Source organism: Miniopterus schreibersii (genome assembly GCF_964146895.1).
Source record: "Miniopterus schreibersii genome assembly, chromosome: 5".
Lineage (NCBI taxonomy): Eukaryota > Metazoa > Chordata > Mammalia > Chiroptera > Miniopteridae > Miniopterus > Miniopterus schreibersii.
Window position 1 is genome coordinate 26679121 of NC_138106.1, and position 144179 is coordinate 26823299.

The 144179-nt window shown below is 35.6% G+C and overlaps 3 protein-coding genes across 10 annotated transcripts in view; 2 read left to right on the plus strand and 1 right to left on the minus strand.

Moving 5' to 3' along the window:
* Positions 1–6387: 6387 nt before the first annotated feature.
* Positions 6388–8314, plus strand: GPR160 (G protein-coupled receptor 160). Its single transcript, XM_081137811.1, has one exon. The coding sequence runs from the start codon at positions 6455–6457 to the stop codon at positions 7466–7468; it is 1014 nt and encodes a 337-aa protein (XP_080993937.1). The 5' UTR covers positions 6388–6454; the 3' UTR covers positions 7469–8314.
* Positions 8315–15610: 7296 nt separating this feature from the next.
* PHC3 (polyhomeotic homolog 3) lies at positions 15611–75131 on the minus strand. Of its 8 annotated transcripts, none has more exons than XM_081137807.1 (16): positions 75086–75131; positions 74189–74278; positions 72255–72420; positions 68687–68842; positions 67515–67592; positions 54193–54351; positions 52063–52161; positions 45332–45578; positions 38749–39620; positions 34284–34437; positions 31234–31484; positions 27051–27210; positions 25513–25627; positions 22259–22391; positions 21936–22167; positions 15611–16934 (listed from the first exon to the last, which is right to left on the minus strand). In XM_081137807.1, exons 3-16 carry the CDS (start codon positions 72396–72398, stop codon positions 16780–16782), a joined length of 2955 nt encoding a protein of 984 aa, XP_080993933.1. In that variant the 5' UTR covers positions 72399–72420; positions 74189–74278; positions 75086–75131; the 3' UTR covers positions 15611–16779. The 8 variants fall into 8 exon arrangements, 5 of the variants coding, with proteins under 5 accessions (XP_080993933.1, XP_080993931.1, XP_080993934.1 ...); XM_081137805.1 differs by lacking the exon at positions 74189–74278 and adding an exon at positions 38413–38460 and having other exon boundaries at positions 75086–75121; XR_013998821.1 differs by having other exon boundaries at positions 16293–16934; positions 21936–22142.
* A 19339-nt stretch (positions 75132–94470) lies between these two features.
* Positions 94471–144179, plus strand: part of PRKCI (protein kinase C iota) — a 57386-nt gene continuing 7677 nt past the window's right edge. The window contains exons 1-15 of the mRNA XM_081138779.1: positions 94471–94741; positions 109545–109666; positions 116056–116145; positions 117726–117776; positions 121060–121145; positions 122277–122417; positions 125079–125133; positions 126463–126521; positions 133402–133578; positions 134002–134099; positions 134743–134829; positions 136634–136769; positions 141045–141132; positions 142165–142290; positions 143258–143337. Of these exons, the coding sequence (XP_080994905.1) occupies positions 94641–94741; positions 109545–109666; positions 116056–116145; positions 117726–117776; positions 121060–121145; positions 122277–122417; positions 125079–125133; positions 126463–126521; positions 133402–133578; positions 134002–134099; positions 134743–134829; positions 136634–136769; positions 141045–141132; positions 142165–142290; positions 143258–143337 (1497 nt within the window). The 5' untranslated portion in view covers positions 94471–94640. The remainder of the gene's footprint in view (positions 94742–109544; positions 109667–116055; positions 116146–117725; positions 117777–121059; positions 121146–122276; positions 122418–125078; positions 125134–126462; positions 126522–133401; positions 133579–134001; positions 134100–134742; positions 134830–136633; positions 136770–141044; positions 141133–142164; positions 142291–143257; positions 143338–144179) is intronic.

The window sequence follows — 144179 nt, forward strand, 5'->3', positions numbered from 1 at the left end:
ACATTTCTGATGGCGGTGCAAACACTAGCTCCCAAACTACACATCCTACTTTTGAACAACTCCCATTCTTATAACCCTTTAACTATTTTTCTTATAAGCTTTTCCTATATTTATTGACTTCTTTAGGCATATCCCTACTTATTGATGTCTTTCTTAAAATTTGGTAGCAAAATCTGAATGTCTAGTATGGGATGCCTTTCCTCCTCATTTGGAACATTGTACTTGTAGTAGTTATCTGTTCCCACCAAAATGATGAACTGAATATATATGTATAATTTGCAGTAAATAAGAAGACACAGTAACATTGTGAGGGAGGGCTATATGAAAATATACATCACCAGAATATTAATTTGCAAGCAAACAGGGCATTGGGTAAAAATTAATGGTGGCTATATGGAAAACGGAATCGTATCAGTGTAACCTAATTTTCTCAAGAACGTCATAAAGATCTGGAGGAAGCAGGGCACATATATCTTGACTTTTGGATGCCATTGACTTAATTAAGGATATGTAATCAGTGACCCAAGGAAACGCAGTTTAACTTATATAATTCCATAGATAGATAGCAGGAAGGTCATACAGAGGCCTTGTCAAGGATAAAGTGTTGGTATGGGACAGCTGTTAACCTTTCAGAGGTCAGTCTGGGGCCCAGTTCTATTTAATCAGTTTTAATCCGTGACCAGTGATGTATTGTGTATGTTTGTATGCCAGAGATACTAGAAACAGGAGTACAAATAACCTGGATAAGTTGGGTACTTACAAATTGCACAAAGTCAAATGAAGGCTAATTAATTTTGTAAGTAGGGAGTTCAGAATGAAGAATGATTGGCTTTGTTCCTGTTCCTGGCAAGAGAAGCCCCTGGGCCATGGTTAATCACAAGGTAGCCCAGCCATTGATAACTGTAATATGTGTACATGTAGAATACCACTTTCCATAAGTTGGGGATCTGGTTAAGAATACTGATGTGAGGCTGAGAGCAGGCAAAAAGACAGTGAAGGCTCACAGTGGATAAAAATGTGGTGATAGAAGTAGGGACATACACAGCAAGAGGGAAGGACTGTGAAAAAGAACAATTAGAAGTATTTCATATTAAGTAGGATGGGCTCAATTGCTGTAAAAATAGACCAAAAATGTAATGGCTCAAATCGAGTACATTTATTTCTCACAGGTAAGAGTCCAGGATGGAATATCAGGTCATTGGGTGGCTCTGCAAACAAGTGTTTAAAGACTGGGAAATGTCAAGAGGGCCCAGGAGCCAGCTTGAAGGAACTCTTACAGGATGAGTTTGGAAAATTTAGGCTTTCAAAAGAATAAGGGTGGCAGTGATTATAACACACTCAGTAAAAATAAGTCCATGAATCCATAATATATTTCCCGGGGGGGAAATTGCCAGCTCGTAAAAGCAGAAGTAACCATAGAATTAGAAAATCAGTTTTGTGATTCCTGAGATGGTAATTGATTCAGGCAAGGATGATTAAGTGGATGCTGGAACTGTTCGGTGAAACTTTGTTGTAGAACAAGGTATTGCCCTGGAGGTTACTTATTGATTACAAAAGGGAAAAGGCACGGGATACATGTGGCAGACACCTCCTTACTTGGTGATCTAACTTCACACCACCAGTGAGGAGACAAACTGACATAATAGGGACTCGTAATTCAGACAGCTTTCTTGCGGAAAACGTTTATCTAATACAGTGTGGAAGGACCTGGAGAATATTATGCTAAGTGAAGTAAGCCAGGCAGAGAAAGACATCACATAATCTCACTTATGTGTGGAATCTAAAGAACTTAATAATCTGATGAACAGAAATGATTCAATGACATGGAAGCATGAATCAGACTGACAAATGTCAGAGGGATGGAGGAGGGCGGGTGGGTGAGGGGGAGAGAGTAACCAAAGAACTTATATGTATATATGCACAACCCAAGGACACGGACAATGGTGGGGAGAGGGACTGGGGAGGGAGGTGGGGTGGGGTAGAATGGGTCACTGGGGAGAAAAAGGGACATCTGTAATATTTTGAACAAAAATAAAAAAAATTAAAAACAAGTAACTGGTAACAATGATTTTCTTTTTAAAACCCTGCTTTAAGATTTCTCTGGAAGCTACACAAGTAACTGGTAACCCTGGTTTTACCTAGGGAGGGACTGGATAGTGATGAGTGCAGCTGAGAGGTTTTGAGTGGGTAGGATGAGTTATTTTCACTGTATACACTTCCTGTAACTTGAGTTTTAGACTATGTAAATTAATATTACCTGTTAAATTTCCATTACCTTTTAAAGCTTAAATAAAAAGTTCTTGTATTTTCTTAATTTTATATATTGAATCTAATTATACTATGTGAATGAATGAGAAAACATCGATTTCTTTAAAAGTTGTCGGGCAACTGAATGCCATTTTATTTTTTCCACTGAATTTTGGCATATCGAGCACAGACCACATTTTAAAAAATTATATTTACCTGTTAGAGGAATAAAATTACATTATACAAATCAGTTAGTTATGGTCCTTTGAGTACCAGGAATCAACAGTCACTTCAATTGGATATTACCTTTTTGGGAAGCTCTTTCACGTATGTGAATTGGTCCTACGTTTCTAGTTGTGAGTGGAGCCGTAATTGAGGCTTACTGAAGATCGTGATCTTTGAAATCAGACCTGAGACTGCACTTCAGCTCCAACACTTACCAGTCATGCAACCTCAGGAAACATGCTTGTTAACCCCCCGAGCCCTTTTCCTCCCGGGGAAAAATAATACATACCTTCATGATTGCTCTAAGGATTAAGATGAAAGGTATGTAAAACCCCTGGAGAGGCTCAGTACATTATTTCTCCTGTAGGCTTTCTCGATTCAGGATCAGCAAATCCAGCTACCATGCTAATTTCATGTTCTCTACAGTAGTTCACCAGAATGTTAACTGTTCATTCCCCCTCCCGTCCTACTGTTTCATGCACATGGTTTTGTTAAATTTTTCTGAGATTGCATAACACAACTATTTGATTATAGTACTGTGAAGTTATTAAGCTTATTACCTATTTTTTAAAAGGTTTTTTTTTTTTTTACTCTCAAACTCATGAATGTACAGAGGACTTTCCAAAAGCTACATGAAGTGTGATACCATGCCTGATTCATATAGATGAGATTTTTGGAGCCAGACAATTTGTGAGATGTGAAACAATGCCACTTCGCTCATTCAATTTTTTGGTATCGGAGAACATAGTAATTTTTCATTTTAAAAAACATTACTTATGTTAACATGCAATGAGTGTCAGAAGGTCCTGTAACTGAACTATGAGAACTGCTGAGTTAGACTCCGAAGCCTGTAGGAAAACTGCGGTGTAAGCAAGACTTCTTCAAATAGATGCCATGTTATATGCACCCACATCTCAGGGTCTGGTGGGCTTTCAAACTAAGTATCCCCTTTCTTCCTTTTGCTGGGAAAAAAGATTATAAGCAATTACTTACTGGCTCTAATCCCACAGCAAGTTACAGTTTTTCTAAACAGAGATCTGGCGCCAGTATTGAACTCCAGTTACTAAGATAGCTATTAATGATGGTTATTTCTGTTTTCATCTTCACACAGAGTTTATTCATGTGACATTTTGGCACGTCAGAAACCAAAAGTAAGATAATTGAAGGCGCCAAATTGAAATAAAATAGGAAGATCATCAGCCGAGAAAGACCTGCTGGAGAAAGCAGAGTGAGTATGGTGTGTTGTTAAGAATTGGGTTCTTAGTAAGTAGAAAAGCAGAGACTGGGTCTGTGAAAATAAATCATGGTTTGTTTCCTTCAGGCCCTGCTAATACTTCTAAACTGGGCAGATCACAGGCAAGCCCAAAGGGGCCTTGAAAAGGACTTTCACAGTAACGTTGAGTTGATCCATTGGTTAAAAAAATTAGGAGAGGAACTGTGTCTTATAAATCTCTGAATCTCTGGAGTGAATGTTAACATTTTTGGGGACGGGTAGCCTGTCAAAGGTTTTTGTCTTGTCCTGGGGGCGTTGTTTAAAGAACAAAATGTTGGCGTTTTGATTACTTTCAGTGGTTTATTGAGGACCTGGCGTATAAAGTTGATGTCACCTCAGAAAGTTTTGGTTTCCATGATGATCTTCAGGAACCAGTGTAAAACTGCCAAAGCTCCCTTCCACTGCTTTTATTGCCTCAAGTTGCGCATCTCGCCTGGGCCTTTTCTCCTTCGCCTCTTCAGGTTTCTTCCAGCTTCACGGTCCCTGGTGTGGTCCAGCTCAGGTTTGTTCTGTCGTCTCTTCCAGTCCTCTAAGAGCGGCCTGGTTACTGCCTTGGGGACAGCAGCCGACCCTCCTCTTCCTCCGCTTCCTGCACCTTTGCTCACTCAGCCCAAGGAGACTCCGCCAGGCAGCAGCCTGCTTTGCTGGCCTCCCACCTGGCCCCACCGTGAGTCTGCGATGAAATGGAAACAGGAAGCGGCCCTTGCATGTTGCCGTCTTAAACGTGGATTCCTTAGCTTTGCTCATTACATCTTGCATAGGAGTTATTAAGGATAAAATCATTTTATACAGATAATTCTTTTTTAACTTTATACTAAAGATGTACCTTTTTTTAAAAACTGGGTCTTCATAAATATGAGTCCACACTATTTCCCTTCCTCATCTCCATTCCAAACCAACATTCGCCATTTAAAGCTAAGCCTGTTTGTTCCTTGGCACAGGAGGGCATCACGTGGTCTTGTCATCCCCTCTGTGCTTCCTTAGTCAAGCACCGCCACTGACGAAGCCTGCGGCCTTTGTCAAGGTGTTCACCGTGAGTCCATGCCCTTGTGTATTGCATATCAAACCTGGAATGGAGCTTTCTCACTAGAGGGTCACGTTAAACTACATGGTATATTTGAGCATAGAAAAAAATTTGTACAGAAAACTTGTTTCATTGGTTTTTTCACCGATAGTTATAAATATGGGTATTAAATGACTTTTTAACTGTTTTTAGATATACACGTGTGTGTGTAAATAGATACATTATTTGTGTTCCCTAATAAGTGAATTTATGACATTGGTGTATTTATGGCCATCAGAGTATGTTAAAGAAAAAATTATTCACGACCCTTGTTGAAGAATGGTAAGGCAGAGCCATTCAGGACCACTGCGATAGGTGTAGGGACCGCGGTGATGCGGTTCTGCAATGACAGGAAGAGATGGGGCTCAACTCCAAATACAAGTGGGAATTTATAGATAGCCAAGGAGCAAGGTGGGGGGGGTCAGTGGATGGAATATTACTAAGGAAACATCAGGGGTCAGAGGGGACTCTGTCTAAACCCTCGCAGGCTTCTTGCTGAAGGCTGGTCAGGGCGATTGGACACCACCTGGGGCATGGCAAGGGATGAGGAACCTGATCAGATATGGAGGGTGAGAGATGCTGGGTAACCTGACTTAGCAGGACTCTTGCTAAAACTGGACAATGGAAAGATGAGCACAGAAGCTCAAATATCAGGGCCTCTCCTCAATCACAAGATGCTTTGTCCAGTTAGGATGCGTTCTGTCGGCAGAACTGATAACCTCCTCCCACACTGAATTCGTTCCCCTCAGGCAGTATCATTATCCTCATTACTCCTTTGAAATTATTTAATCAGTTATCTGCTTTTCAACAAATTATTTTCACGTTTTATACTTGATATTTCCTAACTTTTTTCCTTAAAAGTTGAGAAACTCAAAAAGACCTATAATACTACCATAGTAATAAGTCAATATGTACCTTTTAAGTTTTTTCAATACATGTATAATGTCTTTAAAAAGAATGACGTAATTTTGTAATCTGCAATTCATTTAATTAAACATATTGTGGGAATTTATATTATTTTTTAAACATGTAACAAATTCATAAGGCTTAGCATTGAACAAGTGCAGAAAAGGTGGAGTGAAAACAGTCTTAGCTTCTAACTTGAGAGCCTCTTTCACTGACAGAAAGATGAAAGGGGGGACGGGTGAGGTGATATTATCGAGTCAGAGTGGGACTTGGTCAACAGCTGTAATTGTTCCTGTATTACCTGCAGGCTGCGATTTTAAGCCTGTGTTTTCACTCCAGTAGGTAAAAGTATTTTATCTTTCTACAAGTTATTAAAACTTGTATTTATATGGAAGTTTTAGTAATTTATATATAAAATTTTGGTTATAGATCTGAGAATTCTGAATGATCTGGGTCTCCAAAAATCACCAAAGTATACATATTAATTCTTCATCATATTCCATTCTCTATGTTTTATGAGAAATATAAATTCCTATTTAATACATATAATTATTTGTGGATATGATTGGATTAAATTAGATTTTGAGAATCGTAGTGCTTGTTTTGTAAAGTTTTAAAGTAGAGAGAGAATCAAGATAGCATCAAGATTTTTTCACTTTTCTTTGCAGGGATGGAAAATAAAGCAAAGCAGTGTTTTCTCGGATGTACTTCAGCAGGCCTTCTGAAGTTTAACTAAAAGTATGACTGCTCTTTCTTCAGAGAACTGCTCTTCTCAGTACCAGTTACATCAAACAAGTCAGCCCTTAGATGGTAACTGTTTGCTAGTCTTGATTATACTTGGGAAAATAATACTAAATATCCTCACACTGGGAATGAGAAGAAAAAACACCTGTCAAAATTTTATGGAATATTTTTGCATTTCACTAGCATTCGTTGATCTTTTACTTTTGGTAAACATTTCCATTATATCCTATTTCAGGGATTTTGTACTTTTAGGCATTAGGTTTACTAAATACCACATCTGCTTGTTTACTCAAATTATTTCTTTTACTTACGGCTTTCTGCATTATCCCATTTTCCTGGTAGCTTATATAGATTATCATCTGAATTTTTCTAAAGCCAACTTTCCATTTAAGTGTCAGAAATTATTTTACTTCTTTATAGTCGTTTTAATTTGGATTTCAGTCTTTGCTTATGTTTTGGGAGATCCAGCTATCTACCAAAACCTGAATGCACAAAATGTTTATTCTTATCAGTGTCCTTTCTACGTCAGCATTCAAAGTTACTGGCTGTCATTTTCCATGGTGATGATTTTATTGATGGCTTTTATAACCTCTTGGTCAGAAGTTACTACCTTGGTACAGGCTATTAGGATAACTTCCTATATGAATGAGACTGTCCTATATTTTCCCTTTTCCTCTCACTCTAGTTATACTGTGAGCTCTAAAAAAACACTCTTGCCCAAGTTCATTGTTTGTTTTCTCGGTACCTGGTTACCATTTGTACTGCTTCAAATAATTACCCTTTTATTTAAAGTACAGATTCCAGCATATATTGAGATGAACATTCCATGGTTGTACTTTGTCAATAGTTTTATCATTGCTACAGTTTTCTGGTTTAATTGTCACAAGCTTAGTTTAAGAGATATCGCATTACCTGTGGATCCATTTGTGAACTGGAAATGCTGCTTCATTCCACTTGCAATTCATAATATTGAGCAAATTGAAAAGCCTATATCAATAATAACTTGTTAATGTGTTGCCATGGTTAAAACTTACAACTGAAGTAAGAATCATAACTTTACAAAACGGAAGAATGACGACTCAGGACACACAGAGACTGAACTGAACTGAAGCCTCCCTCAGCCACGCCGCGCCCCCCCCCCCAATGTTCATACTTTTACAAAATGTGTATTTTAGGGCTGTGATATTATTTCTCTTTTTGTTTGTTTTTTCACACAATAATTGCAAGAGAAAATTTTATACCTGTTCAGAAAAATTGCATGTTACAGATATTAACATAAAAGTGAAATGAGTTAACATTTGGCCATACTGATGTTTGTTATATCCAGAAAGCTTCTGGATGCAAACTGCTATGTAAATCTGAGATTTGCTGCCAACTTTGATATAAACTTAAATAAACATTTTTATTAAATTCAGAGCAAGAAAATCAAGATCATTTTCTTAAAGTGATTTGGTATAACTATTCTTTAACATAAGGGGAAGATTAGCTCAATTTAAATTTAGCTAATTTTAAAAAATATCTCTCTGTTCTAAATGTAAATATTTCTGGAAGCAGAGTTTTGGCTGCTTAACTTACAGAACTGGGAGTAGTGACTAGGTCTCTTTCCATGATGTGCTAAATTCATTTTCAGTTATAACTTATATGTAACTTGAAATGTCAAAGCATATTACATTGGCAACATATCACGCTGTAAAAGTAAAGTAGGGTTTCTCATCCTCAGCACTACTGATACTTTGGGTTAGGTAATTGTTTGGGGAGACTGCCCTGTGCATTGTGGGGTGGTTAGCAGCATTCCTACCCTCCCGTGGTGGGCACAACTGCCCCTGGCTGAGAACTGCTGGAATAAAGGAATCTGAATGGCGAATAATCTGGTCACTTTGTGAATTAAGTTGAACTACACAGACATTATCTAATGTGTCAGTATCTAAACCCGGCCCTCTCACTTCTCTGCTACTTTCCTATGAACGTAATCGCTTTCTAATTGGCCATAACATGGGACTAGTATATTTTAAAAAATATTGTACTTAATTAGTAGAGATTTAAACTCTGCATATTTTAAGTCAGGAAAATGTGTAACTTTTCGAACTCTTTATTAAGCTTTTTTGTTGTTCACTTAGTGTACTACCCATACCTCATAAGCTTAAAGAAAAAAAGAAAGTATTCAATAGACCAGCCAAATGGAAGAGGCTTTTATTTGCAAAGAAATGAACTTAACAGCTGGTCTACAATATATTATTGAATTATAAACAATATAAATAAATGATCCTGTAGGCCCACTAACCTTCCATCCAGACCCACATGAAGCAATGTTACAACAATATTCTCTGTGAAAATGTGCAGGTAACAAAGGTGCAATTACAAGCAAGTTTAAGCAGCAGAGCATAAGGTGCTTTAATTTAATGGTTAATGTTGCCATCAACAAACGTCTGAATGCTTAGTTTTACTTCACTGAGTACAGACACAACAAATATGAAAATCTAAAATTAACGTACATGCTACGTGTTAATATGAAAGTGCCTTCTCTTTTTTAAAAAAATACACCAAATGGACAATCTTTTTACATAGATCGTGGTGTGCTCTTATAACGCAAAATTAACTTCATTTTCAGGTTATACGTTTGAAACCTGTAGCTATAGACACCAATCTAGGAACACTAATGCTAAGAATGCTAAAACTATTTAATTTCCTGTAAGGAGGACTCTAATACAATATCCAATGTAAAGAATACATCTATATATAATCTTAACATTTGTTTCCTATAAAGATAAAAAATGTTTTTCCCCTTGTGATGCTTTGTTCATTCGGGGTGGGTCTTTTGAGGTTTTAATAATGTGAAAGTCCTATTTTAGAACAATGTGAGGAACCAAAAGGAGGAATAAAAAAAGTCAATTATCATGTGTTTGAAGCATCAAAAATTAATATTTTTTAAAAACTAATTTATCACAACAATTTGCCTTTGTTAAATCTACAACAACAAATTAACAAGCAAGACAAAAAGCACTAATTCAGCAAAGAGGCCTGAAATGCCTGTCATCAGTGTCGGCATCCGTCCTGCACACTGCTGCCTACAACCCCAACCCTCAGCACAAGCTCACTCCTGGCTCTGAGGATAGTTTCTGGAACCTACTTTCACTTTTTTTTCCTACTAAAAAAACAAAAAGCTTTTAAATAAAAAGGTGATTGGGAATCTGGTTAAACGTTTCAGAAGTCAGATATCCAAAATTACACCATCCTTGCATACTCCACTCACTTTAAAATTTTTAATATGTATATAAACAATATTTAAGCAATATATATTTTAACAGCATAAAATATTTTTAAAATTGGGTAAATCAAAACATCTTAAAATTAAATTTTAAACAGTGCCATGGAAAAAAAATGTAACCCAGTCTATTGGTGACTTGGATGTTAGTGTTCCTTCTTTAATCAATTTGTTAAAGATTCTAATCCAACATGTGGACATTTTCCTGCTTTAAGAAGCTGTGACTATGATGCGTAAAAGGTCTCTTTAATATTAGTTATTTTCATTTTTTATTTTTATAGAGAATGTTAGTATCAAGCAATGTTACTATGTAAAGCTGTGTCAGTAGGAATTACAGTGTAATTCACAGAATCCTCAAGTGGTAAGGAATCTCGACCCAGTTAATAAATGATCCCATTCAATGCTTGCTCCTCAAATACCTGTCAGTTTAAACATGGAACTCTTTTATGTTTACTAGTTCTACATTTTAAAGGAAACCCTTTTACTGTATAATGTGTGCTTTCTAAAAAGTCGATATTTGTAATGAAATTTATTTTATGTAATCTTTCTTGCTTTAAAAATAAACAAAAACCCAAACAAAATAAAAAACAAACCTGTTCAGTAATCTCCTTTGAGATTTTTCAGTTTTAGACAGTTACTGCATTGTCAGTACTGGGTGTAAAGCTTTTGTAGTTAAAAATGTATAGTAAGCACCAGCTTCTTTGTCTTGTTCTGTCACACACCCCGCATAGCAACACCTCTGGAATAGATGCCAGTGTGAAAATAGTTCTTAGAAATAGGGGCTGTTACACAGTCTTGAAATAGATATCCTTAATGTTAATACCCTTAATTTTATAACGTAATCAGGTATATGACTGATTGATGTTTAGTCTGTGAAATGTTGTAGGACTTGATGTGATTCACTCAAACCCTTTAGCTGTCATCTAGCCCAAAGCATACAAAAGTTCCCTCAGTTCCAACTTCACATTCAGTACATTAAGTAATAATTATGTCCATGTCTGTTTAAACTACAATCAAAATTTTGTTTGGGAACAAAACTGTTTACTAGTTCCTTATGATGTATACCACACACTGTAAGTGCTCCAACGGTTTGCAAAATGAATGGATAAACGCACGAATGATGTTCATGTGCTCACATATTCCATGGGTAACGCGCAAGAAGCATTTAGAAAAATGTCCTCATTTGCTTGTCTGTTTGAATTTTCTGCCTTGTTCCTTAGGACAACAAAGACTAGGTGACCCAGGAAATAATGTTTAATAAATAATTATCTTAGCAATAGCTCTGAAGTGTAACATGAACTGTTAAAAAGGGAATGAGAATTAAGTAGGAGCAACTGAAATACACCTCGTCATGTGGCCAGGATCATAGTTGCAGAGCTGGGAGGAACCTCAGAGGTGATAAACCAAAATCAGCACTTTGAGTAGTACAGACTCCACACTTACATACTCGGGAGAGGAACAGGTTAAAAGGCAGTAACTGCCTAGGGTGTCACACACAGCTATTCCAACTGATGTAGAACCTCAGTCATTTGTCATATTTAATGATTATGTTCATCTATTAACTATTAAAGTAGATTATTTATTTAGTACTATCTGAAACAAAAAGAATTATGACTTTTAAGCCATTCTAAACAAATTTTAAGCAATGGATACTTCTGGTTTGCTTGAGGCAAGACTAAAAAGTTCCTTTCTAAAGTAGGTTGATGTTTATATTTCACTACCAGCCCCATCACCCTCAGAAACACCAACTTCTTCACCTCCATCAATTAAAGCTCCAAAAAACATGGATTTAACACTGATAATATTCCCTAAAGTATAACTTAAGCCAATAATGATGGCTACTATCAGTCCTTAAGAAGATCACTGGAGTCTATGAATAGGTAGTCTAAAAGGACTTACTATATCACTCTTAAATTTAAAACCATGCCGTTAGCATAACTTTTACATTTATATTGATTTCTTTTTTCCAAATTAAGATTCATTCTATACTTTCTTTTAGACAATACATTTAAAAACCTTTGCACAGGTTTTCTTTCTATGGATTCATATTTACGCCACCAGTATCACTGAGAGCAATTGTACTTTTCAAAAATAGTAGGAAAAAGTATTTTTCTAGTGTACCTCCTCTCTAACATCTGAGATAAAAATGGTCATCTTTAAATAAAATTAAATGTCCATAAGCTATAAAAAGGGAGAAAACATTCATAGAAAACATTTCTCAAAAGGTTCCATAAACATGGCACTTAAAAATGTTCATGTGTTAAAGTAGAATGGGACGATCTTCATTAGAGAAGCTGGGCTTCAGATCTGGAAAGGAGAGAGGTCACTCGCTTTTAATGTATGTGTACTAAAATGAAAGTTCAGAAGCCAAACATTTTGTTCTGGTATATGATGGTAATAACTACCATCCTATTAGTGCTTTACAAATTTCAGAACTTTCTCACAGCATTATTTTAAGCTAGATTAAATAAGCTCTAAAAAATAATATGTAAAATTTTAGAATTCTTAAAAATTTAGGAAACTTTTTTCAAAGAAGATAATATAATATTTAACTCTTTTTATTGATGTAATGGCTTGTATTGCTGCTCTGAAGGAAATTATATAGTGATACATTTTCTGAACTTCTAACAAAAGAGGAATATCTCCCCAAAGAATTCTTTTAAAGATATACAGCTTTTAATAGGTTGAAATTAAATTTTAGTAAAATTGCATATTTTCTTTTCCTAATACTGCATTTGTGCTTATCTAAATTGAATCGCAATCCTTAAGATGAAATCAAATGTTCTACATAGATCCATAAAATACCAATATTGATGAATGTGAATTAAACAGTTTATTTCATGATCCGTACTACTGTGCATCAAAAAATAGAGGTAGGCTTGTGTTAATTGAAATCCACACTGATGAAGAGAAACTTATAGCTCTTAGTCATCCAATTCTTAGTCTGAGACACAACCTAGCAAATAAAATACGACCTTAAAAATGCTTTTCTTTATAAAAATCTATAAGATTGATTCAATCGTGGCATCTGAAAGTATACTCAATTCTGATAACAATTATAACGATTAACCTTTGAGTTTTTGACAACCTAAGACTATACAATCTATATACTGCCCTACCACGTTTGTGCCATGGTGATACCAACACCCTGCAAATGCCAATAGTGGGACTTAACATTTAATTGAACACATCAGTGATATGAGGCACTATGACATTTCAATCTAAGACTGGTACCTGAAGAAATGTCTGACTATAATTTCACACTGGATATATGAAGATTAGCTATGTCAAAAATTATTCGCCCAGCAGGGTGTGGCTCAGCAGTTGAGCGTGGGCCTAGGATCCAGGAGATCGGGGTTCGATTCCCGATCAGGGCGCATGCCCGGGTTGCGGGCTCGATCCCCAGTCGGGGGCGTGCAGGAGGCAGCGGATCAAAGACTCTCTCATCATTGATGTTTCTCTCTGTCTCCCTCCGTCCCTCTCCTTTCCTCTCTCTGAAATCAATAAAGATATATTAAAAAAAAAAATTATTCAAAGGCATGGGCATAACAATACTTATTTCATACAGTGGGCTACTTAAAATCATTTCTATTTAAAACTAGGTAAAACATGAATATTAACTTCAAAAGTGCAGACATTTGTTCAGTGTTGAAGTGGGATAAACTAACAAGCGGCAGGTCTCGTCGGCCTCTCTCGCATTCTCGTTTCTTCACTAACATGTCTTTTCTCCCATTCTACCTTCTCTACTTCTAGGTGACAGCCCTTAAAGTGGGACTTTAAAAATGTCTGTTTAGAGGATGCCACAGCAAATTAAAAGTACCATCTTGGAAATAGCTAGATGCCACTTAAAAAGTGACAGGTATGGGGACAGCAGTCTGTCTCATACTATACTGATTCCATCAAAGCTGCATAGCTGTGTCACACACATCCCTATACAAGGTTTGATGAAAATCCACATCATGTAAAAAATAATTTTTACAAACCAGCTCTCTCTCTCAGCTTTTCTTAGAACACACGGCTTAAAGCAAATAAAATTTCAAACGTGTAGGGTTTTTTCCCCTCAATGGAAAAAGAGTGCATCAGTTTAAACAAGTCAGAAAATGCAAACCTAAGTAGCAAAAGTCGGAAGAACTTCCCATATCCCCTTTCTGCCTGTCATTCCCTGTCCTCAATCAAAATCCTAAAACAGTTATGTGAAGGAAAATGAAAATAATAGCACTCTTCCCACCTGTATCATATTAAAACTGCTTATAAAGCTCAGGAGAGAGGGGGACACCCAGTGTCATCATCTATACCCACTATGTGTAACTGAAATTAAGATGGTTTAATCATCTTGAGAGAAATAGCTGCATCAAAGGTCAGAACAACCAACTAAAAGCAAATGAGCCATTTCTAAATAAAATGACTCACTTGAAGAACGCAGGTATATTTTCTGGTATGTTTCGAGTGGGGACAACAGAAAATCTGAACTTAATCTTCAGATTATTATTAAAAGACTTAAGGTTGTAAGGCGCTCTCAGTGGAAACCCCTCTTGTAAGCTTTCTTGTATACTTAACACAGTGCTAGGCACAGGGGCTTTAGTAAGTACATCATGACTGCTATTAGAAGAGGGTGTAAATAAAAGAACCTATAACAGTTCAAAGCTAGCACCTTAAAGGTAAAGATAATAAATATAGTTATGGGAAGCAATCATTATTGCAAGGGGAATCTGTCCCCAAATAATTTTATACTAATTGTTTGTGGATTTTCTATGATAAAGTTTTAATTCCAAGGGAGATTTTTGTTTGTGCCCCTACCGCCGAACAGTGAACCATCTCCCACTACTGTCTAGCCTGTACTTGTGTTCTGAAATTGCAACATGAGGGGGAAAGTCAAGCATATGACAACTCTGTCACAATGATTAAATGCTAATAAGTGAAAGTTTACTAGAGTACCTACCTTTCCTTGAAACTTTAATCCAATAATTAAAAATGTGATATAAAGAAATATGTAACGTGGATTACAAGCTATCGTAGGTCTGGAACATGAGCCTTACACTATATTACACATTCTAATCCTACACGCAACTATCAGTAAACATCATTTTTTAAAACATTACTACACAAAAGAATCCCACAAAGCATACATTCAAACAAGAGGCATCTAAAGATTAAAAAAATTACCCGCTGTATTTTTGTATAAAAATAATCAACATTCTCTAATGTACACAAAGCCAAAAGATAAATATCTGTGATGTCTTTAATGACATCTTTAGTCTTTTACTAGCTCAACACAATCTTTTTGAAAAGAGCAGTGACAATGACTGAAACCCATGGACTCTTCCCCACTTTTGCCAAATATCTATGTGTGTTCCGTCAGTTACTAAAACATTTCCATTGTATGGTAAAGATTAAAAAAAAGATTAAAACAAATTTTTGATGTCCAGGACTATAAAGCTCTCAGGGCTCCCATAATTATTTTGTTTTAGTGTCATTCTAGGAGATCACTAAGCGTTCAGTGAAAGGTTTTGCTTTAAAAATTTTCCTCTAAAACATGTCCGTATAAAATGAGATCTCACTCTCCAAGAGATATCACTTGGTAAGTGCTTTGCAGGAGGCATGCAAGGGTTTAGTCAGGAAAAAGGAATACGCTTTCTAGCTAGACCCAGCATGTTCAACATCAGAAAAACTCCAAAGACCAAATACATATATCTGCCACAAACTATTGCCTTGTCAGCAAAGGTTCTATGTACACTGGTTCATAAGGTATAATCAGATTACGCCTTAATTAGTACAGAGGAGCAGAGAGATATGAAAGATAATATGAATCAATGTCTTCTGAGTCAAATTATTTGTATGCTGTCCTTATTTTACCGGCCAATTTAATGGATTTCCCCCCCTTTTTCTAGTGTGCATACACTGGGAAAAATACTTCACCAGGATACTGATGCTGTCTAATATACTTCCATTGTATAATGTATCCCTTTGGGTAAAAAAGAGAAACATTTATCACTCTTACATCAGTTTCTCAACCTTGGCACTACTGACATTTTGGACCACATAACTCTGTTATGGAGAGCTATACTGTGCATTGTAAGATACACAGCAATATCCCTGTCCTCCATGTGTTAGATACTGATAGCAACCCTCCCACGCCCCCCAAGCTACGACAACCAAAATGTCCCCTGGGCAGCAAAACTGACCTCCAGGCGCCACAGGTGTGGCTAAGTGGTTGAGCGTCAACTCTCGCACCAAGAGGTCGCTAGTTTGATTCCCAGTAAGGGGTGCGCAGGAGGCAGCTGATCGATGTCCTGCTCTCACATCAATGTTTCTCTCTCTCTCCCTTCCTCTCTCTCTAAAATCAATAAAAACATATTTTTTTAATTAAAAAAAACCCACACATACGAAACACTCATCTCTGGGAGAACCACTGCTCTACAAAAACTAAGAGGAAAACTTTTTCAACTACACCAAACTCTTGGTCAAGTTTGGAATAGAAACCAACTCTTCTGACTTCCAGGTGAGTATTATTCTTGCTACAATGCAATCCTTTTTTATAGACAAAGCAACTTTCTAACATTTTTTTTTTTTTTAATGCACACTGATATCTCATGGCATACAATTCCAGTCACTGGACTCCTAAATTATTCCTAAATTATCTCTCATTACAACCTATGGAAAACTTAGAGCATAGAAAAATGTATAACAAAAATGGATCAAAAGAGGAGAAATGTAAATCATTAAATTACTTTAAAAAGGATTCTTTATATTAATGATAAACATTACTTTTTAAAAAAGTGTCTACTATAACACGCTTCTTTGAAAAATATCATGGCCCTCTATAACAAGTCTTTCAATGTTGTGTAACCTGTAAAATTAATTTCATCGATGTTGGCTAATTATGAAAATGTACGATGAATTATTATATCTATAGAAGAAATGTCAGCTTTTGATGTGGAGATCCCAATGTGCTTGGCTATTCACCACAGTAAGTGATAATATTCTAGGCCAACCTGAGCCTTTACCTTACAAGTTCATTTAAGAAGAGTAAAACTGTTATCTCAAAGCCTCATGATCCTGTTAAGATTCCTTCAGAGAGTTGATGCGTGCACAGATCTTCAGGGCTGGGCCGAGCTTGATATTCATTGCACTCATAAGATGGTCTTCTTTTAGCAAGAGAAGGGCCTGTCCATCAATCTCCTGTGCTCTGAACTCATCTGCGATATCCTGACAGCCTGGAATTTGATCAGAGGAAGAAAGAATTAATACACAACAATTAGACTTTGCTCCTAATAGTCACAGTTATGCTCTCACTGGGTCTGAGTATCTGAAATACAGGTTGAGAAATAAATGAAATTTATTTATGGTAGTTTTAGGTTCACTCCTGAAGAGAGTATTTCTTGGCATCCTGAAAATAAAAATTAATACAAATCCAGGTAAAGCATTTCACTTGGAATTCTTGTTCTAAAAATAACAGAGATAATTAGTAAGAGTCAAGTAAAATGTACAGATTGATCAGTCTAGATATAGCATATCTTCACAAAAAGGACGATGGTGTCACCTCAAAGCATGCCACACATATAACAAGTTTAGACTAACTAGCTGTTATACCTCATGAACTTGTCTTTCTATAATATACCCTTCACATGTAGGTACAGAGGAGTAAAATATAATGTTCTGCCGTTTACATAACAATTAACAATATTTTTTTATGTACCAGAGTATGACTTTATTGCTTGTCCCTTATTTTAATTTACAACCTTCAATTGGCAAGCACATCTAAAACATTTTTATTGTTCACTCAGGATAGAACCAGTCCATCAAGGTTTTAGTATTGCTCTACTGCAGTAATGCTGAAATGTATTACACTGCCCAACTTGTAACTTTAAATCTTAATATCATTGGACTCATCTCCATTTTTGAAACACAAATTCTCATTGAAATTAGGGGCTTACTAACTAATCTCTTGCCAAATAACCAATATTTTAGTTTTCAGTTTAAACCAGGTGCTTTACCGGGTAACAAACACAATGCTAGCCTCTACTTGAGCCCCAAATGTTTTTATTATCTACCAAATTTTGCACAGTCAGGTTACTCAATAAACTTCCCCACTAAGGATAAACTAGCAGGGAAGGTAATGAATTAAGGAACCAAGAGAGAAGAGAATGCAAAATGTAGAAGCTTCCTCAGACAGTAAAATTATAAAAATAAATTTAAGAATAAATACAGCCTAAACTCTATTTTATCCAAATCAGCATTCTAAGGGAAAAAAAGAAAAAGAATAAAAATGGAAATGGTTACGTTACATCTTCAGATACCACAACTTTGCAGAAATTACCTTTCTTTCAAATATATCCTCTTCTAAGTGAAGGACTGAATGAGCAAATAAACAGTGAGCAAAACACAGAACCTGCTGCAGAAGAGCCACCTGTAAGAGTGACACAAACACTTTCTGGTTTGGGCTGTGTGGCCATCTTTCTCTTCGGTTATTTCTTTTGCCTTCTTTGTTGGTTGTATCTTTCCTGTTTCCTACACAGCAGCCAGCTTATCAATTTCTCTAGTATTTTAATAATTTCTCAGACTTCTAAAAATTGACATTTCCAAAGTATCCTATGCAAAATTTTTATGATTTTCCCCATTTACGATATAAAATAAATTATATAGTTAAAAGGGATTACTCACCGTAGAAAAGACCCTTTTCTTTTCCCAGAGGTAGCTCTCAAAACTGGGCAGACAAAACTGACTAATCTTGCGTCTAGTTGTGACTTCATCCTTCTTTATATGAAAGAACTAATGTTCTTCTCTCTTCAGTCTTACTTACAAGAACACACGAAAGAAAAGAAGAGAGAGAAAGATAGGGTAGGACTTACTTAGATTCAGAAAACAGGAGCAATGAGAAGTAATGAAGACCGTAAGAGCTACATTTGGGAATAGAAACAAGGAGCTCTCCATGAGGAAAATATATTGCATGTTCTTGTTCCTCTGCATTATGAGATCCCTCTTCAAATGTCTTTTTGTGGGTGGACAATAAATGTATTAGCAAAATAATAAAGAACAAAAAGAGTTTGGGAAACAACATGATCAAATATGAATACATTATCTTCAAAATTTTAGATCACAACTTTCTTAAGCCAACCAAAAAAGGGGGTTGTACTACATTAGTATAGAAATGAAAAACTAAACTTAAAAAAGAAAAAGTAGAAATAAATATGCTTTCAGAAAATCATTAGAGAAAAAGGAATTTTTTTTAAAATTCTGGATGCTCAGGTATACTGACCTAAAGTTCAATGAGTTTCTTACATTGGAATCTACTGTAAAATGGCTGGCACCCTAGGGATATGTACAAATTAGACCCCAACTGCAGTAACCAGTCAGCGCAGCTGCCTTTATGTCACCAGAAGCAAGTATCAGGATGTGCACAGACCGGAAACATGGACATGGGTCCCAACTGAACTGCAAGCATCCAGTCACTTTTCCAGAGAAACCCAAAATAAACTCACTCTGCACAAAAAATGACCTCTGTAGGTGTGGGGGAAAGATACTACCTGCCACTGGAGACTACAGAATAAGCAAGTCCCAATATTAGTATTATGAAAAGCTGTTAATAGTCATGTTTTATATGATTCCGACACTTCATATGCCTACAGAGAAATCAAATCTGCAGATTCACAGGTCAATAAGTACAGAATAAACTGATATTTGCAAAAGGCAGTTCAGTGTTTGAAGGAAGAGTTAAAGAAGATAACTGCAATTAACTGAAAAAGAATCATTTCCGTAGAGAACTTTTTAATGCACAAAAAGTTAGAAGAAAATTTTTCATCCTGCTAACAGCTCTGAGGTTCAGGTGCACTGACTGCATCCAGCCTCTATTATGGTCCCACCAGAACGGTTCACAAGATGACATTATACAAAGACAAGTGAAAACTCTAGGAGTAAACATAGGTGCCCTGATAAAAGACGGAAGCCCATCCTCAACTGGAAATAAACAAAATACAAAAGATGACAAAATTTACAAGCTTGTTCATTCTATGAAAAAAACCTTGGGAATAGACTACTCAGAAAAACACAGACACAAAAAAACCCCAGCCCTGAATGAGCTGAAAGAGGCTCAAAAGGAAGTTTACAAAGGCCAGAAGAACATAGAGAAATGAAGATAAAAGCTTATTCTGGTATGAAATTTACCTGAAGCTACAGGCATTATACACAGAAAAACTTTGAGAAAGAAGATACAACGATCACAAAAATAAAAATAAGCTTGTTATTTAATCTATCAAAGCAGTCTGGAAATATTCCCATTTAATCAGTAAAAGAAAAGCAGTTATATTAAGCAGACCCAAGCAATTCTTAATTATAAAGCAGTCTCCTCTTAATGACATGTAATGTTCTCTAAACACAGGCAATAAAATTAAGTGTTTTGATGAACTCAGTAAGACAAGCATCTCAAGTTATAAGCAATAATATATTTTTTAAACTCAAATGAAGCAAGAATGAGACAAAGGAGTTTAGCCTTTGTTCTAGTAAAAGCAGCCAAGAGTAGCCTCACGGCAAATAGATGCTGGGGGAAATTAGAAAATTAGCCCTAAAAAAGCATGTGAAGTGACAGAAGACTCAGCACTATCTATTACTTATTAGACAACTACTTTCTTCAGGACGTGAACCACCCCTCACCCCCAAAGGAAAAGAAATATTTTCCACCGAAGGAGAAACTCTGCTAACAAAGAGCTCATATGCCCCATTTGGAAAACATACTACTTCTGAAGATGACAGAATCAAAGTTTAGCCCAGGGGATCACTATGGATTTTACGGTTAAATCTCAAGATATCTAAACTGGTCTAAAATCTAAAATCTGTTTCATTAAGTATTAAAACCACAAACAGTAAAGAGTCACCATCCTCTAATACATCAGTTTTAAAGCAGATTCTAAACCCACATGGTCAGCACTTAACTCACACCTAAATTTTCTTAGGTGCATGCTTAAATATCTTCCCATGGAAAATGTATTCCTTTTTAAACAATTTATTCTTTCTTTAAAAGTGATCATATCTTGTTTTTCTTTAAAAAAACAAATAAAACTTATTTAGCATTTCTAAAAACAGCTATTGAAAAAATAATAAAATCTCATAGAGTTCTGTATATAAGGTAAAATGGCTGATAAAATTTTTTTTAAAGCAGTAATACTGCTGAATATACTTTCTTCACTCTCACAGCACATCAGCTGTAATTTTGCTTCGAGGCAGTGGTCACTTTCATAGAAAGATTAATTAGCAAAAATAGCTGGATTAATTTTAATAAGCCTGTAGACAACCTCAAAGGGGATATATTTTTCTGGAAAGCTTGTGTCAAGATAAATGGTATGATTCACAATAAAACCCAAATGGCACAAATATTTTAAAATCTCCTTGTGTTCCATTTTCATAAGGCCAAAAAATATATTATCTTAACATATATAATCAGTGTGGCTCTCATCGTGAGCAAAGGTGCAGATGTCTTTAGTAGCCAACCCCTTGGAGAAAGTGGATATAGAAGATTATTGTCACACTAAAGAAAAAAGATAAAGAACATAAAGATTAAGCTGATGGAAAGAATACCAAAATGAGAGAGCAGAAAAACATAAGAAAGTTACCTCAATACTGGGATAGAATATCATAAATGAATGTTAGTTGTCTACTTAAAAAATCAAACTTTGGAACTGTTCTTGATATCTACTTATTGCAAAGAATGTAGCTTCTTTTAAAAGAACCAGCCTGATTTTTCTAAAAGAAATCAAAAGTTTAACATACTCTAAAGGTCTTGGTTAGTTTTCAAAAATATTAAAAAAATTATAGTCTCTCTTATTTTAAAAAAGGTTAAATTAGGAAATAAGGAGGAAAAAGAATGGAAAAATAGAAGAGCAGAAGGGAAGAAGTGTCTGACTCAATCTCTCTACTGACCTCTCGAGAGAAATCAGACTGAAGAGAAGAGAGCACCTTTAATATCTTCACCGGCTGAGGTGTCACAGCAGAAGCAGGACTAGTCAGTTTTTATCGACTTGGGGATATGAGAAAACACCCAGTTGTGCTGAGGGAATAAGCAAGAGGAAACAGATCACATTTCAATAGCAAATGTCATTTAACTAAATACATGTACATAAGCACTTCTCTAGCCCTTTCGTGCAACAGGTGTGGATGGATCTAACATCATTCCTGTATGTGAATGCACAAGAAAAACATTAAGGCCAAAGTGCTGAATTACATACCAGGCAAAGAATGTATGAAAGCCCAGACATCATCAACCGTCCATATAGAGGGCTCTGTTTGTGCAACTGGTAGCAAGTCACTGTTCTCAGGCATTTTCCTAATTCTCACATCCCGGAGCTCGCGCTCTCTTTCCCGCTCACTCTGCCTGCGCAGACGTGTTGTCATAGCAGACGGCACAGGATCTTCATGAGAAGCCAAGTCTTCTTCTGCAGATGGATAAGTAATTGGAAGCTGGAAAATGTAGTACAAGTAAAATACAGCATTGCACTTTCCTTGCATTACTGAAAAGGGTATTGTACATTGAAGCAAGGTTTCTACAGACCTGCCTAAGGATATGTTCTCTTGCTGCCCCATCAGGGCCACTTGGACGACGGCCACGATGCCCAAGACTTTGATTATCAGGCTTACGATTCCAACGACTAAGTGCAAATTTTTTAGAACAGCTAACATTGTACCTAAGAAATTCAAGTAAGAAAAAATATTAAATGATATATGGGACACTCTATTTAGTAGTTAGTTATGACTTTAAAGTGAATTTGTGAATCAGTAAGTGGCATATACTTCATTAAGAACTATAAACCTCAGACAGTAAACAATAGTGGTCAATGGATTTACTTATATGAACAGTCAAAAACTGGCCTCTGTATGTATCTGTATAATAAGCTCTCAATCTAATACTGGACAGGTAATGATATTCTTTCCTAATAGCATGACAGTGGGAGACTGTCTGCAAAACAGAGAGGGCAACTGATGTTTACAGCAGCAGAGTAATTCAAGGTTCCAGGAGAAAAAGAAGTTATAGATTAACTATTTAAACGTTCATCCAAACCGATATTTTCCCAAGTAATAATTTCTGAAGAGAGATTAATAAAAATAAGCTTAAAACAGTAGAAAACAAGAAAATCTCAAATGGCTACTAGAAGATTTTTCAAGTATATTACTGAATCAAAGAGTGAAAATGTAAAGTTGAGATTTCAAAATTACACAAGCAATTCATAGCTCATTCTTCAGGAAATTTAAAAATACATAATACTTTGAAATTGATAGACTATCTAATATTTTTTAATATAGACCTTTATAAGGCATAATGACAGCTTAAAACAGTCCTATGCCATTTATAGGATTCCAAGGACCTAAAACAGGGGCCGGCAAACTTTTTCTATAAAGGGTCAGATAGTAAATATTTTAGGCTTTATGGGCCATTCAAGTCTGTGTCACAACTAGTCAACTCTGCAATTATTACATGAAAGCAGCCATAGACAATAATGAATAAGCATGGCTGTGTTCCAATAAACCTTTATTTAGTAACACTAAAATCTGAATTTCCCATAATTTTCATGTATTACAGAATATTATTCTTTTGATTTTTTTTTCAACTACCCCCAAATTTAAAAACCATCCTTAGCTTAGGGGCCATATAAATATAGGCTACAGGAATGACAGCCTGGGCAGACCAACCATGTCCCTAGAAAGAATAGTGAGAAGAATATAAGAGACAAATTTCTGAAAAGCTACAGAAAGGCTAAGAAAAATACATGCAGTTCCTCTTTTTTTACACATATAAAATTGCCATTGTAATTTCATATATTCAGAACTCTTTTGCTCTAAGGATTTTCAGAAATATGACAAGAATAAATCCCAATTCACTTTGCTATTGATAACTGTTCTAGGGCCAATATACAGATGGAAAATAAATTTTCCTCATGTACGTTTTATGAAAATATCAGATGAAAGTAAGGAGCACTGTAAGAATGGTTTCCCCCCCCAAAAAAATATAAAAAACAAAAAAGTGTCCTTATAACCACTTCATTTTACCCTAAAACAATTTAACAAGCTTCTGCTATGTTCATTATGCTCTTCAATGGGCTCAACTCATCAGTTTCTGATTTCCATTCCTATCAATTGACAAAACTCCTTTCCCCGTTGACTAAAGATCAGAAAAAAGAGGAACTTTATGCTTGTTGTTTAGTCCCTAAATATTTAGATCTCCAAGACAGCTGTATAAAGGGCAGCAGCCCCTCCCTGACCTAATTTACCCTCTCCTCCTGGCTCTCCCGCCTGCTTTCCCTGTTAGGGTCCCAACCTCCTACAGAGGCTCACCTAAAGGTGTAACAATGTGGCAACTCGGCAACCATCTCTGGGAGAAGAGTGATGGTAGTGTTAATGTCTTGAAATATTTCTAAAAAGTCAAGAAATTAAAATATTCTGAAAAGCAGCCCTTTCCCTCAGAGTTTTTAATCATTTAGAACCACAGAGCCACTATTCTTTCTTGTGGTATACACAAATTGGAAAACTCCCAAGTTAACTAGGAGTTAGATAGTTTTATCAGGATTATCAATAACAAAAGAATATCTGAATAACTGATTGATAACTGAGAAATCAAAACCCATTTTGGGAGGAAAATACTTCTCTTACTTATTTAGTAGTATAAAACTTAGTTACTAAGTTTTACTAAGTATATTTTAGTAGCGCCATACTAAATACTATGTTCAAGCAAGAAATTCCCTAGATGTACAAAATTAAGGTCTTAAACTCTTTTTGGAACAGAGAACAAATTTCAAAATGATCAACCTGTGCATACACTTCACCTGTAGTGGTAAATACCAATATTAGGATTTATTATGTTGACTGTAAACAAAAAGTCAGCCAGATATTTCTCCAGCAAAAATGGGTTTATTCAAGAACGAGGAAATGCACCCAGTGCATGCAACCATGGTGAAACACAAAGCACCAGACACTTCTTCCTTCTGCTCTTCTATTTTTCTATTCCATTTCCTCAGTGAGGGAGAGGAAATTCTTACATACAGGGGAAAAGTAAATTGGGAAGGGTATTATTACAAAGTTTCCCTGTTATGCCTTGTGATCAACATCGGGCATGAGAGCTCCCCTTTTCTGGCCTCTCTACTTCACTTTAAATGAGGTTCCTGTTAATGAGTTTTCACCATTATCAGAATCAGAGGCATTTTTAAAAAATGTAAACTAAACGAAACAAGGTCAATGAAGATAATAAACATTCCTTTTATTATCAATACTACTTTACCTGTTTTATTATCAATACTACTTTACCAGTTATTACTATTGCAAATACAGATTTAGAAAAGATAGATATTTTGCTGATAATATAACAATGTGGAGAACATACTATAGCTGTTCTATTTAGAAATCTAGAATTAATAGGATACAGTTAAAACAAAACATTTTAAAAGAAAACAAAGTAAGTTCAGGTATTTCAATACTGATAAAAAGGTCAGGTGATAAAACAAAAATTGTTTTGATATCTTGAGGACTAGTAGTGTATTAACAGGAGGGATTCTCCTAAGCATATATTCTTACCACTAGGAGATTGCTACTTCAGTATTAGATTATACTGTAAAATTAACTGTGTTATGAACATGTGCTTTTCGAAGAGCAAAATTTAATAACTAAATAGCAAAGTAGTTCCACATAATGTCTATTTGAAAGTATTTCTCTATTTTGTAATATCTAGTTTTGACTACTGGTAAGCTCTACAAGTTTTTTAGTTTTGTTACAGTGGTGTTGGTTTGTGCGTTAGGAAATTCAAAATAAAAGAAATACCTTTTGGCACATGACATAGTGCAGAATCGTTTTGACCGCAGAAATTCATTAGCGTATCCCATCTTCCCACAGAATTCACACTTGAGCAACTCGCTGTCCATTTCTTCTAATGTCTCTAAAAAAGAAGGAAACAAAGGAAAAAACTTACAAACTTAATAGTGGCAAATTTTCTTTTAGCCTCTATTTTGGTTAGATGCTTGCTAGTTCAGACCTTCCAGGAAACTTAAAGGAATGATCTTCAAATTTTTCAATTCACAGCCACTTTGGCAGGGCAAAGCCTCCAAAACCAACCACCTCCATAAACTCCCTCCTTGTCCTGCATAAAAATTTTACGGAGTTTTCTCTATAAACATAGGCAATACATTTTAAAGGTTCACTTTGCTAAGACTCCAACATGTCTAAAACGTGCAAATAACTTTATTAAGCACTGTAAAAAAGATGAAGATGAGTAAGACACAGTCATCGCTCGGCAGGAGGACCACTTCAAAAAGCACCTCGTGGGACATGAGCTTTGGTGCCTGCGCTCGATGCAGGGCATCTCCCCGGATGAGGATTGAAAGTACCCCCGCAAATGAATGAAGGCATTCTGGCAGGATGGCTAAGGCAATTCCTGAGACACCGTGTTCATCATCTGCTACCAGAGCCTGGGCTACAGGAAATGTCAGGACTATGATCAGAATCAATGGAAGATAAAAGATATCATTTTTGCATTTATTTGTATTTGCTCTCCTGCAGTCATTTTGCATACTACTCTGATTTTGATGGAATATTCACTATGAGAATTAAGTCTATAAAAAAGATCCTTTGACATTAAGAAGATTCAGTATTCAAATTTTCCTTTGGACAAATTTAATCACCTCTTGATTGAAGAGTACATCCTTAATATAGCTGTAATACCCAACTGATATCAAACATCAGAATATGGAAAGTCTAAAACCAATCAATTCAGAAGCCCTAAACTTTTTAGCAAACTCAATAAAATAGTCATTTATTTAAGTTGGCTTAAAAAAACAAAGACAGAAAATTGGTTGTTTGGGTAAAATTTTTAATTACTTTCATGTATAATGGAATTTTTCCCACCCACATTCTTTCAAAAGTCAAAATGACATTATGCAAATTAACACCAATCTTGTTTTTATTATTATTTGGCTATTAAGAATGTGGTTAGCTTTTTCATTATTTTAGCCAGATAATGTATTACATTAGACTAAGAGTAAATACTTCCAATTAAAAATCTGTGCGGAAGCTTTTTAGTTTGATGTAGTCCCATTTGTTTACTTTTTCCGTTGTTTCTCTTGCCCTAGCACTTATAAGCATATGTGCATAGCCAGTGGACAGAGACAATAGACAAGTGAAGGCCTGGGGTGGGGTGGGAGATGGGTGGAGGGGAGCAAAGGTGAGAAAATGGGGGATATCTATAATACTCTCAACAATAAAATTAATTTTTAAAAAAATCTGTGCAGAATAAAAATCCATGTCCTGTTTGAAGCAGTAAAAGTCAGTTAATTTAAAGGGTATCTTAAGTGAAATCCACAGACCTTCAGCAATCATGTCTTCCACATCTGTGTCAGATGAATTATCTGCATGCTTTGTATTATTCTGTAGCTCTGGCTGAACACACACAGAATTTATCACCTGATTATCCAAAAGAGGTCTTTTTTTCACAGGCTGTTCTATTAGCAAAGACGAACGACTCACCTTTAAAACAGAGAGAGAATAAAATGAAATAATCTTTCAAAAGACTTTTAGAAATAAGTTGGTTAAAAACCTCTTGAAAAGAATGGTATCTGTGTCTTTTGCTCATTCAATTGATCAGATAGTCATTAAGTGCTTTATTCCTTGAGAAAGGGCTGGGCTATCTGGACATAAGCACTTTATAGTTCAGGTCGTCAGCAATGTGGATGCTTCAAAATCTCTATCAAATGGAATCTAGCATCCTAGTTTAGTCAAGTAGTTAAGAAAAAGTCTTTTCTTTAAAAATCAGTAATAAATTTTTATTTGCTAGTTTCTTTAAATTTTTTCAAGATTTTTTTTATGTACGAAGCTTTTTATTTGCAGAACTCAACAAATGACAAGTATTGGCAAGTATGTGGAGAAAAGGGAAACTTTGTGCACTATTGGTGTGAGTGTAAATTGGTGCAGCCACTATCAAAAACAGCACGCAGCCCCGCCGGGCATGGCTCAGCAGTTGAGCATCAACCTAGGATCCAACAGATAGCCGTTCGATTCCTATTCAGGGCACATGCCTGGGTTGCAGGCTCAATTTCCAGTTGGGGGCGTGCAGGAGGCAGCCGATCAATAACAACTCTCTCATCATGATGTTTCTATCTCTCCCTCTCCCTTCCTTTCTCTGAAATCAATAAAGATATATTTTAAAAAACAAAAAAACAGTATGGAGATTCCTCAAAAAAAAACTACAAATGGAACTACCGTATGGCCCAGCAATTCCACTACTGGGTATATAGCCAAAGAAATCCAAAACACTAATTCAAAAAGATATATACACCCTTGCCCGGCCAGGCGTGGCTCAGCGGTTGAGCATCGACCTAGGATCCAGGCGATCAGGGTTCGAGTCCCGGTCAGGGCACATGCCCGGTTACGGGCTCAATCAATGACCCTCTCATCATTGATGTTTCTATCTCTGTCTCTCCCTCTCCTTTCCTCTCTCTGAAATCAATAAAGATATATTTAAAAAAAAAAAAAAAGATATATACACTCTTATATTCACTGCAGCATCATTTACAATAGCCAGGATATGGAAGCAACCTAGGTGTCCATCCACAGACGAATAGATAAAGATGTTGGTACATATATGTAATAGAATGTCATTCAGCCGTGAAAAAGAATGAAATCTTGCCATTTGTGACAACATGGATGGACCTAGAGGGTATTAGTGAAATAAGTCCCACAGAAAAAGAAAAAGATATATGATTTCATTTATATGTGGAATCTAAACAAACAAAAGGAACAAACAAAACAAAAACAGACTCAAAGAAACATCAAACTGATGGCTGTCAGAGGGAAGGGGGGAGGGGTTGGGTGAAAAAGGTGAAAATGAATACAGTCAATAATATTGTGATAACTTTGTACAGTGACAAATAATTACTAGACTTAGTGTGGTGATCACATCATAAGATATATAAATGTCACATCACTATATTGTACACCTGAAACTAATATAATATTGAATACCAACTATACTTAAAAATTAAAATACGTAAATAGAGATAAGGGAACTAATGTTCAAAGTGTTTAGGTGATTTCTTGACAACAGCAAAAACAGAACTAGAACCCAAGTCTCCAGATTCTTAGTTCAGCAACCAAATCCACTAGAATCACAAAAAGAAATGGAAAAATCCGCAAACATTAAAATTAACAACAAAAAATTCACTTACGTTCAATATACTTAGTTAAGTCATGAATAATACTTAATTTAGAAATGTGTCAGCAAAAACAGTCCAGATCAAAAATATTTACTGATTTGCTAGTGAACCCTCAGCTAATCTGAAAAATAGAACTTCTTTTCTATTTAAGAATGCTGGTTAAGCCCTGGCCCATGCTGCTCAGTGGTTAGAGCATCAGCCCACGTACCCACGGGTTGCAGGTCTGCTCCCCACACCCGGTCACAGGCACGTGCAGGAGGCAACCAGTTGATGTTTCTCTCTCACATCGATGTTTCTGTCTCCCCCTTCCTCTCCCTTCCACTCTCTCTGAAAAAGCAATGGAAAAAATATCCTCAGGTGAGGATTAACAAAACAAACAAAAAAGAATGCTGGTTAATTCTCCAATATCTGCTACACTCGGCCAACAATAGCTTACTGAAAATTTCTACATTTAACTTTAGAGAATAATCCACAACAGGCTTTCAAATTGTGTTGATTTCAGTTGGTATATTTAATATGCCTCAAGTAAAATTTATAAAAGTTATTGCTGTAAAAAACTATAATATTCAGTGCTGCTAAGGGTATACACTTCTGGTGTGTTAATAAATTTAAATAATCTTTCCAGAAAATAATTTAGTAATATATATCAAATCTTACAAATATAATGTTATCCAATACCAGTACTTCTAAGGAATTTATGCCAAAGAAATTGTTTAAAATGTGGGTAATTTATATACAAAGAGATTCCCTTCAGGACTATTTGAATAGTGAAAAAACAGAAACCTAAATGTCCAACAGTAACGAAATGATTACATAAATTACGGTTGTACATAAAGTAGAATATAATATAACCTTTTAAAATGTTTCCAAAGTACTATTAACCATATGACAAAGTAAGTGCTCCAGACATACTAAGTGAAAGAAGCAAAACAACATATATAATAATAATCTTGATCATATGAAAATACATATATGTGTGTATATATATATAAATGTACACATCGCTGTATTAGTGGAGATTTTTCTGTACATTTCCCAAATTTTCTGTTTTTTTTGTAATCTTAAAAAAAAGTTGTAACTGTCACTAGTAATAGTGATAATAATAGCTATGCCTGTTAAGTGCCAGTACTACACAAAAGCATTTATGCATATTTAATCCTTACAACAATCTTAAGAGCAAAGTATCATCTCCATTTGCCAGATGAGCAAAATGAAGATCAAAAAGACTGAGTGACTTCCCACAGTCAGTACGCTGCAGAGCCAGGATCCAAACACTGAGGAGTAGAGAGAAATGACTGTTCCTCCCCTCACTAAATCAGGATTCTTGTAGGACATCTATGTTTAATACATCCAGGGTAAACTGAAAAAAAGCAATTAATTAGGCAACCAACTATCACAATGTAAGATCTTCACTACCCATGAATCTCAAAAATCAGATGATTCAAAGACCTTCAAAATAAACTATTTTGTTTTCTTTTATTTTGGCCACTCTTTTAAAAGTTATTTTCTAAGGAAAAATGTTCATCTCTAGAGAGGAGCATATACAGCTAGTCTCAAATTATAAGACTTTTAGTGATAGATACTTTGAAGTGAACATTTTAAAGCATTTTTAAAAATCTGATGAAGGTCGATATTTAAGAATAAAGAGACTATCTATTTGCTAATTATAAACCACCAACTGGGTAACTTCAGAAGGATTAGGTCATTGGGAAGTTGTTATTTTCTGTACTCAAGTTAAAGTTCACTAAGTATCACATTATATAAGAAACACAATTTTTAAAGAAATACACTTTAGGTGTCATTTCAGTTCCCCTTGAAAAGAAAAAATAGGGCCCAGTCCATGTGGCTCAGTGTTTGACCATCGACCTATGATGCAGGAGATCTCATTTGGATTCCCTGTCGGGACACATGCCCAGGTTGTGGGCTTGATCCCTAGCAGGGGGTGTGCAGGAGGCAGCCGATCAATGATTCTCTCTCATCATTGATGTTTCTCTGTCTCGCTCCCTCTCCCTTCCTCTCTCTGAAATCAATTTTTAAAATATTTTTTTTTAAAAAAGAAAATATAGGAAGGTTTTATTTCATTGGAATAAATTTCCAAGTACTTTTCTCTAAAAATTATAAAACCGATATCTTTATATCCTCAAGTTTTCCTCCTTAGTTTATATATCTAAATAGCATAAAATTTTAGAAGTATATTTGGAATATAGACATGATATAGAGAGAGAAATTCTAGATAAAAGAGTGACAACTTTTACAAGCTTTTTATTAGAAAATAGGTTACATTTTAAAATAATGTTACACAAATTATTTTTAAAATACAAATTTGCTTGTTACTTACAGGAAATGGCTCCAATCCCTCCTGAATCACAAAGCCTTCAATAACATGGGTCAAGATCTGTGGTTTAACGATGGCCTGTGGAGGTTTGTTTTCTACGTTGGGGACGCTGTTGGGCATCGATGTGCTATTACTCCTTGTGGTAGCAGCTGGCAGCAAGAGTGGAGGAGGAGGAACAGAAACATGTGAAGGATCTGAAGGAGATTTAATTACTGAAGCGCTGACTGATGCCACAGCAGGTAATTCTACTTGCTCTGGAAAAAAAAAATCATTTTTTTAATGTTTAGCATTCTGCCCAGGCAAATATGAAAGACAACTTAAAAATAATCATTAATAACAATACTAGCTCATATCTGGTGCTTAAAAGGTTTTCTAAAAACTCTGTATTTATTATCTCATTTAATCTGCTCAGATAACTTGCTCAGTTATCATTCCAACCACAGCGAAAAAGAACTGTCCCATAAGACATGAATATGTTTTAGAATGTCAAATTAAGATTACTAAAATTGTTGCTTTTTCAAAAATTTTAAACTACATAGATTTAAACTCCCTATGTTACTGTTTATATATTCCAAATGGTATGGGGGAATAAAAGCACCTTGAAAGTATGCTTATATAAAAAAGAATCATGAAATCCACAGAATAAGTAAACATTTTAATGAACTACACAGGTCACATCACCTTTATATCAAGGAGTAAGGCTAATCCAAATCCATGCACAAATGTTCTGTTTTATTGTGTGTGTTTTAAGCTCTTCAGTGGTACTGTATATGTCAATTTGGGGAACACTGTACTACCAGGCAATTGCAAAATGTTGGGCTGGATCACTGCAATTCCTCCCTTTCAAACTCTGGGAGACCACAGTAAGACAGCCTCGACTGCCTGCAATGGAGACTGTACCTATCCAGCCATTCGAAAGCACTGAAACTTTACTGCCTGCATGAAAGTGGAAAGATGAAACCAGCTGATAGCTAGGAATATCAGTGAGTAGATATCTGAGAAAAATTTTAAAAGAGCAGAGATTTATGAAAATGGAATCCTAGACGGAAACAAGTCTATTTTGCAAGTTAGTTTATTGCATGATTTGATGAGGGTTATCCTAAATATCAGCCTTCTTGCTCTCCCCCCTTCTATACTACAAAAGAATAAGAAGTATGAAGTAAATTATAGGAAGACTCAACAGTCTACATTGTATTTAGACAATCTAGCTAGAGAGATATGCTTGACAGGATCTCAGACTACATTCCTTGACTCATGTGTAAAGATATTCTTGTGTTCCAATATTTCAAAAATTTTACAATTTCCTTTGAGTACCATTAGTGATGCTTATCAGTCTCAACGCAAGGTTATTATCCAATTACCATATACTTCTATTTCTGCCTTTATACCAAAATTCCAGAAAATCTGCAGCAACATAAATCCATTTTCAGTGTACAGAAAACATAAAAATTTCATACTATAGATTTTCTTAAATCTATCTTTCTTTTTTTTTAAATATATCTTTATTGATTTCAGAGAGAGGAAAGGAGAGGGAGAGAGAGAGATAGAAACATCAACGACAAAAGAATCATTGATGGAGCCCGCAACCCGGGCATGTGCCCTGACAGGGAATCGAACCCCAATCGCCTGGATCCTAGGTCGACGATCAACCGCTGAGTCATGCCCGGCCGGGCATAAATCTATCTTTTGAAGTATTGTTTTGAATATACAAAGGCAATAATATTAAACTTGTCTTAAATATTTTATATAATTTTATTGACTAAATGTTTTCTATTTTTCAGGAAGGGGAAAAATTGGAAGAAAACTGATTTTCCCCCTACTATGTTTCCAGAGATTCACATCTGTAATAAGGGAATAAAAGCTGGAGAGAAAAGAAGAGTTAGAGATGTGGCATGCTGAAGAAAAGAGAGGGCAAGGGTTACTGTGGCAGCAAAGTCAGTGCCCCATTATAATTTGTTTCCATGCTTGTTCAGGTCTTCTTACCTGAAATGATCACAGGGACCAAGAGATGGTCAACAGAGCGGAATACTTACAACAAAGCCTGAACCAACATTAGTGTTAACAGAATCAGGGGTAAACAAACATTTTATGAAGGACAATATGGTCTTTGCAACTCATCTTTGCTGCAATAACACAAACGTAGCCATAGATAGTATTTGAACAAATGAACGTGTCTATATTGCAGAGAACTGTATTAAAGAACAATGGAATTTATATTTCACATAATTTTCACAGAACATGAAATGTTACTCTTCTTTTGATTTTTTTTCAACCATTTAAAAAATTTACAACCATCCTTAGCTCATGGGTCAAACAAAAACAGGCAGCAGGAAAGATTTAAAGTGTGAGCTAGTCTGCCAAACCCTGACCTAAATAAAATATTCATAAATTTAAAAAAACAAACACAGAATGTATCTTTTTTAGGACCTAGACACTGGGCAACAGATCATACTAATGTTTTAGTAAAATATCTAGGATTCACAGTCACTTTGATATTGTGAGGAGGAGCATATAAAAGATATACTTGAACTTAAAGTAGCACCAACGTAGTGAATCAGAATTTGAATGCTTAAGCTCAATAATTTTTTAATCCATCTCTAGTAAGAAATAGTCAGGCTTAAGTATGTATGGGAAAGAACACTTTCAAAAGCATTTACTCAGTCTAGAGCACAAGCAATTAGGAGGAATGCCAAATACTACTTAGAATGCTTTGTGATTTAGGGAAAGTATAGTTGAAATCTTTTGATAAAACTTTGATTTATTCCAATTTTTAAGACAGAAATAGTTTGACACATGAATCTGAATGATCATATGAAACATAGCTGTGCAAATCAATAAAAATTAGGAAGCTACAATATATTTTTCATTTGGGCAGTTCCTCATCAATTGGTCTAACTGTTCCTCTTCAAAAAAAATCTTTAATTCTAATCTGTTTTACTGAAATTAATTACATAACAAATTAGTTTAATACCATCTGTAGTGGAAAAAAACAAGTTTCCCATTACTAACATTTATCTAATAGAAAATGCCCCCAAACTGAGATATTTCCTTACCTAGCAAAGGATGGTCAGAAGTCAAATCTTCCCCTCTCCCCACAGTTATAGCTGCCGGAGACAACGTAGGTGGTGGTGGGGTTCTGTCCATGCGGACACATTCATCTGACTCTTCTGGCATTTCCTCTTCACACATGTCTTCTACTTGATAAACCTGCAACAACAAACCACACTGCCTTAAAATGTTGCTAAAAAATACATTTAGTAAGGTGTTCCTAATTTAATTTAAAAAAAGTAAATTTCAAGTGTTTTGAATTTAAAAACAAGGCAAATGATTATTTGACGGGTTGAAAAGAAAACTTTAAAAATGAAGTTTTGCAAATACTTGACAATATTTCACTAAAAGCAAGTTGTGGATCAGTAAGTATCTATGTTACAAATAACTAATGTTTCCAAAAAGGTGACTGTCAAGTCAGGACATATTTTTAATTTTGAGAAGTAAAAGAAATGTTTTGATTTTATATAGTCTATTTTAGAAATTTACTATTGTTTCTGTTAACTTCTAATTGTGATAAATCAAAATAGATACTATTTTCCACAAGCACACTAAGTCAGTCTCCAAAATGAAACACAATATATCAGGAAGTGTACTGCCTAAACGACTACACCCCAGGTTCTTTATTATATTTATGTGAAAGATTAAATTATGAAAAGTAATATCTGAGTACCTACAAAAAGGAATGTATGCAATTACTTCTTTCTTTAATGTTCTGAGTACTCAAGAATCTAATGATTTTTTTTATAAGCAAATATCAGGTATGAGAAAATATCTGTCCCTGAAATAATACACACACACACACACACACACACACCATCCAAACCCATTTGAGGCATTAATTTTAATTCTTTAATATTATTCTATAATTACACATGAAAGTGTTTAAGTCTTTAACTTAACTACCTTGTTATTCAGTGGTAAAAGTTATACTTAAACATGGTTCAAAAGCACTCAGAGAAGGAACCATATTAACAAAATAGAGCTTATTATTAATTTTTCAATAACTTTAATACTGAACTTTAAAAGTCCACTTCTAGAGGCTGACACAGGTACTTAATTTGTCATCATTTATTTAACCATTGTTTTTAAAAAATGATAGACTTTTTTTAAAAGCCACAAAGTAGTTCACCTCCCTTCTTTTTATGTATAAAGCTTATTACTTAAATTTACAAAGGCTGTGAGTTTTTAAGATTAGATCTGCCCAAACTGATTAATATTTCTAATAAATGTTAAAACAAAAACCTTTCAACATTAACAAAAAACTTTAAATGATATCTAATATTGTATGTATTTTTAATCAATTGATAAAGTTTGAAATACATAAAATCAAATATAAAAATGATCAAGATTTCTGAAACCAGAATAAACCCAATGTTATATAAAAAGGGCTATAAAGTTTCATCCACAAAGGCATATTTAACAACAGCGATAGTTGTTTTTTTAAACTAACTTTCCAAGCCTCTACTAAGAAATCTTTTGCCTTAAATTTTTTTTAAATCCTATTGTTACTGATAATTTTATATCAAATATAATATCAGCTACTAAGTAAGCAACATTTTCAAAGCATTTGCTCACAACTCTACATCTGGAAACCTGTTTCACCAACAGATTCCTCGCCTCATGTCTGGATCCTCAGAAGTGAAAGCAGTTGTTCATTACTGAACAGTGTGCAATAATGATAGCTGCTAATATCTTTACATGATAAGTTTTTTTTAAATGATGCTAATGTCCAATACAGGGAAAGTGATCCAAAAAAAAGTCCTGAGGTTAAAGGAAAAAGAGAACCTTCTAGTGAGGGGCATCTGCTGTAGTAGTGATTACCTTAATTTGGTGGAGTGGTAGGGATGTTGATGCAGAAGTAGTTAGACTAGTATTAATTTATCAACCAGTTCAACTTTATCTGTGTAGCATTCCTTTCTTAGATATTACTTTTCCTCCAAAGACTGTTATCTTTTCTTAAAATGCTAAACTCTCTTTAATATTAATCTGTCACAAGTTTTTCAAACACCTTCTACAGTACCTTTTAAGGATTCAAAGTTTGATCATGCATAGAATTCTGCTTTTAAAAAAATAATGATAATGAGAGATTTAAAGGATAAAAAGAGGCATATCACAAATAGTATGTTCTGAAATAACCCATCAAAGAACACCGTAAAATACTTTTTCATTCTTTATAGTTAAGCTGCACTATACATTCTTCCAAATTGCCCATGTAAAGGCAAAATAAGTTAATGAACAAAAGAATTAGACAAAAGCACATCTGTCACAGACATCTGGCACCATCAGCATAAAAGAAAAAATCTAAAGGCAACAACTAAAATATTGAATAAAGCAAAGTGGTGGAGGTTTTGCTGGTAAGATCATTAGGAAACTGCACATCACAATTTCTGTTTAGCTCATAATAACTATTCTAAAACGAGCAATGCCTGCCAGACTTACCTCAATAAAGTGCATTAGTGCCATCTGTCTCCTTTCCTGACTAAACCATAAAATATTGATTAGTTCTAAATTATCTACTCTCACCACATTTTATCATATCCAAATATCAATCAAAAACCTTAGTTTTACATCTTTTACAAATATTTCTATTTAAAAACATACTTATTTTACTTTGATAATTCACATTTATTTTTCAAAATTTCAAATCTTTTAAGAAGTAAATATATCTACCTTTAAATATTTGATCAACAGGAAATTGTGAAAAAAGGTATTAATTGGTGAAGAAATGTTTTGATTTAAAAAAACCACATTTGGTCAAAGATAATAAAAGAAAAATATATCAATTTAATAAATAGGCTATGGTACTCACAGAAAGGCATAAGAAAGATAACACGGAAATATCGATAGCAAGTGTGACCATACAGTGACAGCAGAGAAAATTATTTTCTCACACACACACACACACACACACACCCCTTCCAAAAATGAGATAATATAAATTTTTTTAAAAATTTTAAGAGAGAAGGAAATAACAAATTAGACCATACATATTTTTAACTTTAATTCAAGTGTTACGTTTTTGATATTTCTATCCCAAATGTGTTCCTCCAAAGTTTACCCTAACAAAAACAATTAGAAAAATATAAGGCATAGAAAGAAATTTTATTTTTTACTTATTAAAAACCAATTCACTGAACTAAAAAAGTAAGAATACAAACTTTAATTAAATTTGATTTCTTTGAAGATACTGTACACTTAGAAGCCTGTGTGTGTTTTTGTTAAAATAGCCATTGTACACTCGCCATAATGCCATTAAAAGAAAATACAGAGACATGATAATTGAATGACAAGCTTATTTCTAGATGCCCATTGTTGTTTTTGTCAAGTTCTGTTTTTAATAAAAGTGAACAGGACATGGAATTCAATCTCTTTATGCCTATTACAGTCAAGAATAAAGGATCTATAAATTTGCATCATGAGGTCCAAAATGTTTCCCATTAAGGAACAGACCTTGAACATCCTTTCCTTTCTAAGCAAATGGGTATTGGTCTTTAAGTGATAAAATCCCCTCAGTGAGATCTTTATACAGAGATATAAACCTCCTTTTGGGAAGTCTGTTTTCCTTAGTTATAAATTAATTATGAATTTCATCATTCTGACTAAAAATTTCAAGACCTTATTCTATTTTTACTGTAAATTATTTTATAAATGTGAAAAACATTTTTCAAGACAATTTTCCTTTCTAGGCAACATGTACCGTTTTTAGAGATTTATTCTGATTTCACCACAATCTCAATTATTCAAAACTTTTACTCCTCCCAATGGATTTTTTCATCCTCAGTATTCAATTCATTCACTGACATTTTTTTAGCTTTTTAATTGAGAAGTATTTTAAGTATATATTCTCCCTTAGTAGAAATTTAAAAATTAGAAGTTTAATAATTCTGAAAGATGATCTACATTTAGTTTTTTTGCAAAGTTGCATTGTTTCCTAGAATAAATGTTTTTACAATTTTAATTACAAAATATAATTTTACCAAAAATTGTATCATACAAGCACACCACAACTTTGAAACAAAAGCTTCTAAAGGCCCAGGACTTCAGAATGCATACAACCAAAAAGGTTAGCTAGATAAACCATACGTTTAAGAACATACAAGCCAACAGAAGGGATCTATGAAGGATAATCACCTTAAGAGAAAAAACTTTGTGCAGATGACACTGGTTCAAATGTATTCCCTTGGGGAAAAAAAATCAACTCTGTAAAGATAGCAGATGGATTTGTTTAAATAGTAATAAAATTAACGAGGGACTTTAATAACCATCACAAATTATCAAGCATGCAACCATACTACAACAAATGGCCATTTTTTTGCCCATACAGTATGTTTGTCAGACACTGAGAGATGTAAATTTCAAGCTTTTAAAATTTACAGGCATGTAGCTCTAGCAATGTAACATAATGTAGGAGAAAATAGTTTTTACTTTCAGTTCAGCAAGAAAGTCAAAGAGCTTCCAAGGGCTTACCACTGGTGGATCAACAGGTGCTGGTGGTTGTACTTGTAGGTTTACCGCAACAGTCTGTGGAGGAGGAAGAGTCTGAAATGGCAACTGGACCAAAGCTTCTGCAGCTGGAAGCTCCTCTTCTGACACCAAAGCATTCTGTACCAAAACCTGGCCCTGGGATAGAATTTCAGGCTGCACTTGTAAAGACTGCATAGACTGTAAGGGCAGTGGTGGAATCTGAGCTGGAGGAGATGTTGACATCTGCGGAGGGGTTGCAATTGGGATTGGAGAGGACTGCAGGGTTGAATATTGCTGGTGTGATGCTGGAGACACAATCTGCTGACCTGGGGACACCAAGGCCGACTGCTGAACTGGGCCAATGTGTACAACAGGGGAAGCTGGAAGTGGAAGATGGGATGGAAGATTCAGCTGTGCTGTTGGTTGCACCTGATTAGCAGTGGACTGCTGCAAGTTTGGCCCTGGTTGGAGAGCTGATGACACAAGAGGGTGTGGCTGAATAAGTGCTTGTGGATGAATAATTATAGTAGGAGACTGACTTGGTGAATGAGGTGGTGGAGGAGACACCACTACAGACTGCTGTGCTGACTGTGACTGGCTAGGAGACATTGTTAAAGGAGGAGGATGACTCTGAATTGGTGAACAATGCTGTGACTGGGCATTACTAGGAGCTGGAGGAAGGCCATGGTTTTGGAGTGGTATACAGTGCTGGGATGGGGGTGGATCTTGAGTTGGATTCTGGAGTGTGATTGGCTGAATTTGCTGTTGCTGCTGTTGCAATATCAGCTGATGATGGGAAACCTTGGGAGGTGGTGAATGAAGAGGAATCTGCTGATGTTTTATTAGAGGATGAGGCTGAATTGGAGGATATGAAGCTGTGAGAGAGAAAAAATGACAATTAGTATTTATTTCAAAAACATAGAATTTTTAAAACAAATTTAAAGAAGGAAAGTTTTTACATCAGGTCATAATCTTCAGAAATCTATTGAAAGTCTTCCAGACAAGAGTGACTTGAAAGTGTAATGACAAACAGCTTCTCCTTAGAAAACTATAGATTTCATAAAATAAGCTGCACTGTGATCAAACTGCCTAAAACAATTAATTTATAAATCTGAAACTATACATGATTTATTCTTATTAAATTTTATAGGTCCCCAGAAAAATCTGTATTAACTTTTAACACAGTTTATCCACTTGACTTCCTTCTTTGGGGAGAAGAGGAGTATCACTAACCAAGTATAATATATATAAGATAACTTCAAAATCATAAAAATGCAATATTAAATCCATAAAATAAAAATCTCATGCTTTCTAATCTGCGTGTAAACATTCTTCCAACTATTCATGAATGTAATTACTTATAAACCTTCCCAAATAAGTTACAACATTGTGCCAAGACAAAGAGCTGGTGTTATCTGACCCAGAAGGATAAAATGTTTTTGTACAAAAAGTTAATCCAATTAAGCGAAACCAACGTATAGTTCCTGGCACACTGTCAAATGACCTCTGTAACTAAGAAATGAAACTTCAGGGGCCCTTCCAAATCTAGGAGCTTTGCTTGCAGAAACAACAAGGCAGTAAAAAAGTTACACTGTCTAAATAAAGAATCTTGTTTTACTTCCTCCCCCTACCCCCGACAAAAACAAGCAAATAAACAAACAAAAAACCTACAGTAATTTTTAAGTGACAGTACCAGTTTTCTCCACAAAGGAACCATTCACGAAAGGGATAACATATATAAAACATTAACAAAATCAAATATCCCCATCATTATGCCTCTTTTGCATAGTTTATGTTTTCATAGAGGGAGATGCTGGTGAAATCCTTTCAATCTAAATAAAACTGGAAACTGGGTTCACTATATATAAATGTATAGTCACTATGCTGTACACCTGAAACTAATATGATATTGTATGTTAACTATAATTGAAAATAAAAATAAAAAGAAACTGGGTTCACTAGAAGATAAACGGAAAAGACTGCTTAATATTATTATCATGTAAAAAATTATACACATTTAAAATAGATCTAAAAATAGGGCAAAAATTTTTCTTAATTTCAGACTGTTAGGATAGAGAAACATCTTGCATCTATTTTTATATTCAGCCACATTTGTGACAAAGGCCTTATAAAAACTTCTGACAACTTTTTTTTTTTTACATTTCTGCGTTTGGTTGGTTTTTTAAAAAAATTTTGGAGATCCTTTAAGGAAATTAACATCTGATTAACATCTCAAAAAAGAGGCATTTAGAAGGTTCAACAAATATCCATGAACTTTTTTTTAATGGAAATTAGGTCTATAATTTCATCTAACAAAATGATTTTCACATAACCAGACTAGCACTTCAAACTAAACCTGAAAATTTATGTCAGCATTTCATAAATGTGTTGATAAAGCCTCTATAATGAGTACTCAATAAAATTCTGGATTTCTATAGAGTGCCTTTCCTCCAATGGGCTCAAGGTACTTTCACAACACTCACTGTACTAAAAAAAGAAAGCCTATGAATTAGATAGGTATTAGTCCCTTTTTACAAATAAAGAAATAGAGTGTTTGCAAGCATAACAGCAGAGACCCATTTTAATTCAATTTTTAAGTTATAATTAAAATTTAACATATTCTTTAAGTACAATGGATATTATATTCACAGGAATAAAAATTATTTCTCTGCTCTAGAAGTAAGCGATTTTTTTTATATTCTAGAGTTGATAATTCAACAGATTAATAGTCTATCCTTTCACCTAGATTAAAATTTTCTTTAACCAAAAATCAAAGTGAGTCTATTACATTAGTCTGTAAGTCCAACTGACAAGCACATCTATTACAGAATAATTATGAGGCTATCTGAAACAATACTTCTGTACAAGAAAAGCCCTAGTGCTCTGGAAAATCATATAATGCTTGTTTTTTTCTGGTTTTAATAAACACTTTATTGTCAGGGTGGCATTATATTTGGAGAACTTATGATTGGCATCATTTCTCACTTATATAGTAGAATAGTAGAAATAATATATTGTTGTTAAATACTAAATACACTATTTCACTCAATAGTTACAACAACCCGATGAGGTAGATAGGGTACTACACTAATCCAAAATACTACAGGTGAAGAAACTCTGAGCATTAAGTGACTAGGCTGAAATCACAAAAACCCATAGTCCTAACTGAGTCTGGGTTCCTATTATGGGCTGAATGTCTGTGTCCCACAGATTTCGTGTGTTGAAGCCCTAAACCCTAATGTGACTATTTGGTGATGGGGCCTCTATGGAAGTAATTAAAGTTAAATGAGGTCAGAAAAGTGGGACCTTGACCTAAGAGAATTAGTGCCCTTGTAAGAAGAGACCCCAGAGAGCTCACTATCCTCTCTGCTAGTGCTCAGATGAAAGGCCATGTGAGAACACAGCAAGAAGATAGCCATCTGCAAGCCAGGAAGAGCTCTCACCAAAAACTAAACACTGCCAGATCTTGATCCTAGGCTTTCCAGCCTACAGAACTGTTGCTTAAACCACCCTGTCTATGGTATTTTTTTATGGCAGTCTGAGGAGACTAACATAGGCTTTTCATTACACAATGAATTATTATGTCTGCAAGAAAAGGGTACATATTTTTTCCAACTAGACTAATTTCATAAAAGCTCTAAAAACTGCTATAAAAAACTTAGGTCTAATATAGTTACAATTAATTTCCAGACATTTGCCTTATTTTATATAATAAAAATAGGATTATTAACTATCAAGTGGGAACTCCACCTTCAAGAAGAAATGAGCCCTAGCCGGTTTGGCTCAGTGGTTAGATTGCCAGCCCGCGGACTGAAGAGTCCTATGTTTGATTCCGGCCAAGGGCACGTACCTCAGTTGCAGGCTCAATCCCCAACCCTGGTTGGGGCGCATGCCAGGAGGCAACCAATCGATGTCTCTCTCACATTGATGTTTCTCTCTCTCTCTCTCCCACTCCCTCTGAAAAGCAATGGAAAAAATATCCTTGGGTGAGGATTTAAAAAAAAAAAAGAAATGAAGAAAACCAAACTTTAGCACCCTAAAAATACATAGAAGGAATCAATAACCTTGTCCATTATAATAATTATTAGACTACACTGGAACACTGGAACACAGTAGATTTTTTTAATATTTGAAAGTGACTTGTAGGAACAAGCATTTTATTAATTGAGGGAAAGGACAAATTACTAATCTACGAATCTCCCAAAAAAAAGCTTAGCTTCAAACTAACTTCCCACCAACAAGAGCAGAAAATCTAAAAGGGTAGAAAATATAGCTTTTGCCAGAAGATACAAATTGCTTTGAATAACCACAGTGTAAGGTTTGAACAAATTTTAACAAATGTATAATTTGGTAGCTGCAACAGTTTATATGACTTAGGATGTTCTATTTGGTTTTGTTTCTAATCAACAACAACATAGAATACGAGAGTTTGGTTAATACACATAACATTTGAATTTGGAATTGCAATTGTCCTGAGACTGATGGTTTCAGCTTACTGGTCTCCTCCATACCTGCATAAAACACTGGCCATCAGAGGAAGACAACTATAAGGATATTATTGCACTATCAGTAAAAGGGGGAAGAATAAGTGCCAACTTAGAACCAGGTACTGGGAGTTCAGGGAGACTGAAATCGGAAAGATCTCCTTGCTTGAACTAACCCTGAAAGAGTTCCTAGCTTTCTCTGAAGGTAGCATTCTCTTTGGAAGGGAATTAACCTACCCTCCATTATAATCTATCAAAACTATCAGAATCACTAGAAATTGTCCCAGGCAGTCATTCCAAGCACAGTGGATCACTGCTACTCCTCACTGACTCCTATCAACACTGGCCAGAGGCTGATTTGAGGCTAAGGATACTCCAGACAATTCAGTATAAAAACCCTGTTATCAAGCCATACAGAGAGCAGAACCTGGCACACAGATGTTTATAAAAAAGAATTCACATCTAACTAACTATGAATAAATTTATTAATTTACACATTATAACAAAGCCTGTACTTATCTAAGATTCAGATTTAAGAATTCTAAGCAGTGATACCTAATTAAAACAAATGGAAAAAAATGTGCTATAACGTCCATGATTCAAACAGAAAAAAATCAACTATTAATCCAACAAATACTTACTGTCCACCTACTGCAGAGACATACATATAAGGCATAACTTAGGACAGTCAAGATAAAAGGATGAAAAGGTGACTCTGAAAAAAGGATTAAAAGAGTTAATAAATGTAAAGTGCCTGACACAAGTACCCTCAAAGAGCTTACCGCCTACTAGAGAAGTTAAGATCAACAAGTATATAAATAACTGTAAAAGAGAAAGTGCCATAAAAAAGCATTAAAATGCTATCCAAGTTCAGAGCAATGAGAGATTTGTAACTAGGGGAATCAAACAATTCCAACATTTTGAGATTGGGTGATTTAGAGAATGTGGGCAATATTATATTAGCACAGAGGAAACTTATAAAGAGAAATAGGTTTAGGTGAAGAAAATGCAGACTTTAGTAGTATAAAATAAATCTTTAAAAAGTAATGCAGAGTTATAAAAAGCTAGAAAGAAGATGCTTGCCTGATGAGGTTGGATAAGAGGAGGATTTTTTTTAAATGAAACGTATGTGAAGTGTCTTGCCCAGTGCATGACTGACACACACACAAACACAACACACACATACTTTCAATAAACAATAGTTGTACTGGTATAAAAACATGTACATATATATTAAGGGTAGGGGAGACCTAAGTATGCTGGAGAAGCAAAGGAAAAAATCCAGCATGAGGGAGACAAAAGATGCTGTAATAACTATAAGAGAAGATCAGGAGCCGGTAAAAATGATGCCATCAATGACACAAGCACAAAGTGCTAACTTGAAAGAACAAAGCAGATAATTCCTTATCTTATTAGAAGTGAAGAAAGCTCAACACTCACAAATTCTGAAGTGAATAGAAGAGATGGTAAGAAAACTGGCTCTGATGGCCCCAACATTTTCAGCATGAGAACCATGAAGCAAGGTTATCTGTAGATAGCAACGGAGTGCACATGGGATTCAAAGGTTGATGAGAATGAAAATAACTTAGTCGATTCCCTGACATCTTCCTCTCAGAGATGAAATCTGAGATGGAAAAAAGCAACGTGGCAAGGAAAATAACTGTGCCTAATCCTTATTTTTGGAAAGTGATAAATTCCTCCCACTAATAACAATCTTAAACAACAACAAAATACTTCTTTTAAAGGCTTTTACTTTTGTTCTACTGAAGCATATTAAATGAACCACAGGCAAATCTTGTTTCTAAAGCTAAAAGGTTTTATTGTTATAGTGGGAGACCAGCATATAATGAAGATGTTAATCAAATGTCAATTGACCCCCAAAAAATCTATTTTATTATTATAATTTGTTTTAGCTGTTGGGCTCTTTTGATTTCTCTTTTTTCAAGTTACAATATTGAGATATTATTTTTTAACTTATTAAATTCACATTTTAAAATGCTTTCAAAGTATCGTTCTTATTTACGTAATGGACATCTTTTGTTTTTCTCTGTCTACTGAGAAAATGAATAATGCAACTATTTTCAACAAAAGTTTTATCCCACCTGGTGCTATTAATTGGTGAATACTTGATGTCCGGGTGACAGCTGTGCTTCGTGATTCCAGACTTGGACTTTCTCCTTTCCTATTACTTTCTGGAGAAGGATCTCGTTGGCTGATTTTAGAACTGGTCACTGTTGTTTTGTTATGACAAATGGTCAATGATTGAGTTTGACTAGTGCTTTTTGGCGGACCATTCTGTGAGCTAGATAACACACCCAACTTCTGGCTGCGTAATGTTAAATTCTGAACCTAAGAACCACATAACAAAAAATAAGGATGAAACAGATGGTATTAATTGATGTGGTAATCATTACCATTATAATAAAAATGACAACACATTTATAATATGCTTCTCATACATAAAGCTCCAAGTACCTGAAACAACTGATTAATCCTGAAGGAAAGGGGAGTTATTATTCTAAGTAATCAAATCTTAAATATTAAGTGATATTTTTTAAAAAGACATTAAGGGAAAGAAAGAATCATTAAGAACTCAATAAAAATGGAATGTATATATATGTATACACACACACATACGTATGTGTATATATGTGAACTATGAACTATGAGTAAACTACTTTGCAACATACTGCACTTTAAAATTATTACCAGCTTGGAGACAGCCAAAGAGAAGAAAGAGGAAGGTCATTCCAAATAAAGGGGAAAATTGAGCAAAGTTGCCCAAGGTGTAGAGGGCAGAATGAGCAATTCCTTCAGCCTCAGTCTAACTGTTCCATACCAGGATTGTGAAACATTTTAAGTTTACAAGTACCTCATGAACTTACATAATTAGGAGAATGTGGATACAATACTGCTGTCTTAATAAAGATAAGAAAGATAACAAAAAAGTTACCAGCACTATAGAGATTATAAGGGAACACTAATCGTAAAAAACCTAATTCATCAAATCACCTATCCAACTGTGATAATTATGAAAATAATTTCCCATTAACTCCTTTATAAGATAAGTTAGTTAGATGTTGTTGTTGTTGTATGGAACACTCACTTGCCTTTGAGAACCGACCTCATGAACTGAAAAGATTGTGCATGGCCTTGAAATGGTTTCTGTGATGGCTCCTGTCTATACTTGGTGCTATTCTAAACATATGGCCAGTCTGGATGGTGGCAAGGATCATCCCAATTACAGTCACATGAGGTTTATAACATTTCCAAACATCCAGGCAGAATATGCCTCTCCAGTAGCTGCCTAAGTTTTTTCCTGTCTGGAATGAATGCACCAAATACATTTATGTTGGCACTAACCCTGGGAGGGAAACTGAAGTAAGAGAAATTCTAAAGTGACAAAGCAAATGATATATTGCCCTTTATAAATGTTCTTAAGTTTCATGTGTGTTCTGTCTCTACAACTATATCTTTAACTGATGTTCAAATGCTATACATTCTCTTTCCAGGGGCCAAATGCAGTGATCAGTCAACAGCAGATGCTAAACAAATGTTTCAGGGTAGTTGAGGTTTTCATCACTCTATTCTAAGCTACTGAAAGAATCTTCTAAGTGAGATCATATGGGGCATCTTCTCTGATTTTTGTCAAATATTTCATAACAATATAAATGGACTAAAAACTGCTGTATTATTGAAATGTAATGCCAAAATAAAATGTGCTAAAACCCAGGTTTCTTAGCTTGCCACTCAAAGCCCTTCAAAGTCAAGGCCCAAACCACGTCAAGCGCATTTTCCACTATCCCAGTCCATAGTACTCATTCTAGCCATACTGTTCTACTCGCCCTTTTCCAAACTACCTTGCACTTCCTTCATTTACAGCCCTTGCTCAAGTTCCTCTTGCCTCAAATGCCATTCTTCCTCAACGCTTCTTCAAGGCCCAGTAAAAATCCCAAAGAATCCTCCCCAAAGTCCCTGGTTAGAAATAATTTCTCCTCCCTTATCTAATGCTTCCCCCATAGAATTTGGACCAGTGGCCTACAGCACTGACTAATGGCCAGCTTATTTTAGAATTATTCATGTCTGTGTCTGTGAAAGGGGGAGGTTCTGGCTGGGAGGCTCTCGTCTCTGACATTCATGTTTGTACTTCCCACAGGCAGACATGACAGAAACGTCACAGTTGGAAGTATTCTTCTGTATCTGATTCTGAAATACATATTACATGGCTCTTTTTTTTTTTTTGTATTTAGTCCTATTTATGGTTTTCCTTTCATATTTTACCAAAAAACTCAACAAACATCTAGTGGAGACACATTAAAAACTTGAAAATTTAAAAAATTTTCTTCAAATGAAAAGCATATATATTCACAATGTAAATGAAGATTTGACACAATGAACCCTAAAACCTGCAGAAGTCTATTTCTATAAAATAATATACTCTTTTCTTCTAATTTTCCTTTTGTTTTCTGGAATTCTGAAAGAAAATATATGTTATATTTTCATTTTTGATATTATATATTATACCATACACTACTTATATGAATAGATAAACTTTAGACTAGGGCTATAATACGTATCTATGGTCATCTTGGCTTAAATATTACAATAAATTTCAAACATGTAAACTATACTTCTAAAGTACATTACAAAGTTAACTTAGCTATCAATAAGAAGATCACATATTCAAATTTCATTGACAGAGCTTCACTTTTGAAGAGAACACACCCTTTCTAAATAAAGAATATTAGAGTACTCTGAAGTCCAACTTTCATTTCATCTAAACTTTTCCTATGATCAAATTATGGAAACTTTCTGACTTTTGAAGAAGACTAAATTTCAAGTGAAGTATTTTTGCTACATTCACACCTTACATTTTTACAGTGGATTACCCAAATATTCTCATACCAATTTTTCGATTTGAATCTAAGAAATACTGTGTGAACTGCTGCAGCATCCCTTCTTTGCAGATGAGGAAACTAAGAGTTAATGTCACATTTTTGGCAACAGAGCTGAATTTCTAGATTTTAAATCCAAAGGGCTGTTTTCTTCTCACTTCTCACAGCATTCCCCAGATAGCCATGGTAAGTAAGATTTCTTTTCTATAAACATACTTTTAGTTCTATGATAGCTTTCTAAAAAATTTTTTAACCAAAAAAAATTTTTTTTTACACTGTGGAGAAAAGGATGGAGCATTTAAAATAGTTAATAAGGCTCTCTCTCTCTTTTCTTTTTTCCTTCCTTCCTTCCTTCTTTAAAAAAAGAGAAAAAATAAAAAATAAAAATAAAATAGTAAATAAGGGTAAAATACTCCAAATTTCTCATTTTTTCACAATATGCTATAAATTTTAATATTAAGGAAAAATTAACTGTTATGTTGACTTTTATCACTTAAAGAGTACTAAAATAAAACTTCAAATTTGGTAGTTCTTAATTACACACTAATTATTTTAAAAACTGAAAATATAAGCTTTAAAATTAACAAAGTGGAACACAAATTTTCCAAAACTAACATCCTTGAACTTGAAGAAAGTTACCACTAGAATATTCAAAGTATTAGCATCACTTACCACTGCCAGCCTCCTTCACTGCCATTTCAAAAGCATAGCAGAGAAAAACTTTTGTAGAGAAATTCCTAAAGGCTCCTCAAAGTCTACCCTTGAATTAAGTTAGATTATCACAGAGCGTCATACCTGTATCACATCAAACTGAAGCCACTTTTATAAATTACTATGTTCATTATACTATTAAAGACACTGTAAGATGTTTTCTCCATGAGAACCCACAAAACAGATTGTGCTCTAGAGAGCATGTTAGTTGTATTTTCCTAATTCGTTTATTTTTACCTTGGAAACTGTAAATCTTTTAAATGGTTGTGTCTCTCTTCACTATTAGCTACTTCAAAGCTAAGAACCACATTTGTGACTTATCTTTAGACAATATATAACAAAAACAGTAATTAGTGGCATGTAATATCTTATGTGCCAGTCAGTATACTAAGTACTTTGATTACTGTCTCATTTATTCCTTATTAACAACTCTGAGCTATCGCTTCTCATTTACAGTGAAGAAACTGAGGCTTAGCAAAGGTAATAATAAAGCTAACATTTAGTGAGTGCTAACTATGTATGAAACAATGTTCTATTTTTTTTTATTTATTAACATATTTAATCCTCACTACCACCTATAAAATAAGCATTATAATTATTTTGTAAATATTTATTTTATTTTATACTGTTGAAACCGAGGCAAGAGATTAAGGATATCCAATGGGAAAGTGAGAAAGCATGTATTTGAACCCAGAGAGTCTGGTTTCAGAGTCCAAACTTATAAACACTATGCTATACTATGAACTTGTCCAAAATCAATCAACTGGCAAGTGACAAAACTGGCAACTGTCGCTGAAGTCAGAATTTGGACCCAGATCTTCCTAGTCCCCCACTTGCAAAAAAAGTACTAATGAGTGCCTATGATGTTCTAGACACTAAACATACATATTACTCACTTTTCAACCCACCCGGCAAGTATGTGCCTATTAGAGATGTTTGGCAACTTGTCTAAAGCCATACAACTACTAAATAACTGAAGTGGGAGTTGAACTTAAGCACCATGCAAGACTTCAAGCATATAATCTAAATAGCCACCTCACTCCTACCTCCATGCCACTTGCCTTTATTTGTGCTTTTTTTCTTGCATGCTTTCAATTTATTTTATCTTGTTTTATTGTATACAACTTGTAAAAAAATTAAAATTTCAGTTGGAACAAAATATAAATAAAAAATAAAACAAAATATTCTGGAAGTTGATAATAGTCTAGCTCTACTAGGTTTTAAAAAAAAACAAAACAGGAAAATCATTACTTCCACAAATCCATTTCACAAAGAGACATTTTAAAAACTTAGAGCTAAAAAAAACCTTAAAGTTAAAAGACAAAGGTCTCATTGGTCTCATTTTGTAAATATGGAAACTAAAGTCCAACGAAGTTCAGGAATTGTGGAGGGTCACAGAGCGCATTAGAAAAAACTTGGAATTTAATTGGTCAACATCTTTATATGCTAATATATTAAAAGTAGCCTTTATTATTAAATACAATAATATATAAGAGGGTCTATGAAAAGTATAAAGAATATTATTATTATCTCATTTTTTGCTTTTTACCAGAAGACTGAGACTCTTGAAATTAAAAATAAGAAGCCAAGGATGATCCTAAGATATACTAACTTCTATGGAAAAATACCAAAATGGTACCATACAAAGTAATATTCTACTCAATTGTTTTCATTTAAAATTTACTCAATTCATTTTTACCAACTTTACTGAGGTGTAACTTGCATACAATAAAATGAACCAGTTCAAAAGAGTTTTGACATATGTATACAACATATTACCACCACTCCAATCAAAATATAGGACATTTCTATCACCCAGGAAGTTCACTCATGCCCCTTCCAAGTCAATCTCCCCCACTGTCTGCCCCTGGTACCACCAATCTGATTTTTTTCACTCTAGATTAGTTTTGTCTGTTCTGGAATTTCATGTAAATGAAATCAGAGTACGTACTCTCTGGTGTCTGGCTTCTTTTGCTAATTATGATGTTTCTAAGATGCATTAGCAGTTTTTTTGTGTCCCTTTCTCCCCCCACCAGTAATATCCCACTATTTGTTTCCATTCACCAGTTCAAGAACATTGGCTGTTTCCAGTTTGGGGCTATTCTGAATAGAGCTGCTATGAACATTCATTTACATATCTTTATGTAAATTTGTTTTCAAATCTCTTACAGTAAACATGTAGAAGTAAAACTGCTGGGTCACATAAGCATATGTTTAACTTTATAAGGACTGAAACTGTTTTCCAAAGTGGCTGTGCCACTTTACACTCTCACTAGCAATGTATGAGAATATGGTTGCTCCACATTTTCACAAATCAGTCTCCTTCATCTCAGCCATTCTAGTGATACTGTGGTTTTGATTTGCATTTCTATAATGATGAATTATGGCGAGCATTTTTTCATGTGCTGTTGACCTTTTGTATATCTTCTTTTGTGAAGTGTTCAAGTCTTTTCCCCAATTTTAACTGAACAGTTCAATTGCAAGCATACTTGGCACGTTTCGAACACAAGTCCACTGTCAGATGTATGTATTGTGAATATTTTCCTTAGCCTGTGACTTGCTTCTTCATTTTTGTAACAATGTCTTTTAAAGAACAATTTTTAATTTTGATAAAGTCCAACTTAATTTCTTTTATGGTTAGTGCTTTTTGTGACCTAAGAAAGCTTTCTCCACCCTAGAATTGTGAGGATTATGTCCTATATTTTCTTCTACAGGTTTTATACTTTTGGCTGCTACCTTTAGGTGTACATTCTACTGCTATTTTATTTTTGTGAATGGTGTGAGGAGAAAGTTAAGGCTCACTTTTTCCATAGTACCAAACAAAGTAATATTCTATTCTATTTTTTAAATTCAAAATTTACCCAATTTAATTCATTTTTAATCTTAAAATCCATCTTGACTGTTATTACATAACTGCTTATACACAAAAGAATTCATCTCACAAAATAAGAAATAAATCTGCTTTACAACAGAACTAAACACAATGTCATAGCAAAAGCTCATTTTCACTAATGGAAAATAACCTAAATATTTGTGTTTAATGGTATTATAATTTCTATAGAAGAAAAACAACTTTCTTGAAGTTCTTACTGTGTTTTATTAAATTTCAATCTGAAATGTATGATAAAGAGAACTAAAACCATCAGTAATTTAAACACCAGTGTGTTTATCTTTTAACCTGAAGATCCAGATCTCAAGTACCACATTGCGAAGCTAGACAAGCTCACCTGAGTAGCTGCAGACTGACAGGAAGATGACGATGATGACGAGACAACAGGAATGTCAGACTGTACAGCAGCCACAGTGGTAGCGGGTGTGAAAATCAGCTGTACAGACAGAAAAACCAAAAAAATATATAGCCTAAGACAAAAGAACATGTCTCACACACAATGTATAGCAGGCAAGGAAGACTGAAATTTGTGACAGAAAGACAATGCAATTTAGGACTGTCTCCTAAGCAAAAAGGTTTTACATGACAAAGAGAAGTTTCTGATAATAGAGAACTAAAAAAAATAAAAATCATAGACATTTTTGAAACAGCGTGTGATTCTGATGAGTAGAAAAATAAATCAGTGCTCAAAAGAGTATGTATTTCAGTAATACGAAATTCTCACACCAAATTTTGCCCCAAATAAGCTATTATACTTAAATTTCTCCCAACTCAAAACAACCGTGGCAGGATTCCTAAAACGTAAATTATAATAGACAAGCATAGTCACTACTCTTGAATACAAATTAAAGTGAGAAACATGAAAAGAAACCCCCAAAAGTCTTTTCAGTCCTCTTTACCACAAAAGATAACTATACCATATACTATACTACAGTATTTCACTCAGCTACATAGGATCTACAGTACAAACCTATGTTGCTCTTGATTTTAAAACCATCTGTAAAGAAAAACTCATTCTAAATGTAAATAGAAGAACATGTGAAAATTCTACAACAAAACAGCTTGCAAAAACAGCTTCACATGAAAAAAAAAATAATAATAATAAAGGACATACTTGATTTATTTACTAATAATCAAGATCTCTTTCAAGTGATTTTTTCAATACTGAAACAGAATGCCATTAATTTAAAAAGGTAATACAATCCACTCAGAGATTATCCAATCCAATTTAGTAAATTATGACAGTTGTTTCCAAGAATGTGTAAATACTCTATTTCAAAATAGCACTGAGTTACTCAGTTTCTCAAAAACCATTCCTGTTTAAATTAAAATTACCAATTAAACTTCAGTTCTTTATAGTATATTAAATTTAAGTGAATTAAACAAAGAAGTACAACTTTCACGAGAAGTTAATTTCCAGTACAAACAGCTGAAAGCACTAAACCTAAAGAAATGTTCTATTTAACTTGAACCATATGAAACTGCCAAGGGGTCACAAACAGTCAAATTACAATCATTTCAAATGTTTCAGCCTAATTCTGAAGCATATTATTAATTAAATAAGAGCTATAGTGGAAAAAAACAGAAATATGGCAATGTCTACTGAATAATCTGTAAATAAAAGGTGGGTCATGTCACTGTTTCCTATCAGAAATACGATGGGGAACTTTCTTTGTAGCTTTAGTGGAGATCTGGGGATCCAGATATATATTCAATTCACTGGACCAAAAAAAGAAAGTAAATAAATATATGCAAGGGCCAAAGTTTTTGCCTAGCTACCTGTAAAGACATCAAATAAAGTAAATGTCAGCCAATTTCTGCATTCCTTAAAGAAGTTCAACAGTTAAATTAGGAAATCAGAATAGGCAAGTTTACATTCCTGTATTAATAAAAGATCAAAGTGAGCTTAAGAACACAAATCGCCTTGCAAAATTTGAGATGGGAATAACCAAAGCTAAGAATCATCTTGTAAATTACCAGAAATTCCAATCCAGATTTCAGAAGATGCTATAATATGAATTCTAATTTATAGTTAACAACCAAGTTTTAACATTTCTATTTCATCAAATCTGTCAAAGACATACAATGATTTTATGTATCACTATAAGTACCAATTATAACTGTAAGATGCCATCAATTATAAAATGCATCTCAGTTTCAGATGTTAAAATGTGAAAAAAGGTTTGAAATCAATGAAATTTGATATTAAAAAGTATCTCTCCTCTGTTATGGATCTGTCAGCTTCCCAATGTTGCTGATTACTATTTGATACACCAAGAAGGCCTACCAATTAAAAGAATTTTCATGATATAAATGTACAATAGCTAAGCACATGCACATAAAAAATCTGTTAAACAAATCTTAATATTAAAAATGTCTCTTATTGCATCAAATCAAGAAACATTTTGATCTGTCTTAAGTGTTTAAGTCCTTAAACACTAAAAAAATTTGGTAGCTCACATCTTACCATTTGAGCTCGGAGATACATTTGAGCTTGGCTTGCAGTTAGGGTAGGGGAGGTACTCCCTAGTAACATAGTCTGTTGGGTAATACTGCCGCTGGTAGAACTGGAAGCCTGGGAACGGCTTATTAACTGTGCAGGTGTAGGAGAAGTGGAGAGGTTGATCTAAGGAAGAAAACATATTAGGTCATAGGCTTCTATGTCACTGAATTTCACTTCACCAAGCTGCAGTTAGGCAATCAACAGTATATACACACAGTGGCTAAAGAACCTAAAAAGGAGGACTTCAATTTTGACAGACCCCCCTCACTTCTTTGGGCAACTTTTTGCACATATGTAAACAATAGCATTTACTGGTTAGTAATTAGAACAACTCTGAAGGCTAGCCTCAATGTGTTTTAATAAGATTCCAGTACCTTAAAATATCATTTTCACTACCTCCCAAAAAGTAGGCCTCATGTTCCATTATTTTAATATTCCACATAATAACTTAAAACATTCAAATCAACAGTTTACACTATTTTGTCAGATTCTGTCACATTCTGAGGGGTTTTTGAAGTGAACAAAAATTAAAACACAGATAATCCATTCATATACATAAAAATATACATGTAACATAAAATTAGTGTAACAATCTCCCTCAAAAGCTCTCAGAAAAGAAGAAACTACAATTGCTACTTGTCAAGCAGATGAAAAAATCCTGAACACTGGTTATAAAATTAAATTATACACACTATTTTAAAGTTTAAAACTACTGTTAAAGAATAAACTAATGCACAGTCCAGTTCTAGGATATGTAAGAGACTAGTAACTGGTTGTATCTGTGAAGGCAAACTGGGTGAAGTAGGGAACAGGGCAAAGGGAGACCTGTATACTCTTTTATCTTTCCAATTTCATACCACATTCATGTAATCCATTTTAAAAATAAATAACATATACATATATTTTAATCCTCACCAGAAGATATGTTTTTTATTATTACTCATTCGAGAGAGAGAGAGGAAGGCGGGGAGAGAGAGAGAAAGAGAAACACCAATCAGTTGCCTCCCATACTCACCCTGACTGGGGATCAAACCCACAACCTGGGTATGTACCCTGACCAGGAACTGAACCTGCAACCTTCTGGTGTTCAGGATGACGCTCCAACCAACTGAACCACCTGGCCAGGGCTAAATAATATTTTTAATGACCTCAAATCCTTTTTGTAGACAAAGCAGAAAATAAAATTAAGAAGTAAGAAATTAAGAAATCATTTATTAAACTTTTGATTCAAGCAACAAGGTAAACTGGACTCATATATACATGTGCCCAAATACACTCACTGAAATGCTAAATCAACATGAAAAATTAGTATAGCTAGATTTAAAAAGGGGAGCCCTGGCCTGGTAGCTCGGTTGGAGTATTTTCCTGTACACCAAAAGGCTGCGTGTTCATTCCCCAGTTGAGGTGCAAATGGGAGGCAAACAATCGATGTTTCTCTCATTGATGTTTCTCTCTCCCTTTCTTTCTCTGTCTCTCTCTCTCCTTTCCTCTTTCTCTAAAATCAATAAACATATCCTCGCCCGGCCAGGAGTGGCTCAGCGGCTGAGCGATGACCCAGGATCCAGGCGATCAGGGTTCGATTCCCGGTCAGGGCACATGCCCAGGTTGCTGGCTCGATCCCCAGTCGGGGGCGTACAGGAGGCAGCCGATCAATGGCTCTCTCATCATTGATGTTTCTATCTCTCTATCCCTCTCCTTTCCTCTCTCTGAAATGAATAAAGATATATTTTAAAAATAAATAAATAAACATATCCTCAGGTGAGGAGAAAAAATGGGGAGGGTGCTGTGGCTCAGTGGTTAAGCATCAACCCACAAACCAGGAGGTCACAGTTCAATTCCCAATCAGGACACATGTCCTGGTTGCAGGTTCAGTCCCCAAAAGGGCATGCAAGAGGCATCCAATCAATGACTCCCTCTCATCATTGATGTTTCTATCTATCTCTCCCTCTCCCTTCCTCTCTATGAACTCAATAAAAACATATTTTAAAAACGGGGGGGATTTCTAGGTGCCAGAAAAGAAGAAATTCAAAGACCTAAAATTCCAGCTGACACCAAGGTAGTCTAGGGGGATACTGACCTACAGATATAGACCTAATTTTGAGCCTATTTCAAGGAGAGCTGCAAGTAAAACCCCTATTTTGAGCCAAGATCCTCAAACGGGCTGCTCAATATGTGAAAAGGAAGCTGGAAAAGCTCCACCCATATGCCCTGAGAAACAGTAAGGCAGCTTGCCATCTGCCTTGCTCCCAGTGTGGGGAAGAGAGGCTCCTATGAAAATAAAAATTCCAGGCTTACACCATGTTGGGGTACAGAATACAAATTTACACTACCTGTACAGTTCCATAATCCATCCCAAACATTAGCATTTGCACTAGTCCAGGTCATTTGTTAAACTGAACAAGTGAATGGACGAAGCTAAGTGAAGGTTATAGAGGAGGACTTCTCTGTACTATTTTTGTAGCTTCCAAAGAGTCTACAACTATTTTAAAATAAAATTTTTTTAAAAACTGTATAGAAGGTATACAAGGGCTGGTTAATTAATCCTCTAAATGTGGCTGTATCTTTTATGTATTTCTTAATTTTAATAAAATACCTAAACCTGTAATTCAGTATATAAATATAATATACAAAATTAGTCTGCAATATGGCTTTTACTCTTAGCACACTACTAAAACCCCATTAACAATAATAACCAGTGCCCTCTGACAAGTTCAGTGAATTTTTTTCAGACCATTCCTTCTTGACCTTCTTTCTGACTCATCTCCAAAATGTTCATGCTTTGTCCTCAACACTTCTTAAATTCCTAAATTATCACATCTATTCCCATAGTTTCAAAAAATTCACTCATGATTACTCTCAATCCTTAATGACAAACTCCTATTCTGAGCTCCAGGTCCAAATACCTATAGAACACATCTTACTGGATGTCTCTCACCAACTCCAAACCAACATGCTCAAACACCAAGCTCACTATTATTCGCTCTTAAACCAACTGCTTCTCAAATGGCCACCAGCATCTTTTAAAATCCCCCAGAACAGATTACCTGGGATTTACCCTGATTCTTCCCTGTCCTTTATCACACATGTATCTTACTGATTCTCTACCTTTAGTCTCCTCATTTTGATTTTGATTTTCAATCACTTAGTTTGAGAGTCTGGGCCCATGTCACTTCCACCTAGATTTCTTTAGCAGCTGCAAATTGATCCCCCTACTTGAAATCTTGCCTTCTCCTCCTTGCCAGATAATCTTTCCCTGATTTTATTAACATTAATTAACCATTTAAAAATGTTCTGGATAACATTCAACCTCCCCAAACTCTCTAGTATCATGTCCTCCTACTCCTACATACTCCTTCACATTAGCCATATGAAGCTATTTGCAATATCATGATTTGTGAGGCCTCTATGGCCCTGGTAACAATGCTCTGGACTGGACTGATCATCCCTTGACCCCCAGACCCCACCCCCACTCCACCTAAGTAGTGAACAACTCCCTTTCGAAAATCTTCAGCTCTTTTCAGGCATCCCTGCATCCCGGAATAAAACTATTTCCTCTCCTTTTTGTCTGTTATCTTCCAGATACTTCTGGCATATATTTCTACACTTCTAAACAATAACTTATTTCTTTAAGGGTGGGGACCATGTGTTATTCATCTTCATATATCCAAAATCTGTAAAAGTGCCTTTACTCAATAAGTTTATTAAGTTAATAAATGTCATATTATTTTAAGTCATACTTCAGACTTTCTGTATAATACATAAGCCCATCACAAAGAGCATGACTGTGTGTCTATGAGAGAGAGCGGGGGGGGGGGGGGAAGGAAGGGAGGGAGGGGGGAAACAATAATTTTGGTTTAGCTTTTAACAAAGCAGAGCAAAAGTGTAGAGATGTGCTATATAATAAATTTTTAGTAACCCCGGCAAAACATAATCTTTTTCAATATCACTCTACAAACAGACATTTTGAATAAAGCCTTGCTCCAAATATTAAATCACTTAGCAGTGTAAAACTGAACCCAGGTTTTCAGACTCATGTATTTTGGCATTCAGGGGGCTTTCCTATACCTTGAAAGCTCAATAATTTGGGTCACTCTGCAGTAATAATACCTTCGCACTTTCTTTCAGTCAGTGATGTAAAGGGAGAGGAAAAGAGAGGCTAACTGACTCTAGAAAGCAAACATCACACACTCTTTTAAAAACATAATGAAAGTCTTTTTAAAAAGTGACTAGCTGATAGCTAAAATGCCTGATGTACTCTTTAAAGGAAGTAGAACACAAAGTACAGACAGAATGCTTTTCTTTGTCTTAAAAAAGAAAAAAAGGAAGTGAGAAAACTAAATAGTTACTTCCTAACCACCTGCATTGCATTCCACTTTGTCTCAGTTGTGAGATCAAAGAACAAACATCATGTTTATTTTTAAGTTCCATATTGCAAATAACATGTCAGGCAGTGTCTACTAATAAATGCCCAACCCATGAGAGAAAGTAGATCAGTACTCACCTCTGGAAGAAGTCCATCTCCACAGCTAGCCTAAAAGAAACTTTCCTTCCTTTCCACAACTGATAAAGCTCTCCTGTTTTTTCTGCTTTGTTCTGCTGACCTGAGCCAGATACCCTTAGCAAGTTCTCTGTCAATTACATCCCAACACTCCTAAGTCCCTTTCACTTTAAAACCTTGGCCAACCCTGGCACTTCATACCTCAAGCCCCACACTTCATAAAGGAACTTACTGCTTAAGCCCTATTTCTGGAGGCTTTCTTCCCACTGGCACTGATTCCAAGAGTCATCAGAGAAAGCCAGGTCTGCTAAGAAGAGCCATTTAACTCCCAACCACCCCTTGGTGTCCCCAAAAGGAGGTTACACAGGGTCTCAGGCCCAGAGTACTCTCTAGAGCCAAAGTCCATTTCAGAGCCACTGCTAACAACTGACTGATCAGAATCAACTAAGTATATCTACAGGGAGACACAGTACACAGACATTAAAATAAGGATGTATTATATGGAATGAAAATATCTTAATGACCCATGGTTAAGTGAAAAAACTACAGAATTACATGTAATATAACCTTATTTATATAAATGCATACAAGTGTCTGTGTGTGTGTGTATAAATCACATATGAGAAGAACATGTTGAGAGAAAGGTGACTGCACTGTATATACAAACTATAATTCATAGAGTGGTCCTCCCTTATCTGTGGTTTTGCTTTCTGCAAGGTAGTCCAAAAATATTAAATGGAAAATTTCAGAAATAAACAATTCATAAGTTCTATATTGCATGTCATTCTGAGTAGCATGACGAAATCTTGAACCATCCTGCACCATCCTGCTCCATCCCACCTGGGACATGAATCATCCCTTTGTCCAGCATATACACACTGTATACACTACCTACCCGTCAGTCACTTAGTAGCAGTCTCGGCTACTAAATCAACTGTCACAATATTGAAGCACTTGTGTTCAAGTAACCCTTTTTTTACTTAATAATGGCCCCAATGCCATTCACATAACTTTTACTACAGTGTATTTTTATAATTGTTCTATTTTATTATTGTTGTTAATCTCTTACTGTACCTAATTTATAAATTAAACTTTATCATAGATATACAGGGTATCTCAAAAAAATGTATACATACTGTAATAGCTGATAGCTCAATTTTGAAAATGAAATGTATTTTAATAAACACTGCCTTTATAATTACTCAAAGTGTGTGTATACATGGTGGTCACCCTATATATCTAATATATATAATAGTGACACAGACTATCCCCATGAGCATGGGAGACTAATAGAGAATCCCACTCAGGAATAAATTATTGAAACTAAGTACTGCTGTTTCAGGATCATGATCTCATTATGAGTCCTCTTCTCCGCAAATTCTACACAGTTTTTAAAGCTCAGCTTAAGTCTCATACAAGAAGCCTTCCCCAACTATTCCAATCCCCAAAGATCTGTTTTCTGTTAACCCCTATGGCATTTATTACTTAATTATATACTGTTATGTTGCTCAGTATTTGATATGTCTAGGTATAGTTCTTCAAATGTATATTACTGTCCCTGAGTGAAGGGACTTTTACTCATCTGTACCCCCAGGAAAACCAGCACTACAGACAATAGATATATAGTACCTGCTAATTGGATGTCTGCCTATAACTGGCAACAAAAGAATCTCATCACTAAGATAAGGGTATAGGCTCTCTCCTATAACTCAACATCAGGCAATCAGAATATATCCTAAAATGATTCTCTGCATTGCAGATAACCTACTTTCAATAATCAAGCGTTAAAATTAATATTATGCATTACATATTCTAGTTTATTATAACTCTTATAACTTCAGCTTTCAACAAAAATTTATTACACACCTACTATGTGACAGGCACTGTTTTTATAATACATATAAACAAATATTTTTAAAACCCTGACAGAATCATAGATTAACATCTAAGCTACTGGTTCTTAAACTTTTTTTTAATAGAAATCTTTCCTTAAATGCAGTCTTATTCAGAACTCCCAGATTCGAACAGATCACAGAACTGTTTTGTCTATAGCTCAGGATAAGGCCCAGAGCCCCATCTATCTGAGTCAGCTCTGGCTGCCATAACAAGGTACCTTAAACAACAGAAATTTATTTCTCAAAGTTCTAGAGGCTGAAAAGTCTGAGATCAAGGTGCCAGCCAATTTAGTTTTGGTGAGAGCTCTCTTGCAGATGGTTGCCTTCTCATTGTACCCTCTCATAACAGAAACAGAGAGAGAGAGAGAGAGAGAGAGAGAGAGAGAGAGATCGATCTGGTGTTTCTTCCTCTTTTATAAGGACACCAGGTCTATTGGATCAGGGACGCACCCTTATGACCTCACTGAACCTTAATCACCTCCTGAAAGGCCCTATTTCCAATACAGTCACATATGAATTTTGAGAAGATGCAATTCAGTGCATAGCACCATCTTCTACACTTTTTCCTTGACTCAGACCCAGAGATACCTGAATGAAAGACTAAAAACCACCTAATTAGACACCTTAAATTTACATTTAAAAACACACACTGGACTATAAGAAAATTTAAATGACTTGCCCTAAGTCACGTCACTAGTCAATCATAGAATTAAGACTAGAACCCAGGTCCTTCATCTCCATTCTACCAAACTTTCTCTTATAATGTCCCACAACTGATAGTAAAGTCATCATGTACTCTCATGACTTGAATTTTCAATAAGATGCACAAGACATCAATAATCACCAGACCTCCCAAAGGAACTCCAAATTCATATATCCGGTGCCTACTCGGCATCTACAGGTGAATGTCTAATATGCATCACAAACTTAAAATGTCCAAACCAAACTCCTGAATTTCTTCTCCAACATCTGCTTTGGCAGATTCTTCCAGATGCTCAAGCAAAATACTACAGTTATCCTCAACTCTTCACTTTTCCTCACATCTTTTATTCAATCCATCAGCACATCCTGTTAGCTTTACTTTCAAAACATATCCAAATTTCTATAATAAAATATTAGAGAAAAAAATATTCAGACTCTGGCTAACCACTTCTCATCACTCCTACTGTCACATCATGGTCCAAATCACCAGTAACTCTCTTTTGGATTATTACAAGAACCACTTAACTTGTCTCCCTGCTTCTTTCTACCTTTGTACCTTAGAACCTACTCTCAACATTACAGTTAAGACCTGTGTGAGATCACGTCACCTCCCTACTGAAATAATTCTCCAATACCTTCCAAACTCATCCCAAGCAAAACTTAAGGGTTTTATAATCTCCTCATGATAGGATCACAATTACGTTTCTAACACCTCTTAATCCCACTCCCACTCTCTCATTCCACTCCAACCACAGTGCCCTCCTTTCTGTTCCTTGAGCATGTCTGCCTCTCACCATCCTCCAAATGTCATCTTTATTAGTAATGCTTTCCCTGACCACTCTAATTAAAAATAGCAATCTCACTCATCCCATTCCCCTTCCTTGTTTTATATTTCTCTATAGCACTTACCACCATTTGACATTTTATATACTAGTTTACTATCTGTCTATTCCTAGCTTCATAGAGACAGAGATTTTGTCTGCTGTGTTGCTAGAAGGGTGTCTGGCACATATTTAATGCTCAGTAAATATTTGTTGAATGAATACTCATGTATGAATATATAAATGAAGTCATAAAACTAACTAGGCTTCAAAAGCTCATGTTGTGTAGCACCATAACTAGAAAGCTATCAAAAATAAGGTTTTTCCCTTTTGACAGAACAGTATAGTAAATTAAAGTCAAAACATCTGGGATTAATGTAGACTCCAGGACCAAAAAACAACAAAGAAAGAGAAAGAGAATGAGACACAAACAGTCCTTGAGTCATTTAGAGACTTATGATTGCAATTTCCAGCCACATAATCCTTTCCAGCTGAAAATGCCCAAAGACATAGAAGAGAAAGTATATAGAATAATGGCACTTCATTTACATGAAAACAAATAAAATTAACCATAAGCCTATCTATTTAGATTTATGCATAGAAACATACAGTAATAAGATAGGAAAGCTTCACAAAAAACTGTCAGGGCAAAAGGGACTACTGAAGGGGGAGTGTCACTTTTACTCTATACATTTGTATTGTCTGTCACTTAGACAATGAGAGTATATTCATATTTTATTTAGGCAATATAAAAATTAACAAAATAAAGCTTTTCAATCTACTTCCTCAGGCATAACCACTGATTAACTGTTGTATATTATAGATTTTCTTCCTGCATAATCAGATATATAGATATAACTTTTAAAAAATAAGTTTTAATGACAGGAATTCTGTTCCCAGGAAGATGGAATAGACATGCTTTTCCTTATTCCTCTTCCTAAGTATTACTGAAAACCCTGGATGTTCCATATAAAACAAACACAAGACAATCCCAAAGGTGGAGAAAAGCAGAATGCCGAGACCTCAGGACCCAGAAAACAATGTGATTGTGATCTCACTTGGTTTTCTTTTTGTGTTATATAACCCAAACTTTGAGTTAAAGAAATCAGTAACACTGAAACACCAATGGGTGCAGACAAAAAGAAGTCCCAACAGAAGCCTGTTATTTCTAGCCGAACGACCGGGAAAGAGACAGCCTACCAACATAGAAAACTTTTTTTTTTTTAATTGCTCCACTTCGGCCACCGAAAATGTGGCCCCACCCACACCCACGGCAGCAAAGACCTCGCCAAACTGTAATGAGGCACCCCAACTCCCCTAGTTCTTCCAAAGGGTTAATGTCAGAGAAGGCCAGGTAGAGAGCCAGGACTTTCATCCCAGCCAGATAGAAATAGACCACCACCACAAACCCACCTGATCCTGCAGAACCAAAAGAGACCATGTGGGAAGCAGTGAAGGGTAGTCCTATCCCTGCCAGCCAGGAAAGCATCAGTGGAGGCCTAGTGAGGAGCCAGAACTCTCACCTCCACTCAGCAATTACAAGGAGCACCCCGTTGGGTGTCAATGGAGACCAAATGGGGAACCTGGACTTCTACCCCCATATGGCAGTAAGGAAGTGGCACATGCACTTCCTTACTGCCATATGAGAAAGCTTAAATAAATAAGATCCATAGTCTCATAACATAATACTGAAAACACCAGGTTTCAATCAAAAATCACTTACCATACTAAGAATTAGAAAGACCTCTCAGGCTGAAAGACAATCAATAAATAAATGCCAACACCAAGATGAAAGAGATTATAATTATCTGACAAAGATTTTAAAGCAACAATCTTTGAACAAGTAGTTATGAGCCTGCCTAAAACAAAGGAAAAATATATTCTCCCCAAAGAAACAGAAGATATAAAGAAGAACCAAATGGGAAGTTTAGAACTGAAAGAAAAATAGAATAATCTAAATAAATTAAATGAGATGGTACTATATATTCTTACTTTTTTTCAGCTTAATACCTAATGAAAATCTAAGCCTCTCTGTAAATACACAGAGCATTTTTAGTAGCTATAATATTCCACTGTATAAATTAACTATCATTTATTTAATTAATCCTCAATTAAAAGACATATATATTATTTATAATTTCTCACTATTATAAACCCTGTCTATTTGCATAATTACCTATATTATTTCTGCATAATTATCTGTCCTTTTTAGTAAATGATATCACTAAAAATGAGAGTGCCATGTGAAAGGGTATGCACAGTTTAAATTTTCATACACATTGCCAAATAACCATCTAGAAAAACTGTACCAATTATATTCCCATTAACAGTGAATGAGTCTACCTAGTTTCTCATGTCCTTGTCAACAATGGGTATTGTCTCAATGTTCTTTGTTTTCTAATTTGAGAAGTGAAAATAGTCCATCGTTGTTTTTATATACATTTTTTTATTACTAACATGATAAATATATTTTCATGTGTTTAAAAGCCAAAAACAGTCTTTCTTTTGAAAATTACCAATGCAGGTCTTTTGTGGATTCTCACTGTTTATCTTACTGATGCAAAAGAGCCCTTGGTATTTCACAAACATAAGCTGGTTGATAAATATGGTCTATTCTCAACCATTTTTTTTTTTTTTAACTTTGTTGATGTCTTTTTTTTGCAGAAGAATTTTTAATTGGTTTAGATTTCATTTTAGCAAATCAAGTTTAACTAAATTTTAAGTACAAAGACATCTAAAGGCTTAGTCCCAACTAGTTTTAGAGCCAAACAATCATAAAATCAACACTCACTACTGACTTACTATTCATTAGAGTCTAGAATTAGTCTTTCTGTTCTAATGAGGGGAAAGTAGAGAATGCTGGCATCCACTTTTTACCTATACATTCAATTAACAAAAGATTTCTCTACATACATCGTTTCCCCAAGTGGTATCATTGGATTTTGACTTTTTATTTTATTTTTTTATTATTATTTTTTGTTGTTCAAAATATTACAGATGTTCCCTTTTCTCCCCATTGACCCCTTCTGACTCCATTTTTAAAAAACACAATATTCCATTTCCCCATTGAGATCCCACTCTTACTCTAAACCCCAACCTTTTTGGCTGATAATCTGACAACCTACCTTGTAGCCCGTTTTTCTACTAGAGGCTGGACCATTTCCCATGGCTTTCACTGTTATCTGGAAACCTACCTCAAAACAACCTAAACTCTGAAAACTACTAGACTGCCATCTGACAGATCATTACAGTCACTATCTAGAGATTTCTGCTACCATGCTCTGCCCCTCTTTCAAAGTTTGACCTAAGTTTACTAAGCAACATTGGGTATCATAATTTGAACTGCTAGTCAACTCACTTGAGCTAATGCTCAGTTGGAATAGAAGATAAAACAAATGTAATATGTTATTCCTTTTTCCCCCTGGATATCCATTCCCCTACTTACTTCTTTTTCCCCACTAGCCACTCACTGTCTCTGGCATACTTTATCACACAAGATGGCCTGATTTATGACAAGTAGCACTAACAATGTCATAAAAATTAAGCACAACCAATGAAATTGTAATTTCTGTGAAAGTCACATACATAAAATCATGAGAGAAAAAGAGTTTAAAAGGATACCTTGTAATAATATGATGAAAAACATTAAAAAACACTTATCTCTATGTTGTCTAATGTTATTCCAGTATTTCATGGAATAAAGAATTTGTCTATAAGGTTCTTAACCAGCCCACAAAATACTTACTAGTCCTTTCCTTAACTACCAGTGTATTAATTAGAGACATATCTGACATCAATAACCATAACTATAATATTAATGCTTAGGGCCATATTACATTTCTTAGGTTTTTCATTTTCTTTAGTCTAATATTTTCAAGTCATAAGTAACTTCTTTTTTAACTAATTTTATTTATATTCCAGGATACTTTCCTTATTAAAGAAGTACAGCACAAGTTCACCTTCAATTCCTTAGCAATCTACAAACTATATTCTATTGGAGTTAATTTTACAAAGCATCAAAGTATTACCACACTGTATCAGGAAAAAATAGCTAGAAAGGACATTATTAGGTTAACTGAATCATTCTCAACCAGCGGCAATTTTGTCCCCAGAAAACATTAGGCAGTGCCTAGAGACACTTTTGGCTGTCACAATGGAGGAAGGAGGAGGGCCACAGTCTACTGGTATCTAAGTGGATAGAAGCTAGGGATGCTGCTAAACATTCTATAATGCACAAGACAGCCCCCCAAACAAAGAATTATCGGGCCCAGCCCTGGCCAGGTAGCTCAGCTGGTTAGAGTATCGTCCTGATATGTCAAGGCTGTGGGTTCAACCTCCAGTCAAGAATCAACCAATGAGTGCATAAATAAGTGGAGCAACGAATGGACATCTCTCTCTCTTTCCTTTCTTCTCTCTCTATTAAATCAATAAATAAAAATTTTAAAAAGAAAATAAGAATTATCTGGTCCAAAACATCTATAGCCATGCGGTTGAGAACTCTAGGACAACTGATAAAATTTAATATACACTACATTGTAGCAATGTTAAGTTCACTGAATTTGATCATTTTTATGTGGCTTTGTAAAGGAACAACTTTGTTTCTAGTAAATACTGCATATATCAAAATATTCAGGAGTAAAAGAACATGTCCCAACTTACACATAAATGATTCAGAAAAAGATAATACGTAAACATGTAGAGAGAAAAAATGAATAATAAAGCAATGAGCCAAAATGCTAACAACTGGTAAATCTGAGTAAATTTTTTTATTATTCTTGCAATTTTAAATTATATCAAAATGAAAAGTTAAACACAATTTCCCAGTATATTATATATACAATAGAGCAAACCAGCTTTCTTTTATTCCTGTCTCTAAATAAATTACACTATCTTCAGTGGATTAATTATGAATTTGACCCTGATAACTCAAGTAAGTATAAGCTAAAAAGTATAATTGCTAAAATGTGAATTTCACAGAAAAAGCTAAAAACATTTAGATGTCTACCAAGGATATGACATTTTGTAGTATATCACAGTAAATGCAGGGCCTAATACCCCTGCATTGTATATTTCAGGCTTTCAATACATGCTGAAAACTGCAATCATTTAGAACCATAAAGAATCTGAATACAATCCATGAGAAAACATGTATAAAAAGTAATACAAAAATATTTTTTTTAAGACTCAGATTTTCAGAAGTTTAACATTATTTCTGAATTCTTGAACCTTATCATTCTTATTTCTAGGTACTTGTTATTTAAATAGCATTTTGACAAATACACAATTAACAGCTTTGTAAATATTAACAGTTTACTTCTGGAAAGCAGTAATTAAAATTTTTAAATCCAGGAAAAAGTTTAGGGCACTTACAGATGTCTGGGACATACTTGACTGTTGCGTCACACTTCCTGTGGGGGATGTAGACGGTCTTCCACTGGATAAACTTGCCTAAAATAATAAGATCTTTATAATATGTCTATAAAAACCTTAAGTTAAAAACTTTCTGGTACCAGGCTACCACAAAACCACAATAAAAGTCAAAATGTCTATGTATGAACCAATTCATTTTACAGTCAACATGGATTAAGCTTTGGCCAAACAGATTAAGACAAAACAAAAAAGCTGAATGGTGGAAACAGAGGACCCAAAGGGTAATATTATTTTAATAGTTGCACGCATTGTCTGTTTTACTGTATAAGCCTCTGTCTTCTTTGAAGTGGAATCACCACTCCAACATTACAAAAAAGAAAATGAAGCTACATCAAGTGCCAGTGGGTTTCAGTTTCCTAACTCATATCACAAACACAATGTTATTTAAAATTACACTACCAAGAAAAAGCAACTGCTGGGGATGTGATTACAATAGAAATAAAACTTTTACAGGTTCAGTCAACTAAGATCTTCCTCTAGTAAGATTTAAGATTAAATCTCACATATAGTTTTATTTAAATAAACAGTAAAATAATAATGAAAATCTTTTTTAAAACAAAAGCATTTAATCATAAAGTCATCCTGTTATCAGTAGGAATAGTATGATTAGATTTTAGAAAGTGCATATGCATATCTTTATACAGAAAGTTTCTGGAGGGATACATATTAGACTGGCACAGTGGCCAACCCTGAAGAGTGGAAAACAGCAGTGGGTGTAGAAAAGGAATACTTCTAGTTTACCTCTTATAAACATTTTATACGATTTGCTTTTTTAAATAATGTAAATTACTTGCATACTGAAAAAATCCTTTTTTTGTTAAAATGTAAATACAATTTATGTAACCCTAAGTTTTCACTGTTGTACCTAGAATTTTACACGCAAAATCATGACACCAGCATAGCATTTTTGCAATGTAGTTAAAAAGCAGTGGGACAAAACATATAAAATATATCCATCATTTTTTTAAAATTAACTTCCATTTGGCAGCCTATTATATTTCCCTAAGAAAAATCACCACAAAACATCTGAGAACTCTGGAATAATACCCAATTTATTTTCCTCAAATAATGTCAACTTTGGCCTCATAATTCTTCATTTATTTCAGTCTCACCTGAACAGCAGCAAGGCTCTGAAGCTGGGAGCTGCTTAAGTGCTGCTGCTGAAGGGCTGCAGTATGCAGCATTAAGTGCTGCTGTTGAGCTGCATACATTTGCTGAAGGTACTGAGCAGCTGAGCTGGGGGGGCGATGCAATGCCTGTTGAATTACCTGTGATAAATCAATTGAACCAATGTCAAACCATCTTAACCTTAGTTGTAACCATAAAATAAAGTATTAAAAAAGTGATAGTTTAAAATTTCACTACTTTAGTATTCAATATCTCTCCTAATTACATATCACTAGGATTGTACAAATTAAATCTGTGCAAATTAAAATTACCCAGGATAGTCAATTCACATAAAAGGTCCAAACAAGTATTTGAAAAGATCTTCAATCACATTAGTAGACAAAACTTACAAATTAAAACAGGATACTATTTTCCAACTTTAAGATGGATGAAGATTTAAAATACTACTATTACTAACTGGGGAAACAGGTACTCTCATAAAAGGTCATAAAAATGTAAACTGGTATAAGCGTTTTGAATAAAACTTGGCAGAATTCATGGCTTGGGTGTAGGGAGGAATATGTATAACCTTGTAGCCATTACAAATAGTAATGTGGATCAGAGCTGTCGAATATAGTAGCCACTAGCACCTGTGTCTCCTGAGCACTTACAATGTGGCTAGTGCAATTAAGGAATTTACTTTTAATTTTACTTAATTTAAATTTAAATATAAATAGCCACATACAGCTAGTAGCTACTGTACTAAACAGTACATATATATCTATATTTATTAAACAAAAAAATTCCCAAATATATCATAAGGTGAAAAAAGCAGATTGTTAAGCAGTGTATAGAATAAAATGCCTTTTTATATTAAAAATTTTGAAAGAATACTCAGGAAAACATTAAAAGACTACTGATAGGTAACTGGATTAGAGGTGATTTTTACCCTCTCATTTGTACTTTTCTTTAAATGTCTGAAAAAAACTTAGAATGAGTAGGTATTATATTAATCATGTAAAATTACAAAGCAATTTACTTTTTAGAAAATTACTAATTACTTTTCAAATGTAATTTTTCAAACACTTAAAATTTTTTTTAAATGTCAGATTCCTTGTTTCAGTTGTTTCAACATAGAATAAAACTATTCTCACTAAAAAAATTCCTGTTAAAGTGTTACTATAAATATTAGTAAAATATAAAATCTGAGCCTGAAACTTCATAAATAAACATAAAGAAGACAAATATTCTAATAACAGAGAAAATTTCTTTATCTGTCCAAATCAGTAAGTCAGACTATGCCAGTCCTCTGCAACCACATCCCAAAGTCACATCATGCCCACAGTGACTCTGAAACAGCACAGAACCCTAACAGTAGCATTGAACCACAGTGTTTTAAAAGAGCAAAGGGAGTAATAGAGCCATATCCTACAGCTTTAGGGTCTGAGGACAACCTGAACCACAAAGCCATGAGTCTCTTTATCCAAATTCCATGAAAGCATATTTCCTTATGTTGTTTACTTTCACATGTTCTTAACTTATGTCTCCAACTACAGATTGCTATACTTGCTACAGACTCCTGTCCCAATAGCACTATAGGCTTCTGACCCCTAGTTGCAGGAAACTATAGACCAGAATCAATTTAGGATTATAACAGTATATCTTGTGGTCAGGTAAATCTATGTATGTTCTTCTAATTCTGTAACAAATGAATAATCTATTGACAGATACTTCTGTCAGAGTATAGTAATTTTTCTATTGTCAGCATAGACTTTCATTGCCATTCAATGCTATACTGATGGGAGAAAGGCTTTTTAAATACAAGTTAAAGATAGAGCACACTGTTCTTATTTTGGTCCTCTAAAGGAATGAGGATGATAAAGAACATTCACAGGACTGAAAAAGAAAGTTGGAAGGCATTAAAAGAACTACTTAGGTAGTTCAATAAATATTGATTTAACTGTATTTTAGGGGAAGCAATTCTATGATATCATACAAACTAGTGTTAGTGCTATTTGTGAGATATATCTATATCTACATATCTCTAGTAACACTTTAAAAAATGCTTTAGTAAAGTACAGTTGACATAAAATAATACATTGCTTTCAGGTTTAGAACACAGTGATTCAATATCTATATACCTTTCAAAATGATCACCACTACAAGTCTAGTAACCTTCTATCACCATACAAAGTTATTTTGATATTATTGACTATATTCCCTATGTTGTACATAACCCTACTTTTTATTAACACATCCAGCTTAGGTAAAAACTAGAGAACAAAATGGCATATTAAAATATCACATCATCTATATGTTCAAAGATCTCAATACTCTTTCCCCATGTCTCAGAGAAAGATAAAGAGCATTAAAAACACATTCTGCATTCCCGTTTGAATTTTTGAACTGACTAGGTCTCCAACAACTCTGATTCCACCCATGGTAACTTCAGAATCCTAAACCATACAACAGTTAAATAGCCATTATACTGGGATATCCACTCTAGAAAAATGAACAGGGAGAGGACTATATTACAAAGTTATTTTCAGGGTAGAATGCAATTATGGGGATTCTAGAGAGAATAAGCAGGTATAATGGAAATAAGAACTCACAGAGTGGTTAAGGGCACAACTCTAAAATCAAAGAACCTACTAGCTTTGTGAGTTTAGGAAAGTTATTTAGCCTACTTAAAACATCAGTTGTCCCATTTGTAAAATGGAGATAGTAATAGTATCTAATAATCCATGCAAAACATTATCAAATGCTTGGCCCATAGAAACTGTTCAATAAATGTTAGCTATTATTACTACTTGCTCGGTACATCTAATGTGCCCACACAGTTCTAGATGCTTCCTTTAATCCTCGTAATAACTAATAAAGTAGGTGGTCTCATCCTCATTTAATAGTTTCCTGAGGCTATTATGTCTCCCACACAAGACTATACAGCTACTAGTGATAAAGAAAGTGGAATTCAAACAAAGAGCGAATCAGACTGCAATGCCCATGTCCTTTTTATGCAATACTATATTGCCTCAGCTTCCATTATTATAAAGGTTAACCAAGTAAACTTAATTTTCTCAACTAAGTGAAGAGCCTAAGATTTTTCCTATTTAAATATTCCTTTCCACCTCTGCCCCTAAGAGCTTTATAATGAATCCTTCTGTTTAGGGTTCTTAGACCACTTACGTTTAAAATGAACCCCTTAACACATCTACAGACCTGAATAGATCTCCCTAAGTCTATATTATGGGTTCAAGTATAAAATAACCCAAAAAAACCTAGAGCCATTCTGCATGTTGGAGCTCTAGATTATCTCCACATTGCAGCAGTAGCTAGAGACCTTCCGATCATAATTTTCCTTACATATTTTATAAGCTACACTCTGACAAGCGTAAGCCCTCTCAACAGAATGATTATTAAATAACTTTTTGATTGTTTCAAACATTAACAACTCTGTACTTATTTAGAGGATATCATATAATTCATTGGATATGAAACAACAGATTCATCTGGCATAAGCAAAAAATAATGACATCCTGAATCTTAGTCTACCCATCATTTTAATTGAAATACCTGTACAGCATGTCGATCTGAGCCACTATAAACAGAGATCTGTGGTTGCTGCATTCGAGAGGAGGAAGTGGTGATGGTGGTAGTGGTGGTGCTACTGGTTGTTGTCGACACAGAAGATGTTCCAGGGTTTGGTTCACTATCCATAGCTGTACTGTGGTCCTTAAATCTGGCAGATAACACAAAGGGTTTGTACTGGCAAAAGCATTACCTTATGGGTTTTAAAGAATATTTAATAATTTCAAAGAAACAATCTAAGTTTCTAAGAAGGCCCTCAAAACACAGCACACAGTCACCATAAACACTTAGAAAGAAAAAGTACTTCACAAATATATAGCATATTTAATACTTAATACCAACTAAATTTGAATTCAAATGATCCAGGATATGTAACTCAGATAAAGCCTGGTCTAAAGTTTATCTTTTCATTACTGAAAAAAGATGAGTGTTTTGAAACCAAAACAGGTGATGAGTGAATACTAAACTACTTAGGAAAATAAAACTCCAGCAACATAAAAGTGCTTTAAAATATATATTTACATTCTTTTGAACTTACTAATTAGAGTTAAAGTCATTTTTATCTATTCATTAAAATAGGGTGCCTAAGGGCTTGTGATAAATAGTTTAGTTTTTGGCTACCATATACACTTGCTTTAAAAATAAGTTATTTTAGAAAAGTAGTAAGAAAAATCACACTGCCTTTTTCCCTACTCTACAACACTGTCCTTACAACATCTAATAAGTATAATGAGTTACACTCATAAGCAGATTACTCTGACTGGGTAGAGAAGAGCTGACAATTTCCCCACTTCCTTACCAAAATCTCTTTTTCATAAAGAATTGTCCAAAATTTTGAAAACAGCATAATTATGTCACTTCCCTCAGATATGGCGAGTAAAGTACATTTTTGTACAAGACTTTATTTCCCTCTAATATTAAAAACTCACTTCACTATTGTATAAAATTCTACCAGCCCGACCGGGCGTGGCTCAGCGGTTGAGCATCGACCTAGGATCCAGGTGATCAGGATTTGATCCCGGTCGGGGTACATGCCCAGGTTGTGGGCTCCATCAATGACTTTCTCATCATTGATGTTTCTATGTCTCTCTCTCCCTCTCTTTTCCTCTCTCTGAAATCAATAAAGACATCTTTTTTTAAAAAATTCTACCAAATACAGAATTTTTACCTGAATAAATTCAAACATTTTATTTTAGGTCAATTCTGAGGGCCTCAATATTGTTAGAAACTAGAACTACAAGTAGTTTTTGCATAGGGTGAGAAATGTACCACAATGGTGAAAAGCACAGAGACTATACTGATTTTATCTGCCTTTCTTACCTGTCTTTTCTTCCAAGAAACAAAATCGGGCCCACCTCACATTAGCGCAGCAGCATTGACAAGAATATAACAAGAACACTTTCTACTTCAGGAAAAGACAAAGGAATCTGGCACTAATTGTGTACACATACACTATTCCCATATGGTGTCCTTTTATGTACAAATTTTCTTTGTTCTTTAAATCATTTATGTAAAAAATATTTACATGCTCTTCAAGGAATCAAATGTTTTTTTAAAAATATCGATTTAATAAGCAGAGAGGTGAAAGGAAAAAAGGGGGGGAAATGACTACACTTACTTTTTTGATTAGTAAATGACTCATACATCTTTACCCTTCTTTGTTGGTTTTTTAAATAGTTTTTCAAACTGCCTTCCAATCATGAAATCACAGCATCTTATAGTAACTGTTTAACATCATACAGATTTAGTGGTAGATAAAGTAAACTTTTTCCAAATTACTGGCTGTCTGTCATAACACTTTTGAACCTCATACCAGTGATACGCAAAAAGCCAGCTTAAATTCTGGTGCCTTTAGAGTGCTATTCCGCTCAACCATACCCTCAATCCCAAACCCTATGTTAAGCAGTTCGGTAACTAACCAAAAATGGTCACAGAGAATCCAAATTGTAGGCACAATTCTAAACATCGGTGAGTGGAATCGGCCAAACCACTGAAATGCATTTGAAGACCTGGCACAGAAGAACAATTTTTGTAACTCCACGGTCTATGCATAGTAATGCGTGCAAAACACAGCCGGCAGTCCTGGTGCCCAAGAGGCCTACCCCGTAGACACTAAGTTTGCGTCTCTAACTAGGCATACCACCACACTGCCACACAGGAATGTGGCCCCCTGGGGACGCATGAACCCTGCTGCCCGAGACCCGAGGGAAAAAGGATCTTCCCTTCCAGGGGGTTTTCAAGCCTGGCCAGACCCACGGAGCCCCCGCCGCTGTAAGGCCGGCGCTGGGACGCCTCCTCCACGCCTCCTGGGGGAGGGCGGTGAGCAGCCCCCGGTCTCGGGTTCTCCCCCAGGGTGGAGCGGGGTGGCGCCAGAGCGGGAAAGAGGGGAGCGCGAAAGAGGCCTGGCAGTGCCCGCCCAGCCCTCGCCAGCCTCCGCGGGCCCCCGGCGCAGGCAGCCGTCACAAGGCTGCCCGCGGGGCCCACTTGCAGGGATGACAGCGCCTGACAGGCCCACGGGGGTTCATCCCTCGGAAGACCCTAGCGGCCGGGGTCCCAGGGGTGACCCTGAGTGCAGGGCCCCGCTGATCCAGGGCCAGTTAGCGAAAGGGGCGCTCCCGCCTGGAGGTAACTGGACCCTCACAGGTCGCCTCCACCCCCCGACACGGGTCAAGCGGGCTCCTCCACGATCAGGAAACTCTCGGGTCTCCTTTTCCCCGCACTGCCCGCGAGAGAGCCCGGAGATTCCCCCTTGGAGGACGTGTCGCTGCCCCCACTCGCCCCCCAGTTACGACATCAGTCACCAGCAAGTCACTCACTCCGCTTCCGCCATCTTCTCTCCTCCATCACTAACGCGGGCTGCGCATGCGCCCCCCTCACCCCAGCCTCCGCGGCGGCGGGCGGAGGGCGGGGTCGGCCCAGCCCCGGGCCCCCGGGGTCACGTGGGGTCGTGGGCTTCCACTCCCCCTCCAAACTCTGGCCCTGCGGCCTCGGAATTGACCAGATTGCGCGGTTCAGATGCCAGAATGTCTCACCTCCAATTCCTCGCTTTCTCTTGCCCAGGGTCTTCTTCCTCTTGGAGAGGGGTCTGTAACCAAAATTAGAAAAGTTCTGTTAAGTTAAAAATTTGAAGAACATATAAAGCATGCCAAAGCTTATGCAAACTGCAAAGAGCGAGCGGAAAGAAACTACAGAATTGGGTGCGAAGGTCTCAGAGGGAAAGGAAATGCCCTGGTGGCTGCAAGGCTTGTTCCCCAGGGCAGATTGGAGTTTGGGGGTCCGAACCAGCCGTTCCTCTATCTCAAAGGTAGCGTTCAGGATGCTTGTGCGGTGGCTGGTTAAGGGCTCATCCTGATTATCCTACGCCTTCGACATGAGTGTGCTGAGCACTTAGTAGGGGTTGCAAACCAGAATTCCACAGGGAACAAGCGGGGATGACCACTAGTTTGCTAATGTGGTTTTCTAATAGATACAAATATATAGCAACTACTATGAGGCAGGATGAAACATACAAAGATGAGTATAAAAAGTCCCTTTCTTCCAAGAGCAGCCAGATGGAAGAGACTCATTGGGCAAGGTATGCGGGGAGGAGTACAGAGCTTCCCTGCCCTCTCCAGGCATGTCACTGTCCCAGCACCTCCATGGGTTCACCTCACAGACACTCTCTAAACCCTGTGCTTTGGGTTTTTAAAAAGGTTCCATTACATAATTGTGATTGATTAAATCATTGGCTATTGGTGGTAATTGATTCAACTTTCAGTCCCTCTCCCTTCCTTTGAGAAGAGGGGATTACAAGGGTTTTAGGAACTCTGTGCCAGGAATGGGGCCAAAGACCTAATATATATTTCTTATTATAAATCGCAGTATCACAAGCCCAGACAGACTAACACAAGCCCACGGGCCAAATACAGCCTGCTTCTTGTTTGTGTACAGCAATCAAGCTAAGAATGGTTTTTACATTTGCTAATGATTGAGGAGGGGGATCAAAAGAATGTTTTGTGACAAGTGAAAATTACGTGACATTTAAATTTTAGTGTCCATAAGTAAAGTCTATTAGAACACATTCACACTCATTCACTTATGTACTGTCAATGGCTGCCTTTGTGCTACAAGGGCAGAACTGAGAAGTTGCTACAGACACTATAATGATCTACTTACTATCTGGCCCTTTACAGAAAATGTTTGCTGACCTCTATTCTATGTCACTGATCAGCTGTGCTGGGCCCTTTCAGGGTAGTTAATACAGCACACACACTGTTCTACGCTTCAACTAGCCTGTGAGAGCTCTCATAGGTCTCCCTCCACCTAGATTTGCTCAATAAATACTATTGAGTATGCTAATACTCAGTAGTTTTTTTGGTTGTTGTTTCCGTTTGTTTGTTTTTAAGTTTATCTTTATTGTTGAGAATATTACAGATGTCCCCTTTTTATCCCCACAGATCCCCTTCTCCCCGCTTCCATCCCACCCCCAGGCTTTCCGCATACCAGTGTCTGCGTCCATGGGTTATGCTTATAAACATATAAGTTCTTTGATTAATCTCTCCCCACCCACTGTTCCCTCCCCGCCTTCCCTCTGATATCCCTCAGTCTATTCCATGCTTCTATGTCTCTGGATCCATTTTGTTCATCAGTTTATTTTGTTTATTAGATTCCACATATAAGTGAGATCATGTGGTACTTGTTTTTCTCCGACTGGCTTATTTCACTTAGCATAATATTCTTCAATTCCATCCATGCTGTCCCAAAGGGTAAGAGATCTTTCTTTTTTACAGCTGCGTAGTATTCTATGGTATAAATGTGCCACAGCTTTTGTATCCACTCATCCACTGATGGGCACTTGGCCTGTTTCCAGATCTTAGTTATTGTAAATTGTTCTGCTATGAACATAGGGCTGCATAAGTTCTTTGTGATTGGTGTTTCAGGTTCCTTAGGATATATTCCTAAAAGTGGGATCACTGGGTCAAATGGCAGGTCAATTTTTAATCTTTTGAGGAACCTCCATACTGCTTTCCATAGTGGCTGCACCAGTCTGCATTCCCACCAGCAGTGTACTAGGGGGCCCTTTTCTCCAAACGCTCACCAGCATGTGTAGTTCGTTGATTTGTTGATGGCAGCCATTCTGACAGGTGTGAAGTGATACCTCACTGTGGTTTTAATTTGCATCTCTCTGATGATTAGCGATGTTGAACATTTTTTCATATGTCTCTTAGCCATTTGTATGTCCTCTTTGGAGAAGTGTCTATTTAGGTCCTTTCACCATTTTTTAATTGGGTTGTTTGTCTTCCTTTTGTTAAGTTGTATGAGTTCCCTCATAAATGCTTGTTGAGGGAATGACTACTTGAATAACTGGATGAATGAGGCATGAAATTCTAGTGTACCCTATAAATTAGAATGAGACCATGTATAGACTCTCTGTGTCTTTTCCTTGAAAGTAATATACTAACAAAATACTTTTACTAAACCAAACTGAAAAAACAGTCTCTAGTCCTGCCATCTCTCAGTAGGTTAATCATATGATTATCAGTCTTATCTTCCCTTGTAAACCTGTGGGCGGCACTATACACAGTCAGCTGTATCTCCCAGGTGTTGAATAGTAGAAACACCGAACATTAAAGCTGGAAGGAACATTAGACATCATGTGACCCACACGGAGGAAGAATCCATGGCAAGAGAAGAATTTGAACTCCGATCTCCTATCCACCCAGTCCAGAGTTTTTTGCCTTGTACCCCAAAGCCTTACTTCAAGCGTGCAGGTGCTCAATCAACACTTGGAGATGCAATGTACTTTCACTTTCACTCTGCTCTTATGCTTAGTGTTTGCCTAAAAGAGCTGTTATGAGCAAGGCTTTAGAATCAGACAAACTTAGATATGAATACTGGCTCTTCTCCTCACTAGCTGTGTGACCTTTCGCAAGTCTGTCTGCTCCACCTACAGAATATAACCTCATCTCTGGTCACACCACCATGAACACACATGAAATCATCAAAATACAAACTGAATGTGACACTTCTCACTACCTCCGCTGTTACCAGCCTAGGCCCAGCATTTCTCTCCTGGCCCACTGCAGTCGCTCCTGACAGGTCATCCTGCTTCTACTCTTGTTCCTCTGTAGTCTATTCTCGTCAGCAGCCTAAGTAAACTTTCAAAATTGTAAATCAGATCCTGTCACCGCTCAACTCCTCCAGTGGCTTCCCATCACACTTAGCAGAGAGCCAAGAGTTTTGTGTTGCTCACTCCGCCTCAGCCACACTGGCCTCCTTGCTTTTCCTCCTTTGCTCTTGCTACTCCCCAGCTGGGAGTGTCTTTCACACAGATTTCACTTCCTCGCTTCCTTCGGGGCTCTGCTCACATGTCTTCTCAGAGCGCATTCCCCACCACCTCCCCTAATATGGCCATCCCGTCACTTTCTTTCCCTGTCTCACTTCACTTTCTGCAACGCGCCAGACATTACGTTATGTACATGTTGGTCTATTTATTCACTACTCCCATCAACCTTCAGGTTGTAAGCTCCTCATTGGTTCACTGTATTCCCAGTTCTTAAAACATTAAGTGCCTGCTCAGTTGATGTGGCTCAGAGGTTGAGCATGGACCTAGGATCCAGGAGATCGCGGTTGGATTCCTGGTCAGGGCACATGCAGGGGTTGCAGGCTCGATCCCCAGTCGGGGGCGTGCAGGAGGCAGCCAATCAATGCCTTTCTTATCCTTGATTTTTCTGTCTCTCTCCCTCTCTCTTCCTCTCTCTGAAATCAATAAAGATATATATATATTTTTAAATTGAGTGCCCAATAAATGTGCATTGAATGAAGTTATTTAGCCTCTCTAATCCCCAGTTTCCTAATCTGAAAAACAGAGATAATTGCCACACAGTTATTGTTGAAGTTAAATAAAAATAGAAATAATGTATATTAACAATACAGTGTAATAAATGCTCACCTTTTTTTGTTGTTATTTTGCTTCATATTATTATGCTTAAAGTAAAGGAAAATAATCCTCCTATTTCCAAAGGTTATGATTTTAATTATAGGGCTTACTTTTTAAAGTTAGCATCATACATTTTTTTAAACTTGCATCTGCTGTATTGTAAAATATTTAGTGTCAGTATCAGAGAATAAATTTTTGCCTGTATGCTCCTAATGTATAGAAATAAACTGTCATATCAGTTTGATATTAAAATTTAATTGTAATGTTCCATTTATGAGAGATAAGTAAGTATAGAGATAAGTCTCTCATAAATACATAAAATGCCAGAGACAACAGAAGGCAGAAAAACATACAGTTATGGAACATGCAAAGATAGAAAAGGGATGAAAAGTTGGGGAAAGTTATTTGACAGTATACAAAGATACAGAATTTAATTTTAATATTTAGCTTTAGTCTATCCTGAATATAAAATTGTGCAAAAATTTAAATAATGCAGGAACATATATGAAGTAGAAAGTCCACTATAATCCACTCACTTTTTCCATGCCCCAAAATAATCATTATTAACAGCCCATTGTATATTCATCTTGATTTTGCATGTACTGATATACATATAAGTGTATATATGTCTTTTATTAATAAATAGTATTGGACTACACATACTCTTTGGCCACTTTTTTCGCTTAACAGTGTATCTCTCCATGTCAGTGTCATGGTTTCCTTTCAGTTCCTTCAACATGCCAAGTTTTGCTTATCTCAGGGCCTTCCATACAACCCTGAAATATTCTTCATCATACTTTGCAAGTATAGTTCCTTGTTTTCCTTTAATTCTGTGCATAAATGTTATTTCTTTGTATAGATTTTTCCTGATCTATTTATAGACTCCTTTCCACCAAAATTCTCTATCACTATATCATATTTACCTTTGAAGCAGGTACCATACAGTTTGTAATTGTGTGTTTGTTCACTTGTGTTCTCACCTACTTTTTCTCTCTGAAATGGGAATCTCAAAACAGGCATCACACCTGTTTTGTTCGTTACCATATATTCAGTGCCTAGCACAGTGCCAGGCACATAATAAGCTATCAGTAAATAAGTGTTGTAAAAATAAATAAATTTGTAAGTAACACACTAGGGAGAAAAAAAGTGTATTCGATCTTTCACTTCCTGTGCATGATGAATGGAGCATTGCTTTCCTTTTTCTTCAGTTCTTCATTTACTCTTAGTGAAGAAACAATACTATACTTGTCTGGATTTGTACCTGGGATTTGTTTTAATCAGGTATGGTAAGGTAACATACAGGGACGACTGCCTTTAAAAGAGGAGTTTATTATTTACAGTTCCCAAGAGAATGGGGCATGCTATACCATGCAGGGCCACATGGGGAAGTACCTGGGTCAGGGACAGAAAGAGTTAAAGAGAAAGCATAGTCAAGAGGCTTTATTGTGTTTTCTTCAGGAAAGAATGGGTGAAGCAGTGTAAGAAAGTGTGAGAAAATTTGGTATTGGATAGTTTGAATAATGTTGGCAGGCTCTGATCCATAGGGATGGTCTCTAGTCCAGTACCTGGCCCTGAGGTGATTTAGGGAAAATATTGACTTGGTGTGTTAGAGTTGGCTAAAGGAGGTGGTTGGAAATATGAGTTTTGGATTGATTGGTTTTTATATGAGAAGCACATTCACAGGGAGTCATTTGCTGTCTCGAGAAGTTAGCTAGCTCTGGGAGGGGTAGTCTCTCTTCTGTCAGTAAGATCACCAAGATCCAGATGTCAAAATATCATAAAATATATTGCCAAAAAGCATGTTTAATACATTTCTAACCTAGTTTAAGCATTATGAAGGTTTATTTCCTGATTAAATTCTTCAGATGAAAGATATAAACTATTATTGCTATGTGGTATTTTAAATACATTATCTACTTATACAATGCATAGTATAATATACATTGATTGCAGAACAATTTCTGCTATGATGACTTAATGTATATATAGTTTTATTCAAGTAATTTTGTAACATTGACATATTTTGAGAAATGCTTAGGTTACTTATTTGAAGTAGTTTTATGGAAATTAAATATGTAAAAGCTGTAATTCTCTCTTAGCCAATACCATACTATTTAATCTTAATCTACAATAAATTTCCTGTCTCAATATGATATATTTAAGAGCCCAGAAGGAATCTATTTTCTGTAACAGGTATGGAATATTTTGTAGGTAATTAAATGTGTGTGCGTGTGTGTGTGTGTGTGTGTGTGTGTGTGTGTGTGTGTGTGTGTGTGTGTGTGTAAATCTTTGTCTAGTTCAATGCAAGAAGATAGGCAGGGCTAGAAATTTGGAGTTAAAAAGCTTAGTTTAAGAACTGGTCCTTTGCATTTCCAGCCAGTGCTTTTTGACAACTCATTCACCTCTCTGAGTACCAAGTTGATCATCACTAAAGCAGAAATAACAGTAATTTTTTACCAGATGAGCTTTTGGGAGAAATCAATTAATCTAAATGTGATTGTATTTGTCAAAGTATTTTATAACTGCAATGCACTGTGTGCATGTGTTTAAGGCTTACACCTACTGCAATATACTGGAGGAACATTATTTCAGAATAAGAATTCAGAAGGTTTTGTTGTTGTTGTTGTAATTGTAGAAATATTCAAGGGCAAGACCAGAAAGGGGGAACACTAAAATTGATTCAGGAAAAGAATAGTAATTCACTGTCTATTTATATAATGAAGTTTTTTATTTAAAGGGTACTTTCCATCAATGAACTTCAAAGAGATTTGAAATGTTTATTTATTTTCAAAATATTTTGAAGTCAGTTAGGCTAAAGTGTCATTTTCTCTCTGAAAGGGAAATAAATACAGAGCAAGTTACATAACCTGCTTGAGTCAAAATTAGAACAAAGGCTTTCAATTTTGTCACGCAGTGCTCAGACTGGAGTTTGCACTGCGCCCACAATAAGTACCTTCTTTTGCTGGAATCATCAAAGGTTTCATTTTATCAAAATACTTGATGGTGCAAGCAATTAAAATATAGAAAATCTGTCATCAAATAATCATTAGGACCTCATCATTATCAGCAAGTAGGCCACATCAAGTCCCCTAAGATGCAGGCCTTGTTTTACACATAATGAAGTTAAGAATCTGCATCCTCTCTTGAGGTCTCAAAGATACCATTCTCGTCCATTCTGAGCCATACTTTCCTCTGTTCTCCTCTAAAGAACAAATATTTTTACATTCCTCTTTACCCTAAACCTTTAGCTGATTTAGGACTAAATCACAGGACTAAATCCAAAGCTCCTTCCCTGGCTTACAGAGTCTTTATTTTCTGACTCTAAAACACCTTCCCCTACTTCCAACTGCCTTTGTACTTATGCCTCATTGAATTTCTCACCAGAAACGAGTGAGGTTTTTTCTCTGCTTTGCATTTACACTCAACATTAATTCCATCTAAAATAGCAATAAGTAGAGGTTGAGGGAAGAAAGAGAAGGCTACCGTTGTTGAATACTTATTGAGTGTTCTACACAGTGTCCTATCTAATTTGCGCAGCAAGCTCATGAAGTAGGTATTTTGCTGATGAGGATACTCATTTTAATGGCATTAAGTAACCTGTCTAAAGTTGCACAGCTAGTATGTGGCAGGACTAGCTTTGGAATCCAAGTCCAACTCCAAAAAAACAGAAGGCCTGTTCCATATGCTAACTCTCTCCACCGTCGCCTCCTGCATTATTCTTCAGATTCTGTTCAACATTTTCTTCCTTCGGCCTTCACAGCCTCTCCCAGATGGAGTTAGCTGCTCCCATTGAACTCTGTGTATATTCCTCTAACAGTACTTACCAGGTGTTTGTTTTTAATTGAGATTTAATTCACGTAATACAAAATTCATCTGTTTAAAGTGTACAACTTAATGTATATTCACAATGTTGTATCAACTTAATGTATATTCACAATGTTGTATAACCATTGCCACTATCTAATTCCAGAACATTTTCGTAACTCCAAAAATTTCTTTTTCCCATTCCCCCTTCCTTGCCACCCTGACAACCACTGCTCTGCTTTCTGTGTCTATGGATCTGCCTATTGTGGACATTGCATACAAACAGATTCATATAACATGTGATCTTTTCTTTCTGGCTTCTTTCACTTAACTTAATGTTTTTAAGGTTCATATACATTGTAATATGTTTCGGTACTTCGTTCCTTTTTATAGATGAATACTATTCCATTTGTGGAAATACCACATATTGTTTATTCATTCTTCAGTTAATGGACATTTGGTTTGATTTCACTTGTTAGCTATTACAAATAATGCTTCTGTGAACATTCATACACTAGTTTTTGTGCTGACATGTTTTTAATTCTCTTAGTTATATAACCAGGAGTGGAATTGTTGGGTCATATGGTAACTGTGTTCAGCATCTTGAAGAACCGTCAAACTGTTTTCCAACGCAGCTGCACCACTTTACATTCCCACCGGAATGTGTGAGGGTTCCAATTTCTGCACATCTTCGCCAGCATTTGTTATTATTCGTCTTTGATTATAGTCCACCTAATGTGAAGTGGATTCTCATTGTGATTTTAAGTTGCATTTCCCTAAGATGATGAATATTTGTCATGTTTTTATTGGCCATTTGTATGTCTTTTTTTGAGAAATGTTTATTCAAATCCTTTGCCCACAAAGAGAAATTGAGGTTTTGTCTTTTTACTGTTTAGTTGTAAGAGTTACTTATGTACCTGAAACCTACTCCCTTACCAGAGATATGATTTGCAAATGTGCTCTCCAGTCCTGTGGGATGGCTTTTCACTTTCTTGATGGTGCCCTTTGAAATACCAGCATTTTTAATTTTAATGAAGTGCAATTAATTTTTTTCTTTTGTTATTTGTGTTTTGGTGTGCAGTCTATGAAACCATTGCCTAATGTAGGGTCACAAAGATTTACTACTATGTTTTCATCTAAGAGTTTTATAATTTTAGCTCTTACATTTAGATCTTTGATCCATTTTAAGTTAATTTTTGTAAATGGTTTAAGTAAGGTTCCAACTTTATTCCTTTATATATGGATATCCAGTTGTTACAACATCATTTGCTAAAAAAACAACAACAAAAATCCCTATTATGTCCCCCATTGAATTATCTTGGCCCTTACCATGAATTTTTAAATAAACATTGGCACACATCTGCTACTGTGCGCTCCTTGAGGTTAAGTTTTTTGTATTCCTACCTCCATGTCTACCATGGGACTATGACATAGTAAACCCTCAACAAACACGTTCAGTGAATGAAAAGCTGATTGAAGATTCCTGTTATTAACCAACAAATACCAAGTGCCATAGACTTTGCTAGGTATTGGGGAAGCTCACTGTCTAGTGAACTTTTCAAATCAAAAGTCTCCAAGGGGTCCCAGAATCTTACAGTTTTTGACTGAAATGGTCTTTGAGATCATGTACCCCTCATTTGCCAGAAATGCAGACCTTGGAAGGCTAAATAGCAGCCTTTGCCCTATCTCATGTAAATTTCCCAGGGGGTCTCACATCCCTTTGAACTTACATTCTGACTATTACACGTTAGCAAAGGATTTTTTTCAGTTAGTCCTTGATAAAGCACTTTCCAGATAAAAGAATGCTTCTGTTTCATAGTACATTTATCACCTGAGATAACTGCTATCAAAGATTTTTTTAAAAATCTCCATCCTAGCTGTACATAATGATTTCTTTCTCTGAATTTCTATAGATCTTACCCGCATTTCCACAAAATTAGCAATCTCTTTTGTACTGCTTTATTGCTTTGGAGTATCATATAATCTTGAATTATTATTTATCACAGGTTAATGTGTGGCCTTCCCAAATTGACTACCCCAGCCAGACTCAGGGGAAAATTTTGGGGTTTACATTTTATTGTATAAAATGTAGAGCCTTGTACCTAGTGGACATAGAGCAGATGTTTCTTGATATTACTTGTGTGTTTAGATAATTCATGTTTAAAGTAAGAAGCTATTAGGCCTAAGTTTCATTCTGTTTCCCCCCTTCCAGAGATAAGGCAGCTCACTCAGATGCTCAGGGTGAGAAGCTCTAAGAAAGAAGCACCTTCTCTCATTTTCTAGTGATCCTCTATTAGCTTTCCAAGAGGAATAGCGAGACTTGAGACCTAATAATTCACATATATATTAAAATATTTCCTAATATTACTATAAAAAGTGTTAAAATTATATTAAAAGCATTAAAAAAAACTTTGGCAGAGTTCCACCAAGGACTCAGTAAATTAAACTAACTCTCAAGGGAACTCTGAGTTGTAGTTTTAAATTACTGAATCAGAAAGTGGAGAAAGACATCCTGTTTCTCTTCTTATCTCGAGCTTTCTTTCTAGTTTTGAGGTGGAGGAAGGAGATGGGATAACCCAGCCTCATACTGAACAGTGTCTTGCAGAACATAACCAGCATCTTTGGAACTGTTTAACTGAGTTAAAATAGGTGGTGGTGGGGGGGGGGGGGGAGATTAATCAAAGTCTTATATGCATATATGCAAAACCCACGGACACAGACAATAGTGTGGGAAAGGCGGGGGGGGGAGGGGGAGGGATCAATGGGAGAAAAAGGGGGACATATGTAATACTTTTCACAATAAAGGTAAATTAAAAAATATATATATATATATATATATATATATATATATGTATATATAATTAACACTAAATAAAAGGTTGTCGAATAAGAAAGAATATGCCATGACATGACACTCAGTACATTGTTATGCCTCTATGGGAACACAGTGAACCTGTTAATTGATTGTGATATGAACAATTATGTGTGGGCTAAAGTGTTTCTCTAATAACAATGAATACAGGCAGCATTTTTAAGCATGTGGTTAGGTCATGGAAAACAAACAAATAAAAAACAAAACTCAGAATTTTAGGAAGTTAATTTTTTTCCTTTATCTGACAGAAATCACTCAATCTCTGTTTCAAATTCATGGTATTTTAAATTTATGCTAAAGAATGAAAAACACTGGATCAATGATAAAATCATTCTCATTTCACTTCTCTGGACTTCATTTGTAAAATGAGGCCTAGACTTTTTGCTCTTCAAATTATAACCAGTGGACCAGCAGTATCAGCATCACGTTGGTTTGAAATGTAGAATCTGGGTCCCATCCTAGACCTTCTAAATCAGAATCTTCATTTTCAGAAAATCCCTACCTAATTTGTATACATGTTTGAGAAGACTGACCTAGGTGATGTAATGTAACTTCCAGCTAGTAAATTCTACCATCCCATGATTCTAGTTGAAAGATTCCAAGTTAGGAAACATGAGAGTCACTTCCTTAGGAGTTATGTTTGACTTGAGTAAACGGATTGCTTAGCAAGTTGAACTAACCTTTCAGGTCACAGCTTTAACAAGGCAAAGCTCTACTTGTTTGGTGTTGCCGCTTTCTTTCCTATCACACTAAGATTAATTTTAGTATTTAAGTGGATATAAACCAACGTAAACTTAATGAAATATTAAATTAAATAATTTAATATTTGTTGAATTCCTACAACATTCTAAGTGTCAAAAAAACCAACAATTTTAAAGGTAAGATTCCTACTCTTGAGGCACCTAATGGAGATGGTAGCTTTGCTTTAGAAGTCTCAGTGTCTGGAGCCCTTTGCTAATTTAATTACAGGCTGATTCATAATTTGTTATTATCCAGAATAGGAAGCCATACCAAGTTGGTAAAATATCTCATGCTTAAGTCACAGGATGATAAACACAATGTGCTGGTGAGCTAACAGGCAGCTTTATCTCCAGAGTGCTGTTCCCATTGACATTGTGCATGCGATTAGGCAGCCAGAAATCATTATAGGCTCTGAGCTCTGCTTTTTCTCCTGATTTTTCTGTGACCCCAAATAGGATATGGTTTAAATCGAGGTCAGCAGAAATTCCATATGAAAATATCTGAGTCCAGTAGGAAGTAGGTGGAGATGGTAGAAAAATGAGCTAGTTCTCTTGGTGTGTGGGGGGCAGGGGAGCAAGGGGAAAAGGTTGGCAACCTTGTGGGGGAGTCCTAAGGGTTCACTCCAGAGGCTGTGAGAGAGAACTAGATTACTAAAAAAGGCCAATGCTGGGGTAGATGAGCTGCTGAAGCAGGGAAAATTTATTAGATTAAGTTTACCTTTTCAATTGAATATGCCATCCTCATGAACAGGTCTGCCATTTCAGATTGGAGGGCAGCTTACATTTGATGGTTGATTGTTATTAGTGATAGCATACTTGGTGTGCAAGCGTCATTAAATGATGATACTTCTAAATGAAGTGTCTATGTTTTGATGGAGGCTCTTTCAACATCCTTTCACTAATCAACTTTGTGCCTTTCAGTCTACCCAGACATAAGTGGGCTCTTTTGGTTCCCAGAGAAGACAAGGTATACTCAGGAACGGTTGCAATTGTTCTTTGTCACTTACTGGCACATAGCTTGCTATTTTGACTCTTTTCTCTTTATTGGTATACGTCCTGACATTCTATCTAGAGTGTAGATTTCTTGAAAAGAAGGAGAGAGCATAGTGCCAGCACCAATTAAACCCAATGGAGTTAATTATGTTGAGTTTTCTTAGACCTCTTTAATATTCAATGCCTTTCCTTAAGTAAATGTTTTATAATTTTATTGCTGACTCTCCCATTTACTGGAACTCTCTATTGATGGCTCATTAAAACAAACCTCTTCTTTCAGGTGGGTTTGTTTGTTTTTTGTTTTAGCAGCGTGCTACTTTATATTTTAAGAACTAGATTTCATCTAGCCTCAAGAAATCCTTACCAAATAAAGCAAATGCTTATCCTTTTCTCATAAATAAGAAAAATGAAGCAAAGTGTTATTGTTCAGTGTCAACAGACATTGAGAACCTATCATGTGCTAGGTGCAGGGGACACAGAGATGAACAAAGTATAGTTCCAACCTTATGAATGTGGCAGCAAGAAAACAATGCACGATATTGTGCAATACATGCTGTAATTGCTATATAAACAGAGGGCAGAGCAGGAGTACAGAGGACGAGGAAACATAGAGAGAACAGGTACCTAACAGCCTGGGGAGAAGAGGGGAGAAGGAGAGTAGAATTCAGCCCAGAGTGGCAGGGACTGAGTGAGGGAGGGCATTTCAGACTAAGTAGACAGTATTATATACACAAAGACAAGAATATGTGTCATTGGCATCAATGAAGAAGCTTCCACTTCTGTGATTATCAGGGAACATACAACATGAATTTTAAAGTTATTTTAAATTCAAAGTGAAGGTATTTTATTTCAAAGGCAAAATAAATTAAGGCCCAAACTGCTATGCCATTGTGTGTAGTGTGGGAGTGAGATTAGGAGAGACAGTGGAAATAAGTTTGTGCAGCTGGAGTGAAGGGAGTACCCAGATAACCTGGAGATAAAGTTGGCCCGTGGTCAACGGGGCAGTATGAGAGCACAGGAGAAAGAAGGGGAAAGGGAAGGCTTGGGGGTATTGTTTGCTATCTGTGTTAGTGAACAGAATAAAAACTAAACTCTCTCATATCACCTTAGCTATCAGGACTTCAATCAGGAGTTTGGGTCATGGCTTCTGCTTTTGAAGGTTAAGTAAAACAATTCATGTGATGTTAGGACATGATCACACAGGATCTGTGCCTATTATTTACTCTCTCACTCACCATTCTCCAAACAGGTAATTCCTTTGCTCCACCTTGGGACAAGCACTCTGATGATGACAAAATGAGAGAATGTTGGCCAAAGATATTTTAAATCCCTTAAGCCTATGGATTTGAGCATTCATTATTTTTTTTCCTATTAAAGTTATTGCAGTGAGCCAAAGGCAGGTATAATTCAGCCCCGGGCCCAAGGTTTATCTCCACAGGTCAAAAAGTCCCTCCAAGTGATTAGGGCTAGCATTTTAAACACTTTTCTCTCCTTTTAATGATATTATCACATGTTCAGTGTAACCATTGAAGAATGTTAGGTTAAGGGCAGCAGGCTTACCCAAAATTGAAGGTATTAGTAAGCACCATTTTAAAGTACAACTGAAAGAAAATGGGCTGGGGGAGGCTTGTTTATAGTGTCCACAATTGACTTCCCATTGTAATCATTTGGTTCTTAATTGAGAAACAGGCATGAAAGATCCAGTAGTAGGATATATTAGATGACTTAAAGAACATAGCAAACAAATTTTCACATTTGATACTAGCTGCAAGCCTCACTAGTAAGGCTAATTAAAACTGAATATAAAGGTTTACCTATTCTGATCAGTCATTTTCTTGTTAGAGCAGCTCGATCTCTAGAAAGCAAGCCAAATTTTCCTAAATATGTGACTAATGTGATGCCAGATTCTTTTAAAACCTTTTTAAACAGTCTTGTTCTCTTTAAACCAAAGAGATGATTCAGTAGTTTCTAGTATTTTGTTACTAAAAATACCATCATTTCTGTGCCCTGATCATCCTATATGCATAAATGTTTGTGCCTTATTGACTTTAAAAATTAATGTCAGAGCACTTCCAGAATGGAGACATGAGAAGCTCCCTGTATACTCTCCTTAGTGAAACAACCATAACTGATCAAAATTATATATTTAATAAAACAACCACTGGCTCAGACCATGAGGCAATTTATGCCTCAAGGTATTGTCAACCACACTGGGGCAATAAGTTGCCAATTAGTGGAAGTTAACAGCTGGGAGTGATACCAATAAAGGCAAACCAGCCAAAAGCTTGATAGGGAGATGAGGGAAAGAGACAGTCAAAGAGAACCTAAAACCACTGTCATTACCCAGGGGAGGGAGAAGAAGTTGGGGTGATATTGTGCATGCCAAAGCTGCACCCTCTGAGGAGAGACATCAGAGGCTGCACAGTGAGGGGAAAATAGACTTTACTGAATTGGCCTGGCCAAGTCACTAAACAAATAAACAAGCAGACAACTATGACAACAAGCCCTGGAGCCAGTTAGGATCAGTCTCTGGAGTTGCTAAAATGGAAATGTATGGCTTGCAACCAAAAAATTATGAGACATACAAAGAAACAGGCAAGTGGCACCCATATACACAAAAACTACCTTTGAGAAGACACAGATGTTGGATTTAGCAGTCAAAATCTTCAAAGCAGCTATTATAAATATGTTCAAAGAACTAAAGGAAACCATGTTTATGAGTATAGATTAAAAATTGCTCAACAAAATTTTAGCAAACTGAAACCAGCAACATATAAAAGGGAGATTATATATTTTAACCAAGTAGGATTGGCCCCAGGAATGCAAGGGTGGCTTACATCCCAAATCAATTAATATAACATGCCATACCAATAGAATAAAGGACAAAATTATCTCAATGGACACAGAAAAAGCACTAAACAAAACCCAACACCCTTTAATAATAAAAATAGTCAACAAACTAGAAATAGATTGGAACTTCCTCAACCTGATAAAAGGCATCTACAAAAAAAAAAAAAAAATCTAGAGTAATCATCACTTTAATGGTAAAAGACTGAAAACTATTCATGTAAAAATGAAAATAAGTGAAGGATGTTCACCTTCTCTTTATTCAACAAGTTCTAGCTAAGGCAATCAGGTAACAAAAAAAAAGTCATCCAGATTGAAAAAAAAAGATGGAAATCAATCTGTATTCTAAAATGGTATAATCTTGTATATTGGAAATTCTAAGAAATCCACAAAAACACTATTACAACTAATAAACAAGTTCAGCAAGCTTGTAGGATACAATGTATATGCAAAATTAATTGTATTTCTATACACTAGCATGAAAGAAAGGAAGGAAGAAAGAAAGAAGAAAGAAAAGATCCTGATGTTCAGGATGCCACCCTGAGGTTGTTTCAATAAGTGTGGGATGTCCACCCCCCCCACTACCACCAAAATAGCTTCTTATAAAAGCTTTCAGAGTGATTCACAAGTGTAGTCAGAGCTAAAAGCTACTGGTGTCAGAACCATTTCTTGTACTTATAGGCTAGATCAAATTCTAAAACCTTATGAAACTAACACAACTTGAAGTAATTATTTTTCAGTTTTCAGGATTCCAGGCATCTAAAAGAGTAAAATTCTCATTTAGAATGATAGCATAAAAAATTCAAAAAGAAAAAAATGAAATTAAGAGAACAGTTCCACTTATAATAGCAACAGAAAGAATAAAATACTTAGGAGTAAAGTTAAAAGAAATGCAAAACTTAACACTATGGCAACTAGAAAGCATTGTTGAAAGAAATTAAAGACCTAAGTCAAAGGAAGATATCTTGTGTTCATGGAACAGAAGGCTATATACTGTACATGACAATACTCCACATACTGGTCTATAGATTCATCAAAGGCTCTGTCAAAATCCCAACTCATAAGTCAATCCTAAAATTTATATGGAAATGTAAGGGACCCAGAATAGTCAAAACAATCTTGAAAAAGACAAAGTTGTAAAACTCCAATGTCCCTGTTCTAAAAGTTATTACAAAAGTAACGAAAACAGTGTGATTCTTGCATAAGGATGGATATATAGATCAATGGAATAAAACTGAAAATTCAGAAATAAACCCTTAAATTTTGGCTAATTGATTTTGGACATGGTGCAAGACAATTACATGGGAGAAAAATAGGCTTTTCAACAAATGGTTCTGGGCCAACGGGATATCCATATGCAAATTTGGACTGCTTACTTATATTACACACAAAAAATTAACTAAGTTTGGATCATAGACCTAAATGTAAGAGTTTAAACTATAAAACTCTAAGAAGAAAAATAATTGCAAATCTTCATGGCCTTGGGTTAGGCTAGCAAAACCTTCTTAGACATGACTCCAAAACCATAGACAATAAAAACAAAATAATAGATACATTTGACTTAATCAAAATTTAAAACTTTTGTGCTGCAAATGATACCACCAAGAAAATGAAAAAACAATGCACAGAATAAGAGAAAATATTTGCAATCATCTGTAAGGGACTTGTTTCCAGAAAATATAAACAACTCTTACAACTCAATAAAAAGAGACAGATTACCCAATTTGAACATGGTCAAAGGATTTAAATAGACATTTCTCCAAAGGAAATATACAAATGGACAATAAAAACATGAAAAGATGCTCAACATCATTAGTCATTAGGGAAATGCAAATCAAAACCACAATGAGACCCCAGTTGCAGGTTCGATCCCAGTTGGGGCGCAAACAGGAGGCAACCGATTGATGTTTCTCTCTCACATGGATGTTCTCTCTCTCTCTCTTCCTCCCTCTCTCCCTCCACCCCTCCCTTTCTCTCTAAAAAATCGATAAACATATCCTGTAGTGATGATTAAAAAATAATAATAATAAATAAAGTTATTTTTTAAAAACCCACAATGACATACACTTTCACAACCACTGGGATGACTATAATGAAGAATACAGGCAATAACAAGTGTTGACAAGGATGTAAAGAAGTTGGAACTTTCATGCACAGCTGGTACAAATATAAAATGGTGCAGTCACTCTGGAAAACAGTTTGGCATTCCCTTACGATGTTAAACATAGAGTTCTCATATGACTTAGCAATTCTACTCTTAGGTATATATCCAAGAGAATTAAAAACATGTTCCACACAAACACTTACACATGAATGTTCATAGCATTATTAATGTGGAATACTCGTGCAATGAAATATTATTCAGCGATACATAGGAGTGCAGAAATAATATATAATACAATATGAAAGAAACTGGAAAACATTAAACTAAGTAAAAGAAGCCATAGGCAAAAGCCAAACATTATATAAAATGTCCAGAATAGGAACATCCATAGTGACAGAAAGTACACTAGCAGTTGCTAGAGGCTAAGGAAAACAGGGAGTTACAGTTAATGCATGTGTAGTGTCTTTTGGGGGGATGAAAATGTTCGGGTATTAATGGTGATGACTGCATAACTTTGTGAATATACCAAAAACTATCAAATTGTACACTTTAAATGAATGAATCATATGGTATGTGAATTATATCTCAATAATCCTGTTAAAAAAAAACTAAAGTCATGCTTTCCCTGATAATCATAAGTAAAAGCTTTCATCATTCAGAAAAGGAAAATGTATTTATATGGTTGGATTGATGCAAATTATCAATATTTATAGATTCTTGTTGATGACAAAGTAAGCAATAAAGCTCTTCTGAAAAAAACAAAATAGTTTCCTTTAAAGCATGCTATGAGGCCAATAACGAAGGATTTTTCAAACTGCTAAAGAATAAGAATCCGAAATAAAAAGGTTTTCATGCCTTATGTTTCTAAAGTCTCAGTTCCCATACAGCATACTTTTCCTTCTCTAGAATCAGTGGAATGTCAGGGACTACCTACAAGGACGGATTCTTTCTAACCCTTTGTTAGCCAGTGTTAACAGAAAAAATGCTGACCGATGGATGGAAGGATGGATGGATGGATGGATGGATGGATGGATGGATGGATGGATGGACTGAATTGGATAAATACTCGTGGTACACTTGTTCCATGCAATGGCAATATATAAGGGCCTAGATATAGGTGCCACGAAGGAAGAAAAGTCAGTCTTCCATCGTATCTTTTCAGTTTAGTTTCCTCCTTTATTACATTCATTTTTACATTTGTTACACCATTTAATTCTTTCCATAAAACAGGCTGTGCCGAGCAGGTAATCAAATTCTTGTTCCTAAAAAAGGCACCGGATAATCGACATGACTAATGCAATTGGAAGGCAGAATTCATCGTAGAAAAAAGGTCTAGATCGTGAGGGAGCCCAGTCATCTCCAGCGACTAGAGACGCGCAGGCTGGACTCAGGATTTCCACCCCGACGGTTCCCGGGGCGCAGCCCGGAGAAGGCGAGCAGGCGGGGCGCTCGGCACGCCAGGAACCTCAAGTCCCAGAATCCCCCGGGGACTCCAAATCCCAGAAACCCGCTCAGGAAATCTGCTCGAATCCCAAGTCGGCTGACCGCGGGCGCGACCAAGTGAGGGAACCAGGGTGAGGCGCCGCGGCCCTCGTCCTCTGCCGTTTTCCCCCCGGGGAGGCGGCTTCTTAGAGAACTGCAGTTTCCAGAGCCTGCGCGCGCTCCCCGACGCGGTTCCACGGGAGGCCCTCTCTCGGCGTCCCTGACCTGATGGCTGGGGTCTCCCATCCGCTCGCCCCCTTCTCCTTGCCCTCCGTAAGAGTGGTTCAGCCGGGCATCGGGGCTCCTTGAGTCGGCGGCGTGCTTGCGCCCGCCCTCCCGGAATGTGGGCCTCGGGAGCCAGCGAGGTGGGAGGGCCCCCGGCCGGGAGGCGTGCTGAGCGCCGGCCGCTGTAGAGGCGGCGGCGGCCGCAGGCGGTGGGAGGAGCCGCGTGGTTCCGGCTGCCCGGGCGAGGCGACCCTGGGTCCGCGCCGCGGGCGGGGAGAACAGGTAGAGGAGCGGGCGGCCGCGGCTCCGGGGAGGCTCGGGCGGCCGCGTCCCCACCGCGCCCCCAGCGCTCTCGGCCTCTGCGCTGAGGCGGGGGAGTAAGGAGATGCCGACCCAGAGGGACAGCACTACCATGTCTCACCCGGTCGCAGGCGGCGGCTTCGGGGACCATTCTCACCAGGTCCGGGTGAAAGCCTACTACCGCGGGTGAGTGCCCTGCAATAGGGGCAGGAGGGCAGGGGAAAGGCCAGCTCGGCTCGGCCCGGAGGGTGGGAGGGTGAGGGGTGGAGATGTGGCGGGGTGCTCTGGGAGGGCGACTCTGGGGGCTCGGGATGGGTGACCGGGCGGTCCGGGGAGGAACGTGGGGCGCTGGGTTGGGGCACCCCCAAGGTGTGGTGCGGGGCGTCTGGGAGCCTTCCGGCTGAGGGTCCAGAGTAGGTCCGAGGGAGGAGCCTTGGAAAAGAGTTGGTCCACCTGGTGGATTCGATAGACTCGCCTAATAAGAAATTTACAAGGGTTTAGGTCATTCAATCTGGACGTATTATGTGGGGTTGAGAATTGATTCCGAGTGATGCCTCAGTGAACTAAGTTGGCTATGGGCTTAAAAGACAGGGCTGCTTCAGTTTGCTGGCCCTTTTGATCTCCAGCAGGCCTAAAGCCTCTGTTTCTCTAAGTCAGGTTTATTTAATTGCCTAGAAGAGTTCGCGAAGTGTATCTGGACTATTGGTCAGGCTGCCAGTAAACTACACATAGGAGTTATTATTTAAGAGTAGAGTTGATGCGTTTTCAGGGATGTGCATTAAGTACTTATGTGTCTCCAAGATTAGATTGTGTATGTGTAAAGTTTTGTGAACGCTTCTTTGCTGATGTTGCTTCGTGGACCGTCCAATAGGGTGAAATAATGCAAGGTGAGAAGAGAACGAGCCCAGGCACAGCTCGAAAATCTGTGATCTTTACTCATATTAAGTTATAACTCCTGTGGTTACCAGAAATCATCCAGTCCTTAGGTCGTTGTATTAAATCATATTCCAGAATCAGTGACCCGAAGCGTCCCCGTTCCTTTGAATTCAATTGTGGTTTGAAATTTCTTTGAGATAATTCTATTTAGGAGAATTAGACAGGGGAAATGTTAGTGTGACGATAATGGTTTGAAACTAAGGGTTAACAGAAAACCCAACTGTTTCGGTGTGTCTTACTGCTTGTCCAAGCAGAAATAAATTGCTTTTAAAAACTCAAGCACTAGGAGGTTGAAACTGCAATGCATTCCTGAAGATATTCCTGAAGGGAGCAATGAAGACAGCATACTTTCAGAATGCCTCTGGTTTTGATTTCAAAGAAAACATAAGCCCCTAAATGTTACTGATTTGATGTAAGGAAATACTAGTTTAGTTTGTGTGCTGCCATGAAGCCTCTGACCTGTGTGTATTAATTAGCTTGACTGTATTCAGAAGTAGTTTACAGGCATTATTTTGGACAGTGTCAGTGTTTTTGCTTAAATTAAGGAGGTCTTGATTTTAAAACAATACCAAGAATTGTGCATACGCTTTTTTAAATGTTTGTAGTTGTCACAGTTGACTTGAGGATGGTCAGCTATGAACTTTGCACTATGGGGAAAAAAAACTTTGCTTATTTTATCTTTTAATTTAATAGATGAAATATTTCACTTTAGAATATGTTGTTCCTTTTTATGAAGTCTATAGCCCATGAGTTGTTAGGTACAGAGAATGAAATACAGTTCCTTTTTTCTTTTTAAGGTATCTGATTATTGACTGTTTAAAATAAAAGCTAGCTTAAAAATTGAATATACACACATGGTAGGAAAGTGCAGATTGTACAGATATAAAATAAATAGTGTTCCCCATCCCAGGTTCCTAGCCTCCAGAGGTAATTGACAGTTTATTTTTGGTTCTTCTGGAGGTTGCCTTTATTATCTTAAAAGTTATAGTTCTGTTTTGTGATTTATCAACTTTAGATAATATCTTTTGATACTCTGAAAGATGAGAAATTGGATGCACACTACCTTTTGCCTTTTTTCCTCCTGGTGCCTCTCAATTTTTTATTGTTAATCTGTTTTAATTCTCTGGTTTACCTTTATGACTTTAAATAATATAAATTCTTGACTTATTAAATTTAGATAGTTTCCAATGATTCCAACTATGAAAGATGAAGAAACTGGTGCTTCTTTCTTTGTTCCCATTCTTATTAGTTTGACAAATGTAAATAGGCCTAATTAGTAATTTTAAATCATTGTAAGCTTCTCCTTTGGAAAGAAATCAAAGTCTGCTATACTTTTGAAATGTATTATCATATTTTCTTGGCTTATTTCTCCAATTATTTCCAAAAAAAAAAAAAGAGAGAGTATAAAGAGATATAACCATTTTGATGCTTGGCTGAAATTTCTCCAAGACATTCAAGTTAACATTTTCTTTGTTTTATTTTAAAATCTATGAATTTTTGCTTAGGAATGAAAGAACCCCTTGCCCTTTAGTGTTTTTAACTCAATGAAAGCTTTCTAATAATGCCTTCGTTTCAAGCCTCATTTAAAGACAACATCAGCACTCTAAATTGTACCAATTTCTGCCCTCTGAAATTAGATCTGTTAAGATTATATGTTTATTAACTGGTCTAAACTGATGGTTATGATATTATAGTCAGCTGCTCATTACTACAGATGAAACTAAAATGAGTCACCAATGAGGATAGTTAATAAACAGGTTGGCTAACTAGAACACCTACCTGATTTTAAAATAGAAAACCCTTTTCTTTTTAATATGTCTTTATTGATTTCAGAGAGAGGAAGGGAGGGGGAGAGAGAGTTGAAACATCCGTGATGAGAGAATCGTCATTGATCGGCTGCCTCCAGCACGCCCAGGACTGGGGATCAAGCCCACAGCCCCAGCACGTGCCTTGACGGAATCAAACCACGATCTCCTGGATCCTGTCAATGCTCAACCGCTGAGCCACGCCCGGCTGCCCGAAAATCTTTCTTTTTATCAAGAAATGTAAGGACAGTCTGCATTGGAAAAAAAGTATTTTCTTTCAGACTTTTTGAATGACTATTATCCCAGAGCTTTCCCCTTATTTCCTTCTAACAATATTTCCAGTGAGTGTTGAATCTCAGAATAGAAGCATTTTTGTAGTGAATAAATGACCCTGTCCTTTCAAAGATGTGTATAGTGTTATCTATCATTCTGTTAAATTTGTTCTTAATGTACATGTGATGTCTCCCTAGATATAACAGACATTTAATTAGATTTTTTTCTAGTTTTTAAGCACGAGATTAATAGCACTGAGAATCTGACTTTATTGGAGCCCACTTAAGAGTGCTTGTCTCACAGCCTGTACCCCTATTTTCTTGCCATGGTAGCTTGTCAGTGAGTGGCCCTCCTTCAGTAATTACCTAGTGGTGTTATTTTGGAGAAAGAGAAACAGGTTTTGTTGGATAGTGATAGGTTGCCATTGGATGTGATTATCTTTATATAATGTTACTTGATATTATGGGATCAAATTTAACAAGGAAATGTCTGGACTACTCATTTCTTTACATTATAAGTGTATGGGAAATTTTGCAAAAAGCTTGTAAAAAATGCTTTTTCACCCACTGCTATTGAGCAGTTATAACAATCCGGAGGATTCTTTGTGTGCACATCTACAGATAAAAAGATTGTTAACTCTGTGCACATTTGGAATGTATAGCTGGTTCAGTGAAGAAATAGGCAGGATTTTTTTTCACTGTTAACAAGTCTTGACAAGACTTGTTTTTAAAAGTATTGCAAAATAATTTTAGTGATACACTTTAGTAATGGTTCTAAGGAAGTAAAAATAGTGTATTGAGTTGAGAGTTGGGGGAATGCTAGTTATTGGTCCTGGATTTTGGGATGGCACCTAACCATGGGGTAATTGATCCATAGCTTTACGGGAGAGAGAGAAAGGACATAGTGGCCTGGTGCCCAAAACCAAAACAACCCTTTCTGAAATTTGAATTGAATGAGGCGGAGATAAATTGCTTGTTAGCAATGAGGATTGAAGCTGAAGAGTTGAGGGAGAGGCTGGTGGGGCCTGGACCGGCCATGTGCAAACTGAAGGTCTGACAAAGCAGAGGAGAAAGAAGCAGTTCTCTACAGAAAATTCTCCCTAGAGGTCCATGATAGCTTTAATATAACTCCCAGACCTCTTTTTAAGGTAACTTGAGTGTTTGTTTTTTTATGATTGAAATGAACCTAGGTAAAACATGAATTTTAAAAATTCCAGTCCTGCTTATAATTTCACATATTATTTAAGTGTGTTTAAACTCAGCTTAAAAAATATTGTTGGTCTTGGCTGGTGTGGCTCAGTTGGTTAGAGCATCATCTGTGCCCCAAAGGGTCGCCGGTTCGATTCCTGGTCAGGGCACATACCCAGGTTGTGGGATCAATTCCCGGTCAGGGTGAGTTCTGGAGGCAACCAATCAATATCTCCCCCCCCCCTTCTTCCCTCTTTCCTCCTCTCACCTTCCCTTCCTCTCTCTCTAGAATCAATGAAAAGCATGTCCTTGGCTGAGAATCAAAATACATATATATTGTTGAACACCTACTGTAAGCCAGGCACATGGTGCGAGGGTGGGCCCAGAGGATTTAGAGGTGGATAGTACAAGGCGCTGCCCTTGAGGAACTGAGAAACTTATAGGAGGAAAGACATAGAAGAGTTAATAAAGGGGTGTGTGTAAAGTATGGATACTGGGGAGGAGTTTGGGGTGAGGGAAGCCTTCCTAGAAGATGGAATGTTTGAGGCTCTTAAAGGGTAAGTAGGTTTGCTCGATGGATGGGGCATCCATTGGGCCGGGCATCATTCCAGGCGTTGCACAGCTGCGTGATATGTTTGGGGAATTAAGGTCAGTTTAGTTGTTTAGTCCCGTATGCATTCCTTATTAGGAAATGAAGTGTGAAGTGGGCACTGATGTTCAGAAGTGAGGCTAATAAGACAGTTCACAGGCACTAGTTCGTGAAGACTCCAGAATATCTCATATTGTGGGCCTGAGACTTTTTCTCATTGAAGATGAAGATGCACAATTAGATTTTCATTTTTAGAAAGATCACTCTGGGTACCTGTATGGGAGATGAATTGGCCATGGATGAGACTAATTGGGAGGCTTTGGAAGTAGTCCAGGTGATAGATTCTGGGGATGGAAAAGAAGATATGGATTTGGTGGTGATTTTAGGGGGTAGAATCAATATGAATTAGAGAATGATTGCCTCTGGGGAAGAGGGAAGGGGCCTGACAACTCTTGGGTTTCTTATTTGAGAGAGCCTAGTTAGTATAGAAGGAAGAGATTCATGGGAGAAGGTAATTCATTACCTGGAACAAGTAACTGAATTTTGTGCTCAAGATGCTTTGGGGGAATCCAGGTGGAAATGTTTTGAATTACTGAACAATCATTATGTACTTGCTCTATGTACATAATTCACTGTGAATGACAGCTAACCCTGTGTAGGAATGTGGCTGAGAATGATGATAGAAACAAGTGCCGCCAGTGACCTACTATAGATCACAAAGGCAGGGCACCAAAGCTAAAATTTTAAAATACAGAAATACATAAAGTGGAAAGTTCTCCACTTCCTAGGGTAGCCACTGTCAACAGTTTGGGATATTCTATATCATATCAATCAATATATCTATATGTATAGATATGTGTATACATACATGCACATACCCTTTAATTTTTCCAATAAATAGGTACATATTTTTCATATGTTTCTGCAATTGATTTTTCTTCACTTATGGTCATCTTTGCATATCAGGGTAGACAAATAGATAGATCTATCTTTCTGTTGTTGTTTGGGTTTTGTTTTTGTTTTTGTTTTTGAATCCTCACCCAAGGATATGTTTCATTAATTTTAGAAAATGAGGAAGGGAGAGGGGGAAAGAGAGAAACATTGATGTGAGAGAGAAACATTGATCAGTTGCCTCTGGTCAGGCATTGAACCGCAACCTGGGTATGTGCCTTGACGGAGAATTAAACCCACAACCTTTTGGTGTACGGGACAATGCTCCAACCAACTGAGCCACACTGGCCAGGGCAAATAGATCTATCTCTTTCTTTATAATTGGTACGTAGTGTTCCATAGTATTGTTGTACCATAACTTATTTAATCTTTTTCTGATTGATGAACAACACATAAAGTTGCTTTCATTCAATCACTATCTCTGGTAACTCTTTCCCCCTCCACCCACTTCCCCTCCTCCCTCCCTGTGACATTTGTCAGTCTGCTCTATGCTTCCATGTCATTGAATCTATTCTGTTCATCAGCTTATTAAGTTCTTTAGATTCCACATATAAGTGGGGGGTGGGATGGGGTGGAATGGGTGATTGGGGAGATAAAGGGACATTTGTAATATTTTAAAAATAAATAAATAAATAAATAAATAAATAAATAAATAAATAAATAAATAAATAAATAAATAAATAAATGAGATATGGTTCAGCCACATATGTAATTTAACATTTTCAGGTAGCCACATAAATAAAGTAAAAATAAACAGGCAAAAAAAAAAAAAAATCACTATCTCAAATCTTGCTGAAAGAACATTCTTATACTTAATATATATTCTTACAAACATCTTTAAAGATAGTCCTATTTTAAAACTTGATATTGTCCTCCAAAAACCTATGAATTTATATACCCAACAACTGTATGGATGAAGCATTTCCTTATGCTCCCATTGCATGTTATTGGCCTTTTAAATATTTGCCAATAAGATTGGCAAAACAATGCTTTTTAAAACAAGTATCTTTTTATATGTTATTGCTCATTTATGTTTCCTCTGTGGGTTGTCTATTCATTTCATTTGCTCATTTTTTCTCTTGGATTCTTTTTCTTAAATTTATTTGTGTGACATTTTGTCTGTTTAAAAATTTGCCAGCATTTCTCCAAACTGTTGGTTGTCTGGAGGTTTTCATTTTTATTTAATCAAATCTGTTCTTTTTTTTATGACTTCTGTGTTCTCTTAGGTAGATGTATTTCTCATCTAAAAATATTATTTTTTATTCTATTAATTATGCAGCTTAACTGATTATCTTTTCAATAAATCTGGTGTTTGGGGGTTTATTTGTAGTGTACTGATACAACTTAATTTCTTTCCAATGTTTTCTACTAATATTGAATAGGTTACTCTTTCACCCTGATTTGAAATGACAGCTTTGTTATATACTAAATTTCTCAGAGGTGCATAAGTACTTTCTATTGCTTTTCATTGATTTGGGGGGAGAAATCTATTTTTGCATATAACATCATTGGTGTGATTATTGTATTATTATTATAGTTAATTTTGATATATGTTATGGAAAGGCTCATTTCATTAATTTTCTATTTCTCTATTTTCTTGGCTATTTTTGTATATTTCCTCTTCCAGATGAATTTTTGAAGATTTTTGTAGGTTCCAAAAAAAGAAATCTTATTGCATTTTGATTTGGAATTGCATTGAATTTATAGATTAATTTGAGAACTGCTAGCTTTATAATATTCAGCCTTGTCTTACAAGTATATGGTATAATACCTATTTATTTATTAATTTCTTTCATGTTTTTCGGTAAGGTTCTGTCCCACAGGTCTTACACATTTCCTGTTTACTCTTAGATATTTTATAATTCTGTTGCTTTTATAAACTTCTGTTGCTTTTATTCCATTTTATTATATATCATCTATTTTTGTGAATTTAAGTCAAACTATCCACTTTACTAGTTCTAATAATTTTTTAGTTAACTGTCTTAGAATTTAGAGGTAGATAATGTCACCTTTAAAAAACAGTTTTGCCTCTTTTTTTCTATATAGCTCATTTATTTTTCTTATCTTAACCATATGGCTAGGTTTTCTGGACAGTGTTGAATTTTAGCCGTGATCGGTTATTTAATGAAATATGATCAATTGTTATAAAAATTTAATAAATTATGTTCAAAGATACCCAGTCTCCTTTTTGCCTTGTATGTTAAAGAGCATAGGAACTAACTTTTATGATGTACCCACATGTTCCAAGACCTGTGATAAGCGTTTAGCATTTATTTTTATTTAATCTTCACAGCAATATTTAGAAGTAGGTATGGTTATCTTCATTTTATGGATGATAACATTGAAGCTTAGTAAGCCACAATACAAAGCTGAGTCTTACTCTTCAGAGAAATTTTTCTTTTCCCTTTTACTATATTGATAGGGCTTTTTAAGATTACTTGTTTTATTGTCAGATTTATATTTAACAGTTATTCTTTTTTTGTTGTTGCTAATCCTCACACAAGGATATTTTTCCATTGCTTTTTAGAGAGAGTGGAAGGTAGAGAGGGAGGGGGAGAGAGAGAGAAACATTGATGTGAGAGAGACACATCCATTGTTTGCCTCCCGAACACACCCTGACCAGGGTGGGGATGAACTTGCAACCCAGGTATGTACTCTTGACCAGGAATCCAACCCAAGACCCTTCGTTGCACAGGCCAAGGCTCTAACCATTGAGCAACACTGGCCAGCACCACAGTTATTGTTTTTGAGTCAATTTTCTATCTCCTTTATTATTAAAAATGGTTTATGACTTTTTATAATTAACAATTAATTGGAGGGGCGATACTTTGAGATTGTATGAATATTCTATTCCTCCAAAACCTTTCACCCATTGGTTTTACCATCCATGGATAATCCTGCCTAAATCTGTTACATTGGTCATTTCAAATAAAACTTTTGCTTCTGATTATACATTTAATTTAGGAGAAAAGCTTATGTTGAGATAGCAAAAGGGCTGAATGTAGTTATATTTATTTACTTCTAAAAGCAATTAGTCCTAAGGAAAAACTTTAGATTCTATATTTTAGAACATAGGAACATAATGAATGCTTAAAGCAGTTTGTCTTCTGAAGCTCAATAGCAAAATTTAAAATGCATTTTTTGCCTTTTCTAAAAATTCAGCTAAAACTGTATTTGAATTTGTCATTTTGGGAATCTTTGTGGTGAAGCAGACTATATTCTGTTGAAGACCAGTGGTCGGAGGTAATTTATGCTAACACTGAAGTTAAAACAAGAAAAAAAAGTCTTTAATGCATAATTTGTTTTATACTTTTAAATGTATCTTTATTTTGCAGCTCATTTTTAGCTTTGTACTGTGATAAGGATCTGGTGATTACGGAGTGTATGAACATGGTGTTTTCCCAATTACTTACAGAAGTGTTTATAAAACTCCCTTAAATATTTTAGTTCCTGGAACTTAAGGAGTGGCAGCTGATAAAGCACGACTCCTTCATAGAGTCTCTTTAGGAAGTATGTACTCACATTTTCTAAGGATTGCACAGATGTTTTAAAAATATTTGTATGTTCTGATAAATATTTTTCAGCTCTTGAAAAATAAGATTTCTGAAAAATCCCCATTGTTTATAGACATACTTACATATGTGTTATTTTTAACTCCATGTGGACCTTAATAAGGAAGTGATAGTTTGAGGATGTCTGATCATACTAATTATTTTTCCCTTGCATTAAAAAATGATAATGTCACACTTGTTTTTGCCAAAGAAATTTTATGGGAGCCTTTTCTTCTGATTTATTTCTAAAATACACTTCTCCCAACCCTTACCCACTCATACTAGTAACCTTGAAAGTACTTTGAAAGAAAAATTGCCTTAAGATAAGCAGAGTCTCTGTAATGTCATTAGAAGGAACTGTTTTCTATTTTTATTTTTTTAAATAAAATTTTAAGATACTTAAAACAATTTATAGAAGTTATTCAAAATTTGTTTTGTATTTTATTTATATTTATTTTATTAGAAAGTAAATTTTTAAAAATATTTTTATTGCTTTCAGAGAAAGGAGGGGAGAGGAATAGAGAGAGAGAAACACCGATGAGCGAGAACATCCATCAGCTGCCTCCTGCATGTCCCCTACTGGGGATTGAGCCTGCAACCCTGGGCATGTGCCCTGACCCAAACTGAACCGGTTCATGGGTCGATGCTCAACCATTGGGCCACACTGGCTGGGCTCTTTTTCTTTTTTTAAAAAACTTATTAAATTTACCTACCATCTTAAACATTATAAAGTGTTCACTTCAGTAGTATTAACTACATTCATATTGTTGTGCAACCAATCTCCAGAATTTTGCATTTTGCAAAACTGAAACTCTGTACTTAGTGAACAACTCCCCATTTCCCCTCCTCACAACACCTGGCAACTACTATTCTACTTTCTGTTTCTGTGAATTTAACTACTCTAGATAACTCATGTAAGTGGAATCCTACAATATTTGTCTTTTTGTGACTGGCCTTTTTCACTTAGTATAATGTCTACAAGGTTCATCCATGTTATAGCATGTGTCAGAGTTTCCTTGGTTTTTAAAGCTGAACAGTCCTTTGTAGATCACATTTTGTTTATCCATTCATCTGTTGATGGACACTTGGGTTGCTTCCACATTTTGGCTGGTTTGAAGAAAGCTGCCATAAACATGGGTTTCCAAATACCTGTTGGAGTCTGTTTTCAGTTCTTTTGGATATATACCCAGAAGTGGACTTGCTAGATCACATGGAAATTCCATTTTTACATTTCCACCAACAATGCACAAGGTTCCTGTTTCTTCACATCCTTGTCAATACTTGTTATTCTGTTTTTTTGATAGTAGACATCCTAGTGGGTGTGCGGTGATACTTCGTTATGATTTTGATTTGCTTTTTCCTAACGATTAGTGATGTTGAACATTTCATAAGTTTGTTGGACAGTTGTATATCCTTTTAGGAGAAATGTGTGTTCAAGTTCCTTGCCTATTTTTTATTGGGGTTATTTTTTTTCTTGTTCCCTGGTCTTATTTTTAAATTATTAGTTTTAGCTAGAGTATTGACTCTCCACTGGGAAAGGAATGTTTTTAATTTACACTTTCACTTTTTTCAGATCATGATTTTTCTTAGTAATTTTTACATTGTAAAGGCTTATAACATCCTACTCTTTAACTCATAGACTTTTCTTTAAAGTGATTTCAAAAAGAATTTATAATGAATGCTTATGTAAGTGTTCTGCACTTGAAGATTCCAGGTGATGTGATTAGATGCTTAGAGAAGGAAAAGTAATCTTGTGTCAATAAAACTTCTCTTTTTCAAGGTTCCTCTTAACTCTTGTTGTTTGGGGCTGGTATGGTTTCTGGGTCAATTTTATCCCATCTGTTTTCGATCCTCTAGGCCTTTCTCATACTTTCTGGTCTGCTGCTTGTACCTTTTTTTGTTTTCAAAGGCTTTGATAATTTGTCATTTCAGTGGCACCTTCAGATGTAAAGATATAGATGTGTGTTCTCTCTACCATATTAAACCAGAAGCATCTGTGTGTTGCTTTTAGAAGGTCGGATTATTTTTATCTCTCTGATGAGGTTTCACTTCTTTTTAAAGTATTCTATGAATACGTAATATCTCTAAAGTTTATTAAACACATATTGAGTATACTATATGCTAGGCACTATTATAAATATTATAAATATTATTATAAATATTCATTCACTTAATCTATTAAATCCTGATAATACCATTATATATATATATATATATATATATATATATTTAAATGTCTTTATTGATTTCAGAGAGAGGAAGGGAGAGAGAGAGAGATAGAAACATCAATGATGAGAGTCATTGATCAGCTGCCTCCTTCACACCCCCTGCTGGGGATTGAGCCTGAAACCCAGGCATGTGCCCTGACCAGGAATTGAACTCCTATCTCCTGGATCATGGATCAGTGCTCGACCTCTAAGCCACACCAGCTGGGCTGAGATATTATTATTCCTGTTGTATCAATGAGGAAGTTGAACCACAGAGGAGTTAAGTAACTCACTTAAGGTTACACAGCTGGTAAGTGATAGGGCCTGGATGCAAGCAAACCCAAGCATCCTGGCCTTAGCTCTCGTGGTCTGAACCATTATACTTCGGCTGCCTCTTCTATGCCATTCCTTCTTTCTGGAATGCTTTTTATTTTTACATTTCCCTTGCTTTCTTTAGAGTCCAACATATGACACCTCCATTCATTTAACATATATATTAAGTGAACACTCACTATGGACCAGACACTCCTTTAGGTATTGGTGGTACAGCAATGAGCAAAACAGAGTGCCTGCTGTCATGGATTTTACATTTAGTTGGGGGAGACATAAAATATGTATAATTATATATGCTGGCAATGTATTTTCTCTGAAGAATAAAAAAATTAGTTTCAGGTACTCAAGTAGACTAATTTCCAAAACAAGGATTACATTTTTCAATAGCCAGTCTCTTAAAGGTGTGATTCTCTGTATCCATTATGTTTTTGTCAAAACAATATCATCTGATAATACCTCCTGTGGAAAGTGGTGTCTCAGATTAACATGAAGGAGGTTTATACAGGAGGGCTTTTGGAACCCACAGCTATAGAAGGGAAGGGAAGGAAGCAAGCTTAGGTAGGAAAGAATCAAGATATCCTGAAGTCTCAACAGAGACCTCAGTTGACCCTCCAGAGAATAAGTTCTGAAGAGTTCGCACTTCAGAGCTTTCCCGAGTCACGTCTAGGACCTTTATACTCCCACATCTAGTTAGTCATTGGTTGTGGGCTGTTTTGAGGAGGGAGATCATTCTCGAGGAGTGAAATCTCTGAAGGCTAACAACTGGGATCGTCTCCTGGTAATACTCCCACAGCTGGTATAATACTCCATTGCTAGTGAGTGATTCTGGGGTTGGATTGGGAGGGCGAAAGTCAGGTGACAGCATCCACCACAAGAGTTAGTAGGAGATTTGGATATGAATTCATGTTCTATTTCTTAACTGTGAGATGCTGGCAGATATTCTAGAGTTGAAAGTTTTTGCCTTTTAAATTGGTAAAATATGATTAGTATGTCTAGTTTGATGGTTATTTTGAAGGCTATGTAAGATAAAGTTTGTTTAAACACCTGGAACATACTCAGTATTCTATAAATGTTTATAGGCAAATAAACCATAACCAGTGATATTCCCTTGTCATAAGTGCATTTTCTGGAAGATGGGTTTCTCCTAGAAAATACTTCTTCTATATTTAGTTAAGAAATATTTGAGTTTTAATTATGTTAATAGTTATGTGAATATATTAAAAAGCCCAAAATTTTTGTCTTCCAGTTGTTTACATTTAGTTGAGGATGTGTTATCAGTATATGATGAGTTAAATAACAAAAGGTAGAACATAAGATACATATTGGACAGGTTTAGAAGTATAGACCATTGGGCTTGTTCCGTTGAAAAAGGTTTAATGGAAGTTGATGTTGAAGTGCCTATTAAGATTGATCCCCACCTCCCTCTATAAACTGAGCTTTAAACTGAGGAAATGTCAAGATTAAGGCTTGGATCATCCAGGTCTCCTGTGTGAGGGTTGTGAGTTAAACCAGATGTCTGTGGTAGAGTATTTGTGTTGGGAATGATGAGATCAAGTTGAGAATAGAAATTAGAACCAGACTATCAGGAGTCTTAAATACCACAGAGAGCTGGAATTACAGATTTAGGAGACCCCTACATAGAGATAATAGTTAAAGCATTGAATGTAAAGTAAGTTTCAGGGGAGGGAGGGAGGAAGGAAGGAGTATGAGAGCAAGTGTAAACAATATCTTGTGATTGAAGACAAAAGGAGACTTAAGTGTTCAGAATATAGTAGAAAGAGAGCCAGGGAAGATACTGTTATGAAAACCGAGTTAAGAGGGTTCTAAGGCCGGGGCAGAAAACCATGAGATACTTAGGAAGAGAATGATTATTTTAAAAAGGCCATTAAATTTCTATGCTTGACTCTCTGCTAACCTTCAATAGCCCCTATGACTGCAGTTTTAACTTTTTTTGCAGGTGACTAAAATTTTTAAATCCTTGTTTCCTGCTCTATGTTCCAAGTACCTGTGTTTGTTCACAGTTCCTAACACAGTGTCATTTCCTTTGTTTTTTCAAAAAATATTTATCAAGTAACTATTCTGTGTTAGGCATTATGTTGGCCACTAAGAATGTCATGAGCTTTCACCAAGCTTACATTCTAGCTGGGATAGGTGGTGGACCATAAACATTGGTTTATCTGTCTGGTAGTCGAAGAGGTAGCCAGGGCCACTCCACACAGGGCCTTGTAGACTACTAGGCTCTTTGGATTTTACTCCACATGAGAGACAAAAGGCATTTGAAGAGTTTAAAACAGAGGAAGGACATGAACTACATTACTTTTGTAAACCCTTAAGAACAGAGTATGTGACACATAGAGATCGTTATATAAGTATTCAGTTAGAGTCATTCAGTCTGTTTAACTTACCTTTGGAAGGATGACTGTGGCTGGCTACTGTGTGATTAAATCACATGGAGGCTTCACATGGCTCCTTGGAGGACACCCCAGGCTTCTGCTCTAAAACATTTTGTTATACTTTAAGTTTTATAATGAATAGCTGCTTGGTAGATTTACATTCTGTTGCTTACACATTTATGTCTATTATGTTTTTTGGGTATCCACCTTAAAATATGAATCATTTAAAAACCAGTTTTGGCAAATGGGAATTGTTTTGGAAAAAGGTGAACATGAAGGTGTGAGATCTAAAAATCATTCCATAGAAAAAATGGTTGACAGTCTCATGGGTGGTTAATCTGTGGAAGTTAGGGCTGAGGAAGAGAACATGGCAGATCTTTGTCAAATTATTGAAGGGCCATCTCTTGGACAAGGGATAGACTTTTGGGGAAGGGAAAATCTGGGACTAGTGATTGGAACAGTTTTCTGTTAAATATAAGGCAGAAGCCATTCCTCTGTGGAGTGCAATGCCTAATAAAAGAGTGATCTTCTGACAACAAATATTAAAGGAAAAGTGGGACTACCACCTGTTAGAGCAGGTAGGTGGGGACTGAATTGTTTCTTACCAATTTAATTTTTACCCTACCAAGGTAGTTGACTGGAAGCAACACATGTTGATGTACACACAAAATAGCTGAAGTCCATCAAATTGTCAGGCATTCAGTAATGTGTAGAGCATTATTCACTTTAATCATTGTCAACTTAAAACTCCCTTTCTTTTTCAGGGATATCATGATAACACACTTTGAACCTTCCATCTCCTTTGAGGGCCTTTGCAATGAGGTTCGAGACATGTGTTCTTTTGACAATGAACAGCTTTTCACCATGAAATGGATCGATGAGGAAGGTGAGTAGTAACGAGGGATGCAAGTGTTAGCATTTGATTTAAGATACTATTCTGGCATTTGTTTTTAATTCATAATTTAAGGAGAGAAAGTATGCTAGAAATTTAATGCCATTCCTATTTTTCTTTAAGTATTTAAATTAAAAGTCTACCAAAGAGTACCATCTTTGTTTTATCCTTTTTACCCTAGAGTAAAATTAGTATGTTTTTCCCAGCAATAAGGTAAACATTTCATCAAATAGTATTACATTTTACTTTAATTTTGAATATGTATTGTCTTATGTTTTAAGAGACCTTTAATAATTTGACAGTATTTTTTTATTGAATATTACTTTAAAGAAGATGTTATAGAATAAAAGTGATTGTGACAAACATTATTTCAAAAATGGTGGCAGAAACTCCATACCATAGTGACTTGTACTCAAAGCATTTATTGAATATCTGCGTGCCAAGGATAGGTATTTTCTACCCCCAGACTCTCAGTCTCAGAGGGAGGTGGACATGTGAATGACAAATGTGGTAAGTTAACCGTGAATGCTTAGGGTCCTTGGAATACAAAGGAAGCAGCATCTGCACATGCATGCAGTCCCTGTGATGTTTGAACTAAACTATAACAAAGAGTAAAAGTTTCTGAAGTGGAGGTGGTGAGGGGAAAACCATTTACAGTGAAGAATAAGATATAAAAAGGTACAGAGGTGTGAAGAACATGGTATGTGGGAAGAGCAGTTAATTCACTAAATCTAAAGTGTGGGGAGGGGTGAGGTATGAACTTGAGCTAGATCCTTGCTACTCCAAATGTGGTCTGCAGAGCTCCCTAGAAAGGGAATCTCAGGCCCCATCACAGACCACTGAATCAGAATCTTTATTTTAGCCAGATCTGCTGGTGAGTTGCATGAGTATTAAAGGTTGAGAAGCATGGATCCCTGAAGGCTTTGCAAACCACATTAGACTGTATTTTACATGATGGAATATCATTGAAGTGTTGTAAAAAGAAGCTCTAAATATACTAGTTTGTATAATGGTTTTCCTATTAATTATGAGTGGAATTTCATTTTAAGGAATGTCATTATAATATTTAGCTCAATATTTGAGGCCATTTCTATGTTCCCTGATATGAAGAGCCCTGGAAAGATATTATCCTAGCTCTAAGCTATAGATAAGTTCAAACCCATTTTAATTTTTTGAAACATTTTTAAAGTTTCTTTAAAGTAATCTGTGTTCACTGTTGGCGGGGGAAGACTAGTACAGATGTTTATGAACTGTAAACATCTTTGCCCGTTTGCTTCTCTCCTCTCTCACCAATCCCAGTCCTAAAAAAGGAAACCAGTGATAACAGTTTTCCTTCTAGATATTTTCAATACATATACAATATGTTTATTTCTATGCATTATTGATAGGCACACCTTTTTTTAAACACAAACATTATATCATATACAAACCATTAAGCAATATTTTCCTTTTACATTGTGTATTGGACATTTTTTCATTTCATTGTGCATCAGTTTACATCATTATCTTTTTTAATACTGCATAGTATTCCATAGTGTAGATATTTCATGATTTATTTATTTAATCCATTATTGATGGACATTGGACTATTTTCACTACTAGGAGCAGTACATAACCTTTTTATATGCAGTTCTGTACTGTTGGATGGGACTCTCTCTGTAGCAAATTTGCAGCATATACATATCATAAATTTGGTAGCTAGTGACAATTAGCTATCAAAAAGTTAAACCAGTTTATGGCACAACTACACTGAATGAGAGCATCCCTTCACTTTTGCCCTCACGATCCTCAGGTATTATGAGTCCTTGACATTTTTTGAAATCTAGCAAGTGAAGATGCTAGCTTGGTATTTTAAATTTTGTACTATTTAAGAGTAAAACTGAATACCTTTATCTTTTCAACTACTTTTTTACCTAGTCTATCACAAGGTTAGTTTAAATATTGTTAATTATAAATGGTGTGAATATCTTACAGTATGTCTTTAGCCCGAAAATGAGACTATTTAATTTAGCATAGTGCATAGAATATAGTTAGCAAAAAATAAACTGAATCTTACCATGCACCAGTGTTATTTTCCTTTTAATCTTGTTCTGATCATTTCATGCTATTTATTTGCCATGTAGAGGTTTTGCAATCAGCGGTTTTCAAATTGTAGTGCACATAGGAATCAGTAGATAATGCATTTTATTTTAAAAATTGATTTAGAGACAATCCATTAAAATACCTTATAGTACCCTTGTACTTTGTATTATCTTCGCCTGGAGAGTTCTGTTCCCAGATTGTCACATGGCTGCTTCTTTCTTGTCATTCAGTTCTTAACTCAGATGTCATGTCCTCCAAAAAGCCTTTCACGCCTGTTCACTTTGCATCTTGTTTGTATGGTACAGTGTAAGCTCCATGAGGGCAGAGATTATGTGTTTCACTGTGGAACTCCAGTGCCTAGAGTAGTACTGAGTAACACTATGCACACAAAAGATTATGAATCGTATGAAAGGTTAATATCAAGCCTTTCCACAGTGTAGAGTTATGTATGTTGTTGGAGATTTAAGCATTGGGAGTTTGGGTGTATTCTGTTTTTTCTTAATAGCATATTTTAATGAACAGATTCACATAGTAAATTAAGTTAATTATCTGCTTAAATAGTCATATCCTTTTATAATGCAGTTCATAGTTTTTCTCTCGAAATAGCTATTACGTGTCCTAATTTTCTGGGTGAAAACAAGAAAACTGTATCCTTTGCCTCATTCAAATAAAAGGTTAAACTTTCCATTAAGGTCTGTTGATTCCCTTCTTACCCTGGCTGATTCTGATACCAGTCTTTTCTTGACTTTAGGTATTCAGAGCCAGTAGTAATTATTTTTAAGTTCCTTGCAATTATTTTTCAGTTGTAATTTTGTCACCTTTGTTTTTAGCCACTTAGGCATTGGGACATACTTAATCTGGAGAAAAAAATTTTGTGTAGGGTCAATGGAAGACAGAACTATAATTTTATTTCTCTGATTTATGAGAAACACTGTTCTAGAAGCTAAACTTTTAATCATGGGGTTTTCTATTAGAGTAAATAAAGATCATACGCTTACTTCATTCCTTTAAACAGATTTATGGCAACAGCTCTTTTTCCTTGTGTTCAAAACCAGTTTTACTGATTTGTTTTGATGTACATGTGGAAAAACTGGTTTGCTTAATGGAACTAAAGATTTTAGAATGAATAGTAATTTTGTAACAATCAACCCCCCCCACCCCCCTTTCTCATATGCTGTGTGGAGAGGGGGAGGGCAAGGAATGATAAATGTTACTTTTTAGTTCATCATACTTCAATTGTGGTCATTTTTCCTTAAGGATGTACTTTTTATATTTACAACCTAATAGTATTTTCTAAATTTCTAATTTATTCAGGGTTTGATTATCTGGTTTAAATTTTACTATGTTTATTTTCTGTACTTTCTCTTTTATTAGAAAGTAGACTTTGGATATTTTGTTTCTTATTAAAATTTTTATTAAGAATATTGCATGCTTTTGCAAAAATACTGATTTGTGTGAAGGAAAAAGAATCTCTGGGAATCCTCAGATCCCTAGAAGGAGCTGCTATAAACAAACTGATGACATATTTTTCTGTGAATATACAACTAGAAGGGACATAGTAACAGGTTTTTTTCCTTTCTTACAAATAGACTGATATTGTACAAGCTGTTACCTGCTTTTTCACTTAACATCTTTTGGATATCTTTTCATATCAGTGCATGGAGATTTATCTTGTTCCTCCTAAAATGTTGTGGGATATTATTATAATATGGTTGTGCCCTAATTCATTTAACCAATTCCGTTTTGATGGGTTTTTGGGTTGTTTGTAATTTAACTATCAAAAATATTGGTGCAGAGAATATTTTTGTGCATATATTTTTGGGCACCTGTACTGTATTATCTTTAGGGTAAATTCCCTGAAATTCAATGTATCCTTGAGGACAGGTGGTATTAAATTGACCTCCAAAAATATTGTATTTTTGTTATACTTTCACCAATAGCATATGTGAATTCTTTTTTTTTTTACACCCTGTAAAAGATTATGTGAGGAAAAATGTTGAAAATGAGTTGCAGAGAGTGGGAGAGTGTACTATTTGGATATAGCTCTTTAAATTCATTTCCTATAGGTTTTGATAAGTTAGATTCATTTAAAATGGACATTTTAAATGAATATAAGCATTCTTTGGCATAAAGAGTATGGAGTTTTTGTGAATTCTAGGAAGTTAAACTTCTTCCTGGCTTGCATTATAAAACTGATATGTTCATAGGAGAAGAAACTGAGTAACAAAACCATACTTAGGATAGTAAGGAACATACTTCTTTTATGTGATATAATCCAACATCTAGTTAACATACAGATTTCATTATCTTGAAATTCGTTAAACTGAGCAGATGTCACCGCTCAGTTTAAGATGTGAATTCAGATTTTAGTAAGAGAGTGGGCTTTAAGAAATAGCTTTTCCTTTCATCTTTGCTTCATGATGATGACTATGTAATGTGTCCTGCTTTATCAGGCATTAAACAGTTGGTCCAAAAAGGTATTACTTGAACCAAAGCCATTCAGTCCAATAAAAACAAAATAGATTTGAATACATGTAATGTCAGCTATTAACTCTTATTTCCACACTTCCTTGTGGTTATTCAAAATATTCGTCTCTAGGTGCATATTGAAAGCAGGTAGTTGACCTGGCCTACGTTTCAACCAGAAGCAAGTGAATACTAGTCTGGCAAAAAGACCATGTCTAGCTAAAAGGAAAAATTGATTTTTTTAAAAATGGTTATAATGATACTTTTAACAATAGTTAATTCCATTTATGGCTTTTGATCAAAGTGCAATAATAAAAGCCACACCTATAATGGATTAAGCATACTATGAGTCATTTTAAATACATGATCTTTAGTTTTCCCATCATACTTGCAACATAGATAATAGCCCTCTTTTTACATAGGAGAAAATTGAAACTCAAAGAAGTAATTTTGCTGAAGTCGCACAGAGAGACGGGATCTGGAGCCTGGGAGAAAGCCTGGGTGCAAAGTACTGCAGGACACCTCTTTGAGAGATTGTTTTAAAAAATATATGTCTATTGATTTCAGAGAGAGGAAGGGAGAGGGAGAGAGAGAGATAGAAGCATCAATGATGAAAGAGTCATTGACCACCTGCATGCTGCCCCTTCCCCCCCCCCCACTCCTGCTGGGAATCGAGCCTGGAACCTGGGCCTGTGCCCTGACCAGGAATCGAACCAAGATCTCCTGGATCATAGGTAGATGCTCAACCACTGAGCCACACTGGCCAGGCTCTTTGAGAGATTTTTGATGCTTCTTGAGTGAGAGAGAGATTTTTGAGAGGGAGATTCAAACATGCCTTTGCCTGAGAAGAGCTAGTAGAAGGAAAGCCAAAATAAAAAATGCAACTAAGGAAGGCTAATGGAGTAATACCCAGAAAAGATGGAAGTAGGGATTCGTGGCTAAGTTAGAGAACAGAGCAGAGACACTCATTTCTTTGAGATCGCAGGACAGGAGATGACTTCATCCAAATTCTCTGCTGAGAGTGATTGGGGTTTGGACAGGGTTGGTGGCATCTAGTGTGTGGTAACATTTGGTGTAACCACAGGAACGAGCAAAAGAATGGTAGTGTTGAGGATCCAGCTCAGGCCCCAACTATGTTCAAAATGACTTTTTCACTGAGGAATGCCATCCTATTGGGAGATGTGTCATCTCACTGATTGCCAGGGATGACTCAGTTTTTTGGCTGGTTGACTAAGGGAGGTGTTTCTTCCTTCCCCTTCTCTGTGTGTAAATTTACTGAAACTATACATTTACATTTAAAAGCTCAAACAGGACATCTCTTCAGTCCAGGGTACTTTATTAGCCACACTTCCTTTCTATGAGTCTCTTGAGCAGGCTCTAAGGTGAAGGAAGAATTTGACGAAGTGATTACATGGAGACCTCTAACAGACCATATTGGGGCAATGGAATTACTTTCACTTCCTCTTTTAAAGAAACAGGTGACAGAAAGCTTGTCCTTGGCCATTAGTCATATTTCAGTGACAATCTAAATGTAGTCAGTTGTAGGTTCTGTTTGCTACATTTTTAATATGTATTATTGAGAATTAAGTTGTTTTATATTTATAAAAGTTGGTATCAATGAACCTCATAATATTTTATAGAAATAGAAATGGAAGTTAAATTATCTGCTTTAGGGAATAGAATTGTCTAAATAAGTATCCAAAGATTTGTTCTTATCAAATATTTCTCTATGTATATGTAATTTTTTTCTTCAAGATTTTATGTAACAGAAATTGTTTACTAATCATTACATTTAGAGGATTTAAAAAGTGAGCTTTACTTTTTATATTTTGCAGGAGACCCGTGTACAGTATCATCTCAGTTGGAGTTAGAAGAAGCCTTTAGGCTTTATGAGCTAAACAAGGATTCTGAACTCTTGATTCATGGTAAAGAAATAGTCATTTCTTATTCTTCTAGAGCAATAATTTTTAAAAAACAACACAATAAACCTATATTCTTGACCAATTTAAAACATAATACTGATGTCATTTTTTTAATCTCTATGGCTCATTGCTATATAACTGTCCTTATTCAGTAGTTTCTCAATTGCTACAGAAGACAAAATCCGTTTTTTTAATCTTGGGAAGTTTGTTATTTGTGTATGCCTCCTTGAATATTAAAACAGTGTTTCACAGCAGAGTTTAATAGAGAACTTAAGACTGGAGAGCCTCATTGAATCTAAGTCATCCCCTTACAGTTTTTAATTTATGTAAACAATGCGTCCCTAAAGATAAGGTATCTTAAATGTCCTTTCTTTTGTTTAAGGGTTAACAGTGAAACTATTTACATAGTTATTGTAGACATTATTGTGTTAAAGGTCAGCAAGCCTGAGAGGTGGGTGGTGGTATAGAAAAAGAAACCAAAACTCAGCCACCTTGTAACTGGTACAGTATAGACCGTGGTTGTAAATCTAGATATTCTGATTCCAGATCTGTGTTCTTTCCATTCTAGTATGCTTCCCTCCAATTTTTTATCTCATGTAGAAGCCCCTTAATGTACTGCACTTAATTGCAATACATTGGCAATTTTTATGGAACATTTTGGGGAGCTTTAGGAGACCTAGGGAACTCTTTAACTTGAAACAGATATAAATCTCTGCTAAATATAATGAATTATTTCAATACCTTGTTGTAATTCTCTTATACTTTTCTATACAGTGTGTTTTTGAAAAATAGTTTGACTTTTTTTCTACCTTTAGAATTTGACTTAGTGACTCCCAAGGAATCCATAATTTAATAAAACTACAATGAATGTTTAAAGAAGTGATTGATCTGTAGTATTAAACAGTTTATGTTTTATTACTTTTTATACTACATCACAGATGTTTTTAGAAAGTTAGTTTATATTTCAGCTCTTAAAAATGTATGAGGAACTGTGCCTCCCATACTCTGCTCTTTATCAAACATGTCCTTTTGTACATCACAGACCACAAATAGTTGGTTAAATATTCATAAACATACTATTTCTTTATATTCTACCTCTTTGTAAAAACTGGTCTAAATTAGCTTGCTTATAAATATATAGTTTCTAAGATAAAACTTACATTTTTTGGATTTGGTTACTGTTTCTGGTGTTAACTTATTCCTAAGTTTAATATACATCTTTTAAAAGCTGTAATGGTTTATGTTCATATTTGTATAATTTTTGTAATTTAATTTCAGTTCTTCACTATAGTAAACTTTTCACTACCACAGGATTTAAGGAAATAGTAGTTAATGATTTCTCTAAGACAGAAAAAATCAATGAGGTAACAGGGACTGGAATTAGCAATTTGAGCTTCTAATGCATTATTTATGGATGGTTACTTTCATTTCTTTCAACAAATAATACCATATGCTAAGTATGTTGTGTCAAAAGAGGGTCAGATTGAAATTTGGAACAATTTTTTTTGATATTTGAATTCAAAATTCTATGTAATTTGTATGATTTAAATATGCTGTATTAATTTTAGTTTATTTTTTTTCAGTATTTCCTTGTGTACCAGAACGTCCTGGAATGCCCTGTCCAGGAGAAGATAGTGAGTGTTTATATACTTAGTACAGTCGAATTAAGTTATGATACAATGGCACAAGTGAAAGGAAATCAGAAATAGAACTTTTAATTCGTATGATTTATTTTCCATTCTTTAGTCTAATTTAGAGTATATTAGCAACTGCCTAAACTCGACTTTGCCACATCAAAATAAGGCAGTTCTTAGGTTATAACTTACTGACATAATTATCTATTATGCATTTGAAAGGAAAATTAAGTTAATTTTAAGTCATATCCAGGTTTTAATTTCAGAAAGTTTCAAACCTATGGAGAATTTGAAACATTAAAAACAAAGATACCTATATATCCTTTGCCTAGATTCACCAATTTTTAACATTTTCTGTATTTGCTTTATCTCTGTATCTGTATGTGTGTACACATATGCATACATGTATATACATAGGAAACACACTTGTTTTATTTTTTTTTATGTTTTTGCTGTACCATTTGAGAGTAAGTAACTGACATAATACTTCACCTTTAAATACTTCAACACACATCCTTAGGAATTGTTACACGATTTCCTTTTGAATGTTTAAGCTAGTGGTTACCATTCATGAATGACTTGAAAGAGTCAAGCAGCTATTTGGCCTGATGTAATTTAAATATGCAAACTTGTGTATGATCATAAATTATTGCTTTTGATACATGATATAATTTATTAGTTGTGGATATTAGGCAACTCATTTTCACTTGTGGATTCTGCGCATATCTATGACTTTAGAAGGAATTGTAAATGTTTTGAATTAAGTAGTTCTAACTTTTAAAAACAAACTATTTGTTTATTTATCTATCTATTTTTAGAGAGAGGGAAGGAGAGAGAGAGAGAGAGAAACATTGATGTGAAAGAAACATCAATCTGTTGCCTCCCACATGTGCCCCAATCAGGGATAGAGCCTGCAACCTGAGCATGTGCCCTGCTGGAAAATCAAACCTGCTACCTTTTGGTGTATGGATGACACTCCAACCACTGAGCCACACTGGCCATGGCAGTAGTTCTAACTTTTAATTCTAGGACTCTTCATGTAACTTGGTAAAAAGGAAAAATTAAAGAACTATGGGTGTTTGTATATAGAGTTGAACGGTGGCCGTGCACTATACAGGAAAATGGGGAAATATAAGGAATAGGTGGAACTTGGAAGCAGTAGTGAAAATTTAGGTTTGGACTCAGCTAGGAATATTTCTCTGGACTTGTGGTGGCAGATGGATTAAGGCCAGTGTAGGCTGCCTTCACAGAGCTGTTGGAGAAGCGGCTCTTTTGCCAAGCCCAAGTTTTGAAAGACTTGCCATTGTAGCAGATCTTCGCTCCAGAGTCCCATTTTCAAATCGACTATGTAGCACACAGATAAAATATTATTTCTAACTTTTTCACTATATTTCATGCTCACTTTCCCGTTTTAAAATTTGCTCATGGAGATTTTGACACCCCCTCCTTCCACAGTATAATAAATATTAATAAACTGGAGCATGGGGAAAAATTGATAACCATTAATGTGGTCTCTTGGCTCTTTTAATTCCTAGCCAACATTAACATGTTTAAATTTAAGAAATATCAAGTTGTAGTTCACGAAAGTTTCTGAAGTAGACTGTTCTTTTAGGTTAAGATATTACTAATAGTAACTTTCTGCTTTGGTTACTCCTAACAGAATAAATAATTAAAAATAAATTATTTATATTTAAGGTTCTATATTATACTCTCAAAATTTCTAATTGAGAGCATTTCAACTTGGTCTTTTCTATCTTAATTTTAAATAGTAACACACACACACACACCCCCATTGCTACATTTGCTTTAAAATGAGTTTAGAAACCTAACGGAATCTTTCCACGGTGTTAACTATTATTGTGGAACATTTCTTAGTGACTAATAGACTGTATATATCATAGTGATTGACTTAACCAAAATTACCCAGATGGTCTAGATTTTAATTTGGGAATGCTCTTGGTTTGCTTAGGAAAAGCATTAATATAAAAACCATTGGATGAAAGGTTGTTGGGGAAGAGAATATTCTCGTGGTTACAAAATGTCCTTTAGATATTTGTAAGAGTACTTATAAAATGGAAAATGTACCTTTACAAATAAAGAGAACTAGCAGCCCAGCCAGGCGTGGCTCAGCGGTTGAGTATCAACCTAGGATCCAGGCGCTCATGGTCCGATTCCCGGTCAGGGCACATGCCTGGGTTGCAGGCTCGATCCTCAGTCAGGGGTGTGCAGGAGGCAGCTGATCAGTGACTCTCTCGTCACTGATGTTTCTCTCTCTCTCTTTCCCTCTCCCTTCCTCTCTCTGAAATCAATAAAGATATATTTTTTTAAAAAAGAGAGAGAACTAGCAATCACTGCCTTAAACAGAGTGAACACCAGTAGTGGGAGTCAACATTCTGACATTTGTATATTTCTTGATGTGATGCAGTGAGAAATATACATCAATCACCTGTGTATTGTTTTTGCCAAGTATTTAATATTGACTTTAATGAGGAAGTAGATAATCCAGAATGTAGGACTTAAGACAACTGCCTAGACTTAAAAAAAACCCTCAACATTATGAAAAACAAACAACAAATAAGGTGGAGTGAATGTTTTAGCATACGTTAAAGAGACAAAAAAAGTACAGCATCCAAACTCAATGCCTGAATCTTGGTTAGGTCTTCAAGAGAAAAAGAAATCTATGAATGACACATTGAGGGCAAATAGAGAAATTTGGATCTGAACTGTATATTAGGTAATATTATGTTAATGTTAATTTTCTAAGACGTGGTAATGGTATTGTGCTTAAGTGGAATTAGGAGGAATGCCCTTAATCTCAGGTAATGGGAATTTGAGGGTGAAGTGTTATGATACCTGCAACTTTTAAGTGATTGAGGAAAAGTATGTGTAAATAGAGAGGAAAGCAAGTGTCGCTTTGACAGCACACATACTAAAATTGGAAAGCAAAATGTGGAAAAATAAAATGTTAGTAATTGGCAAATCTTGGTGAAGGATGCAGTTTATTGTTTTATTCTTTCAACTCCTCTGTGAACTTAAAAACTTCAAAATTCTAAGTTGGGGGAAAATGAAAAAACAGAAAAGCAATAATAGTCACTGAAACATTTATACACCAAGGGCTTTATTTTCATTAGTCCCGTGATGAATGTGTTTTTATTTTTTTCACTTTCAGGTTTTTTTCAATATAATTTTTTTTTGCAATCAATATCATGAAAAAAAAATCACTGAATTATAATACTGATTTTTATTCAGACTTCCTCCTTTTTTAAACTTTTACTTTCTTTAGAATCCATCTACCGCCGAGGTGCACGCCGCTGGAGGAAGCTTTATTGTGCAAATGGCCACACTTTTCAAGCCAAGCGTTTCAACAGGGTAAACCTTAGTTTGTTGAATGTTGATAATTTGAGAAATCTATTTTTTCCTCTCTATTATGAAAGAAAGGTAGTCTTGTTATTCCCTTTTAAAGGAGTAAAGTTACCTAACATTCCCAGTTTTTACAGTACACATGTTTTCTTGAGGTAATTTTTAATAGAAGCTCCTTTCACTCTTAAAAATGTTCCTGATTTGATGATTAATTATATGGTTTCCCTAGCTATAAGAAGTTGGATTTTTTAATATAATTTAAGATACCCAGAAAATAAGCAAGGTTTGTTTTGCAAATCATTTAATATTGTAATTTTAATTTTCACTGTTTAGAAAATAATAATTGCAAACACTTATCTAGCTTTTTCTATGTGCCAGACACTTCCAGATGCTTGACATATATTAATTCATTCAATCCTTATAACAATCTTGTGAGATAGATATTACATATTTCCATTTTATAGTTGAAGAAACTGAGGTACAGGGCAGTTAAATAACTTGCCCAAGATGACAAAGCTAGTAAGTTGCAGAGCCAAGGTTTGAAAAAATTTTATCTCCAGAAGTTCATGTTTTTAACTGTTCTTGATAACTATAAATCTGTGGACTCCCATTTCCATTTTAAAACTACTGCCATGTTCTGAATTCATTAATGTGAAGTCACCACCCAAGGTTCCCAAATTCTTGTTCCAAGTAGCATTGATAATTAAAAAGCTTTGAAATGAAAAGTCACTTTAGGTATTGCTCTTTAAGAGCAGGGCTATGGTTCGACCTCTGAACAATCTGGAAGGTTTATTTTTGCTTGAGAGTCCTTGTACAGCTTTTTCTGCCATATGTTTCTCAAGTTTAACTCACTTTTTCTATTTTTATTACTCTCAACCTAATTATATGAAGACTGAAAATTCTTAGACTTATAACAGAAAACAACGTGGTCACAAATTTCACTGTCTCTTTAAAATAAGTTCTCTTTTCTGTTTATCTTCCCTTGACTATCATAGCTTTGGAAAAGTTACATATAATGAAGAGAATTGAGTTAGAGAAGAAAGCCACTATTTTCACTATTTTATGAGCAAACTGTTGGGGAATGATTATGACCCTTTTTGTGTTGTTGTTAACTCAGTTCTATTAAATTACCCTTTCCAGCGTGCCCATTGTGCCATCTGTACTGACCGAATATGGGGACTTGGACGCCAGGGATATAAGTGCATCAACTGCAAACTCCTGGTTCATAAGAAGTGCCATAAACTTGTCACCACTGAATGTGGGCGACATTCTTTGCCACCGGTAAGACACAGTTGTCTATTTTTAATAGGGCATTTTTGATAACACTACTAGAACAGAGGGCTAAAATGCGGGAGGGGGGTTAAGGAATCTGAGCTCAACAGTGTTGTTGCAGAATGTAGGTAGGAATGCTTTGCGGTCCAGCTTACATATTGTGAATTGGGGAACTGTCATTACAAATTTGTTTGTAGGATATAGTTAACTTTTCTGTTTAGCCTGATTCAAAATCCTCTGTTCTAAATTAGGAAGATGTAGGAAGAACCATTTAAGAGATTTTTTTTCTCTTCTTTAAGTTAAACTCATTAGTTGTAGCTCCCCTTATTCTAGCATCGACACTAAGCACCTATCAGGTCAGAACAGTCAGAGTCTTCATGTTTGCTATTTAAAGTGTCAGATTAATGGGGGAGTTTTTGCATTTAAAATTTTTTTCACTTTCTATTTTAAATATGTAATAAAACATGTTCATAATAGAAAAAATAGAGAACACAAATGAATAAAGAAAAATTAAATAAAAATTCCCCATGAACTCTACCATCTAAAGTAGTTGTCATTTGTGTATATCTTTCCAGAACTTCTTCTATGCAAATTTATATGCATAAACATTTAAAATTTTTTCATGTAGAAAAATGTGAACATATGGTAAGAGTAGATGGAACCATACAATGAACTTCCATGTACCAGTCACCCTACTCCAACAGTTACTCATTCATTACCAATCTTGTTTCATCTATACCCCTACCCATTTAACCCTGAGTTATGTTGAAACAAATCCCAGACATATTTCAGAATGTACCTCTAAAAATAAGGACTCTTTGAAAACTAAAAACCAAATTCCTTATGTCAAATATCCATCCAGGCAATGTTCAGATTTTCAGTTGTCTCATAAATGTTTTGTTTTTACAAAACATTTTCATTATGAATCAGATCCAAATGAAGTCTATATTTATAATTGATTAAAATGTCTTAGCTATTTTTTAATTTACCAATTCCTTTCTCTCTGTCTCTGTTGCTCTCTGTCTCTCCCTCTGTGTGTGTATGTGTTGCGCTCTCACTCTTCCTCTCGCTCTTTTTTACCCCTTTCAGTTTAATTGTAGAGGAAATTGCATTGTCATTTAAAGTTCTGCATAATTTTTCCCTTTGCTTTTTCATGGTATGTATAAAATGTTCCCCGTCCTCTTTATTTTCTGTATATTGTAGTTGGATCTAGAGGTTTGATTAGATACTGGGTTTCAGGGGCTATTTTTGAGACTACTTCATTGAAGGTGGAATATTTTTCCATGAGAAGGCACATGATATTTGAATGTATCTTGTTCTTTTACATGCTTTTTAACAAAAGTGAGATCATGCATATGCTTTTTTTCTAACCCATTTTTCTTACTGACCAATATAATTTGGTCATCTTTCTATATTTAGCTATCTGTTCCTCATCATTTTTCACATAATATTTTGTTATATGTGTATACCATAATTTTTTTAACCTGTTCTTCACAATGGAACAGTTGAGTTGTTTTCTGAATTTTCCTATAAAAATCATAATGAAATTTCTGATGAATAACTTATTATTTCCTTAAGGATCCAGAAGTAGAATTACTGGGTTACAGAATATGTGTTTTTAGAAAGATCTGGATGCATCCTTCTAAATTGTCTTCTAGAATGATTATTCCATGTTTATTCATAGTACCTTTTTTGAACATTGTGAAAGTAGGTTATTAGTGGTATCTCTTTGGTATTAGAATTACTTAGCTAGTTCATATAAGCTTAGATGTGGGTTTATACAAATTAGGGAGGTGAAAATCCAATCTTAAGGACAAACGGAAGGCCAAAAAGTGTGAGCATAATTTCTCCAGGTAACTGTTGATGTTTGTGCGCATATTCTTAGGTGATGGATGACTTATGTGAGTTTATAAATGGAAAAGGAAAGAGGGACAGGGTTAGTCACTATATTTAGAATGGGTGCTAAATGCATTGAAAAATCCATGAGCCTCTCTTTAAGGCAGCCTTAAAATTATAAGTATAATTAAGGTTCCTTCTCAAGCTCACCTTTTCTTGCAGGTATTCATTAAACCTGGGTCCAAGGTTAATGAGTTAGTAACATTTTGGTTTGAATTAGCATTATCCTGAGGTTATTGGCAGTTAGTTGGTTAAGTCAGTTTCTAGGAAGTTTTTTTGTTTTTGTTTTTTTTCCATTTTTGGGTCACTAACACCTTCACATAGAATTTTGCATATAATTTGAAGAGATTTATAGACATCTTGAAATCTATCCCTGCTCCTCAGCTAAAGAAGTCAAATACTAGATACCCTTTGTGCCAGAAACTTAAAGTGAGTATATGGAGCTCAAAAGATTAGGTACTATAGGAGAGAAACAAGTCAGAGTATATAGCAGTTTAATTTTGATTTCTACTTGATGGTCTGAAATTAGTTTTGTATTCCCTCTGTTATCTGTAAAATGTGACATTACCTCATTTACAGGAATATTATGTGGTGTCATATAGTAAAATTAAAACTGAATTAAATATTAATATAATTCTCACTTATGAAGTTATATTTTTTCAAACTTAAGTTTTAATATGCTGTGTCTCATCAAAGTAATGTTTCTGAATTTATAGAGATATTGGGATTTAAAAAGAATCCACTAAGTTACTGTTTCTTTGGAAATGTTTGTAGGAACCAATGATGCCCATGGATCAGTCATCCATGCATCCAGACCATGCACAAACAGGTAAGAATGACACTGTCATGAACCATTGTTCATCAGCAAAGTATCATTCAAAGACTTCTTTAGTTGACTCTTTCACCCCAGTTTAAAAACATTTCTGTTCTCCCCAAATAAAAGCTAGGTAACCATATTTTGTGGTGGTAATATGGTCACAATATTCAACACATATATTTTTCATTTTAAAAAGACAACTACGTAAACTACAAGAAGTGACTCCTTTCTCTAATACAGATTCATTTCTTTTGAGACCCCTTTAAGTTCGACAGACCTAGTTTTTTTCCAACAATGAAAACATACTGATTTTGTGGGCCATGTTGACTATGTTAAAGTGACCTGTTTTTATTAAAAGCTTTATTATCATAAGTAGAAAGTATGTAAAAGATATAGAGATGCAAAATTCAAAAAAGATTATGTGAGTTCAATGATCAAGTAGGTACAAAACCTTATATGTGTATCTGGGAAATTTAAAGAGCAATTAAATGGATAGAGAAGCCTGATAGGGGATGAATCAAGAAAGGCAAAAAGCAAACAGTTTTTCTGAAAGGACAGAATGCCATCTCTTGTTCATAGTAGAAACTGGTTATATGAAATGTAGGGGTTTTTTGCTGCTGCTGTTGTTTTATTTTACCCAAGGGGCTTGAAGGAATGGAAGCCTGAAGCCCAATCTTTGTCAGTTTTTTACTTCACCTATGTGGTGCGGTAGTTAGGAACATTTTGAGTATGAAAGAAGTGAGAGACCACTAAAACTAGAGACCCTCTACCTCCATGCCTCATTCATACTAAAATAATTAAATAGGGTTTATAGAGTCACCCTTATACAAGGAATTGATTAATTTGTAAAGGATAGAATATTTTTAAAGTAGCAAAAATATCCTAGCCGGGCATGGCTCAGCAATTGAGCATCAAGCGAGGGCCCAGATCGCAGTTCAATTCCCAGTCAGGGCACATGCCCGGGTTGCTGGCTCAATCTCCAGTCGTGGGCGTGCAGGAGGCAGCCGATCAATGACAACTCTCTCATCATTGATGTTTCAGCTCTCTCTCTCCCTCTCCCTTCCTCTCTCTCTGAAATCAATAAAGATATATATTTTTAAAAATTTTTTTTAAATAGCAAAAATATTTGGTAAAAGATTCTTGCTCTCCTTACCCTTATTAAAGATTAGGATTTAACTCATATTTACATACACTTTGTTATTAGCAGGATAGATACTTAATTTTAAATGATGAAGACCAGAAATAAAAACTAGAATAAGCAAATCAAGAGAAATTTTAAGTCAAACTCAGCTAATGGATGCTATTTTTCTCTTTTTTTTATGTTTGGGATTGGGTTTTTAGTAATTCCATATAATCCTTCAAGTCATGAGAGTTTGGACCAAGTTGGTGAAGAAAAGGAGGTAAGTTAACTAGTCTTTTTTAAAAAAATTAATATGTTTAATAATAGTTGTTCATGTTAGTTTATTGAAAGTTAGTCTTATTGTACATTAGCTTTTTAATAAGACTTGACAGTGTCAAGATAGGACAGATTGACTTGCTTAGATTTTAGATCATAATGGTAAAACGCAGGAATGATTTTTAATGATTCTAGAGTTTTATTCTGATTTAATCTAATAAGTAAATTACTGATTTCATTTAAATTAAGAAATAATCTGGTAGAAGAACTTATTTTCATATTAAGATACCATAATCTAAAAATTATAATGTATTTAAGAATGGTATTTAGAATAGTTGGTAGTATTGTTTAAATATACTTATAGATCCTTTTATTTTATAGGCTAATTGTTGTTTGAGTATGAATGATTAAGCACTTAACAGCCACTATTTTTCTATTAAACATTTTATCAGTTTTTAAAATAAAATAATATTTTAGCAAAACATACTTAATTAAAATGGTAACCAATTTTTTGAAAAGAGCTTGTAGTAAAACAGATTTATCATGCCTCACACCTTTCACTCCCACTTTGACTTCTGAGAGGAAATCCATTAGTCATTCTAGTTGTGTCCATAATGTTTATACCTCTGTTTTTTAATATTAAAACTCTATTTCTGGTCATGAAAGATTTAGTTCACACTACCTCCCCTTCTTCCCTTCACTTTCTAATGTTTAATAAGTTATGTTTTACTCTTGGTTACCTTTAAAAACCCACCTTTGCCCGGCCAGGCATGGCTCAGCTGTTGAGTGTCGACCTAGGATCCAGGCGATCAGGGTTCGATTCCCAGTCAGGGCACATGCCCGGGTTGCGGGCTCAATCCCCAGTCAGGGGCATGCAAGAGGCAAGCTAATCAATGACTCTCTCATCATTGATGTTTCTATCTCTCTCTCCCTCTCTCCTCTCCTCTCTCTGAAATCAATAAAGATATATTTTTTTAAAAAAACAACCCACCTTTTATTATGGAAAAATTTCAAACAGAAATAAAAGTAAACAAAATAGTATAATAAAGCCTCTGTATCTATTACCCAGTTAAAACAATCATCAGTACATGGCCAGCATTGTTTTGTAATTATATTTATACTAATTGCTGATTTGTGTTTAAATCCACCATTTTACTATGTTTTCTATATATCACCTATTTTTATGTTACTTTTCTTGCCTTCTTTTGGGTTAATTATTACTTTTCATCTCTTTTAGCTTGTTTGACATTCTTTTTGTAAACCATTATTTTTTCTATTACAGTTGACATTCAATATTACTTTATATTAGTTTCAGGTGTACAGCGTAGTGGTTAGACATTTATATAATTTATAAAGTGATCCCCCTGATAAGTCTAGTAGGCACCTGGCACCATACACAGTTATTACAATGTTACCGATGATATTGCTTGCCTATGCTGTACTTCCCATGACTGTTTGTAACTACCAATTGTACTTCTTAATCGCTTCACCTTTTCACCCAATCCCCCAACCCCATTCCCAACTGGCATCTATCAGTTTGTTGTCTGTATCTATGTTTCTGTTTTGTTTGTTCATTAGATTGTACATAATAAGTGAAATTGTATGGTATGTGTCCTTCTCTGACTGACTTATTTCACTTTGCATAACACCCTCTATGTCAATCCATGCTGTTGCAGATGGTAAGATTTCATTCTTTTTTATGGCTGAGTAACATTCCATTGTATCTGTGTACTACTATTTCTTTATCCAGTCTTTTATTGATGGACATTTAGGTTGCTTCTGTATGTTGGCTATTGTAAATAATACTGCAGTGAACGTAGAGATACATACATCTTTTTGAATTAGTATTTTGGATTTCTTCACATATATACCTAGAAGTGGAATTGCTGGGTCATAAGGTAGTTCTATTTTTAATTTTTTCAGGAACCTCCACACTGTTTTCCAATTTGCATTCCCACCAACAATGCACAAGTGTTCCCTTTTCTCCACACCCTCACCAATACAGGTTGTTAATTTATTGATGATAGCCATTCTGACAGGTGTCAGATATCTTATTGTGGTTATAATTTGCATTTCTTTGATGATTACTGACATTGAGCATCTTCTCATATGTCTGTTGGCCATCTTAAATTTATGGAGACTTGTTTGTGGACTAACGTGTGGTCTGCTGCTTTGGCGTGAAATGCTCTAAAATATCAATTAAATCCATCTGGTCTAATATGTCATTTAAGGTTACTGTTTCCTTCTTGATTTTCTGTCTAGAAGATCAGTGAGGTGTTAAAATCCCCAACAATTATTGTATTACTGTTGATCTGACCGTTTATGTCCATCAATATTTGCTTTATGAATTTAGGCTCTCCTACCTTGGGTGCATAAATGTTTACAAGGATTATACCCTCTTGCTAGGTTTATCCCTTTATTATTATGTATTGTCCTTCTTTGTCTCTTGTTATAGCCTTTGTTTTAAAGCCTATTTTGTCTGATGTAAGTATTGCTAACCCTAGCCTTTTTGTTTCTTTGCATTTGCCTGAAACATCTTTTTTCATCCATGTATATTCAGTCTGTATGTGCCTTTTGATCTGAAATAGGTCTCTTGTAGAAAGTATATGTATGGGTCTTGTTTTCTGATCCATTCAGCCACCCTATGTCCTTTGCTTGGAGTATTTAATCTATTTACATTTAAAGTGGTTGTTGATAGGTATATAGTTATTGTCATTTTGTTATTTATACTTATGTTTTTTTCTTTTCTTCTTCTCCTTAAAGAAGTCCCTTTAACATTTCTTGAAATTCTGGTTTGGTGGTGATGAATTCCTTTGCCTTTTTCTTATCCAGGAAGCTCTTTATCTCTCCTTTGATTTTAAATGATAACCTTGCTAGGTAGAGTAATCTCGATTGTAAGTCCTTGTTTTTCATCACTTTGAATATTTTGTGCCAATTCCTTCTAGCCTATAAAGTTTCTGTTGATAAATCAGCTGACAGTGTTATGGAAGCTCCCTTGTAGGTAACTAACTGCTTTTCACTTGCTGCTTTTAAGAGTTTCTCTTTGTCTTTAATCTTTGGCATTTTAATTATAATGTGTCTTGTTGTGGGCCTTTTTGGGTTCCTCTTGTTTGGGACTCTCTGTGCTTCCTGGACTTGTGTATCTATTTTCTTTACTGGATTAAGGAAGTTTCAATCATTATTTTATCAAATAGGTTTTCAGTCCTTGCTCTCTCTCTTCTCCTGGTACCCCTTTGATGCAAATGTTGCTATGCTTGATGTTGTTCCAGAGATTCCTTAAACTGTCCTCATTTTTTTAAATTCTTTTTTCTTTTTACTGCTCTAATTGGCAGTTTTCCACTACCTTGTCTTCCAAGTCACCACTCGCTCCTCTGCGTCATCTAATCTGCTGTTGATTCGTCTAGTGTATTCTTCATTTCAGTTAGTGAATTCTTCATTTCTGACTAGTTTTTTATCGTGTCCCTACCCTTTTTTGTGTTTACCATCTCGTTGTTGAAGTTCCCACTTAGTTGATCTATTTTTCCTCTCGGTTCGTTGAACATTCATATAACCAGTGTTTTGAACTCTGTTCCTGGTAAATTTCTTTCCTCCATTTGATTTAGTTCTTTTTCTGGAGTTTTTTCCTGTACTTTCTTTTGGGACTTGTTTATTTGTCTCCTCGTTTTGGCTACGTCTCTGTATTTGTTTATGTGTATTAGGTAGATGGGTTATGTCTTCCAAACTTGGAAGGGTGGCCTGATGCGGTAGGTGTCCTGTGGGGTAGAGTGGCACAGTCTTCCTGGTCAGCTGAGCCGGGTGCTCCAGGACTGTGGATTGTGTATGCCTTCCTGTTGTAATTGAGCCTTGATTACTGTTTGTTTGTCAGTAGGTGGGGCTGACCCTCGGGCTGACCAGCTGTGAGGACTGGCCACAGCCACAGCAAGATTCACCCCAGTGGGGCTTGGGTGCCTGCTAAGACTACTCTTTGTGTGTGCCATTTGTGGAGCTAATCGCTTGGTACTCTGCTGTGGTCTTAGGCTAGCCACTGGGCATGTTGGCTCTGAGACCTCTTGTAAGGGCCTTCAATGCAGATGGAGGTCAATTGTTGCCTATGCCCAGCCCGGGGACATCTGGTAGAAGCTACAAAGGGATCTGAGGTTGGCAGCTACATGTGCTGTACCCAGAGGTTTGTGGAAGAGGCCAAGGTGCAACCTGAGGTTGGCTACCACCTGCGCCAGGCCACTCAGCAAAGGCACAGGGCACACTAAAGCTAGCCACCACCTGTCCAGGGCCTGAAGACCTTGAGGAGTTTTAAGAAAGCTCTCAGTGGGGTTTGAGGCACAGCCACTGAAGGAGCCAAGGGCAGTGTGCGAGTTGGGTGGAGTCGGGTCTCAGGGAGTCACCAGGGTGGGGCCGGCATTGTTCACCAGGTTACTGCAGATTCAGATTTGGCTCTGACCTGCCCCTAAAGGCTGTGAGAGGGGAGGGTTCAACAGAGGGACAATGGCGGCCCTCATCCGAAACCACACAATCCCATTTCTCCTCATATGACTCTGGTGCCTTTTGAGCTGCTGGGTCTTCGTGGAAGCTCAGAGTGAATGCCTGTGAGCAGTTGAGTCTGTGTGTGGACCCTTTACGAGAACTGCTGGGTTTCCAGCAGCCTTCTGTCTGACCTGGAAGAATACCCACAGAATTGGGTAGGTCCGGGTTTCAGGGAGTCACCAGGAATGGGTGAGTTATTGCCTGGTTTATGCACATTCAGATTTGGTACTGGCTTGCCCCTGTAGGCTTGTGAGGGGAGGGCTCAGTGGCAACCCTGGCCTTGAAGTCACACAACTCAGTCTCTCCCAGCATGTCTCCGGTGCCTTTGAGCTGCTTACCCTTTGCTGGAGCTCAGGATGAGTGCCTGTGAGTGAGTGAGTCTGTGCACAGGCACAGACGTTAAGAGTGACAGAATTGCTGCTGGTCTTCACATCCAGCTGTTGTAGGGACTACTCTTCCTGGAGCTGCATTCCTGGGCTAGGGAGCTGGTGTGGGGGCTGGGACCCCTCTCTCCTAAGTGCGACCTCTGCTGCCAGGATATCCCTCATGATTCTCAAACACCGCACGTGGTGTGGGACCAGCCTATTTCAAGTCTCTGCCCCTCCTACAGGTCTTGATGTGGCCTCTTCTTTATATCCTTAGTTACAGGAGCTCTGTTTAACTCATCATCAGGTAGTTCTCCAGGTGGATTGCTCTATAATTTAGTTATAATTTTGATGTGGTCATGGGAGGAGGTGAGCACAGCACTTACTCTACCATCCTGACCAGAACCTATTTGTTTGACCTCCTTTTGCTATTCCGTTACTGGTTGTTCTAGAGACTGCATCTTACATCCTTAACTTATTTAAATGCAATAAAAATTATTAATTATACTTTTCCCATCATATGCAAGGACCTTAGAACACTTTAAATTTACTCACCCTCTCTTCCTGCCTTTGGTGCTATTTTTGTCACATTTTAAAATTCTGTGTGTGTGTGTGTGTGTGTGTGTGTGTGTGTGTATTACCGTCAGTGTTTTTAAGCAGTCAGTCCTTATTTAGGTTTACCCACATTTTATTCTTTTTCTCTGTATTCCTTCTGCATGTCTCCCCTCCCATATGAGATCATCTTTCTTCTTGAAGAACAGTGTTTCCTTTAGTGAGAGCTGACTAGTGATGGATATCCTTAGCTTATGTTTGTCTGAAAAGGTTTTTATTTCACTTGTTTTTTGAAGGCTATTTTTGCAGGATATAGAGTTGTAGGTTAACGGGTGGGGTTAGGCCTTTGAAGGTAATGTTCTTGTGTTCTGGCTTCTGTCGCTTCACTCGGTCTTTTCAGTGTGTGAAGGTACTGTGCTTTTGTCCAATTTGACTCTCGTTTATAGTTTACTGTTAACCATATAAAGTGTGTACATTGCCTTATCTTCTAACCATTCTCTGCTTTCTTAATCTGCCCTAATCTGGTTTTTCTTCGCTCTTTATTTTTCCCTTTTATCAACTCAGATTATTATTTTTAAATTTTCATGTATGATCCTTCTTTTGAATCTTTTTTTTTAGTTTTCATTATATATATACATATACATGTGTAGTGTTTACTCATTTCTTTATCTTTCTCAAAGTTTGGTATTTGCTTTTATTGATACTCTTACACTTTAGAAAATTCATACTTAATTCTCATGAGTCCATCTGTTGATAGTATGCTGAGAATTGTGCAGCTATATTATCTTTAGTCTTCTCTATAAATTAACAGAAGCCTAAGTTTCTAGTTGTGAATGAATTATAAGGCTGATTTTGTCATTCCAAGGGAACCTTGGTGTTGTGTAGAAAAGAAGATTTTCTATTAGCTGTACTGCCTCATACTTGTAGTTTCCATTGTTTCTGAAGGTGTCCTTTCATTAGCTCAGATTTCATATATCAGACTTCCAGCAGACTCATCTTGCTGTCCCATTGTAACTTCTAACTACAAAATGAAAAACCAAGCTTATTATCTCAATAACTCTGTCAATCTTTTCTTGTGCTCACACTTTATTTTTCTATCAGTGGTACCTCCATACCTCCACTCTCCCAGTCACTAAAGTTAGTGTCATTTTTTATTCATGCATCTCCATTGCCTCTACACCCCAAAGTCTTACCAGTTCCTTTTTAAGACATCCTTTAACATTTCTCCCTCTCTACTGCTGTCACCACCCGTCTGACCTCAACTCTTGAATTCACCTCACCTCTTGAGTAGTTAGATTGCATTGTTTGGAATGATGTAAGAAATGAATTGTTAAGAACTTAAATCAGAGAATATTTTTTCAACTATCATAGGCATAACTAGGTGTTAGAAATGTATTATGAAAAATACTTCCAGATATAACTCTTTGATATAAATGTTCTTGACAGGCAATGAACACCAGGGAAAGTGGCAAAGCTTCGTCCAGTCTAGGTCTTCAGGATTTTGATTTGCTCCGGGTAATAGGAAGAGGAAGTTATGCCAAAGTACTGTTGGTGCGATTAAAAAAAACAGACCGTATTTATGCAATGAAAGTTGTGAAGAAAGAGCTTGTCAATGACGACGAGGTAAGTGCAATGTTTTATTCCTCCAAAACTGTTAAATTGCGTACCATTTCATAGAAAACCTCAATGTTCATGACTTATTTCAGTCTACTTTTCTAAATAATGCTTCAAAGAGACTATATAAGATATATTTAAAGAAATATGATTATTAGTTTTTTAAAAAATAAAAATCAAACCATATTATGATAAGGGAAAGTACTTGATTGAGCTTTGTAAAAGTTTTCTAGACTGTTTCATAATATTGAAATGTTTACTGGTGGTGTTTTTCTCTTTGTATATAAATTGTTGCATAATTATCCATTCTTTTGATATTTAGCCGAGTTGGTTAATAATTGCATTTGTGATCATTGAATTGCTAAGAATAAATATATCACAGTTTTGATGATATTTCAGTTTGATAAAGATTTCTTTCATATTTTAAAATAGGATATTGACTGGGTACAGACAGAGAAGCATGTTTTTGAGCAGGCATCCAATCATCCTTTTCTTGTTGGGCTGCATTCTTGCTTTCAGACAGAAAGCAGGTAAGGTCAGAAGATAATGGAGTGATTACTGGGCTTTACATACTTTGGTATATTACACAACAAGAACCCTTCCTACTCTAACTCCTGAAGTGGAAGTCATGGAGACAGACACAACAGTATGATGCTTATGATTTCCTGTCACTCATACTCCAATCAGATACCTATTTTGATTAGCATGAGCAAATTACCTGCTTAAAAAAAATAGCCAGGTTGTAATATAGTAGTAGAAATCCAAACTTTTAAATAGCCCTAAGATTTTAGCTTTAGGATTTAAAATTTTCCAGAGTTTAACTGGGGAAGAGAAATCATAATTTCTTTACCTTAAACGACAGTTGAAGTGACTTATTGTACAAACTTTAAAATTGGGGTGGGAGTGAGAGGGTCTGGATTGCAAGCAGTAGGTACTACAGAAGTAGCAGATTACAGAATTGCTACCATGCTGGCTAACTTTCTTGTATCTTCTGTGATTAAACAGCTTTCTACTCCAACCACCCTTTGTTTCCACCAAATTCCTGGGATTTTTGTAAAGGGTAGATCATAGAATGTTCTCTATGTTGTGACTGGTCTCTTTAGTGTTTAAAACTGCAAAGTTACACTGCCTTATCTTGGACCTTGGCTTCATGTGTTCTCTCCTGTGTTTTAGATTGTTCTTTGTCATTGAGTATGTAAATGGAGGAGATCTGATGTTTCATATGCAGCGGCAAAGAAAACTTCCTGAAGAACATGCCAGGCAAGTTTTTTGATTATTGTTTGTGTTGAATTTGGGGGGGCAGCTGTGGGACTTCTTATGTGCCAGTGGTTGAAAACAGTAGAAAAATCATTTATTTTGATTCTAGTTAATTCATGTGGAGGCTAAGCTAAAAGTTAGTTTACATTATAATATATGACATAATATGTAACATTATATATTATATATGTGATAATATAATTATAAGCAATTGAAAGATATAAACAGTATTAAAGGGGAAACCTTTAGTCAGCTAAACTCAATTGTTTTCAAATATTTTGTCTATTCAGCATCAGCCTCTGAAACTGTCCTCTGACAGCTTTTCATTAGATGATGATTATTCATGTATACTTGAGAGTAATAAAACCATTCCTCTTAAACTATTATATATTTCTGACTATTCTTGTAATTATGATTTCTGAGTTGGTCCTCTGATCCCATGCATGGTGATGAATAAGAACAAAGAGCATTCAATATTTACTTAGGGCCCTTTCTTTGATACTGTTCGACACAACTGTAGGTTGTTTCTATGTTGAAAGAGTTAGGTGGGGAGAATCATGGTCTTGGATCAGAAGTTTAGCTCATCAGAGCAGTGGTTTGTTTTTACTAATAACTGGCAGGAATTCTCATTCTTTGTGCTTCACAAGAGTAATGGAAAAATGATGCATACGAGTTTGTACATGTCTGTAACAAATGTTAGAGATTTGATTTTTTAAAATAACTTATTTAGTCAAAATCTTGCGAGTTCATTGATTTTTTTTTTTTTCTTGTCAAAAAGAGATAATATCCTTCAATTTCATAAGAAGGTATAAATTATATCAGTCTAATCTCAGGGCCAAACTGTTCTTGTTTTTAAATTTACTGTATGTTTATTATTTATTTAGGCTTTATCAAATGGTCACCCTTCATAGCAAAGCCAGAGATGATACTTTATTTTGTAAACATAGCCAATATTTGTCCCATGTTTGCTCAGTGGAATATGGGGAAACGAGTCCAGTTTTACTGTGTTAAAGTTCCAATTTTGTTTTGTTTTTACCATCTTTGCTTTTCTAGTAATTGAAGTATAGAATAAGGGCTCAGGTTCCCTATTCATAGAATTAAGTAGCTGGAAGGTGTATATTCTGTACTTCCAAACAAGACTGTGGTAACATCTATCAAAGCAGCCGTAAGCCAGCTTGGGTGTTTCATTTTCATTATTCAGGTCAAAAGTTCTGGTTGTCACCAATGAGTTAGTGGCAGTTTTAAAACTTCTTTCTTTAATATTAAATGTCATGGTTGTAGAATAATTTCTTTCAATTACTTTTCTAGGAATTTTGGTATGGATTTGGTTTGAGTAGTTTACTTTTAGTATCCTTTCTATTCTAGACAAATTAGTGGGTCTTAGCATTTTGTGAGGTCATTGGTCCTTTAGAGAAGTGATGCAAACTACGGCAACTCTATAGAAGGTCTATATGCACACAGGTGCATACAGCCTTACCCCCAGTTGTATGAGTGTGGACTGTGGACTGCCTGGAGTCCATCCAGATTAAGAACTCCTGTTTGAGACTTTCAAATTAATAATTTCAGGAAAATGTGAGTTTAATTTATACTGGATCTTTGATAATTGTGTTTTGGGTTCAGATATTTTAAAGTGGTACTTCAATTTGAGTTTGGTATTGTTGCTGAAAACACTGGGAGAAAAAAAACCTTTTGACATGATTTTGATGTTTTAATTTGCAGACGGGAGTAGGACTTAAATACCTTCCTCTAGAAACTTGCCACAATTTAAAAACTTGAATCAAATGAGTTATTTTTCATTTTATTTTAGATTTTACTCTGCAGAAATCAGTCTGGCATTAAATTATCTTCATGAACGAGGGATAATTTATAGAGATTTGAAACTGGACAATGTATTGCTGGACTCAGAAGGACACATTAAACTCACTGACTACGGCATGTGTAAGGTGAGGGAAACCTCTAGTTACTCGAAAGGTCTCAGCTGCTCATAACATTGTTTTGGTAAAATAACTTCATATTTAAAGATGGGGAAATTATTGCTACTTTGTTTAGGATACTTTTTGGAATTGTAGCACAAAGACAAATATACAGGGTGGGGCAAAAATAGGTATACAGTTCTTGTGGAAAATAATACATAATAAATAATAAAAGAATAAACTCTGTTTTGCATACTCACAACTGTAAACCTACTTTTGCCCCACCCTGTACTTATTTTCTAGCCATTTACAAAATTTCATGTTTCCTGTGAGTGTTATTTGTCCTATGGTGAGTTAATTTCTATTTATGCTCTAACTTTTTTTTGGAAAGTTGTGATACTATTAAAAATTTGAAAATAAAAATTATAGTCCCTCAACTTTAACACAGCTACTTGCATATCACCTTCCAGTTTTTGCCATTTAATTGTAACTCTTAATAATGCATTAAAGATTTTCCTAGGAAATCTAACTCTTTTATATTTAAATTTTAAATATCTGACATAAAGTACAATAGAAAAAAATAAGTTCAGTTATTCTCAGGATATGTTCTTTATTTCTTGGTGTTTTAATCTTTTTGTAACAGTGTTTTGTTTAAGGGTTCAGTCTTTTTCCACAAAACATGTAGGGAGCTACTCTCCTTGTTACAGTAGCTGGGACAGCATTGCTCTCACACAGCAATAAGGCAAGAAGGATATAAATGTGTGAATTGCATTCCCCTGTTCACCTGAGGGAAGTGCCTCCAGAGCTGGAGATTATTCAAACGCTCACATTAAGTAAGATGGTCTAATAGGTCTGCAGATTTAACCTTATCTGTTAAGCAACATTAGAAAAGAAAAATTTCACTTAAAGGATTCTTGCTTTTATGTACAAAACTCAGACACTTGCCTTTTTTTAAATTTGACACTTGCCTTTTCTTTTGTTAAATTTTTATTTCCTTTAATTTTCTATTATGAAAATTTTTTTATCATAAACAAGTAGAGATTTAGCAGGCGAACACCTCTGTACCCATCACTCAGATTTATGATACCTTTTGATCTCTGTGTCATTTTTTTGCAGTGTTTTTTTCTCATTTCAAAAGAAAAATGACAATAATAAAGGAGTCATAATTTATCAAGGAAAATAAAGCTGAACAGTACTTTGTTCTAGTAATACTGCCTCTGTGATATTCTGAGTAAATATTTTGGTCCGTGAGGATAGGTTTATGACCAGTATTTTTTGTAGTATTTTTTGATAAACTGTATATAACCTAAATGGCCATTGGTAAGAATGATTGAGGAAATTATGGAATGACTATAAGACAAAGCATATGAAGTCACATAAAAAGATGCTTACAAAAATTCATAACTGTGTTAAATGCTTATAACAGTAAAGTTTTAAAGTATAGAATTCTCTCATTCTAGATGTATTATTATGTATTCTGTTATGTATTACTATATAGCATTACATATTCTGTTTACTTTTATGTATTTTTAAGTTATTGTAATGGGCATACAATACTTAAACAGTGAAATTTACAAAAATGAATTAAGGCTTTCTTTTGCTCTGTCTCTGTCTTTCTCTTTGTTTTCTGTCTTTCTTAATCTTTTGTTGCTGTTAATGAAAAAAATCATAGTTTTATTATACATTCTCATTCTTTCCAGAGATTCTCAACCAAGTTAATCAGGATCTCTGATAAATCTTAGAGCTTTTACTCAGTATGGCTTTAAATTCGTTCTCCTCCCTCCCTCCCTTTTCACCTTTCCTCCTTTTTCAGGAGCTGCTTAGTTTTATGAGTAGGAAAAGATGCCAGGATTGGAACTTCTCTTCAAAGACTTTACTAACAGTACTTTGTCTCTTCTCTCTCTAACACGGTTATACCCTTGTGATGTTAAAGCTTATGTGAAATGAATCCCAGGGAAATAGAATGTTCTTGTCTTATGACTTAGGCAGTATTTAAACTTACTTAAAGTCTGACCTCTGGCAAATATAACAATTTTCTTTCTACAGAAACAATTTTCCTTTTAACAATTCCTTGGGAAATCTAAAATACTAAAAAAAATTTTACGTAATTTCTCCAGAAATACTTCCTTTAAGTTTAATTAATTTCTTTACTTTCTCACTAGATGCTATTTTTATATAATGAGTGCTTAGGATACTGATGACTAGAGGCATATGAGAACTTGAATTACTATCTTCAGGCTTATGTTTGAAACTTTATGAACATTGATTTTTATGGACTGAAAAACTTTGACAATTTTATGAATTAATGTGCCTTTATCAGCAGGGGAATTTTAATAACATCTCTGTTACAGTGTAGATCATTTAGCTGATGGGTCTACATTTAGATATTCAGTCAACAAGTGAATGGTTTAGCATAGCTCTATTACAGGTTAACAGACTTCATCCCTTGCCTCTGACTTTTGCCCTGAAAGTGTATGTCATTCATCATTAAACTATATGTCAAGCCATAGCCAATAGTACAAAACAACTTAAGTCACAGTAATATTTCCTCGTGTACAGAATAGCTTATATATTCCCAGGAGGAATCACAAAATAACCCTCAGAGTCATAACATACTACTAAATATTTCTTCCCGATGTTTATAGAAGTGTTATATATGGTAGAATAAAATTTATAGAAAAATACACCATGCCTAAAATATCTCTGGAGGGACACATAAACAACCTTATAATGGTGGTTGCCTCTAGGTTGCTGGAGCAGGATGTGTCAGCGATGGGAATGGGAAGAAGGCTTGATTTCCAGTGTATATCTCCCTCCCCTTTTTTTGTTTGGAATTTTGTACCATATAATTTAACAGTAGGGAAATGGTTAAATTCTAGGTACATATATTAAGTTGAATTTTATATAATCATTAATAATAGGACGTCTGTAATTGCATAGGCAGTTACATGCTTATAAAGTAAAAGAAGCAGATGCTTAATTGTATATTTAATATTATTCACCTTGCTTTTACACTATCTTTTATTGTTGATTTCTTATTTAATTTCCCTGTCGCTAGTGAATGGTCTGAGTGGTATTGGTTCTTTGGAATGTATTGAGAATTCCTTTATGTCGGTATCCCACATGTAGTTAAAAAAGGACATATGATCTCTCTTTTGCAAGCAAGGAGTCTCTTTCACACTCTCTCTCCCTCCTTCCTTTCTCCACACACAAACATATATATGGATATTCCATAGGTATGTAATTTATATATAAAAATTTTAACTCTAGCTTTTGTCTAAATCTTTCTCTGCTTACTAATTTTTTGTCTGAATGCTCTATCATTTTTTATATAAATCTGTTAAAATCACCGTCATGATTAGGGCTTGTATTATCAGTTTGGGCTGCTTCAAAACAAGGTAGATTCAAAAGCAAATATTTGTTTCTCATGGTTCTGGAGTCTAGGAAGTCCAAGATCAGGGTGCCTGCAGATCCCGTGTGTGGTCAAAGCACTTTTCGTGGTTAGCAGATGGTTGTCTTCTGTTGTATCCTCCCAGGTGGGTGGGGGAGGGCTATCTCTCTTCCTCTTTTTATAAGGACACTAATCCCATCATGGGGGCTCTAAACTCGTCACCTAATTACCTCCCAAAAGCCCCACCTCCCCTATCATATTAGGGCTTCAACATATGAATTTTGGGGGCACATAAACATTCAGTCCGTAGCAGGGATTGTGAAATTCTCATAATACTTTTGTCTATTTTTACTCTTTGTATTTTGAGGCTGTGTTGTTAGGTACATACACAGTTTTTTGTTATAACTTCTTGGTGATTGCTCCATTTGTTATTGTGTAGTTTCTCTTTTTGTAGATACTAGTAGGTTTTGTCTTAATTTTCTCCATCCTGTAGCTATTAAAATACAAAACCAAAATATATGCCTTAGGAACAACCAGAAGGGAAACATCATAATGCTAGCAGTGGTTGTATTAGGAGGTGGGGTTTAAAGTGCTTCTTTTCTTCATAAAATATGATTCATTTTACTCTAATATAATTTAAATTTTTCTATTAAATTTTTATTTGAATATGAATTGTTTTAAATGCAGTTTTCATCTTAATTGAACTGACTTTTTATCAACATCTAATGAGAACAGATTTTCTTTAAGCTATTTAAATCCATGATTTTAATAATAAAGGCAGCTGTGCTAGTGATATTTTATTTAAGCTTAATATATTACCTATAGATGCTGAGCTTATATAGATGAAATAAAAGAGGTGAATCGGAAACAGAATTTTGGGTCTTATTGTTTTTTTCTTCTTTTTTTAATAAAAGGAAGGATTACGGCCAGGAGATACAACCAGCACTTTCTGTGGTACTCCCAATTACATTGCTCCTGAAATTTTAAGAGGAGAAGATTATGGTAATAAATTAATAGGTGGTATCTCAGCTGTGTGCTAAAAGGGTGGTTCAGTGTGGTACAAATTGCATTATGGTACACTGTAGTATTTCATTGCTGATCTTATTAATATAAACTTTCTTTACCCTTAAAACCTACATTAAAGCCCAAACTGAAATTGAAGACAGTGGATTTTGGCAGTATTTGGGGGTACAAATTTGAATGACATGTTTTTAGTGACAAGCACTAAAAGGTGCTAGGCACTATTTTAAGCAGTTTACATATATTATCTAATGTACATATATTATCTAAGTTAGTCTTCTCAATCATATGAGGTAAAGCACTGTTAATTCCCATTTTCCAGACGGGGAAACTAATGTATAGAAAGTTTAGATAACTTCCCCAGGGTCATACAGCTGGAAAGTGGCAGAGTAAGGATTTAAACTGTGTCTAGGTGACTCCAGAGTCATGAACCTCTAAAAGATTGTTCAGATTTCCTGGGATATTTCCCTGAGGAATCTGAAAGATGTGGGAAGATTAACTGCTTGTCAGGAACCAGAGGATATGTTTATCTTAAGAAAACATATGACTGCTTTGGTTCTGGACCTCTCATTTCAGCATATGTAAAGGATGGGTACTTCTGATAGCTGCTCATAATCTGATTCCAAGGTCCTTCAAGGATCTTTAATCAGCTAGCAGAAGATCAAGTTTCAGACCCAGGAAGGTTATTCTCAAATGAAATTTAATTATATCCACAAAACAAAACATTAGATACAGGCTCTGAGTCTGAAATTATAGATTTATTTGGGGAAAGAAACTTAATGTTTCATTTTTCATATTTTATTTTTAAAGTTATCTCTCAGGTACCTCCCCTTGTTGATAAGTGAAATAAGCTTTACTGTAATCCCCTATGCCTGCTTTGATGATTATAATGCATTTAGAGTTTACTTTCTCATTATGTTTATGTTTTCATTATGTAATAAAATAAATCTCAAATTAATGACTCTCAAGAATGCAGATTGGGTAATTTATTGCTTTAAAATTTCTCTTTTGAAGGTTTCAGTGTTGACTGGTGGGCTCTTGGAGTACTAATGTTTGAGATGATGGCAGGAAGGTCTCCATTCGATATTGTTGGGAGCTCTGATAACCCTGATCAAAACACAGAGGATTATCTCTTCCAAGGTATTTTACAGAGATTCTCTGTAAATAACGTATTCTAGAGCATAAATGAGGATGGCTCAAGTTATTACTTTGAGTGAGAAAGCAGAAAATAATTTGGACAGTATACTACTTAACACGTGAGGCTTGGACTTTTTTTATACATCCTTTCTACCTCCGTTGTCTTCAGCCCCATTTACCAGTTACCTTTTCTTACTCAAAACCATAGTTTCCTCCAGACAGTATATCACAGAGATTAGAGGAAGGAATCCTGTGGCTAGAGAGGACAGTCTTTTCACATGAAGCCGAGGCTGAGTACATAAGTTCAAGAATAATATGGGAGAAAGTAAGAGTACCAAGAAGATAAGAGGCATCAAAAGGTGAAGGAAAAAAGCCCCACAATTGGGAATACAAAGAATTGAACAGAACAGACACAGCAGATAAGCACAGGGACCCCCAACACACAGTCCAAAGAGGTGCAAAGACTTCCATAAAATTCTACATTTAATAATTAAGGCCTAATAGGATATGAATAAATATTTCATGTAATAGGAAATCCAAATGGCCGTGGGATATGTGGAAAAATGCTCAGCCTCACTAGTGATTAGGGGTATGCACAGTAAAACATTAATGAACTACTCTTTCATGCCCCATACATTTGGCAAAATTTGTAAAGTGCTCTAATACCGGTGCCGGTGAGGAGGATATTAACTCATTTAAACCTCATAACAACCAGGTATTTTTATTCCAATTTTACAGATGAGGGAACTAAGGCACAATAAGGTAGTCAAAGATTAAAACATGCGTGTAAATGATTAAAACCAGTGTTTAGATTAGAGGCGGTTTCTGAGAAGGAGGAGAGGAATGGGACTGGGAAAGTACATGAGACAATTAAGTAGTGTATGTAATGTTTTATTTATCTATAATAATGCCTTAAGTATCTCAGAATAAAAATTTAAAGATTAAATATACCATTATTTTATCTTTCTAGTTATTTTGGAAAAACAAATTCGTATACCACGTTCTCTGTCTGTAAAAGCTGCAAGTGTCCTGAAGAGTTTTCTCAACAAGGTATAAATTGTGTATAAAAATCTTTAGTGGTTTATCTCTATATAAATGAGAGTGGTAAGTAGAGATTGAAGCATCATAAAATTCCAAAATATCAGAGGATGTAATTTTTTCAGTTACATCTGGAATTTGTCTCTTTACCAAAGAGAAATTTGACATTAGATACCGACATTAAATTAAATTTTGCCAATATAATTTACCCCGAGCTGTATATTACATATCGTGTTAATGTAAATGATATATACTGTGTACTCAATTAGGGGGAAATTGCATCTTTGGGAATGGTCTCAATTATACTTCCTGCTCTAATTTTCAATATTTTTGGGGTTAGTATTCATAGAATCTCTACTTATTGAGCACTTCAGGCAGTAGTGTTCTCTACAAAATTCTCATCAAAAACCTTATGATTAGATAAAATTTAGAAGAAATGAATTTTCTTGGCTCTTCACAAATCTGAATGCATTTCATAGTTTGTTGTAGATGGTAGGCTACGGAGTTTAAGGATCTATCTAAAGTTATAATTCTGAACTGTTTTAACTCATAAAATTTATAACACCAAATGTGTAGGTTTTTTCCTACACCAACAACCAATTCTCCAACTCTCCAGACACCAACTGAGTGTCCTACATTTCAGTTTATTTCTGACACTATCTATCTGGAGTTAGCATCAGACTCCACAGGCATAAGGACTCAATTCCATAAAACTGTCCTCACTTCAGATGCCAGTCACAAGTACTGGGTACCCACACTTCTATTTGACTGGGCTATAAAGTTGGGGATTCCCCCCCACACACACCTCAGGTTCAATAATTTGCTAGAATAGCTCATAGCACTCAGGAAAACAT

What these genes read in the sequence shown, in the direction of transcription:
- PHC3 (XM_081137805.1), bottom strand. An exon ending in TTCTGACCATCCTTTGCTAG is followed by an intron (nt 31,485 to 34,283) that starts GTAAGGAAATAT and finishes TTTTTTTTCCAG; the next exon opens with AGCAAGTAGAATTACCTGCT. An exon ending in ACTATGTCATGTGCCAAAAG is followed by an intron (nt 22,392 to 25,512) that starts GTATTTCTTTTA and finishes TGAATTTCTTAG; the next exon opens with GTACAATGTTAGCTGTTCTA.
- GPR160 (XM_081137811.1), top strand. Translation starts at nt 6,455, where the DNA reads ATGACTGCTCTTTCTTCAGAGAACTGCTCTTCTCAGTACCAGTTACAT.